We start from the raw sequence: 125303 nt of genomic DNA, 5'->3' as shown, positions 1-125303 counted from the left end.
TTCTGTAGTACACAACATAAATGTTTACAAAAAACTCATAATTAGTAAAAATCACATTTATTACAGAACTACCTGATGACAAAACTAAAACCACAGATTGTTTGACCTGCAGAAAGGAAAAAAGGCTCTGGATGAGACGACTTCTGTCTAAGCTTCAGGCCATGAAGCAGGAACAGAACAGCTGTGGTTATTCAGCATGTTAGTACAGACATATACTCAATCTCACTTGGAGAAACATGTTTCCACAATTCCTTTTTCTATTCCATCTTTGGTTTCTTAGTTGCTGTCTTTCCAGTTATGAAAGGGTGTCTATGTTATTAATGATAAGAGGCTAATTTTAGATACCTCTTCATAAAATTAAACACCTAGTATCTTAACTAAAACAGATTTCAAGCAGAAAATGCTCTTCTTCCTGAAATGTGGGTAAATTCCTGGCCATCGCTGGGAAGCACACACTCAGCAAAGAAGCAGTTTAATTTGAACATTTTACCAGACTCAAGAAATGCTAAAAAAGATTACACTCAGGCAAAGCAAAGATGCAATGTTATCAGCCATCAAGAAAAAAGGGAAGGCTTGGACTTGCGGCAGCTTGGAGGAAATTTGTGAAGAAATATGACAAAATATTATGTTTCTATGATGAAACTTCCAACTGAAAACTTGGAAAAAAAAAGAGGTGAAGCTGGCAGGACCACAATGGTAAAAGTCCTTGCCTGGTGATAAGGCAGGACATAGACAACATCTATGGCCTTGCCTGAAAAATGCAACATTTTTAATCCATGATGAATCTGATCTTACCACCTTCTGTTCCAATTATCACTCCTACACCCATAAGTTATTTCCCTTGGTTTTGTCCACTCAAATGACTACCACTGTACATATTTGTGCTTAGCTGCCAAGTTTGCAACAAGCACCTCCAAATAGCGAAAGCAAGCAACTTTAAAAATTCAAGTGGAGCTGCAGCAGAGCAGCAGGCTACTGAGTTATAAATTCTTCATCACAACATTGAGAATGGTCTTCGTGACATTATTAGCAGTTACATACAGCTGAACAGCACTTCTTTAATTAAGGGCTATTGCTCAATTCCCCTGAGCCCCTAAAACTTAAATAGCTCTTCCCAGGGTTTCACATTCTACTCAGCAGGAGGGTTTCCATTAAAAATGTTGATGACTAATTCCAGTTTACCTATGTTATAGGTGGCATAGCCATGAATAAATATCTCTAAGCAGGTCCACACGTATATGTTCCATCATATTGGAATCGCACCATGTTCTATGCATGCCTACTTTGCTCAAAAACCAAGGAGGGAGAATATCCATGTTAAGCATGTTGGCAAAAGTCTGCATTTTTGATATGGAAAGACAATTTCTTCAGTATCAGTCAGATGGCCAATCTAGTAGTAAAACTTTGCTTAGTAAATACAGCCATAACTTAAGTCAGTTTAAAAAGAAAATCCTAATAAATTTGTGTGAACGGAGTTTTGGGGTTTTTTTTTGTTTTGTTTTTTTTTTGGTTTTTTTTTTTTTGGTTGGTTTTTTTTTGTTTGTTTGTTTAAATATCCAAGTTGTCTAAGAAAAATATTTTTGCTACACTGGGGAAATTGACAGTAATAAACAGATAGAGATGACCAGACACATAACAAAACAACAACAAAAAAACCCCACCTACCCAACAAAAAAATGGCAAAAGCTCAACCAAACAAACCATAAGCAAAAAAAACCTCAAGCCCACACATGCCCCCAGCATTTGGATAGACTTCAACACCAGAAGAAGAACAAGAAGAGTCTTGTTTTATAAAAATACAAAATTCTATAATTACTTTTGGATGTACAAAGAACAAATGGGTGCAATTACTGTTGCAATAAACACAGGTTTCTTGTTTGATTTAGAGAAGCTCTTATTATTCAACACTTATTCTACCTGTGGCAGATAAGGCCACTATGTAACAAATATACACTGTTGCATTGCTCCTAAGGGACAGTGGGGAGAATTCAGTGGCTACAAAGACTGGAGAAAGAATCTTTGTGTTTCTTCATTACACAGAAAAATCCATCTTACATACAGATCTTTAAAGAGATATCCACTAACAATTTGATGATTGAGCAGCTATTCCGCTGGTATATATCTGTATTCCACGCCGGAAAAAATGCAGTAATACAAAAAGAAGGGTCTCTTAAACGATCTCTAGACAAAGTTTCAGGGAACCCCTTTCAACTTTAATGCTGAAGGGGAACACTGGAACAGACAGAGCTTTGGATTGCAGATGTTCCTGCTTTCTCCTGCTGCCTGAAACTTTTGACTGCAATGCTAAAATGCTTACTTATTCAGATCCATAAAGTGCTAAACTTCCAATACACTGAATAGGTTGCTAATTGCATATTCTCATAATCTGTGTATTTCAGAGGCTGTTATAAGTACTCTGACCATTTCACTTTCTTAGCAAGGCTGTATCACACATATTGGAACGGAAAGTTTAGGTCAGAGATCAAGTTTGTGAAATCAAACATTGAGGTCTTTAAGTAAGTCCAGCTCCAAGTGAGCTGGAAGTTTAGATGCATGCCGAGTTCCAAAATGCAGATATTAAACTCCTTCAAGTCATCCCTCCAGGAAACAAAATGCTACCTCCTCCCTCACCTCAACACAGGTATTATGCACTTGAAGCTTAGAGGGACAGTCAAAACACTTCTCTCTTATAGACCGCACCAGCCTTTGGTAACTGAGGCAAGCACACGTAAGTACTCTGCTCTCATGTGTTCTCAGACAGCCTCGAAATGCAATCTAGTCTTAACAAAATCCAGATCATATTTAAGCAGGTGTAAGTGTTAAGGGAATGCCTTGTCAGCACACTCATCACTGAGTGCCCCAGATAAAAGTAGAGACTAATTTTCCTTTTTTTTGCTACAGGAAAATGAGCAGCATTACACCCGAGAATAAAAGGAAGCTTATCTGGGGTCTACCAAACATTGAAAAATTAAGTGTTGAAATTTTTTTCCCATGTCCTAAAAGAGCAACTCTGAACTTTAACCTACTTTCTACCTCTAGACAAACTTGGTGCTTTTTACCCTATGCTATTACTCTTAGACTGTTCATTAACAAATATGCAGCCTGGACCAGTTTTAACAAAGGATTAGCTTTCAGTGTTAGCTAAAAAAGCCCCACAAAACTAACATGGAAGTGCTGCAAGAAGTGCAGAATATAGAGCATGTGTACAAAGATTTGGTCTGAAATTTTGGTCCAATTTCAAAAGGCAGGATTAAAAGATATCTCAGTATTGGTCTGTTAGTTTCAAAAGACTCCCATGAAGGGTGAAGAAATGCAGCAGAGGTGCATGGGAAAGGCAAACAAAATGAGAGCATTGTGAATCAGCCCTGCACTCAAGCCATTATACCAGCTCTATAAACTGCTCTCTCTGCACCTTGTAAACTCCTTTTCTGCAACCTGAAATCTGAACTGTTTCTGAGCGACCAAAGATATGTAGGTGGAAGGATTCCTCTCAGGATGAAGAACTGATGAGAGGATTAATTCTGTTGTGAAACAATCTGACACTGCGGGATCCTAACTTTTCACACCATTTCAAGACAAATCCTGAATTTGTGGTCTGGAAATAAAGATAATTTTCTCATATCAAAAACTGCTACCTGCAATCTCAGCATCCAGTCAACTATTTGTGTATCTGAATCCAGCTTTCCAACACCCACAGCTTCAGCCTGTAAGGTGAACAAGTGTGTGCGTGATACAATTTCACAAACTCAGATTATCTGTTAGCAGAGTTTACTGGCCAAGCTCCCTGGGGAGGCAAATTAAATTTCACTAAACATTTTAAAATCAATTTTTTCATAACAGTTTTCACACAGAAAGGGTATGGGAGAAAAAAAAACCCAAACAACCAAAATTCACACCCTCTTTCACAAGCATCTTAAGTCCTGACCCTACAGCTGTGGGATGTCCCAGTTCTTTCAAGAAAGTGCCAAATAGCTAGAGGAAATCTTCTGAATTAATCAATCCTTAAGGCAGCAGTGAAGGCAAAAACCCTGAAAAAAAAAATTATCTCCTTTTTACACAGTTAAGACTCCTCTCTACCTTCTCTATATTTCAAGACACAAAGGGACCGCTCTTCAATTCACATATTTCCACTTAGCTTAAGTGGATTATTACTCCAAGGAGGGAACAAATTTCTAGCTCTTACTCTCACTTAAAATCCTACAGTGAGAGTCTATGCTGGAAAACACTAGCAAAAGAGATTTGCTCCATTTCTTACTATTAAAATGTTATTTCTACTCCTATTTTCTGCATTTATTGTTTTGGCTCTTCCACCATTACTATAAAAACTTCACCAAATAGTAACAAAGTTGGTGTGCATCATCCTCTGGCCAAAGACAACCAGAGAGAAAGAAAGGTGCTAAATTACAAATGTGATATGTCAAAAATCTGCAGTTTGAAAGCCCTATGGTCTTTTCAATTTAGTGATAGTCTGCATGACATACTCCATAAAGCACTAAGAGATCAGACTTCTTTTTATGTGGAAAGCTTCTCCAGGAATCTCCTCTATCTTACAAAGTCTGAGATGAGTAAAGTATTAATAATTTTCCTAATAACTCCTTACACACATCACAGATCCTGGAAGGCACGAGACCCATTTGTACTTCCTACTCTATGCCCATTATACTTCTCTTACTTCTTTGAAGCAGTAACAATCCCCAGAAGTTTATTAGGACATTCTGATGAAGCACAATTGCTTTTAAGAGAAGTATTACTAAATAAACATTCCAGTGTTAATATTTCTCTAGGGTGGTCTTCCTTTACTTCAGTTTTGTGGATTGATAAAGTCAATCTGAACAATAGCAACAGCACTGAGTGCTCAGAGATATTAATTCAATTCCAGTTGTTTGGAGAGAGAATCCTCTGTTTTAGGCCAAGTTTCCTGCTGATACTAAAAAACACTAAAGTCCAGACCTCTCCATATTCCCCTTTGTCCCCCTCCCCCCATCTACACTAGCTTTAGAGATGGAAACTAGATATCAAAGTACAACCTTTAGTTAAAAAATAAATGGGAACTGTGGTGATATTATGAAACATGGAAACATACTGAACATAAACAGGGACCGATCCAAACATATACCTGATCCAGTTACTTAAACTGGGCATTTCCACAGCCACAGTCCTAAGTCAAATTAAATTGGAAGGCAAATATCTGCATCTGCACTACGACCTCGAGGACTGTTACAGAACACCTGCACCTGCTGTCTGCATCACGAACATGAAACAGATTATTTTGTCACACAAAATTATTAAAACCTGACACTTCATAGGCATCACCTTCCAATCATTTTCTTCCATCCTTTCACTGTCCCACTTATGTTGCAGATCTACTGAGGTTTTTGGCAACACAGCGGAGTTGGTGTGTGCTTGATACGTACGCTTTGCATTATCCTCTACTATTTAGATACTACCGAAATACCAATAGACAAGGCTCGAGTAGTTCCAGGAGGAAAATCAATGTTAAAGCTTCACCTACATGAGAACAGGGCAGCACAACTTCCACGCCCGCTCTTCTCGAGCTAAACCTCTTTCTCTGCTCAGCAAAATCCGCACTATGTACCCGCAGTGAGCCGGCCCCAAGCCGGGTATAGGAGAGACCCGATTTCACCGCCCGGGGCCCGGAGCCGCCGCTACGAGATGGTGCCTCGCAGAGGCTGCTCCGCCAGAGCCGCCTTCCCTCCTCAGAATCCAACGACCCTTTCCAGCCCCCACCGTGGGGCCGGGAGACGGCAGGATCCCCCGTCCTGCCGCCAGGCCCGGCTAGCCGCCGGTCCCCGCCCTCCGCCCGGGCCCGCGCCCGTCCCGGCTCTGCCCCGAGGGGCGCCCCTCCGCCCCGCCACCTTCCCCCGCGGCCGCCGGGAACGGGAACGCCGCGGCCGGGAAGCGGCTCCCACGCACCCGAGCCGCCGGCGCCGGGCGGGGGAGAAGCGTGGCGGCGGGAGCCCGCACTCACCGGGGAGCGAGGAGCAGAGACCGCCGCTCGCCGTCAGGGGCCGCCGGGCGCAGGGAGAGGGAAGAGGCGGTGGCGGGCGGGCTCCGCCCCGCGCCCCAAGGCCGGAGCGGCGGCGGGATGGCCGCCAGCCGCCCGAGAGGGAGGCGGGAAGGGGGGAAGGGAGGGAGGGCGGGCGGACAGACGGACGAGCCGGGCGGCGGGGGCTCGAGGCGGGCGAGCCTTCCCTTCCCTCCCCTTCCCTCCCGCGGCCCTGTCCCCACAGAGAGCTGCTGCTTTCCTCGGCCAACCCCTTTCCCTGGATGTAGGAGGAGGAGAGGGAGAGCTGCGAGGGTGGAGGGGTGGGTAGGAGGGTGGTGCCGAGTTCAAGGCCAGATCTGCTGCCGGCAGAATCATCGGAAAGACGGGCATTGTGACATGGTCAGCGGGGTGTGGGCAGTGATGTGCCTTGTGCCGGCCGTCAGTGCGCCGCGTGCTCACAGCCCGAGCGCTTGCTCAGGCTTCAGGGGAGTCCAGAGGTGCTGTCAGTGAAGCCTGGGCCCGGAAGAGAACAGGTGTTGCTCGGGACACCACCTGACACACAGGACTGCATCCTCATCCTCGCGGCAGTGCAATAGGAGTGGGACCTCCTGTTGTTTCTCTTGGCAGGGGGAGAGCTGGTTGGCCTGGCTGATGGCAGAAACAGGCTGTTACTTACAAGCTGGTCAAGATCAATATCATGATGTCAATATTAAAGAATAACATCAGAGTAGAGGACATCCTAGAGGACATATTTTACATCACCCCCATAGCTGAGTGCCATGGAGAGTTCATCAGTGTCCAGCTTGTTCCCAGTAGAACAGCAAACAGTTTCAGCCTGAATAATGTTGAGAAATACATCCAGTGCAAGTAGTCAGGGTGCAGCTGCAGTGCAGCTGCATATTGAGCTCTGCATAGAAGGAGTAAGAAGTAAGAGGCTAGGAACTGACATTGACCCAGCAAAGGCTGCAAGACCCTGTGGCCCAGCAAGGTGAGCAGATGCTAAGAGACACAGCAAGAGCCAATGGTTCAGCTGGAAGACACCAGACTTTCACACACTTAGACTGTGACTGTATAAAAGCTCAGGGTTTGCTTTGCTCAGGGTCCCTCCTCAGAAACACCAGCCTGAGGTGTTATTTTGTCACTGCACCATGATTAAACCATTGTAAGAATCCAGGAGTCTGAGACTGTCATGGGAAACCTGGGGTGCAGCCCAGGTAAGGAAACCTGGTCTGACTGGGTACTAGCGGGGTGTGTAGGGAGTAAAACAGATCACCCCTCAGCTCACTGGAGCCACTTCATTGTGAAGTGACCTCTGTTCCAGCTCACGTGGTCTGAGTGTGCCTGCCAGAGTGATTTCTAGATGGTCAGGCAGGAAGCTTCCCTTAACAATTAAGTAAACTAAAAAGCATCTAATTCCAGGAAAATAATTGTATACATAGTAAAGAGGAGTTGCATGTAAGGAATGTAAATATTCTGCAAGTCTTGGTAAGGTCTTGGAGAGCAATGGCTAGGAGACATGCTAACTGCTGACAGCTAGAGTAAAACAAGGTCAGTAATGTTTGGTTTTTACCTGAAGAAAGGCTATGCTAAGAGCGAACTGAGTTACTTGCTGGCTTTGCTGCAGAGGAGCAAGTCTCAGCTGAGTGAAAATGGAAGTGCTTAGCTCTACTTGTAAAGAAGGACAACACACAGTAAATGTCTATGATATCTCACATGGATATTTTTGGCTTGGATTCCTTCATACTGACCTGTGCTGAGAGATCCTCCTGCCTATGTACACTGTCCATCTGGAACTGTCAGACCAGAAGAAATCAGTGGGAAGGACCCCAAGATCTAGTAAACAAGATACGTGGAGTAGAATGTTTTTTTAAAACTAAATATGGAAATCCTGGCTTTGGCTATGCATCAGTAGCATATATGCTACTGATTTCACTGAAACAGTTAAGATTTCTAGAGACACTCTGTAGTTAAACCTGCTATTCTCTGACCTGATACCTCTAAATAGCCTGTAATCTACAACATACAGTACTTTTGAATTATTGCTCAAAATCTCTTCCAGGTTGACCTGTTTTTTGTTCGGCATAAATGCCACATGGAGTAATTCACTTGCCCTAAGTTCTTCTTCTGGAATTGTATTGTTTTTCAGAACATATGATTTGCTTTACCAAATGGTTAACATGGAACTGGACATTAATTCATAATATTGTTTTCAAACCTTTGGCCAGAGAAATTCCTAAGACTGAGTTTGGCAGAACAGTTATGTTTGTAGTTTGACTTTTGACTCTTGAAGGTGGAAGCCTGTGTTTCTACATGACACCACAAAACAGTAGATGACTGATAGTCTGGAAAGCCAGAGAATTTCTAAAACCTCTTAGAGCTTCTGAAGTTTCATTATTTGATAGAAGTTCTTATTTTCATATATGTTTATTAATAGTAATAAAAGCATTTAAAAATTCAAAACTTTGTGGGTTTAAATCCTGTAATGCTTCTCTGGGTCACCTCCTTTAAAAAGAAAATTTAAACATTTCAATTTGGTTGTTGTTGTTGTTTCTAACAGAACAGATTTCCAAGGCCCACGTGTATTACTAAGTTTTGAATAATTAATAAAATCCTCCATAGCTAGATACCAAAGAAATTGCTGCAATGCCTGATGGACCTAAAATCTCCTGGACAAAAAGCAAAGTGAAAATAGCAGGTTAGCAACAGAAATGAGAAATCCATACCTTAGCTCTGACTTCTCCCAGTGAATATCTGCAAGGTTTGTACTTTCTGTTCTGTGGGGAGGGAAGGCTCCTGAGATTGATAGTAGAAGGGAAGATTTTATATCCCAGAGAGGCAGAACTGCTTCAGCATCTACTGGTTCTTTGTAAGGACACAGAGGCTAGCACAGATTGGAAGACAAGCTGTTCATTCAAGGGTTTGTGGCAGTGCTGTTGGAAGGTTATTGGTGGTTTTCCCAGCATTTGCACATTTGAGTATTCTTCTCACTGGGGCTGAGTTTACAATAATGTGTCTTATTTAGCACATGACTAAAAATGTGTGGGTTTACCTTTCTCGCAAGACTGCCAAGAGGTGAGAACTATATTAAATCCATTGTTTGTAAGGAATATGTTTACTGAAATGGGTTCTTGGGTTTAGGATCAGATTGCAAGGATGTCCAACTTGGACAATTGTGCATTGTGCTAAATCAGGATTAAAGAAAATTATCTTCTGTTCTTATAGTGAAGATGAATGCAAATAGGAATAGCAATGCCTTTCATGTTGCAGTCATGCACATCCTAGAATGTTTTTAGGGTTTTTCATGAAATTATTTCACAACAGATGTGGAATTATGTGTCAGTCCTTTGTCCTTTCTCTGTTACTGATATCCATTTCCAAGAAACTTGTTCTAATATCAGGTTCCTTCTGGAGTGTACTTTGAGGTTATTCACCAATGTCCTAGAGGTCCAGGGAGCACATCATATCTGTTCAATTCCTATTTGACTTCACTATTCTGTCTCTCAACAAATTTCACTCTTTCTGATCCTATCAAGAAGTTACAAATACTTTGAATTCCCAAGAGATAGCTTTCAGCTTATTATAGCCAACAAAGACTTAACATAGAGAAGCAGCCTTCAGTGTTGTAGCAATCTTCCATGCAGGCTCAGCTGATCGCTGAGGTTGCAGCAATCACAGGATTGCTGCAATCACAGGATTGCTGCAATCAGTCTCAAACTGGGCTATGATTGGGCTGGCCAGGAGGCAATAAACTTGAGCTGGCAGCCTAGAGGACTTAGAGCTTTGGAGCTGTCATCAAAAAGAAGTGTCTCCATGTGTCCTGCTTTTCCTGGCTCTCTGTACTATAATGAAAAGGCCTGATGAGGTTTGCTCTGGAGTGCTGTGTCCCCATAAGCAGCACAGCACCTAAGGGTACGTTCTTTAAGATACTAAGTTCTACAGTATGAGTTTATATATTCAAATGTGTTCAACACTCAGTAAAAGTGCTCATGACTCCAGGGAGCCATCTGTGAATGAACTAAAGAACTGGTGAGATGGTAGCTTTCAGGTTATGGCCTACAGCTTGTCCTGAGTGCAGGAAAATACGTTTGGTGGCTCATGAAGAAGTTCATGCTGAGATTTCATTTCTAGTCATGACTGTTTTAAGCTGTTCAAATTGTCAGTGTGCAACAGGAGTACAAGCCTGAAAACAGAGAGTTTGAAATCTCCCAGAAGACCTCTTAGAAATACCATAGTAGATTTTGGCTATTGAACTTAAGTGAGGGCCTACTGCATCTCCCTCTTTAAGTAGATAATTGTGCATTCTCTAAAGGAAATTCTGTGGTTGGCATATTTTAATAAATATGTTATAATTTGCTTCTGGTCTTAGCACTGGTTTACTTAATTGTGCTTCTTTAAATGAGTCTTCAGAAAATTGCGGTGACATTTATTGAACTTCGGTTTCAGCAGCAAAACAAAGATTTAAGTTCTGCCATCTACTGGTTAAACGGGGTTTAGTGGAGGCTCGTTGTCACTCCTATCCATGCTAGGGCACAGACTTGAGAGTTCAAATCCTCTACTTAGTCCCGAGTAGAAACTCATATAAGTGTACTGTCGAGGAATAATAATGTTTTCTTGCAGAATAAAAGCATTTGTTCGACTGTGCCACAGGAACTGAAGAAAAGGGACCTGAGGATGGGACTATGTACCCAAAATTAAGGAATAAATTGTCTGAGACAAGTAAAACCCTTCATTGTTAGCACTGTGCCTTCAGCAGCAGACTGTGTAATGCTTTTGGAGAATTTCTTCCAAAGTAGATTATCTATGATCATCTTATAGTTGCTGTACAGAGTACGAGAAGGAAAAACAGTTTGCACGATAGAATTTTTAGGATTATTCTTGTCCCTTTCAAGAGTAATGGAACAACTTGCAGTAAACTCAGAAGTCTTTTATGACCATCAGCATATTTCCTTGCATATCTGGAATGGTGTAGAGGACTTTAACTCAGACTAGATTCCTGTGAATGCTCAGCTGAAAAAAATCCATATTCAAAATATTATTTAAACTTGTCCTGGATTAGGGCAAATTCGGGAGGAAACTCAAAAAGGGTCTCTCTAGAAAGGAGATTCAAGCCCCTCCCACAACTGGTTCAGGAAAATATTTCCTTGAAGAAAAATGGAAAAACCTGTTTATTTAGCAAGCAAAGTATTCACAAGCATAAAAAAAATAAATAATATTAAACAATAAAACCTCTCACTCTTCTGAAGAGATGGCAAATTCAGAAAGTCCTTGTGGAGTGTAGCTCAGCTTGCTCAGTCTCTTATCAGTCCCTCTGGTGCTGGAAAATGCCACATCCCAGGCCCTGGTGGGCCACAGTTGTGAGCTCCTGGTGTTTTGGGTTCTCAGTCCAGAGAAGGGCCAATCAGTTCCAAGAAAAAGAAAAGGCACAGTGCAGGGAACTTCTATGCCTCAGCTAGCTAAAAAAAAAAAAAAACTAACTAAAAAGTAAAGGAGAGCTCTCTCCTGGTGTCTGTCCATGCTGCAAACAACACAGTCTGAGAGCAGGAAAGCTGAAGCGCTTATCTATGTATTTTGAAAACAACTGCCTCAGACATTCCACCACTTCTCCTTCTCTCCCCCTTCACTCTCAGATCTAGTTTTAAAGGTGCAAAACTTATTTTTGGCATAAACAGACAAATGGGGATACAATTCAGCATTATAAAGTCACACCAGAGAACTTCGGGTATGTAGGCAATGTACAACACTTTTGCACACTGTTAGCCTGGAATTGTGCTGTTCATATTTTGTGTTGCAGCTCCACTAACACTCCCTTATTGAGCTCTGGACTCTGACAGAACACATTACTCATCTGATACAGCAAGATGAAGTGGGGAGTAAACTAATCCAGAAAGCTGTTAGAAAAAACAAACTCTGGAGCCTGGGCAATTTACCATCTATCATGTGGCTAGACTAAGACAGTGGTTTTCACTTTGCCACAGTACCTGCCTAAAGAGCTTGTGCACACAGTCACTAATCCTTACCTAAGAGGCACCTGTTTCCTACTGCATGCTTGCTGCATGCATTTGGTGATGGGTAAAGGTAACAGCCTTGGACATTCACTGCAGCACTACCCTTTCATTCCCCGTACTGTCTAGTAGTTGCTTGTAGTTGCTGTGACATCTAGAACTTTGTTAAAAACAACTGGTACATTGTAGAGAGCAATGGAAAACACACTTTTTGAAAAGAGGCCCACATTTTATGCTGCCTATACATGTATATTTTGCACAAAGAGCATTAAAGATGCACAGAAGAGCAGTAGGAATTCCTTTGCTGCACTCTAATGGTAGACGGTTTTCTGTAACATTTTACTTAATGTTATGCCTGAACATGAGCAACTGTTCTTAACTACTTTTCAGTGAAAAATTGGATACTGCCTATTTTTCCCAAGATATTTGTACTAGTACTTTGTTTTAGGATTCCTCCTTTTCCCACAAATTAACATGCTGAATAAAAACAGCAATCACAATTTAAGAATATTCCATTTAGCTGCTTCTGAGGCTTCCCAAACAGAGCAGATCAGATCATCAGACCCATGATGTGGCACAGTCAGGATGGATGCTTCCCTGACAGACTTTTCTGCCAGAGAGCAAATGCATTGTGATGGATATAACCCTGATCACCAGTGAAAGTGAGAACACAGAGCTAAATTACATCTCACAAAAGTTGTCTTTTTTTCCCACATGCAAGTAGTTCAATCCTTTGCATGCACACATGGAACAAGGGAGTAACATAGCAAAGAAGACAGAGGTTGGTGGGCTCTTTTACCCCATTTCTGAGCACAACATCTAGATGTCATGAGAGTGGGAAATCCTCTACTACTGCTCTGTGTGCAAATAGTACCTCTATTATTAATCTCCCTCAGTGAACAGACTGCCTCATTTACCAGAGACCTTAATGAAAAGAGGTGATTGTTCCAAGAAAAAGTTATCCAATGGGATCCCATATGAAATGTTAACTTGAGTGCTACCAGACCCTCAGTGCTTCATTTCCATCAGTGAAATCTCATTTGCCTTTTTTGTTCTTAATGCTCTTCAACACCCCAGTAATTAAGTTTCCATGATGTCAGTGGTCTGACTGAGGTGTGGAAATCTGCATGATTCATGGATATTCTGTCCTGTAATCCAGGTGTGTCCCTGGATTTGGGATGAACTTTCAGCTTCTCTCCAGGCCCATCACAGTTTTGGTGCTGGAGGTGGTTGTGCCTGTTCCCATATTGTAATGCGCAGGTGCAGGATGGCTGTTGGCTTAGTGGTAGGCCCATTTCCAAGCTAGATGCTCATATTTTTTGCTAATGGAGAATTTAAGGATATCAATTCTGCAATAATTAGGGTCGCTGCCACATTTCCTTCCCTAGCTGACCCTCTGAAATGTCACAATGTTGCCAAAGCTATTGGCTGTCCTGCACAGTTTGAACACTTATATCAATGACTGACGGCTGGTCCTGTCCAGTTATGTCACAGACCACACAGGCAAGTTCTTAATTGTTCTACTTGCAGCATGGATTGGAAAACTTACATTCTTTTTGAAATCTTGAACTCAGTTACACACTGTAAAGCTTCATCTGCGTGACAAGGTGATAAAGCAAGTCTACAGTCCTGCTAGAAGAACGTGGGAAACTGCTTTAATACTCAACTTGGACCTAAATTTAAGGTTGCCCCTGCTCTGAGCTACAGAGTCCTTTCCTATTCCACATTAGTCAATGAAAAAAACACCTACAAAACCAGCAGCATTCACACAAATTATCTTTCCATTAATCAACCATGGGCTATACTCAACAGAATCCATTTTAGTTACAAACTGTCATAGAACAGAAGAAGGAAATGTAGTGGTAACCAGGGGTAGCAAATGGGGACTTGGCACATAACAGACCAGTTTTTATTTTTCACAGATAGAGATACACTGTTGCCCCTCCTTCTGTTTTCCTTATTGTGAAACACAGCAGCTCCAAGTCAGTGCATTCCTGGTCAGGGGGTGTTTACTTCTGTTCAGCTGTACCAGAGGAGAGCAGTGATCTGCTGGTGAGGGGCAGATCACAACTTATCAGAACCCAACAGAGCCATCCTGAGCAGGACTGGCCAAAACTAAAACTACTGTGGATGTACTTCTGCACCAAGGCAGGTTAACTACAAATCAACCGTATTACACTATACATATCTGTAGCCCCACCCTGAAGCCACTGAGCTCTTCCTTTACAGCAGTGGGCTGTAATTGTTTAATTACATTACAATTTAATTATCATTCAATAATTATTTAACTATAATTTTATAATGATTTAATAATCAACAAACCCCTTTAACTCCACAGTGATGTCTTATTTTAAGAATTTATCTGCAACAGCTGCTTAAGAGGTGGGATGGGTAAAAGGTATGCTGACTCTGTAATAGGTTTGGATTTGCAAGGTGGAAAAGTTGAGACCCCTAGGGTGGAAATGTTGGAAGGTTGTGACTTCTGCCAACAGGAGAATGACTCCTTTTGGTCATGTAGGTATGTACCGAAGGCACCCAGGTGCAATGCTCTGAAAACAGATAAACGGAAACAAGCCTGGTCAGGAAAGACATCTGAGCCCCTTAAAAGGACAGAGCAAGTCATGGTGGCTGGAGACTACTTTTGCTGACCTCTCTGTCTCAGAAGGTTTGCTGCTTGCCAGGGCCTTTGATCTAGGGTGCTTGTGTCAAGCCCTCAGACCATGACCTCCTGTCAGCCATGTGGGCACCAGTGACACAGCCAAAGGAGAATCTCATACGTGAGCATATCACTCTGGAATATAGCACACGTGGTAGTTTTTTCACATTCTTGCTGGTGAAGGAGTGAATCTATCCCATAGGCCAGCAGGTTCTGCTAGGCATAGAAATTTATACATATTTATACATATACATGTATATTTTAAAATGGTGTTATGTATACTGGGTTTCTAACACATTATTAGAGGGCAGAATCAGAAATTGCACTCTGGTTTTAACAACAAGACTTGGACATTTTATTTTCAGAGTGCACAACTCTTACTAAACCTTAACAGCAACCTGTTATTCCATATGTGGCTGTTTCTGCATATTTTGAATTTCAGAATGTATGTATTAAACTTCTCTATTCATAAGAATTGCTTTCATGTTCCCTAGGTCCAGAGACAAAATATGACTAAAGAAGTTAAACTGGCAATCCTTTACAATAAATAAATAAATAAATAAATAAATAAATAAATAAATAAAACCCTAGCTGGATTTTTTTTGTTAACTGGTTGGTGTTTTTCTCCCAGAGAAGTGATTCGTTAACTCTGAGCAAATCCCTTATGTACTCTGTCAGGAAGTTATTTGTTCTAAAGCTTAAGAGCTGGTAATAAGCTATTAAATATTAAAATCAGCATATTTGAAGCACAATTTGCCTGTCATATCATCCTATTTGCTAGCGTGCTGGGCCTAAAATTTCAACCCCTTGACTCTGCTGTGTTGTTACACAGTTTTCTTTACTTTCAGCTCTGATATGGCTTATTATTTACTAAGTCTTAGTTTTGTTAACAGAACTAGAGAAACTCCTGAGATAGTAAGTGCAAATGCTAAACAAAGATATGAGTTCTGCAGTTATGTCTGCTTGTGATAAATGTATCTACCTTTTCATTAAATAATTACTACAGCTGACTATAATGGTTTTGGTGAAATAAAGACATATTACTTGATGGGATATCTATAGGATTTTTTTCCCCACAAGAGATGGATAAATTTGAACTGAATTATTTTCTTCTCTTTAAAGCCTCTGTACCTATGTGAAAAGCATGCATATATTTGATATATAAACATTAATATGTAATTTTGTTTAGATTATGCAGTCTAATGTGTTTCTTGTTACAACCTTTATCTGAAAAGGTATAGTCTGTTAATCTGGCTAAATAAAGAATCAAATAAAAAGTTGAAAAACATACCATATCATAGTCCTTAACTTGGAACTAACCCAGAACTTTTTGTTGGCTTCCCATAGCAGGGCCTTTGCTTCTATTACTCAGCGGCAGTTGGTGCTTTTAACTAATAAATCAGCACTTGATTTATTTCTAGTGTGATTAGAGCAGTTGTTTTAAACACTTTTTTTCAGGAAGTAGCTATAAAGCTATTATGAAGCAAAAGAAATTAATTATATGTTAAGTACTTACCTTTTTTTTTGGAGTGTGTGTATAAGAAATTGAATTTCTCTTTCGTTTTACATTGCAAGAGTGCACAAATATAATACTTCTGTTGTCTCTTCAGCTGTGAGATTTTGGGAAAAAAAAGAAAGGCATCCTATTTAAATGAACATCGGGATTTTCTTTTTATTAATATATCACCAACTTGGAGAGGTGAAAAAAATTGTAAATCTGAAACTTCTCTTGTTTATGAAGGTGATACTTCATGAACCACTTCCTTTCATGACCCAAAACAGCACTCCCTCAATTTCCAAATATTGATGTGCTGGTTCAAACCAAATGAAACCAACCCCCTGTAGCTCTTCTTCCCTGCTGGTTGCCAACAGGAGGGCACATTCAAAGCAACTCCTCTGTTTTAAATTCTTGGTTCTTGGAAGTGACAATTTATTTTAAACTTTCCTTTTCAACCTCCACAACCTGACACATCTGTGTCATTCCCCTCTTCCAATTCCTTGTGGTAATGAAGGCAATTCAGAAAAGAGAAGTCAACCATATAGAAGACTGAAGTAATTTAGAAAGGCTTTTGCTTATGGCTCTATGGGATAGGTACCATTGGTCTACATACTTTCACAGTTCACCAACAGGTAAAGAACACATTTTACAGAAACAGAAATTTAACAAGATTATCTGGCATTTGGGAAGCTAATAACTCCCACTCCCATCATGTGGGTGGATGGATGAAATTATTTATAGCTCTCTGAGAAACCAAGAAATGGAAAGGCCAGGACAGTCCACTGAAAACCAGCACTGCATCATCTGCTTTTCACCCACTACTTCCATATTCATACAGTCTTATAAAATCCTCTCTGGATCCCACCTGGATCTGACATGATTATGTATTGTCAGGTTTTTGAAGCTCACTTACAAAAACTGCTTCACAAAAGAATTGAGAAACTGGATTTCATCATATTGAGTGTCAAGAGAGTTCTGGCATAATTAATTGTATACCTTAAAGGATAAAACCATGATGCAATATTGACACCACATCAAACTCATTTAATCTTGTACACAAATTTGGGATGATGTACCAGAACTTTTATTTCTCAGTTGTATCCAAGGCTTTCTAAGTGTCAGAGTATATTCCCTCCCTAGATATAAAGAGTACAAGAAGGTTACAAAAAGTTCAGAAGATCCAAGGTGCAAAGCCTGCTCCATAAACCAAATACACCTCTATCAAGAAACTTGTAAAAATAACCATTTTCCTGTCCTGTCTGCCCTGGAGTTGCATAACTTGAGTTTAATGAGGTTATAGAATCCAAAACGCCACAAAATGTTCATCAGGATATAAAAAGAACTAAATTTTCTTTTCAGAGGCCTTACACTTTTTTCCTAATCTTGTCTTACTAATCTTTTCAAAACAAAGACAATGGATGCTCAAAGACTTTTGTTTGTTTTCATCTGCGAGGCACTTTTTTATTAAAAAAAAATAAATAAAAATGAAGGTATACCTAAGAAGTGGTGGTTTTATCCTGGTTGTTTCATATTTCAGTTACCAGCCTGTCAAGCAACAACTCCTGCATGAAGAAAAAAAGCACTTCTAATGAGTTATCACATTTGTGAATGTGACAGCCCCAGCAATAGTTCTTAGCATCACTTTTTTTCTACTGTGTAGGGCAGCAGGTGTGCTACACACATGAAATGGAAAGGATGGCTAGCCTTCAACTGCTGCCATACTCCATGGCTGCTGGCAGCAGATGTTTTGGCAGACTTGGCTGAAGACAACCATTGGATGGTTTAGGTTGTTTCGACTGGTTATACAGGTTGCTCAAAGAAAAGATGGGAAGTTAAAGCACAAAAAGTTTAGTTCTTGCCACTGTGTAACAGCTTATAAATATGTATCTGGAGAGTCAGTTGTTAAAAATAGCCAAAATCTTGCATTTAATTTACATCTCAATTATAAAAACTACCATTCTACAGTCTTCTATCAAAGAAACCCTGTAACTACCTGCCCTGGTAAGTGAATCAGCAGTGTATTAAATTATTTATTATTCAATGCATTCTCACCTTTTTATAAAATGATTAATTGATTACTTCCTCAGGCTTTTGAAACTGTCATATTCCGATACAATTATAAGGTAGTTTCCTAGATTGTAGGAAAGACTTGTTTGCAGGACCTTCAGTTTTCCAAATCTTGGGCCTCTGATTCTTAAGAGGGGAAGAACTATTAGTTCAATACGAAAGAAACACGTTTCAAGAGGACAGGCAATGTTGAAAAGAAAGGCAAGACACATTCACTTAACCTGCTCCTCTGCTTTTAGGGTGAAGAGATTTCTCCTCAAATCCAGCCTGAACACCTAGTTTGAAGTTCTACCTTTTGTTTCGTGCCCTCACAGCATGCACTCCTGTAAAGAACATTGGTCCATCCTGCTTAAAAACTCTGTGTCAGTACTACAGGGGTGCTATGTGATCTCCTGGAAACAATCTCTTCTTCAGGCAGAGTAAGCCCTGCTCCCTCAGCCTTCTCTGCACAGGAAAAGTGCACTAACCCCTAACGACCCTCATGATTCTCCACTAAATTTGCTCCAGCAGTTTGTCATGCACTATAGAAGTCAAAACTGAATGCAATAATAATATTATTGTAGTGCAGGGGAGACAGCAATAATCCTTTCTCTCAGTGACTAGCTGTGCTCCTGAACAGCTCAGGATCCTGTTGATCCTGGTTGTTGCCAGTGTGCACAGCTGGCTCACTGACAACCAAGACACCCAGGAACCTTTCTACAGTGCTACCCTCCTGCCTGTGTGCTCATTTGGAGGTCAAAGAAGGTGTGTCCCTGACAGACAATGCTGATAACAATGATTGAGAGAAAAGCTGAGGTACCCAAGAACTTCTTTTGCCACAGTCCTCAATGGTAACCCCTCTTCCCACATCTCTTGAGTGGACAAACAGGAGGATGGGGACTGGGAGAGCAAAGTCTCTCTTTCTCTAAGTAAAAGATCACGTTCATGGCCACCTGAAGAACCTGAACATACTTAAAGTCTACAGGAGCCAATGAGATGCATCCTAGAGTTGTGAGGGAACCAGCAGATATAGTTGCCAAACCACTCTCCATGACATTTGAAAGGTTGTGGCTGTCAGGTGAAGTCCCAGGTGACTGGAAAAGGGAAAACATTGTACCCATCTTTAAAAAGGACAGAAAAGAGGACCCCTGTAACAACTGACCTGTGAGCATCACCTCTGTGGCTGGGAAGATCATGGAACAGATCCTGCTGGAAGCTATGCTAAGGCACATGGAGGACAGGGATGTGATTTGGGACAGCCAACATGGCTTTACCAAGGGAGACTCCTGCCTGACCAACTTGCACGCCTTTTATGATGGAGTGACTCCACCAGTGGACAAGGGAAGGGCAGCAGATGTCATTTACCAGGACTTTGACATGGTCTTCCACATCTTTGTCTCTAAATTGGGGAGAGATGGATTTCATGGGTGAACTGTTACATGGATAAGAAATTGGTGGCATCCATAGTGGAGTGGCCAACAGCTCAGAGTTCCAATGGATATCAGGGACCAGTGGTATCCCTCGGGGGTCTGTACTGGGACCAGTGTTATTTCATAGATGAAGTGCACTCTCATCACATTTGCAGATGACACCAAACCGAGTGGTGAGGTTGACATTCCTGAAGGACAGGATGCCATCATAGGGACCTGGACAGTGAAGCTCAAGAAGTGTGCCCATAAGAGTCTCATAAAGTTTAACATGGCCAAGTTCAGTGTGCTGCACCTGGGTGAGGACAACCCCCAGAAGTGGCACAGGCTGGGGATGAACAGATGGAGAGCAGCCCTGTGAGAAGACTTGGGGGTGCTGGTGGGTGAGAGGCTGCACATGACCCAGCCATGAGCACTCCCAGCCCAGAAAGCCAAACGTGTCCTGGGCTGCATCCAGAGCAGCGTGGGCAGCAGGGGAGGGAGGGGATTCTGTCCCTCTGCTCTGCTCTGGTGAGACCCCAGCTGGAACCCTGCATCCAGCTCTGGGGTCCCAGCACAGGAAGGACACGGAATTGCTGGAGTGAGTCCAGAGGAGGGACACCAAGATGATCAGAGGGATGGAGCACCTCTCCCATAAGGAAGGGCAGAGAGAATTGGGATTGTCCAGCCTGGAGAAGAGAAGGCATCTAACTGGAGCCTTCAAGTACCACAGGGGAGCTTACAAGTCCCCTTTCTAGGAACTTCAGGAATAAATAAAGGTATGTGTTGGCAGAACAAGGAGGATACAGCTTCAAACTGAAAGAGAGTATATTTAGATTGGATATTACAAAAAAAATATCTATTCTGTGAGGGTGATGAGGCACTGGAAAAAGTCACCCAGAGATGCTGGGGATGCCCCAGTCCTGGATATGTTCATGGTCAGGCTGGATGGGACCTTAAGCAAACAGGTCTAATGAAAGGTGTCCCTGCACATAGCAGAAGAGTTAGATGATCTTTAAGGTTCCTTCCAACCCAAACTAACCCTTTGAATCTATGATATGATTAATTTCTCCTGTGTCTGTTGAGGTCCCTATAGATGGCAGTGTAATGACTGTTTCCTCAGCTTGGTGTCATGTGTGAACTTGGCATCACTTGACAATACTGCTCTCTGTCACTTTCTCATGATCTCAATAAACAGTGTCCAGGTCCCAGGAGAGACCCCTGTAATACTCCTCCCATTATGGGCATCCAGGCAGAGCTGAAGTATGACCCATTAACCGCTACCTGCTGAGCTCATCCACCCAACCAATTTTTTACCTATCTAGTTCTCCACCCATGTGGAATCACAACATTCTACTTTGGATATGAGAATACTGTAGGAGACCAAGTCATAAACCTTGCTAAAGTCAAGGTTACACTAGTGTCCCCTCCTGTACACATTTGCCATGGAAAAGAATCAAGAATGTTGGGCACCACCAGCCATTGGCAAATCCAATATTGGCTGTTCCTCTCTGTCTTCTTCCCTATGAGTCCAGAACTGTGTTCCAAGAGACCTTGTGTTGTGATTTTTAGGAAGACTAAAGCAAGGTTGAGTTTATTGAAGATGGGACCTATTATTATGTGCTTTGGCTGATTAATTGTCTTCAGCAGGCACACACATCTTCAAACAAAGGCGTTTCACACTGCTTCTCTCTTCCCTGTCCACCTGTATATCTGGGGCTTCATACAGCTCTGTAGTATCTTAGATATGTTTTGTAAATCATGTTTGTAGAAGCAATTAGAAGTATTTCAAAGCTTATGTATGCAGCTACCCACTTGTTCTCCCAGAATAAAAAAATCATATTATGCTTTCTTTGGTCTCAATTATTTCTACTGTTTCTCCTTGAGAAGGTCAAATCCTTCTGATCATAACTACTTTCATATTCACAACATGGAAAGGAGACCTAAGAGTAGTAGAAACAAGAAGACGCTAAGAATTTTTAGAACTTCACTGTTGGTCTACAGAGGATTTATTACACAAGAGGTTTATTACACCAGCTTATTACACACTTCACCAAAATACAGATAAATCAGACCCAGGAATAAAAAAATTAACTACCTTTTCTTGTCTGTCATTGCTTAAAGGAAGTACCTGGATCCTGTTGTGAGCAGTTCAGTGGAGATTCTCAATACAAAGCTGAGATCAAGGACCCAGTCAGGCAAGTTGGGATGCAGACAGCATACATCTGTGCACACAAAATCCAAAGTGATTGCCTCCTCTCTTGACCCAACCTACTCCACCTACAATACTTTACCCAACATAATAAGTTCACGAAACAGAGGCATTCCATAGACTAGCAACATAGAAATATCCGTGTGTGAACTTTTTCCAAACTAGCAACAAGGTTTAAGTAAACAAAGGACAACACCCCCCCCCACCCCCCCCCCGTGTTATGGAGGAGGGAGACTTGGCAGGACCCCTTAACTTTTCTTATGAAGTCAGAGATGTTGAGTGCAGAAGGCAAAGCCTATGGCAAATAATTTTCTTCTGCCAATGCATCATCACAAATCTTCTTGAGGCAGAGCTTCGTGTGCTCTAAAATGGCATGATGAAGGGATAGCAAAACCTTCCAGATTAATGCCATAGCAAAAACTGGAGGTCTTACCTCTGAGTCCAGAGAAGGACAACGAAGATGGTGAAGGAGCTGGAGCACAAGTCTTCCAAGGAGCGGCCGAGGGAGCTGCGGCTGTTCGGCCGGAGAAAAGGAGGCTCGGCGGTGACAATATCCCCGTCACTCTCTGCAACTCTCTGAGAGGAGGCTGTAGCCAGGTGGGGGTCGGTGTCTTCTCAGAGGCAGCTAGAGACAGGAGAGAGAACACAAGCCCCGGGGGAGGTTTAGGATGGACGCTAGGAGGAGTTTCTTCTCAGAACACGGGGTTAGACCGCGGCCCGAGGCGCGGAGGGACGGGCCGGGCGCGGCGCTGAGGGCACGGCCGGCAGGGGGCAGCGCGCGCCGTCCGCCATTCCCGCCGGGCGCCGCCCCCGCCCGCCCCCGCCCGCCCCCGCCACCGCCCCGGGGCGGAAGCGCGGGCGAGCGAGCGAGAGAGCGAGCGGCGGGCGCGGAGCGGGCGCCCGGCGGGAATGGCGGACGGGGCGCGCTCGCTGCGCGGCGGCGGCAGCGGCAGCAGCAGCCCGGCCTCCAGCCCGGTGCTGGGCGGGCGGGGCCGCGCCGCGGCGGGGGGCAGCAGCCCGCCGGGCCACGCGTTCCGCAGGGTGACCCTGACCAAGCCCACCTTCTGCCACTACTGCACCGACTTCATCTGGGGGCTGGCCGGCTACCAGTGCGAGGGTAAGGGGCTGCCGGGGCGGCGGCGGCCGCGGGAGTGCGGGACCTGCCGGGAACGCGTCCGGGGAGAGGTGGTGTGGTGTGGTGTGGTGTGGTGTGGTGTGGTGTGGTGGGTGGGGGGGGATGAAAAATTGCCTAAACCTGCTGCTGATATAAAACTCTGCTCGTAATTAATATCAACAAACCGTAGCACTGAAATATAATTCTTAAATCTAACGCAAAACTGCAATACTGAAATGCAGTAATCAAAATAGTGCATTCCGTCGCAAAAAGAAGTGTCTAATGGTAGTAATCAATATTCTAGTGATAACGATATTCTAATAGTAACAGTCGTAAATTGCAAAAATCAAGTCTGAAAACTACAGTAGTGCTGAAAAAACTCTGCTCCTAGTAAAAATTGCAGGGATAAATTCTAATAATTCCTTACAAAAATAACATTAAATGGGAGATGTGTCACTGGTCACTCCTGTGTGGTGACACCGGAGTGTGCTGTGAATCCAGCAGTGCCCCAGCCCTTCCTGGGCTACACACACCGTGAGCAAGCACTAAGCACACCAGCAGCTCACAGTGGATCCATCCCAGGGGTGCCCTTAACTGCTGAAATGCCTGATCCCGTGGAGAATCTGAGACCTGTGTGGAGTTTGAACCTTTTAAAGCTTGCCTCACACCAGGAAGGGGAGAAGGAATTGCTAGGTGTCCTTGCTGGCCTACGCAGCAGCTGAGGTTCTTGGAAGAGATAAAAGCTGTAACTTCTTCTGATGCAGCAAAATCCAGTGGTGTCATAGCAAAGAGAGTGGATCTCTGTGTCCCTCTTTAAAGGAAAACAGACACACCACCAACAACAAAAAAACCAAACAAAACAGCACAAAACATGATGTCTTCATGAGCATGAAGTCCAACTGGTTTGGGTTGTAGCTCCCAGGCCAGGTCCAAAGAGTCAGGTTGTACAAGAGCTTCATTGTTTGCGTGGGTGTCAAACAAAGCTGTAGGTGTAGAATAAGTATCCTGCCTTGAAATAGCTCCTGTCTTTTTTCTTTGCCAGGGGTAAAGAGAGTGCATGATTAAGTTAAGTAGAAATTCTGTTCCTGTGTGATGAAAGCAAGCCTTGAAAAGATAGTTTTATATTTGCTTAAACTGTTTCTGAGAGAACTGTTGTTCTGTCTGTATAGCATAAGGTCACTGCTTATCCTAATTAGCAAAAAAGTCCCAGGCTCCCATGATAATTTCTTTCATTGCGAAAATGAACAAAGTCTTCTATGGTTTCTTCTATCACTGACTTAAAAAACAGGAAATCTTTGGAGTCATAAAACTGGGCATTCAGGTGCCACTTTGTCAGTTAAAGACCAGATTAGTTTTGGTAATGCTAGCTTTTTTTTTTCCTGCTCACATATAGCATACTTAAAGGTAGTGTATTGCTGCAAGTTGCATTTAGGATTTTTTCCACTGAAGTTGGTGTTCTTGGCTTTTCCAGTGGAATTCTGGGTAAGCATCCTTAGCACCACTGTCTAAGGACCTTGTGCTGATGAGGCACTTCCAAGCTGAATGGTTAAAATATATCTTTTAAAACTACACCTGAAAACTCCACCCCCAAACAAGTTACCTCTGTGAAGGGTAATACGAGAGAGAGGAAATACTCTCAGTTTTCCTTAGGTCTAAAACCCTGTAATGGAACTTGGCACATCAGTGTATCTACTGGTTGAAGAATAAGAATTTATTTTTTTGTTGTTTGCTTGTTTGTTTTTTTTGTCTGTTGTCCTTTCATCTGTTTTCAACCAGCTATGCTTTGAGTCACATTCATCTTTCCTACAACTTGCTGCTAAACAGCAAATCTCAAAAACACCTGATGGGTCATTTGCTTGTGTGTCTGCTGTTGTCAAGTTCCAGGTTATTTAATAAATGCTAATATGATTTTTTAAACAATATTTTATATAAATTCCATTTAATAGTTAACTCATTGTCACATTTACTTTGACTAATAAAATTTGATCATTGCACTTCAGAAAGTGATAGAAGGAGTGCCAGGCTGTTAAAACAAAAAAGTAACCCACTCAGATGTTAGAGAAGGAAACATTTGCTGTAGACTTGGAAAACATGATAGATAATTGCTACTTCATTTTTCTTCTCTGCCGGGAGGGAGTCTAGGTTTGCAGGTGTAATTGTAGCTGTCTTTGGACTCCATTTGATAAAGCACCTGCAGGCTTCAATGTGAGGCCACTGAGAGGCCTTTTCCCAAGTGGATTTGCAGTGGTTGCTCTTCCAGATATGTAGGTTCAGATGCTCAGTTTCCTAACTGTTTGTTTTGACATTCCCTGAAGATGGTTATTACCAAAACAAAAAGCTTCCAGTCTTTGAAGGGAACCAAGCATGTCATGGTGTGACTCCGCCAGTCATTGAAAGGAAAGAAAAAAACCAAACAAACTGAAAAATCCCACCTCGTATCTGTCATTAGTTTGAGTAGTTGTATGGCCTAAAATGACCTGGATTTGTGTTTTGAGATTGACCTTTAGATTCTTGGAGAATGGCATTTTCTATGTGTGAATGATCAAGTTTGTGGAGTTTTTCTGTAAAGTTATCAGCTACTCAGTAGACTGTCATGTGTCCTTGTGGCTTACATAGCTGTGTAGCAGATGTACAAGAAAATAGAGTGAATTCTCAAAACATTTCTGGTAGTAGAGGTCAAGATGGTCATTAGTTTTTCTCTGTGAATTCCAAAAAGCACAGGGAAGATGCTCTGATGCTCTCCATACAAGGCACAAGGTGTCCGGCATCTAATCTGGTATGTTTAAAAGCAAGATACTGTTTCCCCCTCCACTTCAGGGCCAGACCACTGTCACCAGCACTTTGTATGGCTTTGAAGGTACTCCACGGGAGAATTGCAGCTCTCTTGTTTGGATTGGCAAGGTATTTTAACAAGCAAAATTTTATAAGGAATGCAGAAGTCTTCCTATGTAGAATAGGTGTCCAGTTGGATCTGAGGATGCCACTGTATTAAGCTTCTGTTGTGCACATGTTTATTGTTATATCAGTCAATATTACCAATAACCAGGCTTGCTTCTGTGGTTTATTCACATGTCCTCCCCGCCCCAACAAATCTGTTTTCTGTAAGCCTTTTGTAAAGAACTATTTTTCTAACCACTTTGCTATTTGTAGCTGTGACTTCCTTTGATAAGTGTGTGTTTGTGTGTGTGACAGAATAAGTGAAGCTTGAGTTGCAGTAGGAAAAAACTGCTCTCTTATATTGCTCTTGCTTTCCTAAACATGGTCATTTCAGGTTTGAGTGGGTTTAAATTTCCTCAGGCTCAGCAAAGAAGAGGCAGCGTAAATGACTGAGATTTTGTGCATGTATGTACACATCTTGAAAATGAAAAATACTAGATATGTGAAATATGTATAAGAAGTCTGTATGAGAGAGGTCTTACTGGTAGTTCACAGAAGGACCAATTTTATATGCTAAAAGATACCTAGCAGATTATTTTATCTGGAGTTTATGATTAGTTTTAGCCACCAATAAATACATTTCTATTCACAGTGTTTTATTTTACATAAAACACTTCAAGCAAAAAAGAAAGATGGAAGAACTATGGATCTGTATATTTGGGGGGCTACAAATATTTTGATTTCTATAGAACTTTCTGATGTAAAGTCACTTTGGTTTATTTTGCCCAAGGATAAAATGCAGGGGATTTAAGTAATAAGCAAGTTTGATTGCAAATTTGCAATTGTTTAACTGTTTTTTTTTTTTATATCTATGTATTTCTTTAGAATATTTATGGGAAGCTGCAGTCATGGGCTTCTTGATATGTATTTGAGCAGATATGAAGGCTCTAAGTCAAATAATATTTTGGGAAACAGGATCCCTTCCCTGTTTTCTGTGGGGTTTTTTGGGGGGTGGGGGTGGAGTTGGAGTTTTTTTTTGGGGGGGGAGTATGTAATTGATTTATTTTTTTGGGGTTTCTAAGCAGAACTTCCAAACTGATTCCAAGATGTATGAAGCTTTGTTTCTCTTAATCTGATTTAGATGTTGGCTGACAACACCACAGCTTTTCCAGAATAAAATGTAAACGGTGGATCTGACTTACATTTATGCCATAAATTTCAGATTTGGCAAGACAGCCAGAAAGCTGCCGTGATTTATACAGGCATGTCCCAGATAAGAACAAGCCATGTTGTTCCTTTTTGATTTAGGAGAGCCTGGAGATGTTCAGACAGCATTTGCAGCAGTCTTCAGATGCATATTTTGGACAAATTTTATATGCCATCTATTAAATTTAAAAGCTGTTCTAAGAAAATAGAGTCATATAGGGAAGGTGTGTTAAAGCTGGGAGTTTGTTAAGTTATGGAAGTAGTAGCAGGGAATAAGGGGACAAGGGGCATTCTCCATGGGCTCTCATCCTTTCTAGTTCTGTTGTTGAGACAGACATGTGAAACATCCTTGACCCTACAGGTTTCATTCAGATCTGTTTTGAAGGAAGTGAGTGATACACGAGATTCCCCCAAGAGTCTTAACGTTTGCAGTTCAAAAGGAAAAACATATTCTTCCTCCTTGTGATGAGCTTTGCTTGCTTTTGGTGCATTTTGAACTAAAAAAAGCTGCAAGGAGGTAAAACCACAATATAATTTCGCTTCTATCCTCCAATCAGTTTGCGTTTTCAAGGCTTTGCTGCCTTTATTCTTCAGTGGCTTTCTTGTCGGTGTTGGGGCCTTTCTGTGCAACAAGATGTTTGGTACTGAGATATTTGAGTGAATGTGACTTTGCTGCATTTAAAACATAGATGGAGCAAACAAAGATTGTCAAAAAACAGGGGGAAAAGCCATCACACAACCTAAAAGAATCCTACAAAATAAAACTTTGGCTCAGTTCAGCTGATATACATGCTGAGAAAAATGTTTGAAGCATTGACTGACACATTGAAAAACACAATTTGCTGGTCTGGATTTGAAGCATAATCCATTTTGTACTGGAGAGAAGTCATGCTTTCTTTTTTCCTGCCTCCTTCTGACAGCGCCTTAGAGGAAAGTATCTCTGTCACCATCGGCAAGGCAGAGAAACGGACAAGGTGCTTTATGAGAATGCACACAGCTTTTGTAGCTGGAAGCTATAGTTTGTGTTGATAGCATTAGCCCAGATTTTAGTCCAGAAACTCAATTAGATAGTAAATAACTTACTGCTGAAAGTGCTAAAACCTGTAATCCAATACCAAGCTTTGAGCAGCACTTTCATATATCATCTATGTTACTGCCTTAGTCTGACTCGTTGAGCAGTGCCAAAAACACTGAGGAAGATCAACCCCTCATGGTGTGAAGTGGCTGTGGCTGGTGCTCTGCAGGTCCTCTTTCTAAATGATCATTTATCAAGTATACCTTAGACATAATATGTTCAGGTGTTTCTCAGCCATCCTCGAGGGTAGTACCCTGGCCTCCTTTTAATCTTGCACACAAATTCTTCACTCTTCTAGTAAGTTTCCCACAGACCATAGTTCTTGCAGTCCTGTGCTAAGGGTCTAAAAAGATTTTATGCTTCCTTGCCCTTGTGTGGGAGATAAATGCCTGACTAGTTTCTTTGTGGTAAACAAAAGACAGTAAACTCTAAGACTTTTTCCATAAAACTGAGCCTTTTAACAGCATTTTAAAACTTGTGCAGCATTTCAGTCAGAAGTGACATTAGTACTTAATGGGTAGAGAAGCACTTGCCTGTTCCGCGGTGATGTTTATGTGCATTTGCTGGGTGTTAATGCAGTTCCTGCTTCAGGTTTGCTTTCTTTTTGGAAACCAGTACATTTCAATAGCACTCCCCCTTGCTCTAGAGATGGCATGCATTCCTTCTTTATAGATGTAGAAGTCTGTACTAACGTGGTTTGCAGTTCTGTATGATTACTCAGTCCTCCTTCAGTTTAGTGCTCGGCATTTTTTTTCTGGTGGTGGTGTTAGTTGTATTTCAATGTTTCCCCGACAAGGTTGGTTAATATCCTGCGTTAACCATGTGAAATAACACCATTAAGCAATCACTTTCCATTCACAATTGCTTTACAGCAGGGACCCTGCCATGTTCAATGGGCATTCATTAACTAGTTGTAATTGTAACTCAAGGTGGGGCCTCCTACATTTACTGCCTCGGGAATGGCAACCAAGGTTTTTAGTTTCCATTGTCCTCTGGTGAATTTGTAACAAAAGTTTCTGTTGATTGTACCCACCACCACCACCCGTACTCGGAACTATAAATCCAGGGATAAGGAGTTTTAACTCATTTTTTGGTGGGTTCCCTCTGAGCATGGTGCCTTTGCTGATCTGTTTTCTCCTTTTTTGATTACTTGCTGTTTATGACTTGTCCATAATATTGCTTTGCTTCTTAGTATTCCATAGAAAGCCAGTTCTCTTCCTGATTTTGAAGCACCCTTCTCAGGTGGCAGCTCTTGACTTTTCATTGAATCATACTGTCCCTGGACGACCTTTACCTTTTGGTTATGTCACTAGTTTCTTCCAGAGGTGCTTCTAAACTCTGAATTTCATTAGCTCAAACTGACTTCCTTCTGGGCTACTTGTTTCTCAATTAGATCCATCCTCCTCTGGCTCTTGAAAGTACCTTTGGTGAAACTGCTTTTGCAACACTTACAGAAAACAGGTGACTAAGTAACTTGAATATGTTTAATTTGACTCAGCTCCAGTGGAGAAAGGGCAGATTGCCTGTGTGGTATATACACCTATCTGAAGGATTCAACAACACAGGCAGATCAGCTCCTGTTCTTCCTGCATTTTCCACCCCCGCCTCCAGCCTTTTTATTTAATGGTAACTTCCAGTTTGCGAGAAGCCAGTTCCAGTTAGGAAACACCCCCAAGCAGAGAGCGAAACCTACCGTGTGTATATCACAATGTGATAAGGAACATGTTGGAAGCACACTTCATTTTTTTCTAAGTGTGCTACTGCAGTATTCTTCCTTATTGTTGCCTGCTGTTGTCTCACTTGTGGAAGTTTCTTACTCAGTAGAGTACAGTCAGCCCCTCATTTCACTTCCTGTTCTTACTTAAACATTTTTATTTGCTGGGCTCTAGAAGGATGGGGGTGGGGTGTGTGCGTATTCATACATATACATTAACATACATTTGTGTGACTGTTGCTTTCTTTCCAGTTTAAAATTAAATATCAGTGATTTACTTGGAAATAAGTTTAGGATTATTAATGTGATGCGCTGGTATCACTCACCTGCTTGGCTTCTTTTTAAACCCTTATGTTGTATGGTATAATTGTATTGGCACTTACAATTGTAAAAATAACATTGTATAAGATCTAAAACAACTAACAGAATAAACAATGCTGTATTTGACCACAATTTAATCTATCCTTGAAGGTTTTACATACACAATACTGATAGAGACATTCTAAATATTTAACTAAACATATTTTCTTGTTAGAAATCATTGAATTAATGACTAATTTCAACTTCAGGAGTTAAAATAGGAGCATTGTGTTGTTCTGCAGGGTAGTATTAGGTTATGGTGGCTAGGAAATAGGACATCCAGTTTAAGTGCAAGGATGCATATAAAAAAAAATCTCAGTTCCTCATTGCTTTTCTTTCTGTTTGGCAGATTGCATCAGTTTTTAGTGTCTTGGTTTGTCATGCTAGAATTCAGGAAGTGAGTTTTTCCTTTTTGTGCAGTACTTTCTCTGCAGAATGTGAAAATAATAACTGGTACACCTTGTTAACCAATGAACACAAGAAATAATCCACTAACCAGTTCCTTAGTGGTTCAAACAAAAATATTTCCTCAGTGCTGAAATCATTATGTGGTTGGGATCCTTGTGTGGGATCACTATAAATACAAGGAAATTGGTAAGATTCCTCTAAGCATGAAGATGGCATGAGGGAAACCTCTGAACACAAAGTGAAAAAACCAATCATATTTGAGACCATGGATGCTTTATTTCAGAATAAAAAAGGCTTTTCATGGGAGGATAGATTTTCTTCAGGATCTAGATAGCATGGCAGAGTGAGTGTAAATCATCACACATACAAATTTGCATGGGAAACTGATTAGGACTTGCAATCCTGGAATTTATCTGCTATAAAAAGTATCCCTTAGAATTAAAATGAATGTGTGGGCTGAGCAACAACCTAGGCAAAACTGCTTTTTCACATTCCACCTCTTCTCAAAACAGTATCGATAAAGAGTACTAGAAACGCTGATTTTAAAAATTTTGGATATTCACAAATATTAACATAATTTAAAACTCTCAAGATGCTTTTGCAAGTTGTTTCCCAGATTTTGGGTGGATGCTGTTGGATGTCCCAGTGGCATAGCAGAGTGCTGGAACAGTTGTGCCTGGCAGATGTGCACATGAGCTGTGAGCAGAGTGTCTGCCCTCACTGCTGACAGTCATCATTGGTAATAATAGCAGTCCTTCCAAAAAGGAGTTAAGATCCCTTTGTCCCAGAAGGGATTGAAAATGGTGCTTGCAATTATGTTTGATGCTCCAACTCTCTGTCTGGACGCTGAGCAAACTTAATTCTGTAAGCAAAAGATGCGGAGTGAGAACCCGAATGCATGATCCAAGATGAGGAGGTGTGAAAGAAAAGATATAATTTTAAACAAAAAGAACTTAAAATATTCCTATTCAAATTTCTGTGCAGAAATCAAGCACAGATTTACATGCCCATATTTTCTCTTGTGAAAAAGTTAACTAACAGCAGCTGGGACTATTAGGCCATGGTTGCAAAATCCTTTTTAAAAAAAATAGGCTAAAGCAGAAGGTAAACATACTATCATGTTAAAAATACTATCCAAAAGAGCCAAATATCATGTCCATTTTGGTTTTGACCTCTGTTATTTTGTTCCTATTATATTCTCTTTGCTGCAGAATAGCTCCTGTTTGGCAAATGCCTAGAAATTTATTGATGTTACTGTATTTTCCATCCAAGCACTTTTTCTTCAGGTGAACCAAATAGATTAATTAAAAGTAAATTCATAAGACAATGGAGATATATTACATTTCTTTGGTTTTGCTTTCTCTCTTTTACTTTTGTTCAGTGTGACTTTTTTCTTAAATATGCTGTCCTGGAAAACTTTAAGAACCTTTCAGTATTGATAATTCATGTGTGTAAATTAATAGCTGATTATGCTACATAGTAAATTAAGATCAAGAGCCGCAAGAACTTTGAGCAATTGAAAAGACCACACCAAGCAACACTGAACTGAAATGAATGCATGAGCCTTGATGTAATTTGATCTCTCTTTGGGAAAGATTTATAGCTTTTCAGGGATAGATTTTTAATTTTAGTGTTTATGAACAGAGTTATTTTATCTTGGAAGTTCTGGTGTACTCACCAGTGGTATATATAACTTGTACTGCAGGCTTCTGATCTCCAGATAGATCATATCTTCATATCTTCTATGAATTTTGTATAATCTTAGACATGTGAAGGAGACTGTTGCTTTAGTTCAAGATAAATATAGTCTTTGATCTCATCAATGAGTCAAGCCTAAGTGGTGAAACTAAAATCCTCACACTTTCTTAAAATGAATCTTTCTAAAATGCTTGAAGTGAATAAAATTAAGAATCATGATTTTTTTTTAAAATCAGACATCAGCACTTTCAGTTTGCTTTTCGGAAATAGTGCCTTCTGAGTGTTTTGTTTTGCTGATTTATCATGGTGTGAATCATTTGCCTTTAGTCTCCTGACCATGTCAATAGCTTTGTAGTTACCACACTGGAGTAAATACTGAATGTACTTACCAGTTAGCACAGGATTCCGTTTCTTTGCTTTCTGCATGTTTTCCTGTCTATTCTTTCCAGATCTGAGGTGTTTTTTCACTCAAATCCCATAGTTTTATACAGTTTTGAGTGTGATGCAACTTGAAAATGAAGCCCTATAGGAGTGACAAGTAAAGGTTGCCATGGCAGCTCTGGGGTATCTTGTTTCTTTCCTTGTGTTGTGTGTTGCTAGGAGGTGTTGAGATGCCTTACATAATGCCAGAGATTACCCAAATTAAAAGTGGAAGAAAATTTATTATGGAGTTATATAGATTAATAATGGGACCTATGTTGTAATTGTATCCAGCTTTCCTTGAAAAATTGTAACTGTGCTGTGGAGGAATGTGGGTATTACTGTAGCTAAGCTTAGCAGTGATTTTTCTTCTGGTATCTATTCACCCCAAGATAATCTTCAAGGGTTTTTAAGTATATTTTTATGTTCACTGTTCAGTTTTCAGAAGGCAGAAGAGGGATTGCGAACCTCATGTCTTCTGGTTATATCACTGAGTGGAAAATACTGGGTTTATGTAAAACAATGTGGTTTCACATAACGTCCAATCAACAACTTGTCTATGTTTTGGAGAGAATTCTGTTTCTCCCACTGCTAAGAGCACAGAGCTAACTCACTGAGTTCCTGTGTGCATGGGATGCACGTGGAGTTTACTGTGTCACTGGTGATATGCCCCAGAATAAGTGCAGAACTGGTGTGTAATACAGCTGGTCTGTAGCCTGTAATGTTGAGAATGTCGCCAAGTCTTTGGGTACTCTGAGTGTCCAGGCAACTGTATCAATATCACATTTTTCTGCCAAAATTCCATCACAGCTTATGAAGTCCTACTGTGCATTAAGTTCAGCTAAGATCCACCCTGTTTATATAAGTGTAACTCAAATTCTTATTTTTCAAAGTTGGAGATGTGCTACTGTTATTTCCCTTTTATATATGTGGAGACACTTCAGCATAGGTATGTCTAACATAACAGAAGTATTAACAGGACTGTTCTTTCATAGAAGACATCTGTGTTGTTATTGAGTAGGATGACACTGACATGGCAGTGTGTGGGTTTATTTGTGCTGTACTGGGTCACGAGTGATAATGGTGCAGGAGGCCATGTGTGAGGGCTGAAACCTTGTGGTGTTCATGCAGGGTGCCTAGGCATGATCACCTCATGAAGTCAGCAAGTCTAAGGGCAAGGTGCTGCAACTGGCTAGGGGCAATCCCTGCCATGAGTACAGACTGGGAGAAGAAGTCATTTGACAGCAGCCCTGTGGTAAAGGACCTGAGAGTTGTCGTGGATGAAAAGCTGGACTCAATCTGGCAATCTCCAGCTTGGCAATGGCCAAGCACATCCTGGACTGCATCCAAAGCAGTGTGGCAAGCAGGTCCAGGCAGGTGATTCTGTTGCTTTTCTCTGCCCCTGTGCGACTCCACCTGGAACACTGCATCCATCTTGGGCTCCTCAGCACAAGAAAGGCACGGACCTCTTAAAGTGTGTCCAGAGGAGGATCATAAAGACGACTGGAGGGATGGAGTACCTCTGCAAAAAAGGCAGGCTGAGAGCTGGTGTTGGTCAGCCTGGAGAAGAGAAGGCTTTCAATAGCTTAAGAGGAGGTTATAAAGGGGAGGAAGAGGGCAGATAGTGACAGGAAAATAGACAATTATTTTAAACTGAAAGACAACATTTCTAGATTAGATGTTAGGAAGAATTTCTTTGCCCAGAGAAACTGAATACCTCATTCCTGAAGATGTTCAAGGCCAGATTGAATGGTCTGCTGAGCAACCTGATGTGAATGGCAGGATGAGTTGAAAATACATGATCTTCAAGGTCCCTTTCAGCACTAACCATTCTATGACTCTATGATGAAATTTTTGTTGCAAAGATATTTGCAGAAAATGTCAAATTGTTTTAGTGCATTTTCCTTTAAATTGAGGGCTGAATCAGTCTTTCTTGTAATTTTTTGTTGTGCTGTTCTGAATGCTGTAAGCTGTAGCTCTTTGTTTTGACCAGTAGCTGCAAGTCAGCTGGACAGTGCTGATAAATAATTGACAAAGTTTCTCTTTGTAAGGCATCACCCTGAAAACAGTGACTTGGAGAAGCTGTTGCAGACAGCAGCTGCAGGGAGGAAAGCATTTATGACACTGGTGTGCGTGCCCTGCAGTAGGTGATTCTGTGGTCCAGCTGGATCTTCCTTGTTTTTCTGGTTTTAACTGTTCCATGTTTCTCTGCCCCTCCTGTCCAATTTCATTTACACATGCTGCCAAGCTGGCACTTCTCTGCTTCAGCCATTGGGGTTCAGTTGATTGCATGGTCAGTCTGCAGCAAAAGACATAAGTGGCACCAGCTTAAGACAGAGCCGGGAGAAATTTCTAATTGCTGAATGGTCTTCAAGAGACTTTTAGTGGTATCTGCTACTTGATCTTCTTATTGCCATGCATCTTACTGAAACTATGAGTTGAGTGTTATTGGGAGGGCCTTCTTCTTTGAAGGCTGTTAGGATCTATAGCCTTTCACTGTATGTGCAGAGAGTGTGATCAAAGGTTTTACTGTCAGCCTTCAAAGTGGCTTGACCCTTTCTAGCTGTGTAGAGGCTGCAGTCTTTTTCTGCAGGAAAACCTGGGAAAACGACACAGCTGTGTTACATGGTCTTGCATCTGGCTTGTGTGGGCAATCTTCATCCTTTTGCCTGTACAGAAGAGTTGCTTGAGTGCTTAATTGTTTGCCCTCAGACAGATTTCTGTGGTTCAGAGACAATTTCTTTTTGGACTCCTGCCTTCATCATCCCCAAATACTGCTGATAGCCCGTATGATTGGGAGCCTGCTGGGAGAGGAGTCTCAGCCAATGGTCTGTTGCTGTTAAATTGTTGGTGGCAAAAACTGTGTCACTTCAGGCTCCCTGTGCAACTTCACATTGTTAGTGGGAGGCTTCTTCCACTGAAGGATCTCTTTTTTGGAATTGTCAGGAGATGAGTTGCTGAACTCTCCTCTGATGTTGTAGCCATCTTGGAGATGTTTTGTTTTCCATCAGTGGACCAGCACCTTGTCCCACAGCACTGTCCTATCTTTGGCCTAATCTTCAAGAAAAGAGAAGTTATGGTGCTTTCTGGATGTGAATGCAACTTTGAGACTAGTCATCTTCCATCTCTCTGAAGAAGAAAAGACTCTTAATACTGGGGACCTGTTCAGTAACTAAAATTGCATGCCTCTGAAATTTTGTGTTCACCCTAACTTCACAGGTGGAAGTCTGATCCATCTGTCTTTCAAGAGGAAAAAAGTAAAGTCTATGCAGAAGTCACCTTTCCCACAAAATTGCAAAGAAGGGAATCGCAGAATAGTTTGGGTTGGAAGCGCCATTAAGGATTATCTAGCCCAACACCCCACTCCCACACATCCCATGCAATAAACAGGGACATTCTCAACTAGATCAGGTTGTTCAAAGACCTATTCAACCTGACCTTGAATGTTCCCAGAGACAGGGCATCTACCAACTCTCTGGACAACCTGTGTCAGTGTTTCATCAACCCTATCATACCAAATTTCTTCCTTACATTCACTTCAAATCTACCCTCTTCTAGTTTAAAAGATTACCTCTTGTTTTATTGCAACGGGCTCTGCTATCTTCCTTATATGCCCCATTTAATATTAAAAAGCTGCACTAAGGTCTTCCTGGAGCCTTCACTTTCCAAGCTGAACAATCCCAAATCTCTCAGCCTCTCACAGGAGAGGTCCTCCAGCCATCTGATAATTTCTGTGGCACTTCTTTAAGACCTGTTCAACTGTATCCATTCTTTCCTGTGCTGAGGATCTCAGAGATGTATGCAATGTTCCACACAGGGGCTCATGAGAGCAGAGGAAAGATGCAGAATCACCTGCTTGGACTGCTGGTGATGCTTTCTCAGCTTTTTATCCACCAACATCCAAGTGATTCTCACCAGAGCTTCTCTCCTGTTCACATCTCAGCCTATATTCAGCTGGGCCATATCCTTACTGGCCATACTATAAAGACTGGAAAGAGAGTGGACTGCAGCATCTTAACTGACCCCTCTTCTGTGTATAGACACAGGTGGTAGGGCATCTAGATTTTCTGATGGCTTTGGTTGTCACTTAGAAAAGCCTCTTGACCAAATGGAGATGGCTGCTTTTGCTACTGTGGTATAACTCTTCTGTGCAGTTATTTTCTCCTTGGAGTAGAAGTAGTCTTGGTAGGACTGAGCACATGGTGTAGGTGCCTTTGACTTCAGCTGTTGGTGCTCTGGTTTTTCCTGCTTAGCAGGATCTAAGAAACCTGCTCTGGGTAGAGTCAGGAGATGGTAGGATGGAGAGAGTTCTGTTCTGGCAGGTGAGGTTCCTTTAGTTCATTTGTCAGTACTTGTTTTATAGTACCAGTAGGATGGAGAAGCAAGATACATTGCTTCAGAATATTTACAGCCTTAGGGATGAGAAGTGCTGAGGTAGCTCAGGTGCTACCAAATGATTGACAGTTCAAGTATATCACTTAAGTTATCTGACTGTTTTCTGAATAAGTAGATTGTCTTATTTTCACTTGTCTTTTTACTTTGTTATTTTCTACCAGCATGTCTAAAATCCAGATGAATACGAAGCCAGAAATGCTGCCTTGAAGTTACAGAGGTCAGAGGCTACAAAAACATTTATTTGGAATATCTGTACCTATAAAGAGAAGGTGTTTTCATGCAGATAATTCTGGAAATATAAAGTGCAAGGCAATTCACCTTGTGTGGAGGCAAACTGCTTTTTTGTCAGGCAGGGTACATATTGGTAGCTCCATTTAAAGCAGAAGCAGCTATGAATGGTTAGTTGATAAGACCAGAGAATTCTGGGAGATTGGGAGATGAGAGAGAAAAGAGCTGTCAAATATAAGTGATGTATAAAGATACTCAGTAGGTGTCTGGAAAACCTTTACAAGGTTTTAATTTATTTTGGATTTTCTGAGGAAGAGTATTTACAGTGTGGTTTCATTGAACTTTAAAACAAGCAAAAGCCTGAAGTTTTTCACCACAGTGAGAAAGGAGGGCCTTTTTTAATGCTTGACTTCTTAAGGATTTCAGAGATGTTTTCATTCCACTCTCAGCATTGTTAGAAATGTTCTGAGAAGACCAAAGCTTCTCACCAGCTTTCCTGGTGACATTTAGCATTGCACAACAGAGTTCTAAACTAAAACTAGGCTGTGTTTTTGTCTGAGAGAGAGTACCAATATTGCATGCAGGACTTTGCATGTTTCTGCTGAATTGGGAAATAAGCTGGTGAAGTCCATGTACTGCATCCAGCATTCCTTTCAGTGAATAGTCACAGTATTCAGACTGGCCTGTGGTCACAGTTGTAAACGAAAAAGCTAAATGTGTCTGTGTTGGCAAGCTGCTACAATGGAAAAGTAGCTCAAAGCTGTGTAAAAAATGTAAAAGTTGAGTCCTGCAAACTTCCAGTAAAATGAAAGTGTTGCTTTCAATTTACTCATGAAAATAGTGACTCCTCCATCAGCTTGAATTATCCTGTCTGGATAAGCAGTCTGGTAAGTGTTTTTGATGTGATTTAAGAACACTGCTATAGAAAAATAGAAGTATTTCCCACCCCCCCCCCCCCCCCCCCCGTCTGTGACTAATTAGCTGGTGGGCATTTTCTGAAAGCTATTGTCTTTTAACTGTCAGTGGACCTCTTCAGTGAACTCAAAGGCAGTCCTGAACAAAATAAGTCTGCTTGCTCACCAAGGACAACTTCAGAAGGGAGTGATTAAAGCCCCTGAGGAAAAAGGCAGATTAAACCTGTATTTTGGCTTCTGTGATGTTAGGCACATGCTATGGAAGAGCAGGCAGAGCAGAGGAAATAACCAACTTAGTTTTGACAAAAATAAAACTTTGTTTTGAAAGAGTTAGATTGACTTAGGCTGAATTGTCTTGGTGCTGATGTGCCCTTTAAGTCCCACTGATTCATTGTTTGGAGAGTAGAGACTGTTATTGTTGTCTTGCATAACAGCTTTGAAGGTTTGGTTTACTCCCTGGCTTCACTAGATTTCTTGTTTGTTTTCCTCTGTCCATCTACAGGCAGTTGTCCTTCCTCCTTCTGTCTTTTGAGTGTGCTGCAGTGGCTGTACCTCCTGCAGTGGCCATCCCTGTCTCTGTGGGGGAGGGGGAGTTTTATTAACTAATCTGGGCAAGCTGGTTCTTCCGTGTTCAGCACTTCCGTACCCATCTTCCTTCTCCAAGCACTCATCAACAGCTTCTTTATATAAGCCAGTGCTGCAATTTCATGACTGTGAGTCCTGGCAGAACCAAGGTGGAAGCTATGACATCTCTGTGAATGATGGCAAACAAATTGGGAATTTTGGAAGCCCTTCCAAGTTCTGGAGTAAAACAGTTTGGTGGTCCACCAGAACACAGAGGGCTCTACTGTGTTTCAGAGCAACCCTGGGGATATTAGCTGGACTGAACAAGTATTCACATCTTCTTCCTGAATAAGAAGGACAATAAAAGAACATCTTGTTTTCTCATATTCTAGCAGTGATTGACAGTGCTCTTTAAAAAAAAAAAGCCTGTTTTTTCAGTTGCTGAGCACTATCTTGTTTTGTTTGAGGTTTTGTTTTTTCAGTGAAGGGAGGGGTGAGAGTAATTACTTGAAAGACTCTAGTGTAGGCAAATTCAAATACTTCCTCTTACTTTGGATTGTTGACTGCCTTATATAAGTTGGTGACATATGGAACAAAGATTCATAATAATTGCATCTGTTTAAGAGGAATGTTTATATTGCTAGAAGTACTGATGGCTGTCTGTTCAAAGCCCTAGGATTTATAGAAAGACTGGTAATGTTTTGAGTGTTTAGTTTTACCCTTAATTCATTATTTCATTTTGATGAAAACAAGATGTATACTAGATGATCAAATTTATAACCTTGTGTATTGACTTGAAGTTAAAATTATTTGGCTTTGATAAATTATTGTACTTCAGCAAACTGAAAGTAGTCGTGCTGATTTACAGCATGTGTGAATCTGACCCTACTCTTCAGACTGTGTAGTCAGATGTAGTTGTAGTGCACTCTTAACAGTAATGCTTTCTTTACTGGAGCTACTGAAAATGAAAATTACTGGAAGTATTGAAAAGAAATTCAATAGTCTCTGCTGGAATGAATCACCCCTCTGGAGTAAATGGTAGAGCCATTATTCTCTCTGTAGTACCTGTTGCATTTAAAACAGCCATGCTTGCTGAGAGGCACAAGGCTTGAAACTGCACTGCACATCCTTCGGCCCCGAGGAAACTGCTGCCAAACTACATTTGTTGCAGAGGATGCTGCTCTGTTGCACCAGGCAAGTAGTAAGATAAAAAATGCCTATGCTGTTGCCTTCCAAAGGGGTCCGCTGAATCCTGACAGTTCCCTGGGAAACAAAAACTAAATCCTACTCTTGATGCTTGTCTCCCTGGAGTTTGCAACCATGACACAGTTGGGTCTTGGAACCATCTGCTAGCAGTGCAGGCTCTGGCCAAAGCCAAGGTACATGTCCTTTTGCCACCTGTAGGAGGCTGGACTACTTGAGTACACCTTTGGGACTTCCCGTGTACCCTTTTGTGGCAATCAAAGTTTGGGGCAGTTGCTTGCTGCAGTCCCATTACAGCTAAGTCTGGAAATGTACGGTGAGAGGTGTTAAGTGGCATGGTCCTGTCTTTTCAGAGACCTGTCAGTCTTTGATTGGCAGAAAATGTTGCTTCTTGTAGCTGCTGGGACTTGTTCAGATGAAAAAAGAAGGATGTGACTACAGATGAGTTTCATTTGATGTGTGAAATTGCGGTGTGGAAGTTGTGAGTACACAGACATGTTTCAACATAAGAGTTAAGTTAAACTTTAGATACCTCATGAGGACTTTGTCCATGTTTCTCCACCCTTTGCTTCATCTTTTTTTTTAATAATATTTTTAAGATTATATATTTAGATAGAGATAATCTATAACACTTGTAGACACCTGTTGTTGTAAAAAACCAAATTGTTCAATATTTAATCTGGTAGAAACTTTATTTTATTTCATCCTATAATATTTTCATGTGCTTAGGAAGCTATAAACAACATTCCCCTGGCCACCCAAGTCTAGTGCCAGAGTCAGTTGGTAACCATAACCACAGCCTTTTCTTAGCCTTGCTTTTCTGAGCATCTTAGTAGAAGGCAGATATAAACAAAGATATTGTGCATGGGAGGTTCCCACTGGAACTGAAAGTTGACCTTCATAATGTGTGAAATGCTAAAATAAAAATACACTGACTGCGTGCCTGGGTCTGGGTGTCAGATAAAAGCTATAGAGGGAAGCAATTAACTCAGTCAAGACTGCACATGGATTTGTGGCAGTGTGAGGGGATTGTGCTACACAACTCTTACATTAACAGTCCACAACATCCTCTGTAAAGGCTGGTAGTGAGATGAGAGCTCATGCTGACACCAACTGCTGAGGATTACAGAAGTATATTTCAGTCTATCATTTTTTTGCTTGGGGTGGTTGAACAATGGTAGAGTGATGGTTATGAAGGGGAGGAAAATTTCTCTTACAAGCTGCTATGTCTTTAGTCAGCTTTTACAGATAGACAGGAAAGGATCTTAGAGTTGTAATAGTGCATCCAGGGAAATATGTGCCCATTGTGTTATTGTAAAAAAAGGCAACTTGAATGCTAGACATTCTTAGGAAAAGACTGGGGAGGAGTGGTGCAAAAGCCACCTCTGTGCCACAGTATAAAATCAGCATGCTGGTTCTCTCTCTGTGATGGCTGAGCTGCTGCTGAGTCTGTAGGTGTCTGATGCAGCATTAGATATTGAACATGACATTTTCCTTTCTCTATTCTATTTTAGTCCCCTTGTAATTCTTTCATGTAATCTATGTACATTTATAGGGCTTTTTGTAGAGGACTGTAGAGATTTTCCATTTATGCAATACTCCTACATACATCAGACCATCCATTCTAGTAAAATCACCAAGACAGGGACTTCTTCCAAGTCTTACATTTAACAAGATGCTTCAGGGAATTACTGCACTTTATTTAGTTGTATTTATATTCACATTAATAAGCTGGGTATGTTTCTTAATGCCTTGCACTTAAATTTTTCAAGAAATGAAAAATTTATTGTGCTCTCATAACTGGGAAAAAGAATTCTGAGTTTCTAAGCCATTTGTGACTGATTTAATGTTTTGTTTCAAAAACAAGAGTAAACCTTTTAGTCAGCTAGGTCATTCAGAAATCTGTAACCTTTGTTAAAAGATTAGAAGATTGGCAGGCACTTGCTGGGAGTTGAAGTTGGTGAAAGTGAGCAGAATGCAATCAAGTTAAGGCAGTCACAAATAATGCCGAGTGAAATGAAACGATTGTTTGCCAAGTTGTCCAGGCGATACTGAGGAGCTGTGGTACTGTCACTTTGTGTCAGAATATGACATGTTGCCTTGTGGTGGCTCTGTGACAGGCCGTGCCAGTTGGCCGAAGGAAGCACCGTGTTGTTTCCTGTGAGTTACTGAAGTTTGTTGTGTGCCAGAATGCACAGGGCTGTGCTTGGAGCCAGCACTTGGCTGCAGGAACTCCCCTCTATAGGAGCAGGAGCTGTCTCTTTTTGGGTGTCCTCGACATGACCTGTGGCAATTATAATGTTGGTGACTCCGGTGTGAGTAGCGTGCTACAGGCTGCAAAACCCAAGCATGGTGGCACTCTGCAGTGAGAACAGCAGGAGGGAACTCTTGTGAGAGGCAAATTGTTAATGCTGCTTGTAGTACTGGAGCAAGTTAATTGAGACATAAAAACCTGGGGCAGAGGGTGACTGGCAGGGAGACAGTCCAGACAACAGAGGGTTGGAGTAGGAACTGCAAGACACTTTGCAGGTGCTTCTGTTAAGCTCAAAACAAATGTTCTCTCTGAGTATATCCACAGTAAATCCTGTGTTGAACTGATCACGCTTCCAGGAGATTATCAAATCCATTTTGTTCTTGTGTTGATATTCCTTTATCCTCCCTGGAGAGCAATTTGATAGTCCTACTTATAAAAATGTTTAGCAAATTGCAAAGTTAGACTTCAGTGTTAAAGAAAAAAATAAATAATACCTAACATGTTAAAATACAAATATAGAAATAAATTTCTGTTTGAAAACCACCAAAACTGAATTATGGTGAGTATTTTCCCAAAGAGGAAACAAAAGTAAATTTTAACTTCTACACTTTTCATCAGGACTGAGTCATCTTTTCAAAAGGGCAAGAAGATTGTGTGTTATATCTGGGATTTCATGAGCAATTTTCACCCAGACACCATTTGTGTGGGACACCAAAACATAGCTAGAGTTCCTACAGGAAACTGTTTTCTTCTTCCTTCTTTTGGATTCTGCTTTGAAGTCTGTCTTGAGGACAGAGAGAAAAATGCTTATATGGAAAAAGTGTGACATATTGGAGAGTATAAATAGCCATACTTTTTCTAGGAAGTGTTACACAGCTCATGAGTTACAGCAATTCCCAGCTTTTATGTCCTGCCTTGCTGGGGAGGCCTGAAGAGAGATGTTTTCTGTTTCTTTTCAAGTGTACGTTGGAGAGCTGCTGGCTGTACGTTCCATGAATTGCCGTATGTACACATGGCCTTTATCTCTATTAAAACACCAAGTCAAACAGAATGCGGTAGGAAAAGTGGCCCAAGAAGTGATGGCTTATAGGCAGAGCCTGCTGTAAAGCCTGATCTCATGCTCCATGTGGACAGGAAGCAGCACTGTGATGCCCAATGGCCAAATGGGCTCTTGGTGAGCATTGGCAATACCTAATTTTTCACAAGAAGGGCGTAATTTATTATAGCAGAAGGCCTCAAGGTAAAGCCCCCTAAACCTTTAAATAATTGTTGGTACAGTGTTTGAAGCCTGCAATTGAACTTGCTTTTTTTTTTTGACTTAACCTGTAGGTGTGTCTGCTTGTAGCTCATCACTGAGTTTGTATGGATCAAGAAATCTTCATCCTTTAAAGAGATCAGCCTATCCTCCTGACTTTAAATGCTTTTTCCTCAGAATTTTGCATTTAGTCTTCTGAAACTTCACACACAGTGTCTTCTGGCTTGTTTTTCCTAATGAAAGGTCACCCTTTTTGGGGGGGGGTTTATTTCTTTCTGTGTGGAATGTGCAAAACAAAAACAAAATGGGGACTTGTAGGAGTAATTTCATCCCCTGAGGAATGTGACAAGCAGAGGAGGAGTTCTGTGAGTAGCTCCTGAAAAACATGTGAAAATCTTTCACTGAGAATGTTACCTGATATGTTTGGGCACTGCTTAACTCCTGCTGTTTGTTTCCTGATATTCCTTAATTTGATTATTTGCAAATGTTCCAATTTTCTGGCTCACATTTTAGGAAATTAATTGTCTTCTGTGTTGTCTTCTTTTGTATGCACTCAAACAATTAAAACCTTTATGCACCTTCCTATTTTACTCTTTGTCTGAAACATTCATTCAGTGCTTGGTTTTACTGCTTCTCTGAAGCTGCTGACTTACTATGTTTTTCTGTGTCATGGGATGTTTCCATGTCTGAACCATATGTTACTGTCTTTATGCAGGACTATATTTTGCTGGGTTTTATCAGTGCAAGGAGAAAATTGTGGTGTCGCCTAGTGACTGGGGTTGTCTAAATAAGTAGAGAACATCTCTCAAGGTCCATGGGAGGAACTTCTCTTCCACCAGTTGGTTGTCTGAATTCCCTCAGTTGTTTGGGTAGGACTCAGATAACTTGTGCATTAAGTTTGTGTGCAGTTAAATCTAATAGCCACTTGGAGACAGAGGTCTTGCAGACTTCAATTCCCTGCTGTATCTTGCAGATCATAAAACTCCTGTGACAAACTGCACCACCATGCTCTCTGCTTTCCTTTCTGCCAGCCTGCTTCTGAACTAGAAAAATGAGGAAAAACAGTATCATTTCACTGAATTTCATTAGTCACTGTGGATTCCTTCTGGGCTTTCACCCCATTGTGAAGTTCTTGACACCTGCCTGTTTATATTTGAAGCTTCATACTCTGCTTTTCATGGGTCAGAGCCATGAGAACCTTTGTCACAATGATTCTACCTTCAGAGGGCATTTTCCTCACCTAGCCACATCAGATAAACTTTGGGCACCACTCTGAGAGAGTGACAAGGTCACCTGAGCAAGTGGCTGAAGCAGATTTCTTCACGGTGTGAGTGGCGAATTTCAGACCCGAGGTGGTAATGGGCAAGTGGCCTTTTCTCCTGTAGCTTCTACAAACCTGTTCTCACTGCAAGCAGGTGGCTCTCCTAAGACCATCAGTAGAAATACTGGCAACACCTAAGGAAGGACCATGTTTAATTATAGTATCATTGTATTACCACTATGTCTGTGTTGAGATAACACATGAGGATTCACCAGTTCTCTGTGTGGACTTAGATCTGTTTTCTGGAGCATGAGATGCATGTTTCCTCTGCCTGGACAATGACTGCTTTCTTTGGTCTCCTCTGTGCTGATAGGCTGCATACTCCTTCCCACCATAGAGGTCACTTCCAAATCTGTTAGGCAACTGCATTTGCAGCTGCAAAAATCCACTTTATCGTCCTTGCTTTTACTATTTCCTTCCCTGATGTGCCCTATTTCGTTGGAAACAGCCATAAACCTTAGAGAAGCATGTAATATTTCATTTCTGTTCTGCTCCTTCCCACTTTATTTCACTAGTGCAGTAATCATTCCAGGTTCAGCCATGGATGATGAATAACAAGTTTGAACACAGTAGAGACTTGCGCTGCTTCATTTTTGGACTTTCAGATTAATGAAAAAAAATATGCCTACTGCTCATATTAAGATGAGTGCTGAGAGAAAAGGTGTCACCTTTTTTGTGCTGCCAAAAGGAAAATTTATTTTGTATGGGCTGGTAATAAGCCATTTAGAGAAGTGGACTTTGATTTTAATATTTCACTTAGCCTGGAGAAAGCAGTGTTATGCAATCAAAAGTCAATGAGGTGGAGAAAGGGGAGGAGAGGAAATTAACTGCTTTTGATGGCACTGTAGCATACAGTCAGTGGCAGCAGTGGACTGCAGATGGGAAGTTTGAAGCTTCTGGGGTGTTGTCAGATACTTGTAAAATTTAGGAAGTGGTAAATTGTGCTTATGAAAAGCAGGGATGGGAAAATCTCCTGCGTACAGCAACAGTTGCCACTGACTAGTGATCTTCTGCCCTGGCACTGGGAGAGGTCTGAGCTTCCACTCAAGAGGTCAGGACCTGAGCATCTGTGCAAGGCTTCCCACTTGAACTGGTGGAGAGTAATTCTGAAAAAAAGAGGACTCTAAATCCCTGGCTGCGTGGCTTATTAGTTCCTAATTAATGGGAGGTGGTGGGAATGAAATAAAGAATGTTTTGTTTTCTTCACACAGCTTAATGTAATACAAATTCACGGTAAGATGCTGTGGAAAATATCCCCTCCACGAGAAATGATCTTTTAAAACACTGACATGCTTGAAACCAGGCTTTTGTGGAGCTTGGATGGAATTATAAACCTGTAATAAAAGAAATAGTTGATTTTCAAAGCTGCCTATAATTGGCAACCTTGAATTTTGCCTCCTTCATCCATTACACTCAGTTTGTAACAATGCTTTGTTTTCTCATATTTATGTCACAAGCTGGTAGAATAATTCACTTGCAAACATGTCCTTCTGCTTTGGCTACATCAAAGAGCTGTTTTGGACTGTTTAAAACTTTTCTTGAAATTTAAGAACTCATTTTATACTCATGGAGATAGTGTGGGAGGACATGACTTGTGGTAGGCTTGTACTGTTCTGGGATAAACTCTCTTTCCTTTTCCATTGCCAGCATCTTAGTAGCAAAACAATTTGGAGGTCATGCACTGCTTGTGGTGTGACAGTTGTGTACATTCTCAAACCTAGGGGATAACAAATGTGTTTAAAAAGATGTATTCCTAATTGTATTTGATTCAGTTTTTCGTTTTGTTTGATTGTTTGTGTTTCTTAAAGTCCCTTGCCTGTGAAGAGTTGCTCACGGTTCTTATTTTATTTCCACAGTTTGCAACTTCATGTCTCACGAGAAGTGCCTCAAGAATGTCAAGATACCATGCTCAAGTATTGCTCCCAGCCTTGTAAGGGTGAGTAAAGAGACACTTGTCTCTTGGGGCAATACTACACATTTATCACTAATGAACATAGTGTTGTGCAGCCGTGGTTTTTTTTCATATCATAATGCAAAAATTTTATTAGTCATCACTGAAGCTTTTATCTCACATGCAAAACTACACTTCATGTGAAAAGTCTGCTATGAGCAACTGTAGATAGTCTGTCTTTGAAGTTATTTGCATTCTTTAAATGTTACTAGATGTTCTTACTGTGTGTCATTACCTGGAAGTCTTGCAATATTGGATAGAATCACTGGTGAAAACTACACCATGTGTCATAAAGATGAACTGTGTAAATAACCATTTTTTTTACAGCTATTACATATTAAGCTGCTCTGCCTAGAAAAAGGAGCTGTGTTTGTCTTCTATGGATTGCTGCATTTTAAGAATCTTTGTGTTTATTGTGTCTAGAGAATAAAATCATTGCAATATAAGTGTAGGACTTGAAAGCCAAAAAGAGGGCTGAACTTCAGTTCATCACAGTAGTTATAAACTGATGTTGGTAAGTAATAAAGTACTTGCTTTCTGATGTCTTGTGACCTTCTTCCACAATGCTTTACATGTAAGAGGTTGATTCAAAGGTTGTGAAACATTAATTAACTTTACAGAAGATAACAGGATGCAACTGAGGTAGGAACAAAAGGGGAGAAGGACATGAGAAGTACTAGAGAAGTAGTAAAACACTACAAACACCTTAAGGAGCCCCAGGCAAAAGAATGAGACATGGCTATAAAATGTCATATTCATTACAAACCTTGCTGGCTCTAAACACATTTATGGGAATCCATTGTGCAGACCTGTGAAGGGGAGCTGATTCCCTTATTTTTGTTGTAAAACATTCTACAGGTTCCTTTTTGTTGTGGAAGCCTGTATAGGGGGTAAGATGTGGAAGGTTGAAAACAATATGCAATTTGAGTTACAGGGATTGGATAGCGAGAAATTACCCATTTGTTTTTCTTCAATATGCTTTGTCTAGGTGATAAAGCTGCTAGGCTTTGCCAGTGCAAAGCTTTGCTTTTTCTCTTTTTTGATTTTCCTTTTTCCTTACATACATTTCTCCTTGAGAGGTGTCAAGAAGGTGTCTGATACATAGAAATTTGCAAGTGAAACAGTAAGAAATACTGCTGTAAGTCTTAGAACCCATGGTAAAGGGACATGTAGATAGTGAGAAATGTTTTTACCAAGAATTAGCATTTTCTGCTGTTTCAATATGTTGGCAATCAGTTGTAGCAAAAAGAATATTGAGTCAGATGATATAGCTATCTACAAAGGCTTTAGGGGATGGCAAAAATCCAACTGGAAGACCAATTTAATTCAGAGTGCGGGTGTTGTAAACATTTATGACTTCTTCATTTGTGGATTTGGTCTAAATTTAATTCATTGTTCAAAATAGTATTTGTTCCTTCGCTTTTATATGGTAAAAATTCTCTGTTTAAACTTACTAATGTTCCCATTTGCATCAGTTGTAGACGTCAGTGTAATTTTTTTCTCTTTTGTCAGTCCCTGTAATCTATCCCAAAACATAATTTTTATCTTGTGATTTATCTATAAACAATAAACACAAATTGTACTGCACAGCGAGGATTGTTATTTGGTGCTATTGTCAGTCTTTGAAACTGTTTGCAGTTCAGCATTGCTGTATTTAGCTGTGAAGTGTCTTCTGTATTTTCTGTCTTGAGCTGTAATGATTTTATTTTGAAAACTCTGGATTGCACTGTTCGTTCTGGACAGTCATGTCCTCCTTGACGTGGTCATCCAAGTTGCATTAATCCAGATCAGCTGTACAAGTGAAGTCTACCATATGGGAGATGTCATTTTGCATGCAGGCTCTGTCAAAGCAAAGACCAGACTTGGCATTTGCATAAAAAAATATAACAGAGCAAAAAACAAATGACAGCCATTTATACAATTTCTGGAAAGTTTATTTTCTTAATCTCTCCTTTCAGATTATTTATTTATTAAAAGGTCTGACGTTGGAGGGAACACTGGTTCCTCTGGGATTTTTTTTCTAATAGTTCTTTCAGCTATGTCAATATTCAGTGTATTACAGAACTGAGACTTTTTTTTTTTACTTGCCTGGATTTCATCTCGAGAAGATGGCAGTTGTTAAAGCTCATCAGAATGTGTGTCATTTGATACTAAGTCAACCCATCAGAGAATAATTTTTCAGCAGATGTTTGGTGGAAACTTTTATTCCTGACAGTAGGGTTTCCTTCCCAGGGTCAAGTAAAAGCCCACAGAGTCACAAGCATGCCACAACTGCATCCAGCTTTGGATCGTTCTTGATTAATTCATTCTTAAGGCTGATCTATGATTTTTTTTCTCTATTTTAAATCACTATCACCTGGATTTAGTATTCCAGAGTAGATTCAGGTCACGATGTTTCTAAACAAGTCTTCGTGGATCAGTATTCTGAAAAGTTTGCAGGGCATATGATTTATTCCAATCGTAAGGTCTCAGCAACTTTTTTCAAATTCAAGCTTTCTTCTGTACATTCCAAAAAGTATTTACCTACTTTGCAGTACACGTTTAAAAAAAAAGAGGAAGGGAGGACAAAAAATAATCCACACCCAAACACCAAGACAAACCAAAATAACAGTAAAAACAAAACCTTTTTGGGAGTGAAATGTGAAGTTTTGTTTTCCCCTGTTAGGTTGGAATTGAAGCTGTATTACAGCTTCTTAGAAGTGTGTGTACTTTCTATATAACTATTCTTGGAAAACTAATTAAAATGAGACCACATGAAGAATGGTTTAATGGTGTTCAGCATTTGCTATGCTTATTTTTCCTTGTTGGTGTGTTGGTGCATTTCTCTAATGGTTTCTAAACATTTCCATTTTAAGAAGGATTTAAAGTCTGCTCACGAGACTTTATTGTGTGCTGTTGTTCTCAAACCCAGGTTGTCTAGAATGGAAAAATGCTGGTGTAGGTAATCAGCTGCTGAATCTTTTTATGCTAAAAATAAAACTTTCCTTTGTAAGGAAAGCTGCTGCATTCATGGGCTGGGGTAAGGAATGGGAAAGCTTGCAGGGGCCTCTGCTCTTGTCCTTGTCTGCTGACCTGAGTTTCTCCCTCTGGTTGCTGGGTTCATCTGTGTGCAGGGTGGTTATTTGGGTCAGTAACAATGATCTGAAAGTAGAACATCTTTCTGGGGTTGCCCATAGCAGTGGGATGAGGAGTAATGGTTTTAAACTAAAAGAGGATGCATTCTGACAAGATTTAAGGAAGAAATTTTTACAATAACGGTAGTGAAATACTGTCACATGTTGATCAGAAAGGCAGTAGATGCCTCATCCTGGAAGTCTTCAAGACCATGCTGGACAGGGCTCTGAGCAGCCTGATTCAACTGAGCAATGTTGAAGGTATCCCTGCTCACTGCACAAGAGTTTGGACTAGCTGACCTTTAAAGGTTCCCTTCCAACCCAAGACATTCTGTGACTCTGTTATTTTACCTTGCTGGGTAGCACTGACCACCTTCTGTCATGAAACTCTCTCCCCAGCACTTGACCCATGCTTGTGATGCTTCAGCAAGGCAGTCGCTTGGAGACAGTCACATGATGTAATTTAGAATCCAAATGAGGGTTAAAACTGCTTGCTGCTAATCTTGGCTCTGCACCAAAGTTTTCTTTTTTTTCTCCCTGAAGTAGAACCTCAAAGTTTAAGGGAAGGAAGGGCTAGCTTCTCCTAGTTCGTAAACTCGGGAGAGTTTATTATGCTGTCTTGAAACTTGATCAGAACTCCCAGATGAGCTCTGCAGCTGTATCAGTGCCTCTTCAGTTTCAGAAGTATTATGGGATGTCACTGTGTTTGTTTTAATTCTTAATATTTGTCTTGATAAAAGGACATGAACATTGATTTCCTCTGTAGCAATAAAAGCAAGGAGTGAATGACTTTTTAATTTATTTTTTTTCTTTACAGTACAAAAAATACTGGGCCAAGCAACTCTTAATTGCAGTAGAAAGATTTTACACAAGTCTTCCTTTTGAGTAGAAGTATCATATAATTCTTTTTTGAATTAGTGTGGGATGCATTATCCATTGCAAAGGGTCCTTGAGACCTTGGAGCATGTAAAGCCAATGGTCTTGTCACAGAGATCTGTAGGATGAAGAAAAGTAATCCTGGATATAGTAGGACAGCATATAGATGTGTGCATCATTCCCTTGCAGTAGCCCCAGTTAAGATATTGATAATTAAGTATTTGTTTTTGTCTCTCCTGTCCTATTAAGTGTTGAGACACCATTTGACTTTGTATTCTTATTTCATTTCAGAACTACTATATAGGATGCATGCTTACATTGCCTGTAAACACCAGCCTATAAATCAAGTGCTCAGAGCAAGAATGTCAGTTTGGACACAAGTAAAGAGTAGTTGATAGGCATTGTCCCTAAAAAGTGAAATAAATAGGGGACATTCCAGAGCACACAGTGCTATGTAGAAATATTCAAGCTGCAGAAATATTTTGCTGCTAAATAAGAGGTTTCAAACAAATCAAAGTGCTATTTGTGATTGCTGAGTAATAAGGAAATAATTGAAAAGATGTCAGTAAGGGCAAAAGTTGAATCACAAAGTTGTTGGCTTTTCTCAGAGCGAGTATAGTCAAGGCCTGGATGGAGCAGTCATGGGGTATAGTGAGGCGTGTTCACCATATCTACCTCCCTAGAGCAAAGGTTTATGGTGTTAGAGTGAACATTAGAAACTTTTGATAGGGAAGTGCTTCTACACTTAAACATCCATACATGTTTTTGTTTCAGAAACACCATTTTAATTTTTATCAGCAAATTTTTTGGCCTTATGTTGAGAGCAGTCTTTGAGAATGACTCTGTGTGATTGCCCTTGTGGGCATCTGATGAAGATTGTTGCTTCCAAGCTGCTTGTGCTTATCCTTAAAATGCAGCAGCGTTTTTGAACTGCAAGCTAGTGATTTTAAGTTAAATTCTTCTTAATCAACCTTTGGAGGCTGTTTCTGAAAGTGTTAGTATCCTTCTTTCTGTGTACCCTTTCCTACTTGGAAGCTGCTCAGCCCCACACTGCTTTAGGCCCTGCCACCCTGGTTTCTTACTCTCTCCAGTATTTTTCACAAAGTCATGATAAGTGCGAGTCATCCTGATGTGATAGAGAAGGAGATGCATGGGCAAAATAACATGTAGACATAGGCCTAGGGAAAGTTTTTAGTTGGTAGTTGCTTTTTAAGACTGCCAAAGGCAGTAGCTGTCACAGTGTCATTTGGTGTACTTGTATTTCTCTCACTGCCCTTTGAGCCTGGAAGTCTGCCTCATGATTCAAGATGAAGCTTTCTTCTGCCTGAGCTGGTAGAAAAGAACCTGCTGCTGGGTGAAAAACAGGCCTTCCTGGAGCTGTACTTTTTCCCCCTGTTGAGGCACCCTGAAGGCTGCAGTCAGAGGGTCTGGAGAGTAGCTGGACCACTTTGTGCAAAGTGACTCCACCTTAGTGGAAGAATACTTGATTTTATTATATACTGTTGGTCACGTGCTTGGTATCCTGTGACATTTCAGGATGAGGAACAATTTTAAAAAGCAATATCAAAAGAAAGCAATTCTAGCCTTTGTTTTTATTCCAAAGTGTGGATTTTAAAAGCAGTTTGTTGCTGTGCTTTTTGTTTAATGCAAAACTGCTGCACACTTACATAGATTGCACTGAAAGCGTTAGAATCTAAGTCTTAGGTTTCTATAGGATCAAATTTTATGGCAGACTGATAGGAACATTTGCAAATATGTATTGCATTCTCTAATGCCTTGCATTCCCTAACAGATGGCAGGAAATAGAATGGGAATGAGCAGTATCTTGTCTCTGAGTGCAAAGTCATTCTGGAGATCATGCTGCTGGAGTGTTACCATTATACTTTCTGTTGATATGCTTCTGATCAATATTGTAAGGGCACTTAGATGTCATTTAATGTTATTACTAGAAGAAATTTTCTGTGTTTTTCTGTGGAAATCGATTTTCGTGGTTTTCATCAGGTAATTTAAGTAGATGGATTGGAAAAACAGTTTTAAACTCTCATAAATTATTAACATTTTCTCTTTAGGCCACCTTAGGCTTCTGTACTTTGCTATACTTATGGAGGTGGATATAAACTAGGCAGTAACATGTAATGTTCTGTATTCTTTCATGATGTCTCACTGGCTTTTCTAGTCTGAGTTCTAAATATTAATATTTATATAAATATAAATATATATTTATATATGTAAATAAAAAATAGGTGCCTGTAGCTTGTTCAGAAACTAAAATGCATTGGGAGAAACAGTATGTAATTGATGTGTCCGTTATGTTGTACTTGCTATTTTATCTTTTCTCTTTTTCCATCTTACTCCCATCCCATTTTCCATCAGTCTCTCTTGCTTTTATACCTGTCATCTTCCAAAGCACATTAGAAAGGCCACTCACCATAAACAAAGTTTGTTTGGCTTGGTTTGTAAGAAAGAAATTAAAGAAACTTTTATTCCCCTTCTCCATCTCCACTTAACATTTCAATCAGCAAGTTTTTCCCGTCTTTTTGACAATGACTTGAGACTTCAGGCAATTGCCACCATGGTCTGAATAGCTGAAGAATTTAGACTTGGTCTCCTTCCCTTGAGTTTTCTAGATAAGTACAGGAAGACCCTGAATAAATTTGCCTTCTGTCAAAGTCCTTTCTCACAGTTTTTCTCAAAATAAACACTGTTTTTCACATATTCTTTTTTTTTTTTTTTCAGCAGAACCTCTCTGTGACAATAATGAGCAACCTGTGTTTCTAAGCAGGTTTTAAGAAAAATTAGCCAGACTCATGGCCAGAAGAAGAGTTCCCTGTGTTTCAAACTTGGGATGTTGAAGGGATTGAATGCTCATGCTGGGTGTCCAAAGCAGTTTGTTCACCACCTTGGAGCTAAAGGAGGTCTCCCCTGTATCTGATTTCAGGGGGAATTCTTCTCCCTTGGGAGGCTGCATGGTGCTTGAGATTGTGGCAGGGGTAGGACTCTTAAAGATGACATTGAAACCTGAAGACATGTTGGGATGTGCCGAAAAGCTTGCCTGAAGAAATCCCACCAGGGTTTTTCAGTAGTCCTTGCAATTGACATTGCTTACCAACTTTCTGCACATGAATTCTTTGTGCAGGGTGAATTTTGTGGAAGTGGCCTCCTCCCAGCAAACTCAGCAAACTTTTTTTTTTGGAGCAGCTAGAGTGAAAAGATGGCCCTGGCACTTTACCTCCTCAATAACTGAGGCCGGGTAACTTGTCTCTGTATAGAGAGGTTTGTTTCTTCCTTCTCTTGAAGAAGTAGCAGGGTGGGCAGGAATTATGAGCCTTTAACTTAATCTGGTGATAGTTTGATTAAAGCTTCTTAAGATTTCCAGCATAATTTCCTCACCCCCCCCCCCAAGGATATAGATATATTATTTCTGTAAACATACATCATATGACTAGAGTATTCTGATTTTAAAAAGAAAAATAAGTAAGCCAGCTATGAACTTTGCCAGAGATGGAGGGCTACAGAGAATGAAATTTTAGTATGGGCTTGTGGGAGTAGAATATGGACCCAAAAAGAATTATTTAGCTGTATTTTTAAATCCCCAACTTGTACATAAGTTAAAACTTGATGCTTTTGGGAACAATGCTGTTATATATCATATTAGAGGTACTGATATACAGTTTTTTTGTAGGCTTGCTGTCAGCCCAGCTTGGTGGGGAGTGTGGGATTTGAATGGGCAGTTTCCTGGTCAGTCAGGGACCAAGGATTCCTCCAGACAATATGGTCTGCTGGGGCAGTGAGCTGGTGACTCTGTTTCAGTGGTCAGCTGCTGCACACTATCCTGTTCATGTTTGGTAATGCAAGTATATTTCATACCTCTCTTTGTGCTCTTTTATCTCCCAGATTCTAAGGGGCACTGGAGGAACCACATGCTCTGCAGTATGGGGGTTGCTGTTTTTTCTTGATTAAACTTCCAGATTTGTTCTTTTCTCCTTGTATTTTATCTGGCAAAACTTTATGTCACTTCTTTCATTGTTCATGCTTGAATTTCAGGCTTGTTTGATGTAACTCTCCCCATACTTTCTGAGGCAGAAAATTCATCTGGAAATTGGATATTTATAGCTGGAAGCAACTCCTTGGGTCATCAAATTCTGTGTTCACAGTATGTGTCAGATTGGCTGCTAATAGTTCTCAAGAAAACCTTAATATAAAATGAGAAAAATTCAAATCCTGATGAATAACCTTGAAGTATTTTTTTACCAGTATATTTGCGAAGAAAAGCTGGTATTTGTGGCTACATGTATCTGAAGTCATTATTTCCAGAGCTTTACTGGGAATTATTAATTTCATTTGAAAACTAAATAATAATTTGACAGCTTTTACCAGAAATACAATCACAAGATAAACTTGATGTGTCCATTACAGCAAGAAGGGCATTTGAAATGCATAAATACTAAATATCTAAATCGCAGCAAACTTTTATGGAACTCATTTGGGTTCTAGGACTTTAAACATGCAGTTATGTTCCTTCCTTTTGATGTGAATGTCACTTTAGCACAGCTGTGCATCTTGTAGGAAGAGTAGTTTCTAGAACAAATATGAACCTTAAGTATGTTTCTTATTCTTTACTTTGTTTCTTTTCATCTGTTGTTCCCTTGGTATTATCACTTCCCATCTTCATTATTAATCACTAAGCAAGAAAAAATAAAATTAAGGTAAGTGAATAATAAGAAACACATTTGCCAGACAACTCTTGCAAGAGGACATAGTAGGGTATCATTTTCAACTTACAGTCAAGAGGAACCTCAGTCTGGATGTGCTTCAGGAGCTGGATCTGTGCACCATTCCAGCTTTGAAGTTTTGTGTAAGGCAGGGGGAGACCAACCAATCCCTTTGTCCTTATCAGCCAGTGGCTGGGCTGTATTTGGAGAGGAAGTGAAAGGTCTGTGGAGAGCACTGAACTGTGGCAGCACTGAGATATTGAAAGTTGTCTTGTGTATTTCTTTGGGGTATTATGTTCGCCTGTTCGGTAATTACTCTTTAATTGTCCTTGATTCAATTAAGAATGCTTAGAAGAACAACTGTGATTACGGGTAGGTCCCAAAGGAAGGTCCCTTTGGATTCATGCTGTTGTTAATCACCAAGAAGCTAATCAGCACTTAAAAATATATATAATACATATTAATTCCCAAGTATTAAAATATTTAAAATTAAAGTATTTAAAGGTATTTTAAAATTATTAAAAATACACAGTTTAATGTAAAAAATCAAAGTATTTAAAATATATATCTAAGTATGATTATTTTTAAAATGATGATTCATCTCTCTATTTATTCTTGTGCTTATTTAAGTTTATGTTGTATATACTGCCCTGTTATTGCAAGATAGTTAAAATGCATAGAAGCTGCTCTGACACTTTGGAAGTTGAAATTTATTATGTCTTATGCATTCTTTGCTGGCAGGTTCCAGTTGCACACTGTTTTGGGCCTCCAGGACATTACAAAAAAAAGTTTTGCACTGTGTGCAGGAAGTCCCTAGAGTCACCTGCCTTTCGATGTGAAGGTAACTTAAACCTTGCTTGTACAGCCATGTGTGTGTCACCCAGTAATGTTTTGTTTATTATCCATTCATTGGTCATGGGAAGATGTACTTCAGACTAAGGAATAAGAAATTAATTACCTTCAGTAAACCACAGACTTTGTCAAACCTGTGTGCTCTTTTCATCTTTCCTCCAATTTACTTTAAGCAAGTCTGTGGTGGTTTCCAATGAACTGCTGCCTGAGATGGGCAAAGAATAAGGAGCTATTATGGCAAAAGAAAGAATTGTCATTTCTTATTTAATTAATTTCTATTAATTAATTTATTAATTAATTTCTGTTTCCAGTGGAAACTTTTGATACAGAGAATTCAGGTATTCGTATTGCTAGATAAGAATGTAGAATTTCCTGTGTTACTAGTCTCAGATATCTGTTACTTGTGATGAGGATGAGATACCTTCAATGGAAAGATATTTGAAAATATTATTTGTCAAAATAGAACTGCTCTGAGTGTTCTGACATGGATTCTCTGAAAAAACATTAATTAAAGAAATCACCCAAATACCGGATTTTTTATTTTAAATACATGTTGGCATGAGTACATAACTGATTTTGATGGAGGACAGCTCTTCAGTTCTCCCTTGTCTTAAATGTCTTTTAGTTGTTCAGTTGAGTTGTGAGGTTAAATAAAATTTATTGTTTTATAGGAGTATTACCTCTGAATTGGTTAAAGAAAGTCTAATGAATGAAGAACCAGTTCTCCAGGGAATTGAGTTGCTTCCTGAATTGCTGTGTTGCTAAAGATTATGTCTTACTTAATATTTTTTATGTGTATGTGTAGGGGAAGCAATCCTCTTTGATCAGGGCATTTAGACTTAGAATGGCACAGTATTTCTGTTTCTGCTTTTGTCTGTCAAGTTGCATAATGGAGCCAAACTCTTATTCTGACTAGTGGGAATATGTCACTTAGTAAAGTCACTATGTGACTGGGATAATTTGGTAGGATGTTCAGTGAGCTACAGATACCACAGGGAATTTTCTAGTGATCTTAGTAAGACTCAGAACCTGTGTGCCATGAGATAAACATAGAAATTTGAAAAGAAAGTAGTTATCACTATTTACGCCCTCTTAACCATTGTAAATAGCTTTTGTTTAATAATCTAATTTGGTTAAAGGTTTCTGAATTTTGCTTTCATATTCTTGCTCTCTTAATTCTACTACAGTCTCATTGTATCCATTTGTTGTGGCTTAACCCAAGCCAGCAGCCAAGCACCACACACAGCCACTGCCCCACCTGTGGGTCTGGGGAGAGAATTGGAAGGGTCGAAGGGGAAAACTCATGGGTTAAGATAAAGATAGTATCATATGGAAAGCAAAAGCCATTCACACAAGCAAAAAAATCCCAAAAAACTCATTCCCCATTTCCCAAGGGGATGCAGGTGTTTCACATCTCCAGGACATCAGGGACCCCTCAAGCCTCACAGTGACTTGAGAAGACAAATGCCATCACTCCAAACATCCTTCCTCCTTCTTGTGCCCAGCTTGAAATACTGAGCAGCATGTCAGATGGTCTGGAATATCCCTTTGGCCAGTTCAACCTCCCATGTACCTCTAACTTCCTTCCCAGTGTGGCAGTACAAAAAGCAGAAAAGGCCTTGGCTCTGTGTAAGCCCTGCTCAAGAATAACTAAAACATCTCTATATTATCAACCCTGTGTGCAGCACAATCCCAAAACACAGCCCCATTCTAGCCACTGTGAAGAAAATTCACTCTACCCCAGCCAAAACCAGTGCACAAGTGCAAAGGAATAGTTTTTTCAGATGTTTCTCTTTAAGTGTTTGTAAACATGAAACACATGAAATCACATGTTCTAGTTAGGTATTACAGATGCACAGAATTTTCTGTATGGTTCATTGAAGGTTCTGAATTGTTTTCCTCACATGGATTTGACAGTATTACTATTTTGTGTTTCCTGAAGACAGTAAGTCTACAATTTGTTTCTCTGCTATTTTTTTAAAATGTATCTTAAAAAGGGCAGCTGAACTTCATAAAATGCACAAGATTCTTCCTTTACTCTTCAGAAATGCCTGTGGAAATTGTTTTAGAAGTGTAGTGTTTTAGGCTGCAGAACTTCTAAATCCAAATGGAGATACTGAACTTTCTTCTTCTTTTTTTGGGGGGGGAGGGAGGGGCGACTATTTCTAATGACTCACCTTAATACTACATATCTAGTCTTTTTTATTATGTTCATGTCTGATACTAAAATTAAGAACTTTTCCTAGACTCTTTACCACAATTAAGATAAAAGAGGGTTAAGATGAAATTACCTTTTCTGAACAAATTATAGACATCATTAAATGTACTTGTAAAATAATTTTAATTGCTGTTTTTCACTGTTTATATCTTAAAATAGAATAAACTTTCTTGAAAGGAAATGAAAGGTTTCACCTGCATAAATATTGTGGATGCACAGTAGGGAACCAATTCTCACAAATGAGCATGCATATGTACTAATCCATGGTGAAATAAATACATACATTTCATTGGTAGAAATTACAATAGATTTACTACAAATTCTGCTGATAGTTTCTGATTGCTTTGAATAGCTATTTTTTGCTACCACATTTCACTGGTGTCAGATGAACACGGACTCATAATGGTGAGAATTGTTCTTCCTTTTATTTCCAAGAAGAAGGGACAGAAAATAAAATAAATAAATAAATATTTTTTTAAAAAATAGGGTAATCTAAACTTTTTTTGGTGCTGAATTCTTTACAGAAGTTTCTTCTTAAGTATTGACCAGGAGCAGCAGATTTACTGGAGAAGGAGGCAGTTATCATTTTAAAGGCTCTTCTCTCAAGTTCATGTATCTGAAATTAATCAGTTTGGGTTTTTTGGCAATCATAAGGAACTTCCATAAATAGCTTGAACAGAAGATCATCATTCTGTTATGAGTTAAAGAATTATGCAGATTATGGAATGGCTGATAAAGATGAAATTTCTTTTTGTAGGACCTCTTAATTTGATCTTTACATTCAAAAACATCCTCTTTCCTACACCAGGATAGTCATCTTAAGAGATTAACTCCTATGACACTCCTGCCATTTATGTGAACATATTTCTTAACAATTTTGGGCTAGGGTTGGTGCTAGTAGCAGCAGATGTGAATTAAACCAAGTGCTCTGTGTTCTTACAAAGAACATGGGCACTGTATGCCTGTATTGGTAGAATTAGTAATAAAACCCCCAATGCTTTTGTAAATTCCTTGAAGCTGTAACTTCATCTGTAGACACTTTTAATGTTAGTGAGAGTGTGATTCAAATCATCTAGTTTGCCTGGTGTAGTTGAACTCGCAAAACTGTAAAATATTCCTGTTACATCTATGAAGAGGGAGAAATGTGAGTGGAGGAGGGACTGTGCCCCCTTCAGCTCAGAGAGAAGTTCTTGAGTGCAGTGAAGACACTGTGCGTGGGGAGCTGTGATTGTGGTTTGACTTAGTCATGAGTCTTTGCTTCGGTGTGATGGTAGATTACGTCTTCTGTGGAGTTAGAATTACACAATGTTAATTCTGCTCTGGAAGAGTCCAAAGAGATTTCAAATTGGGTATTATTCTCTATGTAAATTAATAATATTGTTTTCAAGACACATGCAGATAATGTACGAATGTGTGCAGTTGCTACCTTCCAATCTTCAGGTTGCAGTTCTCATATTTTTGTGATATGCTTGGAGAAATAACCTGTTTGACCAGAACTGAAAAAGCATTTGAAAAATCTGATGCTTGTCTCTTGCTTTCATTTTCTTGATGAAAAGTCAGATGCCTTCCGAGAGCAATGCAAGTATTTACAAAGCAGCTGCAGGAAGATCTTTTTCATCCATCTCTCTGTTTCTGAGGCCCACAGAGAACCCTCCTAACTCTTGAAATGATGAAGCTAGATATTGACATCTATCAGTAATTGTCTTGGGGGTTTTTTTTGTAACTCATCCTTTGTGGCAAAACTGTAGATTCTTTTCTTTCACATCTGGTATTTCAAGTCAGTTTTTAAATAATGAAGGTATTTTAAAACCAAAATTTGCCTAAACTTCAGAGTTCATTAAAACTTCTTACACCTACAGTACCTACAATATTTTGGAATGTTAACCTTACTTAGGAGTGTGCTCTGAAAAATTATTTCCTTTTTTTTTGGACCATGAAATAGTGATTTACTAAATATATATGTTGATTGAATCAAAGTGGCCTTCAGGCACAGGTATGTTGGAGTAGGCAGCAGTTCCTGTGAAACTGCGAGACGAAGCCAATCTGCTGTACACATTTAACTTGCTCTAATTGGAGGAAATATGACAAGTGCTGCTTATGAGCAAAATTAGCTCAGCCTTTCCTTTATATTTGCTTCATCTTTTTAACACAGAGGAAGTGGAGGAACACACAAAACAATGCTGGTAAACTCCTTTGTTGTCTACCTTTGCTGAATGTAAAATGCATGAAGGAGATAAAGTATGGTGTGAAAAAGGTAATGGAGAAGTACTGAAGGGAGGGAGAAAGGAGATGCAGAAAAACCCTGGGGTTTCCAGCCTAAAGAAGTTTTCTTGTTTTTGTTCTTTTAGTTTGTGAGCTACATGTGCACACAGACTGTATCCTGTTTGCTTGCAGCGACTGCCGGCAGTGTCACCAGGATGGGCACCTGGACCATGTAAGTGCAGATGCCTCTGCAGGGGAAGGTGCTCATGCATTTTTTGGTCTAGAGAAGGAGCAGTCTTGGTGTTTAGTTTCACAGGCTGCCAGTTATCAAAGAACTTTTGTTGCTTATTGGCAGGCAAAGAATATATGTGACTTCAGTGTATACTACAATGAGTGAGATGGACTTAAATGCTGATATATTCACAATGCTTTTTTGAACTCCTGCTGAAAAGTCTATGAAATGTGTGCAACCTCCAAATTAAAAAAAAATAATCAAGCATCTCAAATAAAAGTTTGCTTTGCAAAAGCTGTTGTGGAACTTTTATTTTTTTTTTCTTTTTTTTTCTGTATGGTGAGCTCATTGCATCCCTGGCAAATATTCTCTTATCCTCATGCTTCCTGCAGTCTGAGTAAGGCAAGACTGCCTATTTTCTTATCTTCTTATAGTACAGTAGATAGAGAATACTGATATTGTAGGATGGCTTTTAAAAATAATTATTTTTAGTGAACTGTGAAGGAAAAACACTGTGATTTTTTTTTGATAATTTGATGGAACTTCTTTTAGTGAAATGTAAGATTGTTAAAGATTCATACTTATCTTGAGAAAAACTTAGTGCCTTAGTCTCTGTTGCTATTTCCTCAGAGCTGTTAGAATTACTGATTTTAAAGTTGTGTTGAAAATGTGTCTGTATCTGATTTATGCAATGCTAAGTCGTGATGTGTTCCCTCAGGATACTTACCACCATCACTGGAGGGAGGGAAACCTTTCTTCAAGCGCTCGTTGCGAGTTTTGCAAAAAAACCTGTGGGTCTTCTGAGGTGCTCTCTGGCATGAGATGTGAATGGTGCGGCATCCTGGTATGTTGTGCTGCTGCTGCTACATGTGTTTGTGGGAACCACATATATATGGGCATGTGCTTGTTTGAACACTTGATATAAGCATAATTAATTTGCACACTGTATAAATATATATTTTGTATACACTTTATTAATATACTTAATCTATACACATATATGTATATATATTTATGTGTTAGATGGGAAATCTGATTTTTTAAATCCTCCTCATAGTCATTTTAATGATTAACTCTCAAAGTCACAGTGAAACTCCACGTAAATCCAATGGAATTTAACATGGCCTAATCATTACAGATCTGCGGTTAGAAGCCTGCAGTCACTTTCTGTGTTAAATAATAATTGCTTTCAAATCATGAATTCTGCAAGCTTAAGGACTTACTGTTTTAATATATTTACTCTGATTTCAGTATAGAATAGGTCTTAACCTGTGTGGTTGGGGTTTTTTAAAGCTGTCAATACCAGTTTCTGTGTTTTTCCATTCACATGACACATGTCTATTTCCTGTACAAGCTGATGGTGCCTTTCAATAATTCTTTTGGAAACCACAGCTTTTCACACACTGATAAACAGTGTGCAGTGCAGATAACAATTAGTCCATCCACTTAATGCCACCTCATATTAAAATATGATGGAAGTGAAAGTAGCACCAGATGAGGTGGGAACTAAAAGGTATAAGTAAAAAATCATTAATTTGCTGCTTAAGGCTAGATGAGGTACTCCATTATTTAAATGGAATTCATGTAGTAATGATTTAAAATAAAACTCTAGGGGTTATTCAGTATTTCAGGTATGATTTCAAAGGTTTTAGTTGTCTTTTTTTAGTATTGTGGGGTTTTTATTTTAATCTGAGACATAATTTCTGAGGTGGGAGGGACTGTCTTTGGGAACAGTCTAAGAAATGTAACATGCTATGTGGCCATACTTGCAAAGGCATGTGTATTCAATAATGGCAGAGGTTTGCAACAGTGTAAAGGCAGAAACTATCCAGTCACCCTTTGGAATAAAACAGAAAATGGTCTTACCTCGGAATCTGCAAATGGGTACAGCTGTGTACTAGGATACTGCTCTTTTCAAGCTATTCAGTATAACCTGTACACCTTTTCCATTTCCCCCAGTAAATATCCACATAGAGTAGAAGATCAAAGTTTGAGACCAAAACTTTAAACTTCTCTGTGTAGCTGTATAAAAACCATTCTTAGTAGAACAGGTTTGTGACCCTTGGAAGTTTCTTGACATATTAAGACTCGCCATTGTTGGTAAAACCTTAATTGAACAAATAAATCTAGGGTGAAAGATGGGCCATTCATTTAATTAAGGTGATTTACAAAAGGCCTATATAACCCCTAAACTGAGTTATACAATTTCAGTCATAGTTTGTTTTAAATAAATTTATTTGCCATGTGTATCACAAGTTCTTAACTGATGTTGTTGTTTATAGGCTCATGCTGCTTGCTATGTAATTGTCACACCAGAATGTACCTTTGGAAGATTAAGGAATATGATTCTTCCTCCAAATTGTGTTCAACTGTTTTCTCGCAACTTCAGCAAATTGCATTGTTTTCGAATATCAGAAAATTTGCAAACCGAATCAGGTAAAAGTTTTAAAGTTGAATGCAAGTAATTGATAAGTGTATTTAATGCCGTGTCATAATTCAATTAAGTGTATTATTGCTCATTTTTACTGGCTTTTTTGGCAGTACTATAACTTCGTGCCATTTCTGGAACAGGTTAGAGATTTTTTCAATGGACTCTGTGCAAAATGCGGAAACTTCTGTTTACTTATGCAGGGCAATTTGTGAATTATTCTTGAAACAAAAAACATGAAAATGAGAATATTTGTGGTTTTAGTGCTATCATTGCTGGAAACACTTCTTATATTATGTGTTCAGATACTTTTATTTGTCTCTTGGATTAAGCATCTGTCCTTTTAAGATTTCTGTGCTGAAGCAATACCATGTGTCTAGGCAGGGTAATGTTCTGCTGCCATCTAGAGTGAATGTTTATTTAACAGTTCTTTAAGAACAAGAATTCTTTTTAAGCCTGACGTACACTGAAGTATCTTTTAATTTATATTTTGATTTTTATGCACCTGTAAAACCTTTCTTTTGGTGCTTGAATGGCATAGGAAAGGAAATAAAAGGTAGGCAAAACACAGCTCATGAAAGTTAAATATTTGCAATTGCTCTTTTCTCAGTCTGGCAGATTGCTCTTGAACTTTCTGCTCTGAACTCAGGTTTGGTTTTGGTGAGCAGAGCAGATCCTGAGCAAGACCCCTGGACTCTGTTTGCAGCACCTGTGCCAAAAGTCCTGCTACTTCATGAACTGCATGACCCAAGGTTTATGTAACCCAGACACATTCCAGTGACCTGTCAAAAGCAGAGAGGAGCTGTTAGGTTGCTTTTGTGGTTTGGGTTTTTTTTCAGTGCATGTTTTTCATTTGTAATGAATTTACTTGCTAGTCAAAGATGTAGTATAGCACCCACTTGAAAATCATGGCGTTCCTAATGCTTCCAACATAAGAAGTAACGAAAATAAAGAGAATTCTAGATGATCTTGATTTTGCTGTAAGACTCACTGTGAACTTTGATTCAGGTCTATTGTTAGGTATTTCACAAGTGTCCCAAAGGTTTAAGTGAAGATAAAGTTGTGTTGTTATAACTAAGAGAAGTTAATTACAAACCTTTAAATTAGAGTCTTTGGTTTGACTCTTCTGATGTTAACTAAGTTTCTCTCTTCAACAGTGGTGTGTTCAGATTTTAACTTTTTTTTTTAAATTTCTAAATCAGTTCTTAATAAAAATTGAGCATGGAGCACCTTAAGTGAAGGAATCCAAGGTTTTAGCTGCGCCTTCTACTCTGTCCCTTCAATATTTTAACAGATTGAAGAAAAGGTTTTCTATTTCAGGACTTATGCTACCTGCTAAGTGTGTTAGTTCATGCTATGCATAGTCAAGATTTTTTATAGTTAGAATGGGTTTTTTTGCACTTCTTTAAGGGAAAAGTTTGTCTGATGCTTTGAATTGAGAGAATGCAGCCATTAGCTTGTGGTCAGAAGCGGGTGGAGAAATATGGATGGAGAAATATTCACTAACTTAATTTGGACCATTTCTAGTGTTTTACTGTGATATGAAGTGGGGGAGTGGGGGATGGAAGTCAAATTGAGTAAAACTCACCTTGTTTGGAAAGACAGAATGCATTTTTATAGTTCTTAGCCTGTGTCACAGAGGTATAGTATAGCAACACCCTAAAAAATCTCATTTCTAACACAAGTTCTCTTTTCTCTGTTCTATGAGAATTTCTGCCCCTTGGGCTCAGATCCTCATAATCCAATGGGCAGCAGCCTCCCAGGATGGAGGGACTGCTGATACCCAGGGGAGAAGGGGCCAAGCCATGGGGCTGCTCCCCTTTCCTCATGCTGTAGATCTGTTGCATACCTGTGAATTTGGCAACTGCCTCAGCAATTAACATCTTACCTTTTTTTTTCATGATCAGTGAGCCACAGCTGTGGCTCAACACAAGGCATGGTGAGTAATATTTGTGGTTCAGCACCTGCCTTGCACTCCTTTGTAAATAAAGTGTTTTGTTCTGTGTTTCCATAGCTGGCAGTGCTTTTTAGTGCCTTGGTTTAGCACCTACTAGATACTAGTCTGTTGTCTCCACATGTGACTCCTTTTATACCATCCACATCCCGTGGAGCCTTGCTTCGAGAGCTGTTGCTAGATGTTTGCCATTCTGTCATCTGCAGATCAGGTGTCTGCAGGTCACTGCCAAAAGCACCAGACACTATTGCTATATGCTCTTTTTCTTTGCCCAAATTCTTCCTCAAAGGCAGAGCCAAGAATTGTCTTGAACTAATTCTCACATCATCCTGTGTCGAGGAAACTCAGTGCTGTAGCCTTTTAGTTCTTCTTGTTACCCTTGTTCACAGAACAGACCTTCATTTTCTAACAAAACCCCAGCAGCTCCTGGCATGTGCTGAAAGTTACCAGATATGTCATGAATTCAGCAGCTCCCTGATACTCTCTTAGGATGTATTTGATGCTCCTCTGACAAAGAAGCAGCTCAGGACAGCCACCCCAGGAGTTCCTGCTGCTTTTCCAGGGAAAGGCTCTGGATGGCAGATCTTGTTTAAGATTATGTACATGTGAGGAATGTTTTAGGGGAGTAAGGAACTAATTTGTTGGAGGGTAATTAGCACTCTGTGATGGCAGGCTCATTAAGAAGTTCCCCTGTGTGGCATGCACAGAGGGGACTCCTCTGTTGCCACAGCTGACAAAGATTGTGAAAAGACCAATCTGAGGTACCAAAGAAGTGTTGGCAGTTGCCTGGATGAGTTGACTGCTGCAGGCATAGCTCCTCCCAGGCTGGTGGTTGGGAAGTGTCAGATGACTTGTCCCATGCAGTGAATAAGCACAGCCATCATCACTGATATACTGGGAACCATTTGTCCAAAGTAGCTTTTGCCACTGTGTGAATGCTAAGCTTCATCACCAACATTCAGCAAACATCTCTGTGCTGAAAGAGGCTTCTTTTAAACTCTTGAGCTACCAGGAGATGCAATGGTAGAGCATTGTGGAGCCCCTTCCTGCAAATGACTCCTGCCACAATAAGTTTCAAAGAAGTCATTAAACTTCGCTGGAATAGTTTCAAGATGCTGGTGGTGTAGATTTCCCTACTATTCAGACTGAAGGAAAAAGTGTAATAAAAAGTGAGCTTCTTCCCATCTAAACTGAGAAAGAAGAGGTTTGGGAGCAATCAGCACCAATCCTCTCCTGTTGTTATATTTACTACTATTTTTTTTTTAACTTGTCTGGAGTGAAATTCAAGAAATCATTCAACTCTCTCTTATTTCAGGGTCTTTCAAGACCATACTATCTAAATTTCTCTCCAGTTTGAAACTTGATCTGTTTGTCTGTTAGCTATAACAGGGAGAATATCTCAACACTTTTCATTTTTTAAAAACCACAACTCAGAAGTGTTATTATTGGTCTTTCTTGTAGACACTTGAAGCATTACCCAAATATTCAGTGAGTTACCTGGTGTCAAGTTTAGGACTACTGCTTAGTACCTTTCTTGACATGCTCTGATTCTGCTTCTTGGAAGGTTCTCCTGCTTTAGGATTTTGACTTCCCCAGTTTGTTTGGGTTTTTTTTGTTTTTGTTTTTTTTTTTTTTTTTTTTTTCTTTTGTGCTGAAGATCTGCCTTTACTTGTCTTATTTTATATTTTCTTTCCTGTTTTGGGCTTTGATTTCTTGCTTCCTCCTTCAGCTGTAAAGCATAGTTTTTACAGCAATGTTTCCTGGCTTATGTCTTTTGGGAGCTTTGCCTGCTTCCCAGTCAAGACTGACTGGAATTTTCCGTGGGTGTGTGTGTGAATACCATTGTTTAATGAGCACTTGCATTGCACTATACTGCTACCCTCAGAGAAGGAAAATTGATCATGTTTGGATTTGCACTGGTCTTATATGGCCCTGAGTGTCAGGAATGAGAACACTGTGAGGATGTTCTTCACAGAAGCAAATGCCAAATGTTCACAGCATTTATTTTAATATTTTTAAAATATTTTGTGTATGGTTTTACAAGGGTGCATTATTTTCTGACATGTTAGCTCCTAGCTTTAGAGGACAGCAGCAATTTCTTTCTCTTTAGGTGTCAATACCTGTGTTTTTCAGTTGTGGAAATTACTGCTATAACACCATTATTCCTGCACAGAAGGCTGGATTGATTTGATAATTTAAAACTTAACAGAAACCATCTATACTTCAGTGACAGTCAAGCATCATGCTTCAGAAAAGAATGAAATGCTGTAGTTGCAATATTAGAGCTAATACTATAAGGATCTCATGTATGCCTTCACTGTAGCTAGATGACAATGCAGATTTGATTTTTTAATGCTGTTTAAAAGCTATGACCTATTATCATAAAATAGATAGAAAAAGGAAGTGTGCTTTTCCTTTTGTGTTAGCTTGTTTGATGGGAACTGTTCTTCAATGACAAACACCTTCTTCCTTCCATTCAAATTAACAAAAATCCTTTATTAAAATGTCTCTGCTATTACAGATGAAGATGATGATGTTGATGGCTCAACACAAGGATCAACAAAAGATATCCAAATTTCAACCGATTCAAGTAAGCAAAAGTTTAGTAAGGGATGAGTAGTGACCCATTTCTTGATTCATATAATAATCTTTGTATAATCTTAATTTGTGTTGCCTTTTGACAAATTATCAAATGGTTGTTTTTCCAATGTTAGGTTTTAATTTCAGGTCCAGACTTTTGGTTCAACACATTTGTCCAGGGTGTTACAAATACCTTCTCGGTATTTTCTGTTGGTAGGTTGACAAAAGTGGCAGTCTGTTCATTACCTTAACAAATAGGTCATTTCTCTCAACTTGGTAATTGAAGAAAGAAAACATGGTGTTACTAATCCATAGATAAGCAACAAATTTAAAAGGAAGACAGCCATGTCTTTTCAGACCCTTTTGCTTCTAAGTTCACTGGATCCAAATTTTGCTGAGGACATTGGGTGATTTTTATTTTTTTTTTGGCTTGGGCATGTTGCAGTAAGCAGGACTGAGCTAGACTGGCTGCTTTTTATGCACTTAAATTTTTAAGCATGTGGAGTTTTCTGGGGTTAGTAACAATCAAATTCTTGCTTTTTAAAAGATGAGGTAAAACTGCAGTTTAAGAGCTTCCCACTGCTATATCCATATTACTAAATAGAACAACATGGTACATGCTACCTAAAGTAGCTGCATGGATTGTTGTAAAAAAGGACAATTCAAATAATTTCAAACACTATTTTTTTAAAAAATCCTGAAGTTCTTGCAAAGTTAAGAGGCTAATTGTGCAAATGCTTGAATTCTTAAAATGCTTGAATTTTTAAAAACTGAATTTTTAGAAATTCAGTTCAATAAGTGGTTAAATCAGTTATAGAAGAGATCTCAAACATCCTCTTGTTTTACTTTCTTAGTTTCTAAATGTTCCTTAAGTTATGATCCACTGCCATACTTCCTTACTATGGGAAGATGCTCTAACTGCAGTTTGTCTATAAAACTTTCACTTTTTCCAGTATTTTAAGTGACTTAAGTGGTTGAGTGTGAGGAGTTCTACATTTCAACAATTAAGCCTATTTCCCTTATGACTGTCAAAAAGAGCCAATTATGTATCCAGATATTTCGACTGGATTAATTGAAAGCATTAGTGCATACTAGTTCAGCTTTAATTTAGCCTTCCCAAAAGAAGAAAAATATATGAAAATTCAGTCGAGGATACAATAGCATGTCATTTGTTCAAGGGTCATGTAAAGTATCATTATTTGTGTTTTAAAAAGAACAGTGGTGTAAACTGTTTTCCAGAAGAAGCAAGGACAGCATATGGAGAGGGATTTTTTCCCCTAAACATACTTAAGAAAACTTTAAGCTCTCATAAAAAGGGCCTTTGTGTTCTTCTGTAACTGCTTACAGATAAATAAACATATCACACGTTCCTTGGCAGATGCTTGGAGAGGCTCTAAAAACTAAGAGAAGAAGGGTTAGGAAGTGGCTACCAGAATGGGAGGACAGCTGTTAACACAGATTCGTGCTACAAAATTGAAACTAGGGGAGTTTAAGCTGCTGAAGAAAGCAAGTTCAGAGAAGGCACACACCTGTAAATGGCTCTCCTGGAAGAGAAAGAGCTAGAGAAACAAAGAAGGAAGGAAAGGAAGGGTGGGAGGAAGGAATCTGGGATTCTAAAATGCTCTATTCAAGGGCTGTAAAAGAAAAAATACATAGTTCTCAAACATAAATGCCATGTTGTAAGTTATGAATCCTAATACTGAAATAAACCAAAATTTGATAGTCCCCACTGTTGTAATATGAAATAGCAGTAGAGAAGGAGAGCATAAAGCATGTAAATAACACAACTTGTTTGGGAAAAAGTCATTCTTGGTAAGCTATGGTTCTAGTTTAGTCTTTTAAGAGCAATTTTCACCATGTCACACTCAGCATAGGCCTCTAGTTTCTTAAGTGACAAAATTATTCAGGACCACATCATTTTCCTATTTCAGTCACAAGCCACATGTAAGTCTTTTCAGAAGCCATGTCCTGCCTGTGGGGGTTTGGAAGTCAAAGGGAGCATGAACTTTGGAATCATCCAATGCCGTTTTATCCTTTTCCTGGGAAAACTTGGTATTTTAGACTCTGAAATCAAATTCCACACTTAAGTAAATTATGCCTGGAGTTAACCTTTTGTAGTTACTTTCCCCTTGGAAAGGGTAAGCAGATTATTTTCAGTTTGGTATCCCATGGTAAGAAAAAAAAGTAATATGTTTTTTGGGAGAAAGTCCTGATACTATGTACTCTGACCCAATAGCAAAAGGTAGGAGACACTTAGCAGTGAGATGCCAGTATTACAAAACAGGCAGTAACTCCTTTAAATACCACAATTTGATAAGTGCATCTGTGGCATATTAGCAAGGGGTTGTATATATATATATATATATATATATATATATATATATATATATATATATATATATATATATACATATATACATATGCATATATACATATACTAAGTCGGGGTATGTAGACTTCACTTCTGCCTCTGGATCACTTTCTAATATTGAAAAACTTGGAACAGGTGGAAGGAAGACCTTTACCTAATTTCAGAAGTGGTTATAGTTGTGCTTCTTGCCAAAGCTAGTTAGACAAATCAGACTGCCATAAGACAGCCCTTAATTTGCATGTGTTGGATGTGCTCTTCACTCAGATTTCTGCATTACTAATTGCAGTATGTAGCTGTTTGTTCTTTTGTTAATGTGCTTCCACAAGCTCATGTGCAAGCAAGCCACTTTTCAATGGGTTGCATTAGAAGTGTCCCCTGTGAGGAGGACAGTGACAAAGTTAAATATGATTTTTCACTGATAAAGTTGAGGAGGTTTTTTGTGTGATTGATCCCAGATTAGCAGCATTATGTTTATTTAGCTAAGAAATATGCTTGAGCATTACTAGTGGTCTGTAGATCTAAACTTGTTCTTGTAAACCAGTTTATTTTGAGAGTGCGTCCAACTGTTCTTTGACTGTTCTTAAGATATGGAGAGCTCATAAAAAATTCTCCAGTTACAATTGCTAGGGATTCTCTTAGGCCAGCTAGTATCTCATTAGAGCAAAGTGCCTACAAAGGCACTTCAAATGAAAACAAGTACTAGACCTTGGATGAATGTTTTTATTCTCAGATGGTTGTCTACTTTCTGGATTGCTAGAGAAAACAGCAGAGATTTTGATAGTGTTATGAAAGTTCATACTCAGAGCATCAGCTGTGCTGTCAGAAACCAGTGTTCACTTGTTTTCTCAAGTTGTGTTAGTGCTAAAGAAAGGCACCCAGGACACAGTGTGTCTTTTGGTTAACATTTGTCTATTCTGTAGTCACTATGGAGATCACTCTGACAGAAATCTGTGACTAAAATAATTCCAATCCTTCTGGCATAGATCCAGCAGAATTTAAAGGAGTAGGTCACTTTCTGATGTGTGCTATGGCCTCAATGCAATGGTTTTTGAGTTTCAAGGGTACTTTAGAAGTAAGAGTTGATGATACTTATATCTTCCTTAGATTATGGTTTAAAGGAAATTATCAACAGACACAACCACTATGATAAAAATGTAATTTTTTTATCTTTTTATCATTTTTCCACTGTGATTGGAAAAATGAAAATCCGTGGCGATACTACTTTTCATATCAACAAAAAGAATTGAAAGGTCACAACATGTCATACCAGCTTGGGTGTGGCTCTGAACAACCTCATCTAGTGAAAGATGTCTCTGTCAGGATTCTTGTACTCTGTGATCCTTGAAGGACACTTCCAACCCAAACTATTTTATAATTCTATGATTTTATGTATTCGGTCAGTTTTCCTTTGTGCATGCTTGTGTCATACATGCTTCCTTCCTAAGAGTCACAGCGTGGCTGAGGTTGGAGGCAGTATGGAGGTTATCTAAAACAGCCTCCTGCTCAAGCCAGGTTACTCAGCAGTTTGTCATGTTCAGTAAGATTTTGAATATCATAATACAGTCATAGAATGGTTTGAGTTAGAAGGCACCTTAAAGATCATCTAGTCCCTACCCCCATGACATGGATAGGGACACCTTCCACTAGACCAGTCAATATAGCTAGCTTTGTCCCAGGAGAGACTAGGATAACTTTGGAGTAGGATGGGAGGCTGTACTGGGGACTGCTTTGCTATGCAATGTGGTATTTATGAATGTAATGCACACACTTCATGCCATGACCAGTGGAATTGATAATGAAATATCCTTAAGAATTGGACAAGTCTGCACTGAAAAAAAGTCCAAGTTACATCTCAGAATAAGGAGAAATAAAAGTAATGAGAATTAAGATATCATGATTCTTCTTTGAGGGTTAGAATCTCATTTTTAGAAGACTGTTTTCATCTGTAAGTACTAGATAATCCTTTAGTTGTATGGTGTCAGCTTTTGATAGAAGTTGGAGAACGTACACTAAAGCAGAAATAGGTGGATTAGAGACAGCATATTTAGTTTCAGGTGGTTCAAGAAAGCTGACACTGAAGTGTCCTTGCAAAGTATTTATACACTGTAGTCTTTCCTCATAGTCTACCACTTCAGCATTGAGATAGCCAGTGATGCACATTTCTGCCTGGATTCTTGCTTACTTTTTATCAGTCATCAGTTAGAGATGGTTCAGTGGCTTTCTTCCTCCAGTTCCAGTTCTCCTTTTTAATCCTTCTGTGGTAAATGGCAATTTGCTAGTGTGTTTCATTGAACCTAAATACTGATATTATTTGAAAACAAAAGGCTCTTGGTGTTTTATTCTATACTGCGAAGTATTTCCAAGCTGTAAGGGAAGCATGGAAATAGGCTCCAGCATGTAACACATCTCCTTTACAATGTGTTAACAGACTGCACAATTAACCAGTTGTGTGGGAATTACACCTGGTATATGTGGCTTTTGCTTAATTTCTAACATTTCAAGAATTGCAAGTGATAGCTTCTGGTGATTGTGCTACTTGATGGTGAATGCAAGTGTACGGATTTATTGTGAGATCAGACTGTAACACTGTGCTAATACAATGGGTGACTTTTGTTAATCATTCAGTCCAACACTGCAATAAAAAGGGCATATTCTCTCATTGAGAAATAATTATGTCTGCTGTAAAGCATCAGCTCTCTGGGGAGTACCTGCAAGAACCTGCAAAACTGAGCAGCTCATCAGATGTCTTCATAAAGATGTGATCAGGAGGGGACACAAGGTCTGTCTTCATGGAATCTCCTTCTTGGTCTGGATTGATTAACTTGGTTTTCTTTCCAGAGGCAGTAAGGACACATGTATACATTGCTAATATTACCTTGTTCCTAAAACCTCACAAAACCTGTCTGCTTTATGAGAACTTGGTTGCATTTTGCTATTAAAAACTTTAAAATGTTGCTTGAGAGAGACTTCATCACAGAGCAGCCTGTACCTGTATCATAGCCCATTTTTGTGAAAGGTGAACCTGAAATCCTTCACTCTTCACCCTTTCACAGACACCTGTGCGACAATCCGCACTCAACACTTTGAGCATGGACTTCATAAGGCTTTAGTGAAGTGAAACACAGCAAAGACTGAAGGTCTTCATTTGCTGTACCTTCTTTCTTCTAGTTTTTCTGTTGTCCCTGTATTTTCCTCTCACTACCTGTATACTTAACCAGCTATTTTAGAGACTTTTTTTGGAAGCACGTTCACAGAATTGGCAGTGCTTGGGGAGCTGTTCTCAAGGGGGTGGCACTTTGTCTTGGTCTTCAAGTTATTCAACTTGTCAACAATAAATGCAGTCTTGAATTCTGAGGGTGAAAAAGCACTAATATACACAGTCTGGTCCTAACAGTTGTATCAAAAGCCAGGATAAAACTGTGATTAGTTCTCCCTCTTTCCTCTCTGAATGTACCCTTGTTTTAAATGAACAGTAACAAAACAACACTTAAAATAGTCAGCCTCAAAGCTTGTCCTATGACAAGCAATGTTCCCATGAAGAAACATTTCAGTGGGTTAAAAGCAGTAGGTTTTTAGTAGTTATATTATACTCTTCCTATTCAGGTAACTTTCTGATTCAAGGTATGTGTTAATGAAATACAATTGTTTCAATTCAGGTAAACAAACACTGAAGATATTTGATGGGAACGATGCAGTGAAACGCAATCAATTTCGACTAATTTCAGTTCCAAGGATTGCAAAAAATGAAGAAGTTGTGGTAAGATACTCAGTGAGGGTCAATTTTTCAGTGTGATGCATATAATTTCATATTAAAATAGTAAAAAGCTAAGTTTTATAAATGGAAAGTAGTGCTTTTCTTTTAGAGCATCTGAGAAAATGGTGGCTTATATATCTGTAGCATAATGGCGACCACAGTATCATGTGTTAAGCAGATATTCTGCTTCCTGGTGTTACTCTGAAGCCTGATTTTACTGATACAAGCAGTACAGGATAACCAGCTCCTTAGATCTTGCTTCTTTTCTGTAGTAGTGGTTTGGTATTTATCCTGGATAGCCTCCAGTATTGCACTTGAGTTAATCAGCTTTGAACACTACAGCTTGTTATAGTTATCTCCACCCCTTGGCTGTGAAAACAATCAATCATTGATCACATACTGACCACTCCCTAGCTTTTCCAGTGCTCCATCTGGGATGGAAAAATTACTTAGTACTACATCAAATGTGCTTTACAGATCTTTATTTACTGGGCTAGGCAGAGACCCCATGCTGTGAGAGATAAATCCCGGAGAGGGAATAGGGTGGTTTGCAATAGAATTGTGCGTGGTGAGGTCTCAGAGTCATAACAGACTTGACAAAGTCTGAAGAATGTATTACATCAGAATTTTGACAATAAAAAGCTAAAGATGGTTAGGATTTTTATCTTGATGCTGTGCTCCAAATCAACAGGAATTTTGCAAAGTGTTTGTAATTTTCTGCCTGTCAAAGGAATTTAAGAAAAAGTATATACAGGACTGAAAACACTTTTATTTAGGAGTGCTACTTGCCTTTTATTCACATTTTACCAGATTGGTGCTTTTAATAGCAGAGACGAGGAATATAAGTTCTTATATGTGAGCTGTATTGACTTCAGCATCTGTGCTAGCAGAGGTGCTGCAGGAATGGGCGCATTATGGATGTAAAATTTCTGTGTGCATCTTGCAAGGTGTGTGGGTTCAGGGCAGCTTTGTGGCTGGGAAGGTCACTAATTTTTAGCATCCCTTAGTGCAAGAAGACTGAGTAGCAGAGTTGGGTTCAGTCAGGTGTAATTTACCATTTTCCTTGTGGAGTCAATTTTATGTGCATGTGTAGATTTATTGGACCTGAATTTTTACATTTGGTCTTAAAATGGCTATCGCTTGCCAAAAATACTGTGGATTGTCTTCAAGTGCATTGATATCTCAAGTTCTCTTTCATGTTTGCTGAAATTTGTTTTCAGAACTTCACTCTTTTTTTGATCTTTTTGGCCATTGCTATGTATCCATTGCTCTGAGGTTAAAATATACATTATAGGTTCGTTTCATAAATCAGGTATTTATAATGTCTGTGGCTGCATATGTATTAATGGTATCTTTTCAAGTAAATGTTAATTTGTCTTGCTGTGTTTAGGAGGCTGCTTTGAGGGCGTACTACATAAATGATGACCAGCAGGAATATGAGCTTCAGACCTTTACACAGCAGGTGCTGCTCTCTGATGATGTTATCAACAGGAATGATGCTGCAGAGGACAGTAACTTGGGCTCAGTATTCCGAGAATCTGTTCCTGAAGCTTGGATCATCAGAGCCAAACCAAAGGATGAGGAAGTGATCAGAATTTATCCTGCCTGGCTAAAGTGAGTATGTTCCTTCTTGATCACAAGGTTATCCTTCTTGGCTACATTTGTCCTCTGTAGTCTAGCCCTGTTTGCATTAGTTATTGAAGCTGCAGAGCTGTAACAAAGAGTATGGTTTCTTTTTCTGTATTTCAGGATTCTTCTGTTCATTTTTCTGAATGGGTAGTATGCATAACATTCGTTTCCATGCCTGGAAACTCTTGGGTTTCTTTACATGCATGGAACATACAGTGCAACATTTGCAGTTCTGTTATCATGTGTCTGGTTAGAAAGATGCAACCTTACCTTAACTACATTTGTAAACAAATGATGACATACACATCACTTGAAAAATTGATGGATTTTTCGAAGAAATGTGAGGTATGAAGACCTACAGTGCAACTGCCCATGTGAGATGAGGAGGGAAAAAAATAAAATTAAAAAAACCTCTACGCAATTTACCACTGAGTATGAATTTAAGCATATTAAGTAGCAGAAACAAAATCGTCTGGACCTACTAATTTCTGAATGCCTGTGGGATAAAATTTAACCATTTGTTCATTTTGCTGTTGCAACTGCATTGACAAGTTTTATAAAAGACTTGCAGGTTACCTTTGTGATTGGGAACAAGCTAATCTGTAGTGCTACAATTGTAACTAGCAGTTCCTTGAGATGAAAGTGTTTTCTTCTCTGTTGTGCTGATACAGCATCTGTCATGAGCCTCAGTGAGTGACTTTCTTCAAGTACTGCAAATATGTTTGAGAAAATTCTGTGCTTAGTTAAGAAAGGTACACATAGGATAGATCCTAAAAGAAGTATTTTTCTCCTTAGGGTGGGAATGGCATATGTTTCTCTACGAGTTAATAAGGATAGCACTGTGCAGACTGTGATCAAAGAAGTGCTCCCATTACTTGGAAGGCAGGTAAGTGAAAGATTCTTTGTGAGTGACCCTGGAAGTATGTATTTTTCTCTTCAGAAAGATTGCAGTCCCTGATTGCGCATATTTATTGTAAATGTTGTTAGCATTTGGCAGATGATCTTTTGTGACTGGCATGCTGCTCAAAGCTTAACTCAATCTTCAGGATAAGTAGGCATGGTTGCTCTGTACTGGATGATACCATGAGTGTTTCTGGGCCAAGCATGTTTGTGTGCATGAGCACCATGATTATTGGGGTGCAGCATTTTTTTTACTGGTTGTTTATGTCTTGAAATATTTAAAACACACTTATGTATGTAGCTACTCAGCTAATTTTACCTTGTTTGGAAATTGACAATCACCATTAGGGTGATCATGCTTGTCTCCTAATTCTTTATGCTACTTTGAAGGAAATTGTAAAATCACAGAGTATCTCAGGTTGGAAAGGACCCATAAAAATCAGTGAGTCCAACTTCCTGCTCCTTGCAGGATTACCTAAAAGTGAAGTGTGTGACTAACAGCATTGTCCAGACACTTCTTGAGCTCTCACAAACTTGCTGCCATGAACACTTTCCTAGGGATCATGTTCAAGGTACCAGCCATGCTTTCAGTGAAGAACCTTTTCCTAACATTTACTTTGAACACCCCTTAATGCAGCTTCACTCTCTTTTCCTTGGGTCCTATCACTGATCATGAGAGAGAGGAGATTGGTACCTCTCCCTTTGCTGCCCACCTTAAGGAAGCTGTTGACCATGATGAGGTCACCCCTCAGCTGCCTCTTCTTCAGGGTGAACAAACCAAGTGACATCAGAGAGGTCCTTCCCAGTCTTGACCTCAAGACTTTTCATCATCTTGGTCACTCTGCTCTGGACACATTCAGATGGGTTGATATCCATCTTATTCTGGGTCACCCAGACCTGCCCCCAGCACTTGAGGTGAGGCTGCCCCAACTCAGAGCAGATCAGGATAATCCCCTCCCTTGCCCAGCTGTGATGCTGTGCCTGATGCCCCCCAGGACACGGGTGGCCCTCCTGGCTGCCAGGGCACTGACTCATGTTCAACTCGCCATCGACCCAATCTACAAGATCTTTTTCCACAGGGCTGCTCTCATCCCCTGTTTGTGTTTTTTATCAGGATTACCCTGTCCCAGGCTGAGAATCTGGCAGTAACTCTTGCTAAAAAATTCATATGGTTGGTGATTGCAGAGCTCTCTAGCACATCCACATCTCCCCATAAAGGTCCCCTACCTTTGAGAGTGTCCACAGTTCCTCTGAGCTTAGTATTATCAGGAAACTCAAAGTGCATTTGATTTCTTCATCTAAACAATTTATAAAAACATTGAAGAGCACTTAAGAAATTTTCTTCCTATGGTGGCAAGCAGCATCTCCATAGCCCCCAAGGGCTGCAAGGAAGGACTCAAGATTGAAGCAGCACCTACATTCTGTACTGTCTGCATTGCTTGCCACATCACTGTAAAATTCTAGATACATCTTGTAATCTTGCAGATGCACATGCTTTCCTTGGACAATAATCTCATTTCTATCTGCCTTAGGGTTGGTGCCAAAAGGGTTGTCCTTCTTAGGCCTGGTGCCAAAACAGCATGACTTTCAGGAAACACATTAGTAGACTTTGCTAGCATGCCAAGCAATTGGCAGACCCACTCTCACCAGTGTGGACACGCAAAGCTGTAGTGTGCACGTTTTAGTCAGCACCTGGAGCTTGTGAGCACACAAATCAGCAAATCAGCAGAGTTCCACTGCTCCAGGGTGCAGCCATGCTCACAGGGTGGTATGGTTATTTTCAAGGTACATAGGAACATGCATGTGACTAGCTCTCTGCAGTAAGTGGTAATCATAGATCTGTCTAGGTGTATCCAGCTGTGCAAGTCATGCAGCTTGTTTTGGCTACAAGAGACTTCCAGGATTTGTTGTCAGTCAGTTTCCTCAAGGGCTGTGGACCTTTTAACAAAAATAGGAACAACCATGTCTGAAGTTTTGTCTCGTCTGAAAAAAAGAACTGTCAAATAGTATAGTTGGAAACTCTGTTAGAGAAAGGTCTTCACATCTCTGTATTTGGGCAGCTAACTATATATTGTAAAAGACTTAATTCTTTGGTTCAATTGCAATTTCTCCAGTAGTGATAATTTTTTAATGCTCTACTTCTTTCTCTGTATAAACATGTACATATGGGAAATCTCTTTCTAATATCCACAATTTACCTGTGCTCCAAGTCACTTTCATCAAGTATCAGGCAAAGCACATGTGGGCAGTTATGGCTCTTAACACCCCCATTCATGACACATAAAGCAAGATCATTTGTGTCTTGAGTCTCAAGGCCAAAATTTAAGACCCTTCATCATTCCTGAGTGCCATGTATTCAGGATTTCAGACGTTGTTGTAAATGGTTTGGGTCTTGGCTGTGCCAGCCCTTCTGGTGCGGCTGCAAGGGACTTGAGTGGTCCCTGGCAGTAACTTGGAGAAGAGATTGTGGCACATGTGAAGTGGGTTTTGTGCCTTCAGTGCCTGGAGTGTCCCAGGAGATGGGGAATGGTCAGCCTGCTTTTGCCAAGCTGGTTCCTAGTCCATCTTCTCCAAGAGCAGTCCTGCATGCTTCCTGTAGGACACTCAGGAAATATCCCAGATGAGCTGCTCATCTGCTTGCTGAAGCAGGAATGGGATTAATCGTGCTGTATAGAGGGGCTCCTTCACAATGTGGCTGTGAGATTGCCAGTGTTTTTTAGGACCACAGGAGCATGGTGGCATTAGTGTGTAAAATGAAGATTATTCCTGTCTTGGAAAGAGTAGGTTAGAGGCAGAACATAATGGTTGATTTAAAAATATTTAATTTTTAAAAGATGTTTAATTTTCCATGTTCTGTTATACAATATGTACAGGATATAGCACACAATAACATAAACATCTGGCAAAATTTTGTTGGTTGGAGGCTGCATTTACATGTTGTATCTTTTGGCAGATGGAGTGCCTCCAGAATTTCAAATTGGTGGAAGTGCTTATGGGCAGTAAGCAAGGTAAGTGAAGGAGCGCTGGCCAAAGACACATCAGATCTCTGTGGGTTTTTTCCCCATTTTAACAGTCACAGTTCATTTTCTATAATAAAAACCACAAATGGAACTTCATAAAAATGTTGAAATACTTAATCAGAAGTGGTGCTGATTCTTTTCAATCCTGTGGGTCTTGTGGGAATAAGGTTTCCCTTCATTATTACATAAAAACTCATTTGTGGTTTCTGGTGGGTATTGACAGTTTTGTCCTGTTTTGGGGAGCTGTGTTTAACTGACATAATTGTCTTAATTGTAGTTATTTATTAATATTTTAATATTTATTAAAAATAAAATTAAAATATTGAGTAATATTAAAATACTTTAATATTTATTTACAGTTAATTCTAAAGTTCAAATATCTTTCACTGTCTTCTTTCCTCCTGACACAGCCCCTGAAAAAGAGTAACTTTGTGTCCTAAGACCTTCCAAGTAATATATTTGTGTGTTAGGAAGAACAGAAATCTGCAGTCCTAGCACTGCTCAAGTTTTTTCTGATCCTGCAGGGGCTGGGCTGGTGTTCTCCAAGCTGACATCCCTTTGTGCTTCAGTATTTGTAAGGTTGCATGGAGAAATAAATGAAGACATTGAAGTAGTCTAATGCTCTGACCATAGCTGAATAAATACCTTTGTTGTTCAAACACTATCTCGATGCTTTGCTTCATTTGAAAGCATTATAGGGGAGCTGTTTTATAAGATTATTGTAGCTTTGTGAATGTCATAACCTTGGTTGGTTTCTGGTGCTCTGTTTCAAAGCATATTTGCAGCCTTGCATTCACTGAAAGTTGCTAGAATTGTTTTAATATTTTAATAAAACACCTAAGTTGGTTATTATTGTACTTGTAAGGAAATATAGTTTTAACATCTTCTATCAAACTGTTAGATTATTACCAAAGTACTGCTTGTCTTTTGAGTGGGTTCAGGCTGTTTTTGCCTTTTTTAAAGGAGGATGGTGTTTAGGAACTATGGAAAAGGCCAAACTGTTCCAAGCACGTATTTTTTTTTGTTGTTGGGTAAGAAGTAGTTCAGGTCTACATGGTCCTTTATGAGAAAATTAGTTGTATGCAGAGCTGTACTTTCTCCCTAATTTTATTTCTTACTGTCTTTGTGCAATTGAGCCTGATAATAATTTACATGCTCTCTAACATGATTTATGTTCTTGCCCACTCCAGTTCAGCGCATGGTCTTGGACAATCAGGAACTGATTCTTAACAGACTCAAGGACATAAGAAAGGTAAATCTGAAAAAGAAGCATGACTTTTTTTTTTTTTAGCAAGTATGGAGTCCTTTTCTTACAGAAAAAGTGAGTCATTGGTTACCCCCTAAGCAGGCTCAAGTGCTTGAACTGAAGTTTGTTTCTGATATTCTCTAGGCATAGAGGACATGATTGTGCAGAACTATTTTGGATTTTGCTTCACAATATCTTTTTGCCAAATGTCATGTCATTTATTTTTCTTTATTTTGGTAGACTTCAATACGTCAGATGAATCAAACAAGATTTTACATTGTGGAAAACAGTAAATCCATTGTACAAGTAAATTTATTTGTTGGTGGCCTTCCACCTCAACTTTCCTCTGAGGAATACACAAACATTCTCAAGGAAGAATTAGCTATCAAAAGTAAGTAAACAGGTACATTTTCAGGCACATTAACTTGTACAGAGCAAAATCTAGTAGCATCCATTGGTCATTTTTCTTGTAATTTTAACTTTTTCTGACCTGATTTTAAAAAAATCTTTCTGCCTTTTGCCCTCACATGGGCTTTTAAAATCATTTTAACATGCTCAGAGTTGCAGGAGAGATGTGGCAGCTCATTATTTACAGAACAATTATTGCATCACTCTAAGTATATGTGATTACACCTTTTTTTTTTGTATGTTTGTATGGAAAAGCATCACTTTTTAGAAGAATTATACATACCTTAAACCATGTGCAGAGTATACCTTGCCTTTTTTAACCTCTGACACTTTTGCCTGGGCTGTTCTCCATGTCAGTAATGAGCTCTGGCCCCATCATGGAGAAGTATTAGCATTGTGTGCACACACATATGGGCAAACACTCAGGGAAAAGATTTTTTTTTTTCTTTTTCAAAGAAGTGTAATTGAATTTTCATAATACTCCTTCAACCAATGCTTTGTATAAACAGTGTCAGGAATGTGTCATGCTTTTTTGTTGCAGGAAACAAAGCATTTTTCCCAGTCTTTTATGTCACTTCAAGAGGACTTAAACTTGAAATGCCAGAAAGAATTCTTAGTCACCTTTTATGAAAATCAATTTAGCTTTTCTTACTTGCAAAGTAAACATGAGAGAGAAAGTGTTAGCTGGAGGTTCTCCCTGTATTTGTATAACTTTTAATATTTATTTATATTATATTTATGTAACTTTTTAAAATAGTTTAAATATTTACTCTAAATGTACCCAAGATTTTATGTGTTTGTGTTTTTACCCTTTGCAGCAAATGTAGTATCTGTGAGTCATGTTTATCAAGCACAAGGTAAGCATTAAAATTTTTAGTCTTGCAAACAATGTCTATGTTCAAAACTGCAGCCTAATACTAGAGGCTGTAAGCTCCGAGTATGTTAGTCTTATTGAATAAGAAAAAGCTCTTCGGGTAAAATGTAACACATTGTATTTATGAAGAGAGTGGATTAGTGTTACCTTATCAAAAAAAAAGTTAAAAGGTTGGCTTCATACCTTGTGTACCGGAAGGGAGTAATATTTCATCATAAAAATGAGTTTTGAAGTAGCACTTCAACTGAATAATCTAACACCACAGAACTGTTAAAAATCCTTCAAGTGTACTCTCCTTGACTTTGAGAATACTAACATTTGGTATGCTTTTGGACTCAGTTTCATAGTCACTGTTTCCTAGCAGTGTTGAAAGCTAGAGTTCAATGGCTGAAAGTTGAAGAAAATAAATTAATTCATCCTTTGAGCTGTTTCTTTGCTTTTGCTGTATGAATTTTGTTTCAGCGAGGTCGGAGAAGCCATGAGGCTTCTGGCAGCTGGAGCAGCAGTGGCTCTGGGCAGCTTTAGTGCAGTGGTCAGGTGGAGATCTGCATTTGGTAAAAATGTAAAGTGTGGAATTTTCTCTTCTGTATGTTTAGGTGTCTATAGTTGAGATGTTTCACGTCTTTTGACAGGCTTAAGTTCCGTGTCTGCTGAATGGGTCTTTCTATAGCATGGCTTTGAAGACTGATGTGTGTGCTTCCATTGTGCTATTTCCTGTCTTCACATAACTAATTGATACTGTTTGATTTTCATCTTTTCGTAGGAAAACCTGTAAAGCTTTCAGATGTACCTTCTCCTTTCCATGTTTGGTTTTGTGTATACTTGGTTTTGTGGTACTTGTCCCATGTCACAGCATCATTAAACCAAAGTTACATGCATATGTTTTTTAGTTGTTTTGGCTTGTATGTGATTTTTATTGCCACTTTCTTCCTGTGCTTGTATTTTTGTGGTTCTCATAATTTCCTAACTCTCCCTTTTTGTTGCAGCTGGGTTATGTTACCAGCCTACATCATTATGTAGTTCATTATGCACTTTTGCACTTTTTTGCACTGTTCATTATGCACTTTTGTCTTATCCTGCCCTGTCTTCCTCCTTACCAAGTACTTACTTCACACTAACTTCTCAGTGTTAATTTTGTCTTTTCTCTTTTGTCTTCTCCTCTTCCCCAACTTCTCCATTCAGAACCTAAGCCAACATAAAGTTCTGAACTTAAACATCAGCCCAAATATTTGCTTGCAGTAATTCTTACTGAGATATTGTTAATGAACAGAACTAATGGATTTTCAGTTGGATACAAAATGAAGCCTGATACTTCTGTCACTTGTAAAGTGATGATGAGAACAAAATGTTAGTCATGATAAAGAGTATGCAAATAGGCCCTAACCCTGAAGCTCAAAGGAAATCTTTAAATATGCAGTAGTTCTGTGCTGCAGTTCTTGCCTTCAAGTTGCTTTGCTTTAACAAAAATCTGTCTTGTCTTTGAGGGTAGGAAGGAAGGTTTAAAAACAGAATAGCAGAATTCAACTGATATAAGACAACTGCAGAATAAGTACTGCTGAATAATGTCATCAGTAAACTGAGTAAAACTTGTGCTGTAATATGAGATCTGTTTTATAATAATAATAATAATAATAGAAAATATAAAAAGTTCTAATGCCTCTTTACAGGCGCTGTTGTACTCCAAATTTCATGTTTTTCTGAAGCTGAAAGAATATATATGCTAGTTAAAGATACCGTTGTCAATGACAAACCTCTGAATGCTGTGGTGCTTCCTGCAGTTATGGTAAGAGACAGGTTTTAACTTTAAAAATGTCTTTAAAAGAAATAAATAACTGCCTTAAAACTTTATGCTAGAACAAAATGAAAATATGTTTTATTCAAGGAGGCTGTACTGTAAATAGTGTGACAAAAAATATACTTCAGAGCCTATACTTCATGTATTTGATATATTCAGTGAGTTAAGTAATTTGTCCTGTTACTGTTCAATTGTCAATCTACAGCTGCCTAACTACAGTTATAAAGGGGGGGGGGGGGGGGGGGAACCAATTATTTTCTCTTTGTTTCTTTCAGTGATAAAAGTGTTAAGTGGGGTTTCAGTTTCAGCTGGTATGTCTTAAAATGCTTACAATACTTTGTTATGGGAGCTAAATGTTTCCTCATCAACCATGAGGTAAAATATTTCTGCTTGTTTTCACAGTGACATTATCTTCATTTACCCCATTCTGTAGCAGAGGCAGTTCGACCTTGTTTACCTCTTGAGGATTTCAGAAGAACATAGACTTCTGAAAGACTTAGTGCAGAAGTCCTTTCACAAATTCAGGCTTGATTCTGATTTGTACTTGTTATTACTAATCACTTCCATGTGAATCAGTTTGTTTAATAACAGGTTTCATGTTTAATAAAGTAGAGTCAGCGTTAGAAGAGGAAAATGATTAACTGAGTGAAGTGATATTTTTAAGCAGGATTATGTTGTTCTGTCCAAAAAAGAATGTTGCCGTAGTTACTTTCTGCTGAGTTGTTGTGTATCTTGAAGTTATGATCTTTCTGGAACTGCATGATGGCAAGCAAAGTGAGAGTTCTTGGTTTGACTTCTTGGAATGTCACAGAAGGTCAAAGAAATTACATTATTAGTGGGAATTATGAAACAACTTTATATAGGAGGGCATCAAGTTCAATGGCCATAGTTGCTTACTCACATAGCTGCTTTCACTGTTTAAAAATGAGTCCTACATTTGTCAAGGCTTTCTGAAGGCAAAATTATGTTTTTTATATGAGTAGATACTGGAAGTAGAGCTCATATGCAACTGGCAAAATCTAAAGTTACACCCCCTCCTAAAAAGCTGAGAGCCTTGTTCGTATGCATGCATAGGAATTACGTTTTGTGATGTCCTTAGAAATCAAGGCCCTCTTGTCCAAAATAGGTTTCAAAGTGCCTGTTTTGAGAAACATAAAGCAGCATGAACTTTTGGATTGTTTTTGGTGTTTTTTAGGCAAATGCTTATGAGCCTATAATTGGTGTCTGTGGTGTTGAAGTTGAACATACTTCACTCTGTTGATTACACGTCTGTTTCTCTGACACTGGATATGTTTGAAGAAAGCTTCCTGGTGCCAGGAAAATGTGGATATTGCTACCTCTTATCTGATGCAAGATATTTTTTAGAAACTGCAGTTCAGGGGTTTATTTCTAATACGCAAGCAGGAGAGAGGGGCTGTACATGGGGACAAACGCTGTGTTTCCATTTCAGCATGTGTTGTTTATATATTGGTCAGCTCACTGAAAGGAGCCAAGAGTTAATTTAAATGGTACTTCAAGTGTTGTTTTTTGTATGATTGTCCACCCATCTTATGCCATTCACTAATTACCCAGGGCAGACTGATGGATGATTATTGTCTTTACTTTGGGTAGCAGTTGGACTAGATGACCTCCTGTGGTACTTTCCAACCCAGGCTATCTTTTTAGCCTACGATGATATTAGTCTTTGTTTATATGTGTGATGATTTAGATACAGCACCAGGAAATACACAGGAACTGACACTACTAAATTGACACCATGTTGGACATTTCTTTTGTGAGTGAAATACAAAGAAATTGGGAATGAAGGGCTAATGATTTTTCCAAATTTCCAATTAAATTAAAGCCCAACCAACAAGAAAACAACAAACCAAAATAGCCCTTCTTAAAAATTGATAAAAGCTAGTCTTATTTTTCTGAGGTGAAATTTGCTTACTCTGTGTCTAATATATCTTCTAAGGAGCTTATAGTCTGGCATGTTCAAGTCTACCCAAAGCAATTCACTCATTACCATTACTGAGAAGTCTGAGTGCAGAATCAGTTGCCATAAGCTGTTTATTAGAAAGTCAAGCAGTTAGTCCTGTCAGATGTGTTGATCTGTTCTGCTGTTTGAGGCCTTTAGGAATTAAATCAAACACTTTTATTTCACAGTATTCAAGTAAATGAAGATACTGTCTTCACGGGAGTGTGAAAAAAAATGGTGAAGTGTTTTATAAAGCTGTTAACTGCTGTGTGTAAGGAGCTGCAGGGACAAGGTATCATACATCTTTGGTATCAAGGAAGACATTGCAAAATCTATCAATTCAGAACTAACTTAACAGAACTTGTTTTGCAGCACTGGTGGCAAGGAAATCAGCAGACAGTTGTATGAGGCCAATACCAGCACAAGTTTTTATGGCTTTATAATTAATGCCTTTTACTAGTGGAGTGCCCTCTGATACACTGTGTTTAGTGTATCATTAAGTGTTTAGTTTCATTAAGAGTAGCAGGAATATATGTAGAAGGTTCCCAAATAAAAAAACCTTTCAGTTTAACTTTGAAAGTTAAACTTTCAGTTTCATCATTTTACTAAATCCTCACACAAACATTTACATCTTAAAAGCATTGTAGTTAAATGGGCATTTTAGTCAAAACATGAGTGATTACTTTTTACCCTTCTGAAAGGGTTGTCATCTTTTTCACCCTTTGCTGGAAGGGTTTTCAAGCACTGGAATGTCCCAGGAAGCAGTGCGGTCACCAAGACTGGACATGGCTCTTAGTGCTGTGGTTTAGTCAACAATGTGGTATTCAGTCAGTTGATGATGCTACAGGTATTTTTCCAATTTTTATGATTCTGTGATTCTTTAGTTTCTGCAATTAGCCAAAAAATAAAGAAAAGGCTTGGCAGTTCACCCAGCTGCTGCTCCAGTAGGGTTGTGATACCTTGCTCATAATTTCTTGTCACATAATGAGTCCTTTCTGACCAGGGTGGAGAAAATTTTGTCCTTGGGGCATTCTGAGTCTTTGCATACAGAAGATTCTGCTGGCAGATGTTTGGAAATGTTGAATTCTACTTGTCAGAGATATCTGCAGTTTCTGGAGACAGCCCACCACCCAGGAAGATGTGCTGTGGTTGTCACACTGGTAGGCAGGTGGCACAGAATGTCTTGTTCTGCTTTGTTGTGAGATGTGATTACACAATACAGTCAATGGAAAGGGATTAGCATGGATAAAAAACATCTTGCCCCAGTTTAATGCCGTGTTGTGCTACTCTTGACAAATTAAGCAATTCATAGTGACTGTCAGAGCGTCTAAATCACGCAGCCTCCCTCAGCTGTCTCTAAGAAAGGAGCAATAAATTCCTTCCTGAATGCCAGCCAACACAAAACCCTTCTGAGATTTCACTCCTCAAGCACAACACTGAAGCCAGGGCTAAAGGGGGAAGGGAGTCCTCAGGCTGTGAGTCACATACTCTCCTCTTCCCAGTAACAAACTCACTCGTCTGTCCCCAATGGGGCTTTATTAAGAAACTTTTAAAACTTGTGCAGCATGAGGGTGCTAGCCTTGTGGCTGTCTGTAATTGTAATGAAGAGTGTGTTCTTGAGAAAGCATAGCAGCAGCCTTGCTCTACTCTACAAACTGTCAAGAATTTTTAATCCTTACCAAAAAGTAATTGTTTTCTTAGAAGCTGGCCTTTATTTGGAGATTTAGCAGTGTTTCTTGCATTTAAGCTTAATGAAGAGTTGTGATGGGAAGCAAGTTCACTGTCAGGACAGGCACTCTTCTGAAGACTTCTTTTTATTCTGAGTAGCTGCATCTAAATGCATATAGTTAGGAATTTACATTGGAAGATACCTTAACAAAGGTGAGTTTGAGTAGTAGGACTGTTCAGTTTATGCTGAACATTTTTTATATATTTATATTTTTTTAAATTATAAATATATATTTTTATTAGGTCCGGGCATTCACTGTAGCTGCTTGTGAATTGTAGTGGCATTCAGGGTACATATTTAACTGGTTTGGGGCTTTAAGTACAGTATTGACACTTGACAAGAAATATAGTTGGCAGTTTACAGTAGAAACCATAAATATGTATTTGCAGGAATTTATGTTACTTGAGTAAGATCTCAGACAACTTTACAAAACACAGCTGTGCTTCTGAATGCTTTAAAGTGTACCATGTTTCAGAAATAGCTGTGATTCCTTTAAGTTGTTTTTGAATTATTTCAGTTACTTGGTCAAACCCAGTGCATTAGAACATGCCTGTAAAAGTGAGTAATATAAAACATGTGTTCAGCATGTCACTTCTAAATATCCCAAACCAGTATTTTTTGAAACTTATTTCCTGAAGAAGAGAAGATAATCAAATGTTCTTGTTGCATTCAAGTAAGGTACTTGTTCAACTTCAGTGTTGGGCTGGTTTCTTTGCTCTTCTTTTCTAAAGGAGTTTTTGTTTACTTTGAGCTGCAAAACTTCATATTGTTTTTTTTTTATTATCCTGTTAACCCCCTTTTGTAAACCCCACAAGTTTCCAAGCGTTATACCAAGCCTGAGGTTTCAGGTTACCAGTATTGTTTAGAAAATTGAAATAGCTGGAAATTAAAGTACGTAAAAAGCTCTGAAGAACAAGAAATGGGAAGTGAACAGGAGAGAGAGTAGGGCAGAGTAAAAGCTGGACAAGGAGTGCTGGAAGGGAACAGTGTGCTCTGTTGCCCCATGGGACATGATGTTTCCTTTCAGAGCTGCTTTGCCTTCTGTTGCTCGTGGGATTTAACCCCATACAGCACGACAGGCTGGGCAGAGTGGCTGGAAAGCATCTAGCACAAAATGACCTGGGGATGCTGATCAACACCTGACTGAACAAGAACCAGGAGTGTGCCCAGGTGGCCAAGAAAGCAAATGGCATCCTGGCCTTTATCCTGTGTGGCCAGCAGGACCAGGGCAGGGATTGTCCCCTTGTACTGGGCACTGATGAGGCCACCCTTGAGTGCTGTGTCCAGTTATGGGCCCCTCACTACAGGAAGGACATTGAGGTGCTGGGGCATGTCCAGAGGAGGGAACAAGGATGACAGAAGGACCAGAAAACATGTCTTATGGAAACAGGCTGAGGGAGCTGTGGTTGTTTAGTCTCCAGAAGAGGAGGCTCAGGGGTGACCCCATTGCTGTAGTGAGGTGGGCGTCAGTCTTACTTGCCATGCAAGAGGAAATGGCCTTAATCTGAGACATGGGAGATTCAGATGAAATGTTAGAAAAAAAATTATCACTGTCAGAGTGGTCAGGCATTGGAAAAGATTGCCCAGGGAGGTTACCATTCCAGCAGGTATTTTAGAGGCATCTGGTGCTGGTTATGTGGCTGAGTGGTTTAGACATTACAGTGGCAGTGCTGGGTGAATGGTTGGACTTGATCCTAAAGTTGTCTTCCAACCTTGATGATAGTCAAAGAGCTATTCTAAGTGGGATATGGCAGATGATGATGCAGGAGCTGATGGAGTAACAAGATGGCCTTCACTTCTGAAAACACCAGAGCTCTGCTTACTGTTCTGTTAATGCTTGGAATGGCTCAAGGGGACAAAATCCACTTGTATCTTTGGGATGTATCGATCCTTGAGCGGTTGACTTAATACTCAAGGAATCCATTTTGTGACAGTGGCTTGCATTATGTTCCATGGACTTCCTTTGCTGCCTACAAATATTCTTTCCATGTGCTTAACAGAAACGAATATATGACCCTTGTTATGTGTTGGGTGTGCTTTGAGTAATTGCTTCCTCCTTTCCAACAAGGCCTGAATGTAAGGCCAAAAGTGTTTTGACTTCAGCTGTCAGTTGAACATGAAGGTGGTTCCTTTGGTGAGAGCTGTGTGCACAGCTTTCAGCCTCGTTATCATCAACCTACTTGTTTTGTGTGCAGTGGAACCTTTCCAGTAAAATAAAACATTGAGGTTCTTTTGGATGTTTGTCCCTCAAAACAGCCCTTGCTTGGCTTATTTATTTTTCAAGAAAACAGATATATTTTCAAATTGAATGTCTCATAGAATCTGAAGAATGAGTAAATAAGAGGCAGTGTGTTTCTGCTTCACCAGTCTTTATACCTGCTTAGTGTTCCTCTTCTCAATGTGTTTTCTCCTTATCAAGAGACAAGTCACACTGGATGGCAGAAAGCATTTCTCATGGAGGCAGTGTTACAGGATAAGGATTTTTATGTTTGTCAGCATCTTGACACATCTGGCAGGGTGTGACTTGCAGAGGCTTAGCACCCAGCTCTTCTAAGAACTGAAAATTAGAGGAAATCTCTCAGTACTGTGAAGGCCCAAAGAGTCATTTTTTTGTAAAGTGCCTAGATCAGCTCACAGATCTGGGGTATCTCACTGTCAGACTCCATTTTGCATCCCCACAAATATAACTCATTAATTTGACCCGATTTCTCTGTTGTTCCCCTCAGATGATGGTCTCTGGTGGTCGCTCACAGGCTGCAGCTGAAAGGCTCTCTGGGTGCCGCCTCCTCCCATCTGTAGCTGTTGGTATCTCTCCACATGCTTGCACGCTGTGGTCATGCTGCTGCATCACCGACCCCTGAATCATTCTTGTCTAAATTGACTTATATTTAGCACTGTTGTTCTGTTCCCTGAATCCATCCGGTCAGCTGCGTGACAAATAGCTGTTCCCTGAATGCTGTCCAATTTGTAAATAAGAATTACCACAACTTGGGGACTATGGCAAACATTTCTATTTAGAAGTGAAGTCATTGAAATGTCCAATGGACTTTTCTGGCACGTACCTGCACCCCAGGCTTGTGGCAGGACGGATGAAAGGTGTGCTGGTGTTTTCTAATCTTTCTAGAACTACTTACAAACCATTTTACAGAACTATTTATGGGTGGACAGGCTGGATGAAAACTAGTCCCAAGGTGCATCTTTTGGCTTCAAGTTTTGATCTCCAGTGAGGCTGCAGATATTGTTCCTATGCAGTCCATGGAGTGCCCAGGAAATCTCATCTCTGCCATGTCCTGTGGCCTCCTTTGCAGTTTCTGGGGGCTTTGAGAGTCCTTTCAGCAGCAGGTTCTCTAGTTTGTAAGAAACTGCCCCTCACTAAGTAAATCCTCATGAAAAAGCTTGGCTTAGGTATTTTTAAAAGAAGCTTTCAGCTTCTAATTTCATAGGGAGATGTGCAGCATTGTCTGCCCCGAACATCTTCATTTTTAAATGCTTTGTCTTTGTAAATTGACATGCATTCTAAGACAACCACAAAACTAGAGAAAGATTCGGCAAGAAGTTCATGCTTTTCAAGGAAACTGTTTTAATTGTACAGAACTTTTATCCCTCACACTGTTCTTTGGCCTAGATTGTTAACTGAAAATATGTAGGAAGGGCTACTTATAATGCCTTTGTTTCTAATGTTAGGCTCAAGTGTGTACTTGGAGTGGCTTAAGGAGCCTTCAGTTCCTCGGAAAGGAAGATCAGCGGCTAACCTGTCTGTTGGCTGGACATTGAATCTTTTTATTTATAGAATCTGGCTTTTTTTTTTTAGGAGGCATCAAGGAAGAATCAGGTAGTGTTTCTGAGGTGCAGTAGTAATTTTCCTGCCTTTTTATGCTGTTGGCTAATCCTTTTTCTTGTTTTTTTTTCAGGCTTCCAAGATACCACAGAATTGTTGCCCGCTTCTTGTATTTGTGAATCCAAAAAGTGGTGGTCTAAAAGGCAGGGATCTGCTGTACAGTTTTAGAAAGCTGTTAAACCCACATCAAGTCTTTGAACTTACCAATGGGGGCCCACTTCCTGGGTAAGTAATTTTTTTTTTATTTACATTTTTTTATTACTTTTTAAAATGTTGTACTAGATTCCCTTATTTTGAAGATCTAAATTTCTTTTGTTCTGTGCCTGAAGACCTGGGCAGTAGATCATTTCCTTCTGACTGTTCTTACTGTGAGAACATATTTAAACTTTAGGGTTCTCTAAAGAAAAAAGAATAGCATAATTCCTAAAGTATATATTTCTGTCAAATCTCATGGAGTCTGGCCCTGGGAAAGTCACATGGACTTTACAGTAGCACATATTTAATAATTACTGAAAATAAATGGATTTTATATTTGAATGAAGATGGGAAGAGAAATGTCACATTTCCTAATGAGGGTGGATTTTTGCTTTCATTTCTTCTTGTGTTTCATGGGAACTACCAGGAAAGTATAATAAAATTTTCTATTTTGACTCTTGAAACTTGGCCGCAGTTTCAGAATTAACAGGGTCTGCCTGATCACAGCTGCAACATTTCTACAAGGAACAGAACATAATGTGCTTGTACGAAGACCGGAACTGATGACTTGATTTAATGAACCCCACTTTGTTACAGCTTCATAAAACTAAAAGCAATAGTTGTAGCCTATTTCCCATTCCTTCATTACTACTTTAATAAAAAACGTGTCATGACAAGATCTTCTGAGCAAAAGCTTTGTGGAAAAAAATGCAGCTTATGTAGGAGACAAGAGAAACAAGCTACACCAAATAATTTTTCTGTCAGAACTGTATAATTCTGGGTTTTTTAAATGCACTTATAGCTGCAATTTCAATAGCCAGTTCATTTTGTTTTGGCTTTGGAATCTTTCTGTAGCTTTATGGCAAAATGCTCCCACTTGTTAATTGCTTCTTGTGCAATAAAATAACAATTCTTTCGCATGATATGTTGGTATGTAGGATGAAAAGCCACAAAAGGTGCTCATCACCAGGAAAACAGTAAAATTAAGAAGAAAATGTACTGTGATTCTTGTGACTAAGTACAAAAACACTACTAATAATCAACATCTCCTCTAGGATTTAGAGAGTTACAGATGTTCACATTGAAATTATGACTAGTTAGGTCTTTGTGCCCTTGAAAAAGGAAGTGATTAACCATTTAGTTCTGTCTGAAGAATCTTAGAGGAATGTGGATTTTACTCTTTAAAATCATCTTTATCTACATCTTAATGTTTTTCTGATCCCTTTGTTGAATTTGATCCAGAAACTGATGGTAAAGGGGAATGGGCAGAAATAAAATACTGTGTTATTTTAAATAACATATTGGAACTTTGCATTTCCTATATCCCATTGTAACATTTCTTTTCCCCTGTGCTGCGCTTCACAATGGAGGTTTCACACGTTCTCCAAAGTCCCCTCCTTCCGAGTGCTGGTGTGCGGAGGGGATGGCACTGTTGGCTGGGTCCTTGGTGCACTTGAGGAGATCAGGCACAAGCTGGTGTGCTCAGAGCCCTCAGTTGCCATCTTACCTTTAGGAACAGGTGAGAATCACAGCAAGAACCATTCTTCTGCTGAGTGCAGAAGCCCTCTGGAAGATTTTATCTTCATCTGTCTGACACAAGACTCAGTTTTGCAGCTGAGATGCCATGAGATTCAGTTCTGGCTGGTGCTGGAAAGTAAACCACAGTATCAGCTTTTCAAGGAAATGTCAGTCATGCTTTCAAAAAACAGTATCAGGAAAAACCAGCAGCAGGAGTGTTGGTATATGGGTGGGTGAGTGGGCAGGAGTTCGGAGGGCAAAATATCCTCCTCAGACAATCACAGGTCCATCAGCCATTGCTGTAAGACAGCAAACTCAGTTGCTCCCTGGTGTCTCAACACCATAACAGGTTTTTCTGCCCCTTTTTGTGGAAACACTCCACTGTGTCTGTATGCAATGGTAAGCACATGTACAGACATAACACGTTCGATTTTAATTTTTTTTTTCTGCTAGTTAACTCTTCCTTCCAAGCAAACTAATTCTGTGGCTTGATTGGACCATCTTAGTTCAGTGAGATTTGTAAAACAGGGCTGATGCACTGATTATGAAACATGGTCATGTTTTGGTGTTCTTCACTGTTGCCCAGGTAATGACCTGGGGAGGGTCTTGCGTTGGGGAGCTGGCTACAGTGGGGAGGACCCGTACTCCATTTTGGTTTCCGTGGATGAAGCAGATGATGTTCTTATGGATCGCTGGACTATCCTTTTGGATGCAGAAGAGCCAGCTGAAGGCGCAGAAAATGGCATTGCAGAACCTGAGCCTCCCAAGGTGAGCTGAGCACCATTTGAGTGTGATTCCTAGGAACTGTTATTCTAGTGAAAATCACAGAGAGGATGGGTATTAATGTGGTTTAATTTTTACTGCTCACTTGTCTTTGTGCTTGGGCCTTACTGAGCTGTTTCCTGGTGAATACAGCAAACGTCTGGACCTAGTGTTTTGGTTTTGGCAGGGCTGGCTGACTGCAGAGCATGTGTTGTAGCTGTTTAGCAAAAAGCATCTGATAGACGATTAATGAAAAGACTCACATGGCAATGGCATTCCTGTTTGCTTCAGCTGGAAAGAAAATTATTTCTCAAATAAGAAAAGGCTTTGAAAGGAATGCCAGAACACTTTCCAAAACACTTGTAAAACTGGAGTGTTAACCAAAAGACACTCCCTTCCCCAAAAGGTATTCTCATCTTTCCTTTCACAGTTTAAGAAATTACTAGGAGTTGCTAGCATATACAGGAACTAAATCCTTCTGACATCTTACTCTTATTCTGTGTCTGTATATGCCATCTGTTATTTGCCTTTTCTTTTTCTTTTTGAGTGAAAATCACTGTCATTTGGTTCATACGAGTTTGTTTCTGTTTAGGAAAATAAAAATATTGATTTAGATGGTGATTTTGGAGCTGTAAGTGAATCCTGGTTCTCTCTTTTCAGATTAAAGGAAGAATTTGGACAAGGGGCTTGCAAAAAAAAAAAAAAAGTAGGAAATCGTAACAATGGTAGCAATTGTCCAAGATTTTAGTCTGGTCACTGGAAAATCCTAGGCATTATGAGTCAGTTGGAGGATTCAAGATGCTCAGGTTCCTGCTATTTTTTGCTTGGTGGAGACAGGGGCTTTTTTTTCCCATAGTGCCTAATCTCCTTCTTAAAGGTGAAGGATGGGAGAGTAAGGCCTATGATGAACAGCTATGGAATGAACTGGCATGCAAAGGAAGATTTAATGGAAGAAATGGTTGAATTCTGTAGAAACTTTAGGTTGGCATATAGGGAACTAGTTAAAATGCAGCTGAGTAGGTGAAGTCAAGTTCTTCATTCATCTGGTGTAAGCTGGTCACCTTCCAAAGTAAGTAAGAGTGTCTTCCCAATGATGTAATATGAATCCATGGTAGATGCCAAAAATAACAGTGGCATTAGTGTTCAGCAGCTTGTGAAGTTAATGCATAGAATTGCTTTGAGAGGTTGAGTTGGTTTTATTTCTGCATTTTTTTTTATTTATGCCTTATTATGCTTGTTACTTTTAATTAAGATTAAATTTTGAATTTTCTGATACTTTTGAAATAATGGCTATGCATGTCAACAGTTGTTCACACAGCTTTATTTTTGGTGCAGTGTTTCTGGAAAATGTTTTTCAGAATCTGTCAAGATGCAAGTGTCTTGGAAGAATCATCTGCAAAGCTTGCTTTTGTTGAAAAACTTTGGAATTTCTTCATTTTTCTTTTATAAATGTAAGCAGGAAATGATACTTTTTTTTCCCTTTTGGTCAGATTGTACAGATGAACAATTACTGTGGTCTGGGCATTGATGCTGAGTTGAGCTTGGACTTTCATCATGCTAGAGAAGAAGAACCAGGGAAATTTAATAGCAGGTAATCCTGGGAAAACCAGGTGTAAAGGTCAATTCTTTGGTGTTACATTACTTCCAATTTACACTAAAACTGATAATATCAAATGCTACAGGTATCCACTAATACTGCTTGTGGCAGAGCTGGGACAAGGAGGAATTAAGCTAACCAGGAAGTCACAGACACAAAATTCCTGTGTTTTGTTGGTTTGGGTTTGGTTTGAGGTTTTTTTCCTCTACCGAGAGAGCACCAAAGCAGTTTTTGGAAGCCATGTCACTGTTATTCAGTAATCTTAGTTTTCCAATAACTGCATTGTTGAGTTCAGTGAAATTTTCAGAAAGTCAGGAAATATCTCTTGCTCAAAACCTTTAGCAAGAGTGAGGGCAGTGCTGCTACATGAGCAATAAGCACTGTTCAGAAGTGTCCAGAACTTCTTCTGTGCCTTTTCCAGTTTTGCCTAATGCTGTTGCAGGACCTGCATGCTGGTATTAAGGATAAAAAAAACTTTCTGTATCTCAAGTGAGAATGTTACTAAAAAAAAAACAGAGACCTTCCTCCTCTCTGGCATGTGCATCAACCAATAGTGGGACTTCTTCTCATAATTACTGAAATTGATGAGCAAAAGAAATCACATCTGTGTAATTAATCAGAAGTTCCTTATAGAAACTGTTTTTGTTTGCTTTCCCCTATGTTTGTGATTAAACACCCTCTAAATTGTCTCTTGGTTGTCAGAGTTACATCCAGTTACAATTGTGCGGTGTTCAAAGTGTAACTACTGAAAAATAATCTCTGACCAGTTATAAGTGCAATGATGTGTAGTATAACCTGTCTTGTAGTGTTCATTAGTCTGTCATTACAGGCATTGCTCATGGTCCTTTTCTTAAAAACTAATACAGTTGTTGATGTAAATAGGGGTGGTTCCTGGTGCATAAGTTACTACTAGGCACTGGCTTGAATTTTCAATACACTTGACTGAAAGCATTATGGGTAGTAAAATCATGCAATAAGTTTGTGTATGGCAGTGTCTATTCTAGTAGATGAAACTTTTCTAGACTTGTGCAGTTAATATAATGTACAGCTTATGTTCATTTTTTCTTCAAAATATACTACTCTATGTTTGCAAAGCTGCAGCATTTCAAAAGATGCATCCCTTTCTTACTGCCATTGCATTTGAGGGATATACTTTTATTGCTATTGCCTTGTGTGCTTTTTGTCCCTCTCATCTTCATCTCAATCATTTCCCAGTGTGCAGCTTCTATAGTGCAGTGTCTTGGTATCATTCTGCATGTCTTGGTATCATTCTTGCAGGGTGACTTGAAGTACTTGTGGAAAAGAATTATTTTTTTTTTTCCCAAATCTTAAGGGCTATATACTTCTGAAAAGGAAACATGAAATAATTAATTGATACTGAGGTGCATTTTTGTGGAAACCAAAAGCTTGTGCATGCTAACGGTGCTGTCACATGATATTTGTGTTTGACTGTCTGTGAAAATGGCCACTAAAATAGTTGAATTTATGCTTCCCCATGATAAGCAAGTGCACACTCTTGTAATACTAGATTAGTATTATTAGTATTATTTCTAGTAAATTAACTAAAAATGGTATCTACTTAATGCAAGATGCAGCAGCTGCTGGCTGTTGAAGTGGCTACTCTTGAGTGCAGAACAGGAAGTTTTGGGTTGTGGCAACAGAAATTGAAGATAGTCCTTGGAAGAAATATGGCCTTGAGTGCTTTTGTGATGCAAGACCTTAAACTGATAAATGTCCCAAACACTGTGTGCTCTCTGGTGTCACTCAGTAGAGTCTCTCTACATGCTCTGGACTGCTTATATTTAGCTAGCAGCTCAAAGTGCAGTGATAACACCCCTGCAGGAATTCAACGCTCATATTGCATTGTGGGGCAGATAAAATAGTGTATATTGTAACAGTGATGGTCTTTACATTGGTAAGTGCCAAACTATATGAGTTATTTTCATGATGCGAAATTTAATGATAGGGCATCTGCTTCCACAGAATAACAGAGTGGGTAGGTTGCAAGAGATTACAGTGGGTCATCTAGTCCAACCTCCCTGCTCAAACAGGGTCACCCCAGAGCACATGGCACAGGATTGCATTCCAGATGGTTCTTGAATATCTCCAGTGAAGGAGACTCCACAGCCTTTCTGGACAATCTGTTCCAGTGCTCAGTTACCCACACAGTGAACAAATTCTTCCTTATGTTCAGGTTTAACTCCTCTGCATTGTTTTCTGCCTGTTCTGTCTTGTCCTTGCTGCCCAGCTCTGTCTTCTTGACACTGTCCATTCAGGTACTTACAGATAATGATAAGGTCCTCTTGCAGTCTCTTCTGAGTCTGAATAGACCCAGCTTGCCCAGCCTTTCCTGGTTAAAGAGTTGCTCCAGTTCCTTTATCAACTTTGTTGCCCCCCACTGGACCTGCTCCAGGAGCTCAATGTCTCTCTTGTCCTGAGGAGCCCAGGAGTGGACAGATGTGTCCCACCAGGGCTGAGCAGAGGGGCAGGATCACCTCCCTCGACCTGCAGGCAATGCTTTTCCTAATGCACCCAGGATCCAGTCGGTCTCTTGGTCCCCAGGACACACTGCTGGCTCATGGGCAGCTTGTTGTCCACCAGAACCCCCAGCTCCTTCTTCACAGAGCTGCTTTCCAGCAGGTCACCCCCAGCCTGTGCAGGTTCATGGGGATATTCCTTCCTAGGTGCAGGATTCTCCATTTGGTCTTTGCTGAATTTCAGAAGGTTTCTTTCTGCCCATCTCTACAGCCTGTCAAGGTCTCTCTGAACAGCTGCAGGGCTGTCTGGGGTATCCACCACTCCTCCCAGCTTTGTATGGTCACTGAACTTGCTGAGAAGGCACTTGGCTCTTAATCCAAGTCATTCCCATGGGATCCTGGAGCAGTCTTTAGGACTGCATACTGCAGAAGAGATCACATCTTGTTTGTACAATCCAAAATGGCAGAAGATTGCTGTGGCAATCAGTTTCCTAAATGCAAGGTTCAGGAGAATATTTTGCTCAATTTAATGCAAGTTTAGACTTTTTTTACAGAGATAAACAGCTGTTCTGCAGTTAGAGTACTGTGAAGTATTCTTTCAGTTTCTGAAGGCTTCCTTGTTCATGCAAGAAAAATTAATAATTCTTGGGGATATTGCAAACAGTGTGTTTCCTACTGATATTCCAGTATTTTTCAGCTGTATCCAAATTAGATAAAACCTGTTTTAGCATAGACACATCTTACATGAAGCAGAAATGTATGTTTAGCAGTGTTACATGAGGTGCCTTTAATTTGGTGCTATTTTAAACTGTTAGGACATAGGACTAATCATTCCCAATGTAGCAATTTAAGATGACTGAAAAGTCTGAAAAGTCTCTGTCTGAAGACTTGGCTGTAACCTGCACTGGCTGTCCTCCCCACTTCAGTGTCTATGGTGTTTAGATGTAATGCTAGAGAGATTTTGCAGAGAGTTGAATTCCAATGACAACCATGTACTAGTAGGGTCAAACAATGGAAATTTATGCTTTTTATTTTAAGGTTGCCCTGAAGGCCATGTATCCAAAGGTTTCCATTATAGAAGAAAAGAGTCTGTGTGTTTAACTGTCTTTTGTTTATGCTATTCTTAAAATATATTGCCATTTCTAGGAATGCCATAAGAATCTTCCTCATCTTTTTTATTCTAAAATTAGAGATGTTAGAGCTCTGTCACAAGTTGAGATTACTAATCTTGTTTTAAGTCTCTGCAGCTAAGTATATTTCAAATTAATTAGGAATGTGTAAAGCAAAGATTTTCAAATGTTGTTTTGCCGTAAGTATTGTATCATTGCATGAGAAAACAATTTAAAATGGGTCATGATGACCTCTAAGTCTTAATCAAAAATATAATCTTCCAGCCCAGGAGTTTACATTTCAAAGAGGCATTGTATTCAGGCAGTGCTTCAAGAAGGGACAATTTTTCTGTAATAAAATTTCACAATCTGCACATGCAGCGGAATCATCCCCTAAGAAAAGGTATGTAAAGTTGCCGTTCATGGTTTTTGCTTTGTTTTTGCAGTAAAGGTAGAAGAATTTTAAATGGGTTTTAATTGAAAAACTCTTTAAACACACCTGCTAGAGGCCAACAGTGGTATACATACAGGGAAGAGCGCTATGTGTGGCCTTACCTTTTAATTAAAAGATGCTTGTCTGCTCCTAGGTTTCACAACAAGGGAGTTTATGTGAAAGTTGGGCTGCAGAAGATAAGTCACACTAGAAACCTTCACAAGGACATAAAGCTGCAAGTGGACCAGCACGAGGTGGAGTTACCAAGTATAGAAGGACTCATTTTTATTAATATACCCAGGTAAAAGGAGGAGGAATGATCCCTTGTGGATGCGTGCGGGACTGTGTGTAGAACTGCTGCTTAGCATTTGAGCATCAAATGTAAAATCATTAGGTTTTACATGTTACCTGTTAACAAAACCAGCAGGTAATTGGTCCTGCCATGCTATTATTTTTTTCAATCTTGATGTTTAATTTTACCATCTCATCTTAAATAACCTGTATCTCTTTGCATTTTAGTCTGAAAATGGTTTATTCAAATACTTATTTTTACATATACACAAATGTACGCAAATATACATTGCACATGAGAGGTGTGGAGAAAAAGAATTCTGATTAAGTGAAGAGTAGTTTATGCACAAAACAATAAGCAAGTGATTTGAGTGGGAAGGGTCAGTACTGCACAAAAAGCAGCATGGTCTAAATTGCCAGAAGCATTTCAGAGGACTGAAGTGCATGAATATCTGCCTAACTACAAATGCTTTTGGCCAGATAAAAGGATGAAATCTTAATAACTATTTTAGCTTTAGTTTATCTTCAGTAACTTCTATTCAGTAATGCTGTCAAGACCAGAAAGGGCTATGTTAAGTTCTTTAGTCTTGAGAATTAAGGGTTAGTTTAGCTGTAACCTGTAATCCCAGCAAACTAAAACTCTACAGAGTAATCTTATTCCTATTTACACCTTTTATTTCCAATGGAAACTATTTACTTCTCTCCTTTTACTTTTAAAAGATCTGATAAAGATTCTTCCAGATTTTAGAAAAAGAGTTCCTGCCTTTACAATGCAGGAAAACTGCTTACTCCAGCTGGTGGGGGAGCTGAATGTGTGGTTTTTGAAGCCTGGGAAACCAGCCACCCTTAGCAGGGCTCCAGGGACTGTGACCAGGGGCAGAGCATGGGCCCACAGGTGGTCACTGGTGTGCTCTCCACACAGCTGGGGCTCTGGAGCCGACCTCTGGGGGTCTGAGAGTGACAACCGCTTTGAGAAACCACGCATCGATGATGGCCTGCTGGAAGTGGTTGGTGTGACTGGAGTCGTTCACATGGTGAGTTGGCATCCCAGCAAGCACAGAAGAAACATACATTTTATAGGAACAGGCTTATTTCCATAACAAACAGTGCATTCCAAGTACATGGTCCTAAAAATTACGCCTCTTTGTTAAGGTTGGGTAAGAAGAAGTAATAGGAATTGAGAACTTGTTAAAAATCCATGGGGAAATGCTTCATGACTTAACTAGACTTTGAACCAAGTAGAGAAACATACATGTGTGCATATATATGTATATATAAAATGCAATATATGTATACATTAAATAAAAATGTATGTATTTATGTACTATGGAATGCACTAGCTTTCTCATAAGAGGTGTCACGGTGTCCAAATTGAACAGTTCATGGGATGAAAATAAGATTTTATTCTAATGTTACAAAAACATGCACCCTTTCCCCAGTGTATTTGCAAAAACTCTTGTCGTATCTCATCACAATGGAGATTCCATCAAGCCAGGTTGCTTTATAATTATCTGCCATAGGCTTTCCAACACCTGTCACTGAGAATTTGATACTTGCTGCTCTTGATTTGAATGCTACATCAAGCAGGTAGTGTGCTGTTCTGCAAAGAATATTATGACTCAAGTTATGCAATTATTTTTTAATTATTTCATGTATTACATATTTTTACAATGGTCTGCTATTAATAAGACAGTCCTGGGGGATGGTAGATTATTTTTGTCTTCATATCTTACCACTACTGAAAGAAATCGGCTGCTGAAAAAGTATATGTGGTCAGGTAACTAGAAATAACTAATCCATAAAACCACCAAAAATGGAAAGCTGGGTGCTTAAATTTTGTGGAGCTCAATCCTTGCTGTTGGTCAACTTTATTTTGTAATTTATATCTTCTAAAATATACTAAAGAGTTTTGGTAGAGATCTTTAAATCTTTCATGAAAGTAGAACCAATTTTATACATTGGAGTATAAATGTTAACAAGCCTGTGTTTTGGGCTTGTGATAGTAAGGTTTTTACTCCAATGTTTGGTTTCTGTACACATTCTCCCAGGGTATGTGTAGCAGGAAAGTTTACTTTGCCTCACGTCTACAGTTAATTCTAAAAGTTAACTCAGCTGTTAACTTCCAGTCAACTATGTGTATAAGAAGTTCAGTGTGTGTATGTATTTCTGTAGCTACATGGAGTTGAGTTTGGAAGAAGTCTCTCTGATTAATAAACTGCTTTTAGACTTTGGAATTTTGCATGTGCTGAAGCCTGTGTGTACAATTAGGTGTTTTTAGATGTATTTACTGTGTTATGGAAGGGCAAGCCAAAGCAAACAAGACCTTTTTGAGTGTATGCTCCTTCGCCAACCTTTGTGTGCAAACAGCTTTGCTTTGGGAGTTGTTTTGCCCCCCGCAGCCTGCAGTGGTGCTGGGGCAGTAAAGGCATCCTAGTTTTGCCTAAGCATTTTTTAAGCTGAAACTTAAAATGCCAGGTGAGAATAAAACAATACCCCCCCAGTTTAATTGCGATGAGTGTTTGTACTTCTTGTTAGTTGGGGTGATTGACATGATTGCTGGCTTTTATTCCCTAACAGGGTCAAGTCCAAGGTGGTTTTCGATCAGGAATCCGCATAGCCCAAGGCTCATATTTCCGTGTAACACTCCTAAAGCCAATTCCAGTTCAAGTTGATGGAGAGCCCTGGATTCAGGCTCCTGGCCAGATTATAATTTCTGCTGCAGGACCAAAGGTACTGGGTGTAGGTCTCTCTTAGCAATCTGACTTTGTTTCTGCACTTGATGTTACAGTATTATCTTGCTTGTCTGTATTCTGATCCTTAACCCTATACCAGCTGCTTAGCACTGTGTGGTAACTGACATTCCAATTTCTAAACAGGATGGTTTGAGGGCTCTCTCCAGTGGCTCAGATGAGGCTCATCTTTCAAAAAATAGTCCCTGAGCTTTGGCCTAGTGACTCAATTTTTCCTCTGTATTGAGATTTGCAGGCAGTGTTGCTTTTCCTGGGGCAGGGCAGTTATGAAGACCATGGAGTAGTGCAGTGTGCAAGGTAGGAACCAGTCTACTGGAGAAGGGAAGGTCTGTCAGACAGTAGTACTAAAGGAGAAAAATTAATAGGAGGGGAGCAGGGTCTGTGAAAAAGAGACTTTGAGTAGTCAGTGTCTGTTTTTTCTTGATTATCTTGATGTGTACATAAAAGACAGCATCAGCTCCCTAAGAATTTAACTTACCTGTTGACTTTGAAATTGCGAAATAAACATTTTGCAGTAGATGACTGTGGTGCACACCAGTCTGCACATTTGCCTGCTACCTTAAGGATGCCTTTTCAACTCAGACATTTGATGCTATAGGCAAGCTCAGAGGATATGTCCTTGCTGTGGAGATGGGAGTGAAAGAAAGGGTCATACCTCAGAATATATTAAAACTTTCTTTTCATGAGAAGTAGTGGGAAGGTAATGGAAAGACAGAGCAAATCTAATTTGTCCTTCATTGAGAAACATTTCCTCTTCTACCAGGTTACTGACTAGTTAGCTCAATATATGGGTATATGTATATGTGTGTACAGGAATATATATGCACAAACAAACATATATATATAATGTGTATATTATGTATAAAAAAGCATGTGTATATTATGTATTTCTGTAAAAAAACAGTAAATCCTACAGCTTTATGAGGATAGGTGCACCAGATATTTGTGTATTTAAATGTTTTTCTGTTGCAGTTCAGCTTCTTTGCTTGGTTACTAGTTAGTTGCCTTAGACCAGCTTATTGATGGCTAGAGATATTTAAATATTCACCTTCTTTTAATTTTTCAATTCTAGGTCCATATGTTGAAAAAATCCAAGCAGAAGCAGAAAAAAACTGGAAACCTGAAAGAGATGAAAGTGGATAGCATGTCAGTCTCGGAAGGAGGACGCTAAGGGGAGACCTGTGTTCACACCTATGGTAGATACCACCCTGGTCCAGTAAAACCAAGTGCAGACAAGTTGTGAAGAGTGTTGCCTATGAGCGTGCCTTTCATTACATTTTGATAGTACTGGGTTATTCTTTGTCTTTCAAAGATAGTACCTCATTGTCACAAATAACTATTATGTACCACCTGTCTCATCTGAAATGTTTACTTGAGTTTGCTTTTCTGTAAGCTGTTTCCTAGCCATACAGAGTTTCCAAGATGCTGAGATTTCTGCATTTGTCTTCACAAAAAATCCTTACCTCCTTCCAGTTCATTCTTAAAGAAAATAATTCAATTGATTTTTTTAAATTGTTCTATAACTGAAAATTTGTTCCTTTAAATTAATGCTCACAATAGCATCCTAAAAAAAAAAAAGGCAAAAACATGAGCTGCTGACAACTCCTAAGATCAGTCCAAATAGCATAGCTGAAACAGTACAAGTGTAAAGAGAAAAACACAAAACACATGAGAGATTATTTCTGTAAAAGGATCCCCGTACACTGGAAGACAGAAAGTGCTAGAATAGTTGAGTCAAAATATTTCAGAGCGTTTACTTCAACAGTATTTGGACAGCATGAATGAAGGGGAAACAGCCTGTAGAGCAATTTTTCAACTGTAGCTTAGTTTCTCATTATTCAGCCAAAGCCTGTTTTAAAAGGCATTTGAATTTAATCAGCTGCAACTCTCAAAATAAAGAATACCCAAGGCAGGAGTATACCAATTCTTTTATGTCACTGAAACCATTATGTTTGACACCAGACATTTTTGTCTTGACTTTACTTGTGTTGTTTCATTTACGTGAATTTGCACTGTTATATAACAGCAGGCTTAAGCAAGAATCATCATTTTTAGGTTAAAAGAAGTACCTCTTAGTGTTCAATTAAGTAAATTAGCACAGTCATATTGTAGAGCTGCACTGATGCACAGCGTAGCTTTGCTGAGGAGCCTTAGCAACTGTTGAAGCCTGTAGTGTGCATGTAACATGCTCTAGCCTTCAAACATCTGGAAACGCGAGAGGCATTATGGAAATTCACTTACCTCATCAGGCTTCTCAAGACTTTGTGGGTGTCATTACATGTGGGCCCAGGGACAAAGTGATTGTCTTTTCTCACTTGGATGAGTGTGTGCTCTTCAGAGGCTGTTTCTCTGTCAGTTCCTGTGAGGCCAAGACCACCTCTCAGTGTTTGCCCATCTGCTGAAGGTGTGGGGATCCAGTATTTGTACAGTTTCATGCTGGAGACTGGTGCTGGAGCAGCCATGCTGGTCCTGTCATACATTGTCTGTATCTGCTATCCATAGCTGTAGTCATGTTGTTCTTCACTTACATCTCTGCTGTCTCATCTCACCGTGGTCACCCAGGAACTGAAGCTTTCACTTTTGGTCAACATCATACACAAAGGGCTCTGTGAGCCACTTGTGGGTGGGGGGTGAGGCCTGCAAGGTTTTGCCACTTGTATGCATCTGCTGCTTGGAGCTGCTTAAACTGTGTTGGCTACAGCCCACTTAATCATATGGTGGGCTTATTTGTCCTCTGTTGCACAGTAATAACTATTTCAGCTGTGGGTAGCATGAATTCATCACTTGAGTGTCAGCTTTAGGAGCATTCCTCTTGCCAGTGTGTCTAGAAAAACATCTCTAGCTGCTTTGGGGGACTTCAGTGTAACTTTGAAGTACACAAAAGCTGTTTTGAGATGGAGCCAGTTATGTGCCGAGGCAGTTCTTGCTGGGTCTTGATGAGTCTACTCTCAGTACTGTGCCAGTTTCAGCAACAGCTGATTATTACATGTGCTTTCTACTTTCCAGTCATAGTGCAACAAGGGTGTGAATATCATCTATAACAGCAGAATGATGCAGCTAAAGCTACAGAGACAAAACACCTATGGAAAAATGGCAGATGCCAGAAGTTTCTCCTTTCAATCTAGTGATTCCTTCTCAGTATTCTGATAGAGGTGGAGTGGGAGGAATGACTTCTGTTTTCAGTGAAACTTCTTCTTAATTGTTTAAATTCTTAATTTAAATTTGGGGATGTTCTTCAGGTCCCACAGCGTGGACTACAACTTAACTTTTATTCAACATGAAAACTGGATTCATGCTATGAAGGAAATAGTTTGGATAGTACAGAGCTAAAAGCTCTGTCCTTCTGTTCATTAAACACAGGATTGTCTTCTTTAGAACCTGGGCATAAGGGGTCAGCTGGACCTCTTCGGGCATCCTGGTACCAGCATTACAAGTAGGGAGGATCAAGTGTTGCATTTCAGGGTGCGCACTCTCTGAATGAAATTCACGAACTAGAGAGGAAATCTGGAATAGGCTGCTGCTTCATAATTGTCCAGAAAAACAGAGAAACTGCTTTGTATCCTCAGGACAGCAGAAGGAATCCATGGTCTACTTTCCAGTTGCTGACTCAGTAAGGGAAGCTGGACTTTTTGTTACAGAAAACATGTGAAAATTTTAATATTGCTGGTACTGACTGTCTTCTGCAGCCCAAATAAATAACCCTCTCTTACCATTTTTACAGGCATATATAATCCTGCAGCACATACCTGACAGTGTTTCAAGTTCTTTGCTTGTTAAGGACCTGGCTGGCTCTCCTTTTGCTCTGTATCTGTTACCTAAAATAACATGAAACTCACAGATCACAGTATTTTAACCAGAGGGTTCCTTACTGTGGCGTATTATTCCTGGAGAATTCCCATCCCTGGAACTCTGCACAAGTGTGTTTTGGGATAGTATCATGGTAGCAAGGTGACACTGAAGTATGAGTGTAATCTCTTCCAGAGGGGATCCTGGCAGAGGACAAGAAGGCTTCGAGTTTTTGTTTTTCTTTCCCTTTTTTTTTCCAGAAACCAATTGCCATATATTTGAGCAGATGAGTGCCACACTGGAATGAAAACATAGCTTAAGAAAAATACACTTTGTATCAAAAATGTACTGTGCATCAAAAGATGATGCTTAATGTGTTTTGATGACAGAACAGATTTCGGCTGAGATAGGAAACCCCCTGTAAAGCTTTTAAAAGGAAAAACTCCCTCATTAACCTCTCTATTAAGATGTTCTAGTTTTGCATTTTGTAAAGGCCATTATATCAGGACTATATGGATGTGCGTGCATGTTTTTTTTCTCACATTTTCATTGCATATGGTGTCTGAGAAGACCTAGTATTTTCTTCCATGATATTCAAGGCCTGCATGAAGGGAGGGGATAATTCTTTGCAGTTAATATGAAACATTTAGACTTAGCCTTTCCACTGAACAAAATAATGAAGAATAATTTATGTGACAGTGGACAGATAGATGATTCTCCATACTGACTGAGTGGTACTGTGTGAGAACGTAGTGGTCACAAGGCCAAGTCCTTCAAATAATACAGCAACAAAAGTACTGGGGAAGAGGCTCAGTTCTGTCAAGACAGGTGTTAAGTAACATCAGGAACACAGGACCAGGAGCTGTAATTGTGGACAGGGAAGAGGTGCAGGCTCTTTGCTATCCTGAGCACATTCCTTCATCCTCTCTCCACTGCCTTTTTACCTTGCCTATAAACCATAGCAGGCACAAAGAGCACAACTAGCATCTCTCATGCTGAGGTACACTCTCCTGACCTTTTACTAGTGTCCTACTTAGGCATTGCCAGCATTGGGGAGAAAAAGGTCCTGAAAACCCTGGTTCCTTTCAAATACCCCAATGTTGCAGATTAGTGCAGGTGGTCAGTTGGTTAAAATCTATTTTGATGGATAAACACATTACCTCTGCCTTGAATTAGAACCAAAATTCAAAAGCTCATCCCTGAGATACGGGTGCTACTTCAGAAAATTTGCTGCTTTTTTTCCCCCATGTCTTTTACCTTTGATTTGTACTGTTTAAATTACTGTTTTTTCCACCACATTGATTTTTAGGTAAAATGGTTATTTTGCCAAAAACCTTTTGTTTTATATATGTGTACATACGTGTGTGTACATATGTGTGTGTACATGCGTGTGCACACACCCTTTAAGAATAAGCCTTATTGTAATTCCTTCCACAGTGCCTAATTATACAGCTTTTGCCCTGTCACAGCATTCTGAGAGCACTCACTTCTGGATCTTTCTCTCAGCGGTTTTGGACATGAGGCAGGACTTGCAGTTTCCAACAAGACATGACAGCAATATAGTGAAAGCACAACTGTGTTTAGAGTATAGTCTGCATGTATGCAGTTTGAGCTCTGCTTGCTGTTTCTAGATTTTAGTCAAGTATCTGTGTGTTTAAAACCAATGGCAGTGGCTATTGTAGCATTTTAACAACTAGGAAGAAGCTGTCACTGCACCACTTTACTAAGGAACTAAACTAAATGAACTATTATAGACAATTGTTGTTAATCTTCAGTTACCTTCTTACTAATATTGTATTGATTTAATTTATTTAGAGTAAATAATGTGCTTGATCTGAATATCAGCTGTTTCAAATTGCTCAGCATTTATGTGTGCATGTGATTCTGTAGTGCTCTGTTGGCATATTAACACCATTATTAAATGAAACCTTTTTTTGTGGGAGGAGAAGATAGGAGCTGTTGTGACACTTGAAAAGGGCTTACGTTGAAGACCCAACAGATTTGGTTGGATATGTATTTAATACTGTACCGACTGTGGTTATGCCCCGTCTTGCATACTCTGCAGTCGATATTCCAGCACGAGTATTGGTGGCTCATTGGAGTTGTGCACTGGCAGTAGATGCTCTTTCAGTCTGCACCCCATAAGTCTTCCTTACCATTTTCAGAGTGACTGTACATCTTCCTCTTTCTGCCAGGCTGCCCTTTGGCCTAGCTCTGTACCCAAACTGGTAATGAAGGTATGAGCATGTGCTGGTGAATGTGTGTGGGGAGTGGGGGAATGGAGTTCCTGGTCTGAATGCTGCTCTGTCAGTTTGGTTTCAACTATTTTTTCATTTCTACTTCAATTTCTACTTTAGCCATCTAGCAGATGTGCAGCAAAGACTTGGCAACTACTGAATTGCGTTGGATTCACCAACAGTGACAATGTGACAGTGACAATGTTGCCTCATTTTCAGCTTTTGATCTTGTATGTGTCAGAATATATATAAATTCATTATACTTTTTGCACTTAACATAAAATACAGGTTAGATAGGCTTAAGTTGTGGCAAAATTGCAATGTTTGTACTTCTTCTGTAAATATGGGGATGATTCTACAGATACAAAGATGCACTTTCAGATAACAATGAGAACAAGTTTATAGAATACAATTGTTTAGGAGTTTCTCTGGCTGCAGTGTTCCTGATCCCCTTCCATGTCTAACACTGTGTCCTCTTTGAAAGCCTGCTTGGGGATAGAGATGGCTTCTCACATTGCAGAATGTATTTTATAGCTGACTGACTGAAAGTTCGTGTACATTTTTGGGCAAGTTTGCTGCTATTATAAGTTTTAGGTTTCACTAGACTCCTTCTATAATGCATAAAATAATCTTCAAGTTTTATTTATAATGTCAACATTTACTGATTTGACACTTACCTGCAGGAGACATCCAGCCCAAAGCTTCATTCCTTTTGCTATTTAATTGTTTTGTTTTGTTGTTGTTTTTTCTTTAGCAGTGTAGACATTGTATGTGTGGAGTGCAGTGAAATGAATGCAAATTACTAACCTTAACCTGCAGTTAGAACAGCAGTTTCAATGTTTACAGGACAGTGACTATTGATTGTAAACCCATACATGTCCACTGAAACAGTGCATTCTTGTGTGTTTTGGAAGCATTGTTTCTGCTTTCCATGGTAATTAATGGAATAGTTGCCTTCTGGTTTTAGAGTCATAGTTACGTTGCATTGAAGAGATTTCAGTGTGGGTTATGGCTTCTCTGCTATGGACTCACAGGACAGAATTTGTACTGAATACAAATGTGTTGTATTGAACATGTTTTCTGAAAGAGTGACTTTATTTTTTGTGAAGATAATTTATGAGAACATTTTATAGCAGAACAGTGCTGACAAAGTTGAAGTCTTAAAATAAACATTTGTAGATATTAAGATCTATCCCAAAGCAAAGTATTTTTTAATAGGGCAGTGTTACTGGTGTAGTTATCCCTCTGAGCTCTCCTGGCAGCTTAGCCTATTAGCATGTCACTCTGCACTGGTCAAGTGTGTTATTTAGGGGACAACGTGATTTAGAAGATATGGCTTCATTTATATTATGCATATCCCCTACTACACCTCTGGCAGCAACTCCAAATATGAACATCAGCCATACAAAGCAGAGCTTCTCCTACAGATTGCTGCAGGTTGAAGAGCAGAGAGCCTGCCCTTGTACTTGACTGCAGAAAGGTTGTAAGTGTGGTGACTGTCTGGCACTTACAGTCCTCTCTCACCATGACAAGAGTGAGCCACACAAGCTCTTTTGATTTCTGAAGGCAGGCACAAATCAAGAGTGCCCGAGTCAAACTGCTAACACCTTGTCTCACCATGGCATCCATTTCTTAGTGCTGCTTATCATGCCAAATTGGGTAGCAAGAGGTGCTTGAAGTATTACTGAGTATTTATTGTGTAATTTTGGGTGCTTATAAAGCCTTCACTGCTATTTTAAAGCAAAATTTGGGGATCTGTAGCATAGCAATAGCTATATAACTCTAGCATTCCAAACATGCCCAAAGCAAGTTATCCTTGTGATAGTTTAGTTAGCAATGGTGTAGCTAGCAGCAATGAGTATCTTGAAGCTACAAGTTCTGAATATTGGAAGACAACATCTCTGCTTTGAATGCAAAGCATTAGAGTTTGTAATTCACTATAGATTTCAGTATCTCTCCTTACAAATGACTGATGACATCTTAATTCTTCTCAAACTATAACTTAAAGATTGCTTAAATAACTGTTTTTCACCTCTGGTTATTTAAATCATCTGGTTAGTTAAATCGTAATTAACACAGTTGTATGAATGCTGTTTTATTATCAAGATATTCTTAAGGTGTCTCATAGCATTTCTTGTGAATGTTCTAATACATCAGTAATAAATAATCCTGACCCAATAAACTAATGTAAGATGACAAGTTATTGTCTAGTGCTTATTCTTTGTGCATCTGCCTAATTCTCAGAAAAAAAGGCCTACGTATAAGCATTAAAGTGGTTGAAAATGGTTTCCACACACTGTGCCTCAAACCAGTAATGTGTTATCACACATCTACTTGTGGATTGGTCTCAAAAACTAGCTTTTACTTATGTAACTTGTTTCTCAATGTCTGCCTTGCAAATGAGACATGTCACTATATTGGTAACTTGTCTACAAATAACATACCTAGTGTACCAATAGATTTTTAAAAAGTAATTTATAAAAGATTGACTTTTCTCTTATGTTTAAACATCTGTTCATCCTTGGGTTCTGTTCTTAGAACAATTCTGTGTATATTTTGCAATACGTGTTTTGTGTTTGACTGTACATTTTGCACCAATATGAAATATTGTATTCTAAGTATTATTTACAAGTTCCAGAGATCTGTAACTAGAATTTGCTGTGAAAAATACAACATCTCTTCTACCCTGGATGCTTGTGGAGTAGTTATGCTTTAAAAATAGTGGAATACACTTCTGCAGAAACAAACAAACTTTATCTCAGCTGAGCACTACTTTTATAGGAATTCTATAGCCTTGCTGTTTGAGATTGGGTCATGTCCTGTGAAAGGGTGGCTGTGCTCTAAGAGTATGATTTCATATGTTTTAATTTGTGAAATGACATCCAAGTTTGATCCCTGCAACATTTAAGTACCTCTAGAACCCTTATTTCTGCACACAGCACTGTAATTGGTAAAATCTTTCTGTGATAGCACCCACAGTGTGTTAAGCATTTCTGATGTTTTGGATTACTTTAATAATGATCCACATTTTCCAAGGCTTTTTTTACAATTACTTGCCCTGTTTGCACTTCTCTCAAAGCACAAGACCTGGTGTTTTCAGGCTGTGAGTAACAGACCCACACATAGCCCTGTGCTTGGCTCAGGTGAGTGGTAGTGGACCTGGCCTGCACAAATCAAGGGCCAGACCTCATGGACCTTGGCTTGGAGGAACTCAGCTCTGACAAGTGGAAGGGCTGTCCAGTGAGCCAGGCCCAGGTGGAAACTCTGCCCCACTGTGGGTGGACACCTCACCCGTCCTTGGAGGTTAAGGTCTGCCTTTCATGACTGGAGGGGGAGTGTCCATCAACTGGACACCTCCACCTGGGATGCCCCTGCTGCAGTAACCTTGCCTCTGGTAATGAACAATTGGTTCTCCCTGCTCTGTTCAACAACTGACTGCAGAACTGAGGAGGCCTTGGTTATGTCCCAATACCTCTGGACAAACCTTACTGTTCAGTGCTGGACTGCAAGTCAGCACGCTCTGAAGCAGCTACAATTACATTTAAAAACCATACATGGAAAAATTCTGTTTAGGGCTATGGTTCTGGAAAAAGAGGGGAAGCAAAAGAAACCACTGACCTTCATACAGAGAAAAGAAAAGAAAAAACAAACCACAAAACATCCAAACCTGAAATTAATTTTACCCCTGCCCTCCTCTGAGCTGAGAGAACAGCAAGAGGAGTAGACAACTACACGCAGTCCCTCCCTGCCCATACAGGTTGTGCCTCACAGTCTGGCTATACCACTTTCTCATCAAGGGGAACTGGTGTCTGAGAATGGGAAAGATGGGTTGGACCATGAAAAATCCCAGCTTAACTTTAGTGTGGATTTAACCAACAGTCAAACAATACTCTTTAAAGCACAGCTAAACAAAAAAAAAAAAAAAAAAAAAAAAAAAACTTTAGGTAAATAATTAAGTCACAAGGAAACTAAATTTAAGGGTTAAAGGAATCATTATGGATATCAAATTGATCATCAGATGACAGCTTTGGGCCCTAAAACATGCTTTCTTCTTGTGAACAAGTGTAGCACCTGTGATCCCTCCTGCCAAGACTGAATAACCAAATGCTGGAACACACAGCAGTGGTGGCATCAGCATCTTGAAAACAAATCCATGCAGACAGAGCAGCGCCTATGCAGGTGCCCACATACAGGCAAGCAGCCTTGACATGAGTATTACAAATAGGCCAAACTGGTGCCTCCTTATCAACTAATGAGGCTCAACATTCACTCCTGACTGAGTCTCTGTCTCTCACAATGTCCCCAAAGTTCTCTTGTAGCTGGCAAAGCATTCTCTTGGTCTATCCAGAACCTGGCTTTCAGGTTCTGGAAAACAATAAATCCAAACTAGAAGTCTACTAGGGAATCACAGAAAGAGAGAGAGAGAGGGAGGGGAAAACCAAGAGCAACAAAATGGTTATAGACAGGTTAGAGAGGTAGAACAGCATGCATGGATGAGGCACAGAATCTGCCCAGACAAGTGCTCTGACCAGGAGCCTGCTGACTTATTGCAGGGCCCTTGTAATTGGGGACAGGGGCAGAGTAGGCGTCAGAAAACCACACAGTGAAATTGTATACAGACAACACCTCGCTCCACACCGGAAAATGAGGCAGGGACAAGCTCTGTCACCTTCAGGGCTTTCCTCAGCCAACCTGTGCTGTTAATCAGTGATCGTTTACCACAATTGGCCACTCACAGGCAAGCACTGACACTTCTGCTGGAACAGTGCCCTCCAGTCCGTGCCAAATACCTATAAGGTTGCTGTCAGCCTAGGATTTCTGGGGATGCTGCTTACAACTCCACTCCTTTGCGCACTGTTTTGAGGTTAGTACCTCCTGTCTCAAAGAAGCTTTCCCTCCTGCAATTGCCAAAGCACAGGCAGCTCATAAGGTACAAAACATTCTCAGCAGCAAGCACATGTGGATCTTGCCAGTCCTGCTTCAAACTGGCTAAGTTGAAACACATTAATCCAGTCACATGGTCACTACACAGCCTTGCATTGAAGGTCCTGCTCCTATATCTTTCTGTCACATAGGAATGGCTTGGTGTCCTCTGATCCAGCAGCCTCTCCTATAAAATATGGAGCAGAGCTTAGGGCAGGTCTTCTATTACTGACTCTCAATCTTATAAACCACAATCTCCACAGGCAAACCCCAACATCTCCAGTGCAGAAAAAACTTATGGAAGCTGAGGTCACCATCTGACAGAGTCTCAGCATGTCTGCAACAAAGGCGTGGAAATGGTACTCATCTAGGACATGCCAGAATTGTAGAGACTCCATCAGAACTGTTACAGGGAAGGAGTCTGCTTCAGTTGACTTGGTAGCACATTTATCTTCTGCACTCTCCCACTTCAGCTTCCCAGTCTTTGGTCCCTGCTGACACCTCCTCTTTCTAACTTCTCATCAGCCATTCCCATACCAGGACTTGTCACTCCTGTATTACTGCTGTCTACAATGACTTGTCACATTTACTCTCCTCCAGAAACATTTATCACCTTTTCCAGGCTTCTTCGGGCTACAAGTGAACATTTTGGGGACTTTTTTCAGGATTTTAAAGTTTGTAACTGCTGTGCCAGCAGTTCTGGTAATAACATTTACCTGTCCAATATCTCAGTTGTATCTGCCTGTTAGAGGGAGCTGCTTGAGTTTCTGTTAATTGTAAATATCCTTCCAGGTGTCTGCCAAGTTTTATGAGTATTGGCAGAAAAATGAAGCAGCGTCAATAAAGTACCATGCTCCTAAAATAGGAATTTTCGTTCTGGCAATTCCTTTTTAATACAAACACAGACATTTGCTGCTGGGCACAGACGCTTCATGATTTTTTCTGGCTAGTTAACTCACTGTTAAACTGGAGGTTGCTGCCCTCTTGCTTTCTGACTGAGAATAGCAAAACCCTCCGCGGACTTGGGAAAGGCCTTCAGGAGCCCTCCAGACACTGGACGTGCTGCTGCTGTGGTTTAAAAATTATTTCAAGAGAAACAGTGTGCTGCAGTTATGAAAAGATGTTCATGCTTTAACTACTTTGTTCTTGGACTATAAAAGTTTGTTCCATCTTTCTTTAAGTAATCTTTCTCTGAAATTATTATCAGTTTGGGGAAGAAAACAAATGGCAGTATGATGGGGTACTGAGGGCACAGGTTTCAAGGACTGATTTCCCAATGTTGCTGAGGAGTGTGTAGCCAGCAGGTCTTGCTGGGTCTCATGGGGCACTGAGGTGGTCCAGCACATGGAGCAGCAGGCAGCATTTCTGGGAGGAGCAATAGAAAGGTGTGGGATGCTGCTCTGCAGGTGCCATTCCCCTCTGGAAGGGGGCACGTGCTGGGGAAGCATTGGCAAGCTGTGCCCTGGGGGTGGCCCACCACAGAAAGGGCACAAGGGGCCCTCTGGGGGTAAAGTTGGCAGGGGGAGTTTGTCTCTCTGAAATTTGCCTGCAAAGGGACACAGGGCAGCCCAAGGTATGGCCCGGCAGCCAGTCTCAGTGGTGTTTGGCTTGAGGTGAGCTGGGGTGTGCTGATTTCCACTGGGATAGAGTGAAGTTTCTTCACAGTGGCTAGAATGGGGCTGTGTTTTGGGATTGTGCTGCACACAGGGTTGATAATATAGAGATGCTTTAGTTATTCTTGAGTAGGGCTTACACAGAGCCAAGGCCTTTTCTGCTTTTTGTACTGCCACACTGGGAAGGAAGTTAGAGGTACATGGGAGGTTGAACTGGCCAAAGGGATATTCCAGACCATCTGACATGCTGCTCAGTATTTCAAGTTGGGCACAAGAAGGAGGAAGGAAGAGACGTTTGGAGTGGCAGCATTTGTATTCCCAAATCACCATGAGGCATGAGGGGAATCCCTGGAGATGACTGAAGAGCTGCCTGCCGATGGGAAGTGGTGAATTAATTCTTTGGGTTTTTGTCTTTTTTTTTTTCTTATGCACTTTTTAAATTTACTTTTACTTTCCATATTTTCTTTCCATATTTTGCTGTCTTTATCTCAAACCAAGAGTCTTCTAGATTATACCCTTCCAGTTCTCTCCCCAGACCCACTGGTGGGGCAGTGAGCATGTGGCTGTGTGTGGTGCTTGGTGGCCAGATGGGGTTAGACCAAGACATGGAGGAACATTTCACACAGGTAGTGCAGGAGGGAAGCCATAACATCTGACAGCTTGCGGGCCAAGCCACAGCATTCAGCGGTGGAGAACAGAGCCTAGCACTGCTTCAGGGCCAGCTCCAGGGGTGCTGAGAGTTGGGCAGACTTGATGGCAACATTCTGCCTGCCCTCAGTAAACACTGTGACAACTTTCCTATCAATTAAGAGACTGAAATTCATGGTCCAGCATGGCTAAAGGCCAGGCCCCAGAGAGCTCTCCATGGGAGAATGGTGGTGCACTGTGAAGGCACAACCCCAGACAGACACCAGCTGTTTTGTCTTGGATAAGGGTGGGGAGCAAAGCCCTTGAGAGCTTGAGGGCCAGGCCCTGGGTGCATGAAAACAGAGAATTTGGTGGGGCAGGGCAGTGTCTGCATGGGCTGAGGACTAGGTTCCAGAGTGCATGGCCTGAGGTGGAAGGACATGCAGAAAAATCTATCCTGCGCAGCTAGATGGCTTAGTCCTTCTGTCCCCTATGCAATAGTATCCTTAACAAAACACAGCACAGGTGTGGGGACAGGTTTCTCCACTGCAGTTGCAGTCAGCTTGCTCAGGACAACAACAGGGGTTAGCTCAGTCCACTCTCATGACATTCAGAGCTGTGGTGCACACAGAGAGGCCCATCCCGAGTCTCCCTGCTCCTACTGGGGCACTGGCCTCACTTCCTCACCTGCTGTACTCAGCACATCTTTCATCCCCAGCGCCCACCTCCAAGTTTCCACTCCTCACCCAGCCGCTGCCAGTTCCTGTGGCTTCCTCCCTATTCCTGACATCTATCTCCTCATGCCCACCTCAGCTTGACAACCTCTGGATCTGCTGCCATCACCATCCAACTGCTCCAAGTTTCTGCCTAGGCAATTGCAAACAGCTGCTGCTAAAGCCACAGTCCACACACAGGAGTATCTCCTGCCCCTGGGAAGAGCCCTGGCCCAGACCAGAGCTCCAGCAGATCCACACTGCAGCCCGAAGGCTGCCTCCTCCTCCAAGGGCACCTGCCCACACCATCAGCACCATATGGGGAACTGTCCAGAAGGCACACCCAGGAAAGCACAGCCATGGCAAAAGGCCCTTTGGAGAGAAGCAGTAGGAAGCTCTCAGCAAAACACTGTGCACTGAGGCACAAAATACTGAGGCAGCTCATCTGCTCTCACGAGTGCTCTGAGCACATCTCTCTCTTTCTCTCTCTCTCCCTCGGGCACCCAGACCCTGATGGCACATGGAACTCATGCAGGTGAGTGGGGCAGGACGTGCCTGCTTTCTGTGGATCTTCCAGAAAGAGCAGGCACTGCAGCAAGGATTAAGCTGTTGTGCTGCTCTGGGCCACTTCACAGCTACGCTGCCATGGAAGTGGCATGCCACTGCCATTTCCATTCAACACCAGGCTGGCTTCCAACCCAGCCGGGCTTGGAGTCCTCCCCCTGCAGAGGATTACTGCCACAATCACAGCTCCAGCAGACTTAGCACAGCCACAATGAGCAGCAGCCAACACTTTCTCACCACTGTCAGCTGACGGCCCAGGGCAGCCGAAAACAACACAGAAAGAAATGATGGGGCAGCAGCTGACTAAGCCACCCGGATTAGAAAGGCTCAAACGGGGCTGAAAAGCAGCATGTACCGCTAACCCAGCAGAACCGCAGCTCCAGCCCTCAGCTCAGCTCACCCAAACACGGTCAGGTGGCTCCTGGCTCCGAGCATGCTGAGAGGGGGGCACAAACACTGAAACTGCAACACAGAAGTCGGACAAGAGGGAAAGAGCAGCCACCTGCAGACAACCATCACCCTCAATACACACATTATCTGTAGCTATGGCAGCATCCAAAAGGTCATCTGTCTCTGTCCTGGGGTACAGACCCACAGAGCGGCTGTGGGTCTCTGTGCTACAGCACTGTGGCTTGCACCCAGGGATTCACAAACCACAATCCCAACCACCATATTGCAGCACATAAAGAGACCCATTTCCCCATAGTCTCAGAACAGCCATGCACCTGGAAGATGCCACAATAGGTTACATCTCAGGTCACCCACAGGTGAAAAACACAGGGTTCACTCTGCAAAACCGTACACTTGATACTCTGCAAACCTGAATTCTGCATTTAAGGTGTTGGTATAGCCTGAAAAATTGCCCTTCATAGGTCCAGTACTGCTGTCTTGGTAGCCATGGCCCCCAGCAAACATCAGAGATGATCATTTTGCACAGGAGCAGGGCAAGAGAAACTCAGGGACTTGACCAGCACCTCTGAAATTTAGAATCTTTTCTCACAACCAAGACAGGGCAATCAAAACAGAAAACAACAAAAGCAAGGGATTGCTAAGCAGCAACAATTTGTTCCACGGATCTTCTCAAGTCTCCCAGGGTGACCCACACAGCCTACGAAAATGGATGATGACACTAGAAACCAGGCAACTCCTCCAGCAGTTGCTGGAGAACTCCAGCTGTCCAGCTCATCCTTCCCCCTCCTCTTCCTCCTCCTCTGCTGCACACCCAGCACCTTTGCTGGGCTGGCTCAACACAGAGCCACTGCAGGGAGGACCTCTTCTTCTGAGGGTCATCTCTTCTGCCCCAGGAGCTCCTGCTTAAAAATCAAGCAGTGTCTGTGCTGCACAGTCAGCACTGATAAAAACAGCAAGCCAGCAGTGTCAGAGCTTGAACAGGCAGTTTTGTCTGTGCTTGAACTCAAACACACACTCAGCACATATGCAGTATGACTGCATGGAGGCAAAGAATCCCTTCTTCTTCCTCCATGTTCCAAAGGTGCACACAGAACATTCAGAAGCAGACCCAGCTGTGACCAGCCAATGCCAATGCACAACTACATTCATGAGCCCTATTCATTATGTGCACCCAGGGCAGAGTCCTGTAGTATGTTTTCATGGATTAATTGGAATCGACTTGAGAAATCTGAGACTCAAATCTGAGTCTGAAAATCACCTCAGAGGATGGAGAAGAAGAGGATGCACATGTGAATATGAAGCTCAATCTCGAACAAATGGAGGTGGTTTGCTGTGACCTCACCCTTTGTAGACCACAGCAGTATGCCATGCACCCCTTTTGCCTTGCTCAGCAGTTCCGCATCTATCCAACCCAACACAGCCATATGCACCACGAGATTTACATATAAATGCAAAGAAGCATCCCACCAGCCATTTTATCACCACTATTCTGCTCCTCTGAGCCCCAAAATAATCATGGCCTGAGCTGAAAAGCGCTGCAATACCCCAGTACTCATAATGATCTACCAGCCATTTCCTCAGGAGCTGTAGTCCTTATGTGCCTTGTAGTAACTGTTGTCCAGCAGGACAGATTTCATTGAATGCTCACATCTCCTGTGTTTTATCTACAAAGGTGACATAATTATGAAAAATTATGTGCAGATTTTGGAGGAGGCACTTCAAGTCTTTTCCTCATTATGCCCCCAGGGATTTTGTTCTGGCCTTCTGTTTTCTCAGCCTGTGTTGCTCATGTCTGGTGGAGCCATGGGATGCCCAGAGCCTGCCCCAGGCATATGCACTGCAGGACCATCCCACTGGGCTCTGCCCAGGCAAGGAGCCTTCACAGCCTGGAGCGAGGGACAGACCTCTTCTGGGGATGTGACACGATGCTTGCTGAGGCCTGCCTGGCAGCCACCTCACACAGCTCCACAGCCCTCGGGCACATCCCAGTGCTCTGTGACACCTCTTGGCTGCTCCCCAAACAGCTCAGTGCTTTTTCTGCAGCCACACAAAGCAGAAGGCCTGAACCTGCTTTTTTCTCTTTGTGCAATGCATTTCATTCACATAAACAGATGCATTCCATCAGCTCTGAAGAAAGATTGCTTTCTCTACCTCAGGCTTATAATTCTACCATTACAAATCTCTCCTTTATGTACCTCTAGAAATTTATATCATCAGCAGGTTTAAGTATAAATCTACTGATTCACTCCTTCATACAGACATTTCTATCTACATACCCTATCTGTACACGTGCTGCATAGAAGTATTTTGGTATCTGAATACTTCCTGGTACAAGGAACCAGGGGCTGCAACGCTGAACAAAACGGCATCTCCCTCCCACAAAATGGTGGCAGAAACCTTCCAGCCAGGCCTCTGGCCCACGAAGTCTGGCCAGCACAGGAGGCCGTTCCAAAGCAGGAGCCAGCGCTACCTAAAGCCCTCCTAGCCCTCCACCTCACAGGCCTGCACACACTCACGCCTTCTCCCGGAACACCCAGCTACGCCCATGGAATGCTGGGGCGCAAGTGCTGCAGGGCAGGCTCCGCACTCCCAGCTGGGCATCCCTCCTCCCAGGCGCCGGCTCACCGCAGGGACACTCCCGCTACGGGAACCTCCCTGCCACCGCCACGGAACAAAGCCACACGGAGCTCTCGCACAGCCCAGCAACAGCCCTGCTCTCAAACCGTGCGCTGCACGAAAGCCCCAGCCCAACACTGAGCGCAGCACACCACTGCACCTCATGTGCCTTGTCTTCTCCCCCCCAGCAACTGGCGTGCAACATGAGCAGAGCCAGTGCTTCGGGAGAAAGCCACCTCGCTCTCCTCAAGATGCTCCAGCTCTAGGCACAGCACCAGAGTGCCCCTCCTCCAGCACACCAAGGCGAGCGACTGCTGCCCACGCACCTGCATGAGGCTCTCTCACATCTTCAGTGCTGCCACGAGGGACCCCGTGAAAGGCTGTTCTGCACTGCTCTCCCCACAAGAGATTCTCTCCCATCATTGCTTCCCTTCCTGGGGAAGTCACAACGACGCACCAAGTCCAGAAGGAAGAGCCATCCCAACCCTCAGCACATTTCAGATGCCGCCACACACACTTCAGTCTCTCCCTTCCTGCACCCAACTTCATGACGGCCCAGCTCCGGGGCCAGGCAAGGAGGCACAGCACCAAGTTCTTTTCTGCACCGTTCACTGTGCAACAGTTTCACTTTATGCACACACAGCACTTTACTCACACAACGGTACCTCTTGCTCTGGACACTTATATTCCCACACAGGTACACCCACATCCCTGCACCCATACAGGCAGCACGGACAGTACGTGTCTTCACACACACATGGCTCCTTAACCCTGCAATTTCTGCCATTGCTGCTCCAGCAGGTTTCACTGACTGATCCTGCAACAACCCCTCAGCAACAGCTGCTCTCAGAGCTGCCCTCTGTGCAAAACAGGCACTGCCCACGAGAAGGAGCACACGCTGGACCTGCACATCTCCACACAGCAATGGGCAAATCTACACTGGGCACTTGCATCCTTCTCTCATCCTTTCCGAGACTTTGCAGCTGGTGCACTGAGCTTCAAAGAGTCAGAAGTCCTGATTGCCACCTGCCAGAAGAAAAAGACATAGGAATTCTCTACCTATTGGGCCCACTCATTTTGTGGATATCCTACACCAGAGAAATGCAGAAGTCCCATCTTGGATTTAAAACTTTGATATTAAAAAGCATTCAAGTTCCTCTTCTGCTATGGCTGCCTGCCCATCTCTCTCTCTTGAGGTTTTCAGGGGTTCTCAGTGTTGCTGCAGCATCAAAGGAAATGAGGGGACTTGTACTGCACTGTCACTCAAAGCAATTTTGCATATCTGCCTGGTAAGTGCAGGTTTTAGTCCTGTGCAGTCCAACAAACCACAACCACAGTGTACTTGGGGCACTGTGAGAAGAAGTTGCTCTCACAGCTGTGTCATGTGTCTTTCTCACAGCACAAAATTCTGATCAGACCTGTTACCTGTTATCAGATTACCAAGGTACATGAGATCTTTGTTGTGAAACTCTTTTAGTCTGGAATTTTGTCTCAGTCCCGGAAATGCAAGTCTGCAGGAGACTTTGCCCAGGGTGAACATGTCCATTCACCTGCTCAGACTGGCAGAGGGCCAACAGCAGCCTTTGTAAATCAAACCCTGCCTTAAATCTTTGTGTAATTGCTGGGAATTATACAACTTTTATTTTTTTTAATGTAACTTTGATCAGGTATTTGTTTTCCTTTGCCCAGGGTGAAGGAAACTGAAGTTTCTCTTGAAAAGATCCTGTTCACCAGGCATTGCTCTATGATCTTACCATCTATAGATTCTGAGTAGCCAGAAGATATATAAGAGATAAACCATTAACTAATCATTAATGAACATCAATTAACATTACCACTTTTATTGCAGTTGGATACTGGGCTGGGAAAAGATTGTTAAGAGAACTGAAGAATGGAGATACAATTAGTATCAAAGGTGATCAATAACCAACAAGAATTGCATCATTTAAGACCAATGAATGTGAATTTATTTGGGGTTTATTGTATAAATATGTGAAAAGTCTGGTAAAAAACATGTTTGATGGAATGATTTTCACTAAGCAATCCAGGCATGCATGGATAAAATCAATTTTGTTGCACATCCTAGTCAGAAAAACATCCTGGACAGCATAAAGTAATGCCTTGATTCTCTAACACTGAAAACATGCTGTTGGAGAGTTTCTGTTTTCCCCAGAGTTTCTGTGACACCATTTCTTCACACCTCATGCCTGTACTTCTCCATGCTTCTTGCATCTCAAGGCCTTCACAGCTGGCCCCTATTTCTCTGACTACATTGTGTTAATGCTGCAAATATGTCATTTGACACAGAACAAGTGCATCCAACAGGCCTCTGTAAAAAATCATGGCCATATTAGACCAAGAGAAGGAACAGTGAAAAAAAGAGTAAGACCTACTTTTCAAGGCCCAGGATAATGTTCTGGGCAGTGGCATAGGTACTATTTCCAAGGCCTCAGGCTGCAGGCTGTGAAGCTTGCTCTGTAGGAACTTGGCCTACAACCTTGTTTTGCTTATTTTGGCTGTGACAGCGAGATTCAGCACAATTAAGTATAAAAATGTCAAAAACCTCTGAAGAATCTTTAAAGAGAGTGCTCCAGCCCTAAGTTGGCTGCAATTCACATATCCCCTCCTAGCAAAGAGAGTGTTTTAACAATATGTGTATTCTAGAGGCCACTTATGACTGTATTGTGATTCAGCAATATACTGAAAATTCTAAAGTCATCAAAATCTAATATGCATTTTTACTGTAACTGCTGTATTGCCCTACTAAATGGAAAGCCCTTGTAAATGAAAATAGCCTCAAATGAGCAAACTCTGTATTAAACATTGGATCCTCCCTCCATGTGTGGAATTTCTAGAAATGCTTTGTCAGAGGATACTGGTCTCTGGTGACAAGCAGTCTCTGGAGGCCGTAGCAGTTGTAGCAGAAGGTGGTACTCACCATTGGGAGCCCCTTGCAGGCACAGCCCGGTGAGGTTCTGCAGCTCCACCTCTGCCCTGGCATGTGCCCCTCTGTGGGGCCAGCCTCTAGCTTGGTTTTGGCAGACCTCCCCTATTCAGTGACCACGCAGTTTGGCCTGATTCTACTTCGTCTGGCTCTCAGAAGTGACCATCTACAGAAAGAGGAATGCTGTTGCAGATGACATGCAGGGTGGTAAGGTCCCTTGATACAGGATGCTGTGGGACGCTCCATCACTAGTAACCACTTACGTGGGGAACAAATCAGCCAGGTGCTTGGAACGCTGGAGTACACAGTGAAAGCTGGACCTGTGGGTCTGTCTACAGATTCCAAGTACGCAGCAGTGCCCAAGGTGCCTATGCAGATGCATGGCACCTGGAGATTAGCAGCAACCTGGATATGGGCTGGGCAAGTACAGCCCTCCTGAGAAGGGCTGCAGGCCCAAGGCAGTACAGGCAGGCACCCACCAGCATCTTCTCGATGGAATATGAACCTGTAGAGTGGTTTTTGCACAAGGTGACAAAGAGAGCTCCAGCTGGACAACTAAATTCAGTGGGTTTAAGTACTCTGAAGTTGAGGCATTTAAATGACTTAATTAAAGATCTGCAGGACTACTGCATACAGTTCTGGTATGCAGAGCTGCTGCATACCTAAGAAGGACATGGAACTTTTGGAACAAGTTCAGAGGAGGGTCACAAAGCTGCTGAAAAGACTAGAGCACCTTCCCTATGAAGACAGGCTGAGAAAGTTGGGGCTGTTCAGCCTGAAGAGGATAAAGTTGTGTGGAGAACCCATGGCAACCAGCATCTGAAGGGCTGTATAGGGAAGCCTAAAAGGCACCACCAGGAGCTATAGTGGCAGAACAAGGATAATCAGGTACAAACTGAAAGAGGGAAAATTTAGGTTAGATATTAACAGGAAAATTTTTGCTGTGAAGGTGATGAGACACTGGGACAGACTGCTCAGGGAGGCCGTGAATGCCCCAACCCTAGAAGTGTTCAAGGCCAGGCTGGATAAGGCCTTGAGCAACTGGTTCTAGTGGGAAGTGACCCTACCCATGGCAGGGGGCTTGGGAGTAGATGATCAGTAACCCCTTAACATTCTATGATTCCCTGCAGAAGAGAAGCACGGAGCTGTTATTCCTCAGCCTCTCCTTCTGGAAGGAGACTTTGGCCACCGCCTCCTGACAGGACTGAGACTTCAGCATTTCCATGGAAGACTGCACGGCGCCCTGAGGCGGCACGAACGCGGGCCGCGGCGGGGCGCGGATCCCTCCCGGCTCCCGCGGCCGAGGGCACACGTGGCCCTTCCCGGCAGCGGCAGGACACGGGTGCCGCGCAGGCGCCCGGGACCGGGGCGGGCGGGGCGGGGGCGGAGGCGACGGCCGGGCCGGGCCGGGCCGGGCCGGGCCGGGCCGGGCCGCGCAAAGGCGGGCGAGGAGGCCCGGGTCGGTTGGGCGGTAGCGCCGGGAGCGGCCGCGCAGCCCCTCAGTCGCCGGCCCCGCGCAGGGAGGCGGCGGCGGCTCCGCCCGGCTTCGGGCCGGCCCGCGGCGGCTGCTGCAGCAACACGGGAGGAGGCTTTGGCCGGTGCCTGAAAGCCCCGGGTAGAGGAAGTGGAAAGGAAGGAGCGGAGCCCCGTCGGGCGTAAGTCCTCGCGGTCTGAGGGGAGCGGCAGCGCGAAGGCACGGGCGCTGCCAGCCAGCGGGAGGCTGCTCCTCCTCAGTGTCTGCGCGGTGACAGTGTCCCCTCTTCAGCGGGTTAGTGTCTGCCTTCGGAGACCTGTGTTCCCCAGATGGGTGTTTGTAGCCTGCGAAAAGCGAGGCTACGAGGGAGTGCATCCCTCCCTGCCGGGGAGCTGTCCGGATTTCCTCTTTTCCTTAGCCTGGCTAAGGATCGGCAGCGCTGATCGCCGTTCTGCGTATTCTGAAGAAAGTTTCGGTTCAGATGCTGGCAGAGGTGGTTTGAGCTTTGTGCTCTTAGTGATGATGAGGCGGCTCGGGCTCTGTTTTCCCGTGAAGTGTCCTGCTGTCTGGAGGCAGTGAACCGCCGGGAAAATGTCGTAACTGCTGAATGACCTAGTGTTAAAGCAGCTTAACTCAAAAACGATTTTTAAAAAGCTTCGGAAGCTACTCTGAGCTGTCTGTGTAGCCTTCTGTTAATGTATCGGGTTTGTCACCATTACTGCCTTGCAAGTCTTCTCCGTAATTGCTGACTGTAGGAATGGGAAGATGGTAAGGTGTGGGTAGAGACT

At 40.6% G+C, this 125303-nt stretch overlaps 1 protein-coding gene across 1 annotated transcript; it reads left to right on the top strand.

The window, feature by feature from the left end:
* The first annotated feature begins 22736 nt into the window (after positions 1–22736).
* Positions 22737–103884, top strand: DGKQ (diacylglycerol kinase theta). The gene is made up of 23 exons (XM_062513886.1): positions 22737–22944; positions 46690–46769; positions 56227–56326; positions 60904–60989; positions 61708–61833; positions 63272–63425; positions 67893–67961; positions 73979–74079; positions 75467–75690; positions 76501–76591; positions 79559–79613; positions 80816–80877; positions 81112–81262; positions 82098–82136; positions 83821–83936; positions 91549–91700; positions 93041–93189; positions 93775–93956; positions 95441–95541; positions 99721–99867; positions 100780–100891; positions 102435–102587; positions 103680–103884. The coding sequence occupies exons 1-23, from the start codon at positions 22737–22739 to the stop codon at positions 103776–103778; spliced, it is 2757 nt and encodes a 918-aa protein (XP_062369870.1). The 3' UTR covers positions 103779–103884.
* The last annotated feature ends 21419 nt before the right edge of the window (positions 103885–125303 follow it).

Source organism: Cinclus cinclus, chromosome Z (assembly GCF_963662255.1).
Source record: "Cinclus cinclus chromosome Z, bCinCin1.1, whole genome shotgun sequence".
NCBI classification, from domain to species: Eukaryota; Metazoa; Chordata; class Aves; order Passeriformes; family Cinclidae; genus Cinclus; species Cinclus cinclus.
Note: the sequence above shows the minus strand (reverse complement) of the source record. Positions and strands in the feature narration are given on the sequence as shown.

Excerpts from the sequence above, each read along its gene's own strand:
- DGKQ (XM_062513886.1), top strand. The coding sequence starts at position 22,737 with ATGGCGGACGGGGCGCGCTCGCTGCGCGGCGGCGGCAGCGGCAGCAGC. Across the intron at positions 91,701-93,040 it reads AATGGGGGCCCACTTCCTGG|GTTTCACACGTTCTCCAAAG; the intron begins GTAAGTAATTTT and ends TTCACAATGGAG. Across the intron at positions 93,957-95,440 it reads CAGAACCTGAGCCTCCCAAG|ATTGTACAGATGAACAATTA; the intron begins GTGAGCTGAGCA and ends CCTTTTGGTCAG.